This window comes from Schistocerca americana, unplaced genomic scaffold (genome assembly GCF_021461395.2).
Source record: "Schistocerca americana isolate TAMUIC-IGC-003095 unplaced genomic scaffold, iqSchAmer2.1 HiC_scaffold_36, whole genome shotgun sequence".
Taxonomy (NCBI): domain Eukaryota; kingdom Metazoa; phylum Arthropoda; class Insecta; order Orthoptera; family Acrididae; genus Schistocerca; species Schistocerca americana.
Window position 1 is genome coordinate 3980852 of NW_025726082.1, and position 144179 is coordinate 4125030.

At 40.3% G+C, this 144179-nt stretch overlaps 1 protein-coding gene across 1 annotated transcript; it reads right to left on the reverse strand.

Annotated features, from left to right (window-relative positions):
- Positions 1 to 66086: 66086 nt before the first annotated feature.
- Positions 66087 to 120880, reverse strand: LOC124580845 (dihydrofolate reductase-like). Its single transcript, XM_047131287.1, has 4 exons — positions 120831 to 120880; positions 120604 to 120718; positions 96048 to 96157; positions 66087 to 66394 (listed from the first exon to the last, which is right to left on the reverse strand). The coding sequence occupies exons 1-4, from the start codon at positions 120878 to 120880 to the stop codon at positions 66295 to 66297; spliced, it is 375 nt and encodes a 124-aa protein (XP_046987243.1). The 3' UTR covers positions 66087 to 66294.
- Positions 120881 to 144179: the final 23299 nt, after the last annotated feature.

Below are 144179 nucleotides of genomic sequence, written 5' to 3' on the forward strand. Positions count from 1 at the left end.
GAGTTTACATTGCCTGAAAATCCTATTTAACGGACAGACACCAAAAAGTAGAACTAACAGATGAGGAGAGAAATAAATACTCCTCAGACATACAGATGATCCAAAATGACATGCCATAGGTAAGTATTCTAGGCCACTGCTGTACTTCATATATATTAATGACCTACCAAATGGAATTTAATAGGAATCAATACTATTTGCGGATGACACAAACATTTTAAGCAATGGAATGGATCTAGAAGAAGCCATACAGGTAGCTGAAAGGATATTATGCAGTCTAGAAAACTGGTTTAGAAGTAATAGACTATGAAGAACAAACATCAAGAGCTTTAAAATCAGTCAGCCAAAAGATAATGAGTCAGTATTAAAAACCAAGGAAAACAAACTTGACAAGTACCATGTGTAAAATTACTGAGTCTCTACCTTGATGGTAAATTAATATGGACAGAGCACATCAGTACTACAAACAGTTAATTAAATTCAGGCTGCTATGTACTACAGAAATCAGCCAATACTGTAAGTATTAAAGTGCTCAAAATGTTTTATGTTGTACACATTGAATCAGTACTGTCATTTGAAATAGAACTATGGGGTAGCTTGCATTGGGTTAACACTTTGAGGGGCAGGTAGACAACACTAAAATTTACCCTAGTGGGGAAAGAAAAATTATTTGCAAATTTCAAGTTTCTTTTACTTGTAACACATTTGTTTTATTGTCTTGACATGTTTTATACATTGTGTTTGTAAAAATGCGCTTAAACAACAACAAAATATTAACATTAAATGTGGTCACTAAAGGTAACCACCACCCCATTACAGCGTACAAATTCGATATTTGGTGGTTGAACTTTGAAATAACTAGTTTTTAATTTTCTTGGTATGTCTTGAAACAGTTCTTGCCTGCTCTCAGACACAAAGGTACTTTGCACACTGAACACATCCACACTGTTCCCAATGGATTTTTCTTTGAACTGCAGACTGCGCACCTTCTAGATGATGATTGAATTGGTTGTTGTTTACTGCTTTCGTGGTGGATACTTTCGTCTACGTGTGGATTGTGTGATTTGGTCTAGGTTGCTATACTACTTTGGGATATAGAAGCAAAATTAGCTGCCACTGAAACTATTTTGGGAGCCAACAAGATTTTGTACCCTCTCGACGGAAGTCTTTATTGGAGAACTGCTCCATTTCGATTTCTTTGTGCACAATGAACACGTTTGTCACACAGCAGTCTAAAAAGTGAAGAAACAATCTCATCCACCATTTCTTGCTTTTTCTGTCAATAGCATAGTCTGACTTTAGTTGATCAAAATTTTCCACATAGTTCATACTGGAACAGTAGTCTTTCAATACAAGTGGACAAGTGATATTGGTTATTGTTCCATCTTTCATTTTTCGAGTTACTGTGGACACATCTGATAGTGAATGACATGTTGAAATCGAGCTGACTGCACTGTTATCTTTCCATCTATAGATTATTATGCCATCATTGCTTATTTTGTAAGTGAATTCCCCTCTTTCCAGTTCCTTTTCCTCCTTGAGTTTTGGTATGTTTTTCCTTCTTGGATTTATTGTTCCACAAGCGTACACACCATTGGATTTTAGGTCCTTGAACAGATAATATGATGTAAAATAATTGTCAATGAAAATAATATGATTCCTTCCATGAAGACAAACTGGTTAAATTTAGAACCACACGACAGCACACAAGACTAGAACTTGCACAGCTTGTCGTGAATGTGGGGTCATTTCCATCACTGTCAACAATGCTGTCACTAGAAGATATTTCTTCAAATTAAATTCGGTAACATTCGTCCTCAGTTATTCCTTTTCGGCTAGACATATTCGATTGAGACGAAGAAAATACACTGGGTGGAGCAGAAGGGCGGTGGTTAGCAGCACTAACCACACAGAAATTTGTCTGTAAAACATGGAAAATTCTATTTCAATTTAAAGTTACATTACACGTAGACTTATATGTGTTCAACACATAAATATAAGCAATTACTTACCAAAAATAGTTGTATAAAGAAGAGCTACAGAGAATACTGTACGCCGCTTCCCAGAACAGTGCTAACAATGAAGAAGTATCAACTATTGTTCTGAAATCGCGGCAAAATTCGCGCAGAAGACCTGCACTGCCATCTAGCGGCACTTTAGGCAACAATTAAGTGGTTGGCAGAGAGACTACTGGCCCCTGAGCGGTAAAGGGTGAAAATATTATGTGGTTAGCCACAGTGACTACCGCCCATTGAAACCGTCTACTTATGTGGTTAGTTACAGTTCTGCCTGCCCTTCAAAGAGTTAACATAGAAAAATTTATTTTTGTAGATATTCATTTCCTGTGTAAAAGCAGTGGTCAACCAAGCATGACTTCAATTTAGATTTGAAGTGACCAATGTTCTGTATGTGTTTAATGGTATCTGGTAATGTATAGTCTAGTTTGATACTGTGATGGATATGACTGTTTTGGAATAATTTTGTGTTGCCACTTTGAACATGTATATCTAATTTTTATATTATACCTTAGTGTGTATTATGTGATTTTGAATGATGAGTGGTCTTTTTGTGGGTAATTTTTGTTTTAAATACATTATATTTTCAAGAACATATATACAAGGAAAAATGCAGGATCACCCTTTTTTGATTATCTACCCCTTCTATTATTCTTATAATTTTCTCTTGAATTTTGGATTTTTTGATGGCATCTCCAGAATTTCCCTAGAACATAATCCCATACTGGGCGTGAGATTGTATGACTGCATAATATACATGTGTTGTAGCTGGTATAATTTTTTTAATGTATGCAGCACAGAACAAGAAGTACATAATTTTTTGTTCATTTGCTCAATATCTATTTCAAGTTCTCTTCTAGATGAAGTCCATGAAATTTGCTACAGACTGTTTTGGTAATTGACTGTCCATATAGCTCTAGATTGGGCGATATCAGGTTTTTTTTCTTTGTGTTGTGTGTATACACATAGCTACAGTTTTTCCAGTGTTTATTGTTAATTTTTTAATCAACATAACATGTTGGTTTGTCAGTGGCTTCTCTTATGTTTTTTACGAGGGTTTCTTCTGTCTTTCCTGTAATTAGATCGTTTGTTTCATCAACAAACTGAAATACTTTACTGCTGTCCCTGCTTATGTTTAGGTCATTTACACAAAGTGAGAACAGAACAGGACCTATTACTGATCCTTGTGGCACACCATATTTAACAGTCAATGGCTTGGAATTACATTTCCTAATGACTTTATCCCTTTCCTGATCTATTTCCACATATGGTTCCCTGTTCTTAAGATAAGAGCTTAGCCAATTGTTAGCTGTTTCTCTGATGCCGAGATTTTCTAGCTTGTGTAGCAATTTATCATGGTTTATGGTGTCAAATGTCTTTGACAAATCTAAAAATAAGCCCATGGTAAGTTTTTTGTTGCCTAATGGTAACAGTACATCAAATAGAAAGGAGTGAACTGCTGATTTGGTTGAACAGTTTGCTCTAAATCCATGTTGAGATTCTGACAGAATTCCATTATCCTCTAAGAAGTCTGTTAGTCCCTTATTGTAGAGTCTTTCTAATATTATTGAGAAAACATACAAAAGTGCCAATGGTCTGTACTTGGAAATATCTTCTTTGTTCCCTTTCTTGTACAATGGCTTTACTTTTCCTATTTTCAAATATGAAGGAAAAGTTCCTATAGAAAAAGATAGGTCACATAGGTGAGCTAAGGTCTCAGTAAACTAATTACTTGCTCTGGGTTATTAATGTTTTCCTAGTCAGCCTTTATAACAATATTATTCGCTCTATTTTTGTCAGATAGGGTTTCTTTCTATACAACTTGCCAGATTGCTTTGGTTCTGTTTGAACCTTTTTCAATGTATTTGTCATTGTTTTGTTTATTTGCCTCCTTTATTATTTTATTTAAGATAGATTTATATTTTTTGAAGTAACTATCAAACTCCAGAGTTGTGTTGTAACTTCTAGCAATACTGTGTAGCTGGCGTTTTCTAGCACAAGATTTCCTTATACCACTATTAATCCATTTCTTGCATTTAGTGGTTTGGTTTGTTTTGGCTTTCTGTGGAAAAGCAAGATGAAAATAATATTTGAATATATTCAAGAATGTCTGAATTTTTACAGAAATATTTTCTATTCCATAAAGTAGCTCCCATGATTTTTGTTGGACATAATTCTGAAATGTTTGTACTGCTCCATTACTGAAAGTTCTATCTATGTGTGTAGTCTTCCTCATATAATTATAAGAAGAATTAGTGTTTACGAAAAAACTTATAGTCTGTCCATGACGGACTGAAAGTCCAGCTTTAATTACGACTGATTTATATATTGTTTTAGAGCTAATTATTATTTGGTCTATAGTAGTACTAGAATGACTCATTTCACGTGTAGTAGAGTGGATTATAATCTCCAAATTATTGGCTGTCAATATGTTCATCAACTCAGATTTTGAATTTCTTGGCTTATTAAAGTCTACGTTTAGGTCTCCACATATAAGAACTGTTATTTTGGTTGTTACTACTTTATTTAGTAAAGTATGAAGCTGAGTGTTGAATTTTTTTAAAGTGGCTATCTGGATATCTACACTCCTGGAAATGGAAAAAAGAACACATTGACACCGGTGTGTCAGACCCACCATACTTGCTCCGGACACTGCGAGAGGGCTGTACAAGCAATGATCACACGCACGGCACAGTGGACACACCAGGAACCGCGGTGTTGGCCGTCGAATGGCGCTAGCTGCGCAGCATTTGTGCACCGCCGCCGTCAGTGTCAGCCAGTTTGCCGTGGCATACGGAGCTCCAGCGCAGTCTTTAACACTGGTAGCATGCCGCGACAGCGTGGACGTGAACCGTATGTGCAGTTGACGGACTTTGAGCGAGGGCGTATAGTGGGCATGCGGGAGGCCGAGTGGACGTACCGCCGAATTGCTCAACACGTGGGCCGTGAGGTCTCCACAGTACATCGATGTTGTCGCCAGTGGTCGGCGGAAGGTGCACGTGCCCGTCGACCTGGGACCGGACCGCAGCGACGCACGGATGCACGCCAAGACCGTAGGAACCTACGCAGTGCCGTAGGGGACCGCACCGCCACCTCCCAGCAAATTAGGGACACTGTTGCTCCTGGGGTATCGGCGAGGACCATTCGCAACCGTCTCCATGAAGCTGGGCTACGGTCCCGCACACCGTTAGGCCGTCTTCCGCTCACGTCCCAACATCCTGCAGCCCGCCTCCAGTGGTGTCGCGACAGGCGTGAATGGAGGGACGAATGGAGACGTGTCGTCTTCAGCGATGAGAGTCGCTTCTGCCTTGGTGCCAATGATGGTCGTATGCGTGTTTGGCGCCATGCAGGTGAGCGCCACAATCAGGACTGCATACGACCGAGGCACACAGGGCCAACACCCGGCATCATGGTGTGGGGAGCGATCTCCTACACTGGCCGTACACCACTGGTGATCGTCGAGGGGACACTGAATAGTGCACGGTACATCCAAACCGTCATCGAACCCATCGTTCTACCATTCCTAGACCGGCAAGGGAACTTGCTGTTCCAACAGGACAATGCATGTCCGCATGTATCCCGTGCCACCCAACGTGCTCTAGAAGGTGTAAGTCAACTACCCTGGCCAGCAAGATCTCCGGATCTGTCCCCCATTGAGCATGTTTGGGACTGGATGAAGCGTCGTCTCACGCGGTCTGCACGTCCAGCACGAACGCTGGTCCAACTGAGGCGCCAGGTGGAAATGGCATGGCAAGCCGTTCCACAGGACTACATCCAGCATCTCTACGATCGTCTCCATGGGAGAATAGCAGCCTGCATTGCTGCGAAAGGTGGATATACAGTGTAGTAGTGCCGACATTGTGCATGCTCTGTTGCCTGTGTCTATGTGCCTGTGGTTCTGTCAGTGTGATCATGTGATGTATCTGACCCCAGGAATGTGTCAATAAAGTTTCCCCTTCCTGGGACAATGAATTCACGGTGTTCTTATTTCAATTTCCAGGAGTGTATATAAAGATATTACAATTAACTTGAATGCTGGAATTTCTATATCGGATATTTCAAAATCTTTCTCAGTTTTTAAGTATTCAGCATTGTCTAAGTCATTTAATTTTATATCTTTCTATATGTATATGCAGTGCCCTGCACATGTAAACTGATTTCTACGTGTTTGTGTTTCTAACACAAAATCCGTTATTTTCACTGTCTTTAACTCATTTTCTTTCAGGCAGCAATCAGTTAACCAAAGTACATAAACATATCTGAGTTTACTTGATAGCAAGATTTCTAGCTGTCTTACTTTTTTCCTAAGTGACTATATTCTGATGAACAAGAGTGACCTAGTGAGATTTTAGGTTTATTCTGATTGTACTTGGTTGACCACTTACCTTTATTCCTAAATTTAAATTATGTGGGAAATCTTCCTTCTCATCTTGAAGTGTGAGTTGGTTTTCTCCGTTGGTCATAAGAAAATGTCCTGATGGTGAAAGGGGGCAGTTCTCTATTTCTTTGGTTGTTCTTCTTGTATGGTTGATGCTGATGTGGTTTCTGTGTTTACTGCAAGGACTTCTACTGGAAGTGTTGTTGATAAGTGCACTATTTATCCTTATTTGGTCTTGAGGCCTTTTGGAAATAAAAAAATCTTGCATATGAGATAGTCACCTTAAATTTCCCCTCACTGGAATTGCTGAATGTCCTCCCGTTGCTGGGATGATAGTCATTGATATAGGTGTTGTTACTGCTGTTGTAGGTGTGACTTTTAATCTTGTAGGTGATGTTGATATGGGAGTCCTTGTTGCTGGTAAACTTTCAGCTAGGGGTGAATTTTCAATTGCTAGGACTGTTGGCATTATTGGTTTTGTTGAGGTTCGATCAGGCACAAAAGTTGGAATGGACATTGTCATATCTGCAGAGGTGTTTGTTGTTGTCGGTGCTTCAGTGTCTATTTCCTCTTCGCGTTCTGATTCTGCTATTACATCAGAAATCTTTTGGCAGATAATTCTCTTACCTTTGCCATTCATGTGCTTACCATGCTTAGTGTAACAGTCTCTCTCTAAGTAATTCACATTTATATAAAACACATAGTATGTTTTACATATTTCAGTGAGCAATTGATTTGCTCTCTGTATTTCTGTGTTTAAGCACACTTTAGGAATTAAATTATGCCTTTGAGGAATTCCTACAACCATCACATTTCTTTCCCCTGCATTTTAGCAATGATTCTAGGGTATATGTTGCTCTACTCAGATCATTTTTATAGACGTCATTCCCTCCTGCTATGATAACATGCCACTGTTTTTCTTCCCATGTGTTTGTGTGTTTATACAGGGAATATTACAATTAATGGAGCTTTTTTGTGTATATTTTAGTGATTGGAAAGGTAAAATTGATGGAATACCGGTACCTCTGTAAAAAACTCGTTGTAAGAAGATACCAGATTGATATTTTTGAAATTAATCGTATATACTGGTACATCCTTTCATAATTATTAGATCACTAATAGAATAGAGAATTGTGTTGCATTGTAATTACGCTTTTTATGTGGCTTTCAGCACATTCTGCCATGCTTTTGTGTTACATTCCAACAATTATTATTATGTGGTTTCAAAATTTAATTTGTAATGAAAATCATTATGAATGGTCATGGGGGTCAGACTTGTTTCTACAGTCATGCTGTAGTTCTGAAGTTCATGATTAATTGTCAGCCTTATTTTACAACATATAAGATATTAAGTTTTGTGTTGGAAACAGAGTACTCTGTGGAAGCATTTGTTACATAGAACATTTTTTACCTTAATTATGCATTTGTTAACCACTGGGAGGAATACCTGGTGTAATGTCAGACTACATAGTTTAAAGAAAATCTTGCAAGAGAAGTAAAGCAAGCTCTTGTCATGACCAGCACTAACTAACATTGCATGCATACCATTAATGTGGTTCAGAATGTTCTGTTTGTTGTGGAGTTATGATGATGTGGATACTGTTGTACTATTTTCATGATGTTGAAATTAAGTGAGAGGTAACTGAGATTTGTTATGAGCTGATGATTATGATGAGACTATTGATGAAGTTAATGATGTTAATAATTATGATGTAGGATGAGAAAGCTATGGTCATGAAATATAGTATATTATGTTCACAGAGTCGTGCCGATTGCATTAAAGGCGAAATATATTTTAGGAGTGTAATTAATAGCAGACTCTTTCACAAGGAAAAAACCAAAATTTAATCTTTGTAATCAGGAGATTTTGAGATAAAGAAAGTGTAGCCATGTTTGGATTTAACTGTGAACTGTGTTTCTATTGGAAGTATGTGGGATAATGGAATAATAATTCAGCACTAATTACCATTAATGGAAATGCGATGTTGCAATTACTATATGTACTAAAGAACAGTATAAACAAAGTAGAAACAAGCTCCGAAAATTCTAATAAACAGTGAGTAATATTACAGATGGAGGATCACTATTGCTGAAAAGTGTTGATGAAATGTTACATCAAAGTTTTGAACATGGCTGCTTGGTTCAGTGACCATTTATAAATTAAAATCTAAACAAATGAGATGTCAGTCACAGTTTTTTAGTTTCAACACTTCTAAGAGTTCCTTCATCAGAATTTAGACATTTCATTTATTTCATTTATTTATTTATTCATCCAGAAATCTTGTTGTGTTGTTACACATAGATGTAGGATAAGTTACATTTAACATGCTTTGATACATAAATATACTTATTTTGTAGGTATTCAGTTACATGCATAAGTATAGACATTCTTAAGATGTACATTTATATAAATTTTATGCTCTACATAGCGAATCATAACTTTTTTGGTATGTTACATACAGTCATCAGATAATGATTACAGAGTAACATTACTTACATTGTGTTATCATAAGTGCAGATGAAACATAACAAGGAACAGTTATATCTGTGAATAGAGTCAAATAAGTCAGTTGAAAGTAATATTTTAACACATGCAGTAAAATACATTACAAAAATTGTTTTAGATTATTATTCATACATTCTTCCACTGAATAGAAGCAGTGCTTCTGTAGGATTGACTGTATTTTAGATCCGAATCCTTTCTGGAAGACCTGACATTTTCAGGTAGCTTCTTGCACAGAAGTACTCCCCTGTGCCTTACACTACTGTGCCCTTTATGTAGCCGATGATCAGCAATAAATATGTCATTGGAATGACGAGTATTATGACAGTGAACATCTCTATTTTCTGTAAATATATGGAGATTTTCATGAATAAAACACACTGTTTCATGAATATAGATAAAAGGCACTGGCAAAATACTGAGCTCCTTAAAGAGATGTTTAGTGGTGGAACACAGGGGTACTTGTTTCATTGTCTTAATTATTCGCTTCTGCATAATAAATACATTCTTATGGGAGAAGCCCCAAAAAAGAATGCAGTATGTAAATATTGAGTGTACTAAAGCGAAGTAGGCACATTTTAGTGTTTTGATATCATAGATTTTACTTAAAATACTAAAAGCTTAGCACAAACTGTTCATTTTACTTAATAATTTATCTTTATGTATGTCCCACTGTAGTGTGTCATCTATCCACGCTACAAGGAATTTTGTGGCTCTTTCTCGCTGTATGGGCACATTCTCAATCCTGATATCATCTATCACGAACGATACCTTTTGTGTCGAGTGGAAATTTATATATACTGTTTTATCTTTATTTAGGAGAAGTTTGTTTTTGTTCAACCAGTTTACCAGACTACAATTTGTATCAGCAATTGTTGAGTTGAGTTGATGAGGACAGTAATTTGAAAACAGTATATTGGTGTCATCAGCAATCATTAGCGGTAGACCTTCCTGAATGCTTTGGGGCAAATCATTGGTGAATATTAGAAATAAATAGGGACCAAGTGTAGAGTGTTGGGGAATACATTGTCTTACAAGTTGCTCCTCTGATTGAGCATTTTCACCAATTTTTGATGTAATCACTACTTTCTGTACTCTGCCTGAGAGATATGACCTAAACCAGTCATTGCAATTTCCCCTAATCCCATAACGTAGTAGTTTCTCCAAAAGCAATTCATGGTTGACAAGATTAAAAGCTTTAGTGAGATCAAGAAACACACCTGTTGTGGGTTTCCTACCATTTAGTGCCCTATAGATTTCATTTAAAAATGAGTATAATGCTCTATTTATTGATCTCCCTTTCCTAAACCCAAACTGGTGAGCACTTAGTATGCAGTTACTTTCCAAGAATTTTATAACACGGTCGTATACTGATTTTTCGAGGACTTTTGATGAGCTTGATATGACTGAGATGGGTCTGTAGTTGTTTAAATCACTCCTTTCCCCTTTTTTAAACAGAGGAATAACTTTTTCTGCCTTAAAAACTCTAGGAAATTGACCTGATGATAAAGAGCAGTTTATTATATCTGACAGTGGTTCACACACATGATGGCAGACTCGTTTTAAAAGGCAATCAGATATACCAACAAGACCACAGGAATGTTTGTTTGGTCTCTGCCTTATAATATTGCAGATTTCATTTGATGTAACTGAGTCAAGGAAAATTGATTGTGGAAACACTGCTGAATCTGAGTGATGAGTGAGTGCAGGAGTCTTGATTAAAGAAGAAAACTTGTCACCAATATTTGTGAAATGGTCATTAAATATTTCACATAATTGCTTAGGGTCAGTGATAACACCATCCTGATCTTTAATGCAGGTTATTGAGTGTATCTTGTCTTTTTTGCCAACTGTTTCATTTATCAATCTCCACACAGCTTTTGATTTATTACTTGAGTTGATAATGAATTGCCTATTATTCAATTTCTTTGCTTCATGAATTACCTTGTTTAGAATTCTTTTACACTGCTTGAAATAGTGGTCTATAACATAATAACATATTTATGGGAACACAAAAATATTTTATGTAAAAAAAAGTGTAAGTACTCACTAACAATACCAGACAGAGACAGTACTTACATGTTACGTATACAGATATTGCAATTATGTTGAAGTAATATTATTACACAAGTGATATACACTAGTTGTAGGTGATTCTTAACTATTTTAGTGTGCTTTTATAAATATGACATACATAAGTCAATCCCTGTAAAAATGGCAATTTTAATGTCTTTTTTGTGTATTTGTGTATTTCAATCAGCTCTGAATCATAGAAATGTGCTCACTCCCATAAAAGCAGTGATTCCTTACCATTTTTATGACGTCAACAGTGACAACATGAATAGTCTCCTTAATTGCTGGTATTTAAATACTAAAGTTCTATGCAACTTGAAATTTTTTATGTTCATGAGTATATGTAAATGTGTATGTATAACAACTATATATATTTAAATAAATATGTATATTGTAAATACCTTTCACCACAAATATTGCACTCTAATAGCTGTAGATGTAAAAGGAATCATGTCACCATGTCTGTATGGTAGATTTAATATACGCTATGTTTAAACGTCTGGAAAAGCAGCAGACATTTGCCATAGTTTAGTGAGAGTTTTTTTTTTTGTATTCCATGGTTTTACATTGTGCTTCATAAGGTAGCTTCAGCCAAAGCACATATTGGCAGGGCTTTGGCTCGAGATGATATGTCTCGCTGTTATTTCTTATTTTACGATAACTGTACACAACCGATGTGCTCTACTTTACAAATGACAGTAACACTATGCACACTCTGATACTTGTAATGTGTGGCCATAATTTAAGGTATCACATTCAAAGTTGAATCTGTGAATTTATTTTATTCAATGATGGTGTAACAGATTACATTTTTACATTGCAAAGGTGCTCACATGGGTCAAGTGAAACATGTAAAAGTAAAGAAAAAGTCACATGTAACTTCTGGCTGCTCTATGGTTTTAATTAATATACATAAAAGTTTGCTCTCCACAGTATAAGTGAATAATGGTGGTTTTGGCAACATATTGAAACAGAGTCCCAACATTTCCATGTGTTTGTTACATACATAATCTGCCAGCATACTGAAACATGCTTAAGCACTACTACTCCTAGATATAACATTTGAGTGCTAATATATACAGAATATGAAATCAAATTGCAACAATTGTGCTGCAAAAGAATGTTGATTAATAAAAATTGGATAATTACATCATCTAAATCATTCCACAGCAGCCATTTCTTGATTTAAGATGCACTAATCTATAAACATTTGAATGTGGATTTTCTATATAAATATCAGAGAATTTATTCAGTTCTCCACTAATTTATTTTGTTCCTTGAGGAGTTTTAAGGAGAACTAAATCATTTACTTTAAACAGTGACTTTTTTAATTTTTTTAACATGTCTCTGCCTCCTAAACTCCCTTTGCTTCTCTGTAGTTTTTATGACAATTTCTTCTCTCAGCTGTTTTGTGATACCTTAGCATGCAGGATATTCACTAAGTTCCAATAGAAAGTTGGCTGGTTTTCTATTAAACAAAATTTCATATGGGGAAAAACCAGTGTATGTGTGTTGTAAACTATTCAAGATGTTTTCAAAGGTGTTGACATATTCTATCCAATTTTTGCTACAATAAGTTCTACATAATCTGCCAATTTCTTTCACATATCTCTCAGCTGGATTACTTGATGCTGGTAAACAGAAATTGCTATGTGATTTATTTACTCTCTCTCAATATACATTTTCAAGGTTCTTGAGATGAGATGTGTGGTATTATCTTATAGGATGGCTTTAGGTTTTCTGGGGTTTAGGAATAGTCTCTCACAATATTTGAAAATGGTTTTCTTACTTACTTTCTAAAATGGATACAGTTTTATGCAGTTTGAGAATAAACCTGCCATTAAAACATGTAACAGAAACCACCTCTAATTTTAGGTAATGATTGATGAATATTCACTGCTGCTATATCCACTTTTTTGTGTAATGTTTTGCATGAACCCTCTATCACTTTGAGTGTAACTTTGATTGTTAACTTTAACTCTTAGACATCTATCAAAGTTTTAGCTTTTTTTCCCTCACTCTTCTGTCAATGTTACAGAAATAAGCATTTTCCTGAATCTTTTGGATACATTTTAGCACTCCACAATACCCAAAGCTTTCATGTACAAACTTAATTAAAATATTCGTAAACTGGTCAGGCCAACATCATTTCCAGTTATAACTACCAACACTAGTTCTCCTCAAAAGAATTTCCTGCTATAATTTGTAGTATGGATCAAACTTTTCCTGTATAACTTTTTACTAACTTCCAGTTTTGATCACGGCTCTGATTTTTCCGTATATATTTGCAGATAATTCTAATTTGTTTCTCTTCATTCTCAATAACTTTTAAGCAAAAAATTAAAATTCTTTTCACAATCCCCACCACTGCTTTCTAGTTCACCCCCTGTGGAAATCTAGATAAATCACCTGCAATTAAATTTTACGTCCCTTTTAGGTGTTTAATAGTACAGTCAAATTATTGCAGCAATAATGCTCACCTAGTCAGTCTAATGTGACACAGTTTACACTCTTAAAAGTATTGTAGTCTGTGTGGTCTCAGTAAACTATGACTCTGCTAACCATGAAATAATTGCTAAATTTTCTGAAAGCCCAGTGTACAGCTAAGAATTCTTCTTTTGTTACAGTATACATTTGTTTATGTTTCTGCAAAGTTCTACAGACAAAAGCTATGGATCTGTGTTCAGCATTCCCATCAACTGCTTCCTCCTGAAATAAATGTGCTCCCATTTCTCTGTCACTGCTACCTGTCATAAAGTATAAACATACTGACAAAAAAAGTCTGTACAAAATTCTTTAGTCACAAACTTGTTTTTCAATCTTCTTGTAATCCTCCTGGCAACTATGACCCCAAACCCAGATACTGAGGCATATTTTTTTAACAAATTATTCACACATGGCGCATTTAAAGCCTGTGTGCTAACGAATTGTCTATAGAATCCACAGAGTCCAAAGAATGATTTTGACTGATTATTTTTTTGTGTAGGAAATTTTTCGGTGGTCTGCATTTTGTCTTTTCAAAGCTAAATTCTGTCATCTGAAATGCTCTGTCCCAAAAATTTAAGTTGTATGGCAGCAAATTTACATTTTCCAAGTTTTAAAGACATACGCTCTTTCTTTAACTTTTCATGCACTTCCCTTAACAATACAAAATGTTTCTCCCAATTATTTCTATGATTAAAATATTACCAGTATAATTCCTTAATTTAGCAAACATATATTCCCCCAAAACAAAATCTAAAGCAAAAATGAATTCGGCAACAGATACATTTAGTCTAAATAATCCTACACAAAAATACTAACATTTCCCCCCAAACAAGAAAGCATCATAGTTTCTGGAATCATGCTCAAGCGGAATTTGGTGAAACCCACAAGTAACCTCCAAAATATGAATAAACTTATTATGTTCAAAGTTTCCTAACAATTCATTAATATTAGCAAGGCAGTTAGTTTATCCAGTTAAAAATTTACTGAGATGTCCAGAATCTGGAATAAATTTAACATCCCATATTTTTTATGGATTACAAGAGGGTTGTTGTAGTCACTACTGCTCCTCTCTCTTGTCCCTCAGCTTTCCATTTTTTGCAGCTCCCTGTCTACCGCTTTTCTGTTTGATAAAGGAGCACCATATAGTTTAATAATCAAAGGATGATGAGGCTTCAGCTTTAATCTACAGTCACAGTTTAAACATTTTTTGCTGCACTGTCTGAGGCGCCTTGTCACGGTCCGTGCGGTTCCCCCCGTCGAAGCTTTGAGTCCTCCATCGGGCAAGGGTGAGTGTGTTGTCCATGGCGTAAATTTTCCAATTTTTTTCTGTCAAATATATTATAATACACCCTAAGCAATTCTCTTAATTTTATTTTCTGATCTAAGTTTAAACTGTAATTTTGCTTCTACTATACTATGAGGAGTGTCCATAAAACAAGGTCTCCAAGGTGGTGGAGCCATGACGAATGCTTTTAAGTGAGATCCAGCATCACTGGCATGTAGCTTGGCTCTCCCCTTCAAATGCCCAAACACCTGAGCCCACTGTGACACTCAGTCTTGACAGGGCAGCCATTCACAGTAGAGCTCCCCCTTGCTTCTCCCAGCATGTGCGAGATGCATGCAGTGTTCCATTTTTTGAGTGCATAGGTCACTACCCCCATGGACATTCATTGTCAGTTATGGAAAGCCTATGGGCCATAGTGCACGCACACCAAAAACGTGTCAGAGTGTGCAGAGAGTTCAAAGACAGATGTACAGTCATCCATGACGAATAGAGTTGGAGTCAGCCTTCTGTTTTTGCCCAAAAAATTGCAGAAGTAGAGAAAGAAATGCTAGAAGAGCAATGTGTGACTGTTCACGTGCTGTTAAAATTGATACTTCAAGTCAGTAAGAGTACAAGTGACAAGATTTTGACCAAATGTTTGCATTATCACAAGGTTTTATTTGATGTGGGTCCCAAAAATGCTCACCAAACACAATAAACCACAAATGTTAAGGCAGCCCGCAAATTTCTGGAGCGCTATACAAAACAGGACGAAGAATATTTTAATTCAGTTATCACTACTGACGAAACCTGGGTACACTAAATGACACCTGTAATTAAGGAAATGTCTCATCAGTGATGGCTTTAAAATTTTCCGAAGCCATGGAAGTCTAAACAAACACCGTCTACCAGAAAAGTGATGGTCAGTATGTTCTGAGACAGAAAAGGTGGGTTGTTGTGCGAGTGTATGGGAGAGGTGTGGCGTACAATTTTGTTGTGTTGGCAGGAAATGCAGCTGCATGCCCAGGTTTGACAGTCTTGCTTAACATTTTTCCAAGCAGAATGCATGGTGATGCGGCATGTGGTGGTGTGGACGCCAGGGAGTGTGAGGTTATGCAAGGTGTCGAAAGCTTGTCAGCACAACATGGGAGGGAGCAATGGCTGCAGAGTGCCAGTAGAAGAGTCACACCACACTTCATCTGAAACGCCAGGGAACTTGGCTTTGTTAAACACAAGCAGTGTCTGAGGATCTGTGAGGAGAGCTTGAGATTCCTCGTCAGAGGCCTGGAGAGCGGCGAGGTCGGATAAATCGACGATGCATGAGACAGTATTGATCCGCGACAAGAAATCAGTGGGGATGTTTTCCATGCCTTTGATGTAGCATATGTCCATAGTAAATTGAGAGACCAGGTTGAAGTGGTGGAAAAGCCTAAGGGGTGGGTCCTCGGGGAGGCTGCACAAGGCATCCGCCAGTGGTTTGTGGTCAGTAAGGTTGAAGCAAGAATGGCCCTCGATGTCAGGGCGAAAGTGTTTGATGGCTACATATACCGCCAAAAGTTCTCTATCAAAAGCGGAATATTTCTTGTGTGCTGTAGACAGTTTATTAGAGAAGAAATGAAGGGATGAAACTGTGTCACCTTTGCGTTGCTGCAATACTGGCCCGACCACGATGTCGCTGGCATCCTTAGTGATGAACAACTTGGCAGACGGATTGGGATGGGCAAATATGGCGGCTTAAGCTAACGCTGTCTTTAGAGCCCTGAAGGCCTTTAACATAGGTTCAGACCAATGGACTGGCTTAAGGCCCGAAGTCTGTTTGCTGGACAGTGAGTCCGTCAGCAAGGTCTGCACGACGGTGGCAGAAGGTAGATGTCGGTGATAGTAATTTATAGTACCCAGGAAATGTCAGAGTTCTTTGTATGTAGCCATGGGTGGCAATGACGTGATAGCCTGCACACAGGATTTGGAAAGATGGTGTAACCCAAAAATGTCACAGAAGACTGGTGCAATTGGAATTTATCTGTGTTGGCCTTGACACTGTTGTAATTCAAGGTCTCGAGGACCTGGGATAAATGATCTTCGTGGTCCTCAGTTGACTTGCTGAAAATGAAGATGTCATCCACGTATGTAAAGCAGAACTCAAACTGTCGTAAGATCGAGTCAATGAAACATTGCCATGTTTGTGGAGCATTCTTTAAGCTGAATGGCATGAAGTTGTATTGGACAAACCAAGTGGTGTGATGATAGCAGTCTTTGGAATGTCTTCCGATGCTACGGGAATCTGGTGATAGGCACGTTTACAGTCAATCACACTGAAGATTGTGGCACCCGATAACATATGGGTGAGATAGTTTATGTTTGGCACTGTGTAATTGTCCATGATGGTACGAGCGTTTAAGCATCTGTAGTCACCACATATTCGAAACGAACCATCGTGTTTGATGACAAGGTGAATCAGTGAAGACCAATTGCTGTCAGATGGCTGTAGAATGCCTGCCTCCAGAAGTTCGTTAATTTGCTGCCGCAACTTAATTGGGTTGAGGCATCTAATCTTGTGCCTAATAGGAGAGCCGGCAATGGTAATTATCTTGTGCATCGTTCCGTCAGTGACGGAAGAGACTGAGAACTGCACACGAGGCTGAGTAACGTCCTGACATGAAGTTTTGGGATGAGTGGGACACAATGAGGCGTAGCTGTTAGCGCAAGTGGGAAAAGGTAGCACGTAAGTCACAAGCCCATTTCACAAGCACAGCGTGCGCTTGTTTGGAGAGGTTGGCTGCACACGCAGCATGGAGCAGATCGGGGTGCGCAACGACTGTCTGTTGTTAACTTGAGTAACCAGCGCAGGCGAGAAAGGCTTTGGCGTTGCACAGGTAACAGCGATGGCCGCCAAATCACGTGGTTGGCGCGCGAGATAGGGGGAATGTTTACCAACATGTGGGGCGGCTGCTTGCATGGTGGGCGTGTTCGCATCACGTGCGTGACTGTCATTATAAGCACTGTTTGAAACACATGGCACTGCATGTAGCAGGCGTGTGGAGGGTGCAGAGATCACTGAACACAAATAGTCACACGTAATGAATGTTTTTGAGCTAACCTGATGAATGTCCATGCTGGTGTCTGCTGATGAAGGTCGATCTGGTGAAGGAACTGTGAACTGCAGTTGCATCAGCGAGGTACGAGCCGCAGTGAGCTCATCGAAAGTGTGAGCAATGCGTTGTTTCAATTCGTCATTATGCCAACAGAGTTGTGCTGCTGCGTCATACTCTGACAGTAGATTAGTGATGCAGGTCACAATTTTGTCCGTGAGGATGGAGCACTCGCGAACCAAATCACGCGTCGCGATGGAAATGGAACGACGAGCATAACTGCCTGAGCACAGTATCTGAGTGTCAGAAGGGTGGTGTAACACTGAACCTTGGACTATGTTCAGGGAGAGTTTGTAATGGGACAAGAAATCCTTACCGAGAATTGGTTCGTCAACATCGGTGATGTAAAAAGTCCACGGGAAATGTAGAGAAGGAGAAAGATGCACCATAACTTTAGCAGAGCCGACAGTTTGTAATGTTGATTCGTTGAGAGCGCGTAGAAGCGACTTTGTCAGTGAAAAAATGGGAGGAGCCAATGATGTACGTATTATGGACACGTCAGTGCCTGTGTCGACTAGGAAAACAAGCCACGACGAAATGTCGTTCATGTATGAACGACCGTTCAGCCAAGAGGATGACTGGACAGAGTGCAATGTTTGAAGACGCCTGTGAAGTTCCCCACAGGACTCGGCATCTTTTAGATCATGCGGTCAGCATTTGGATGCTGGCAAGGTAATCTGCACTTCTTGGCTTCATCCCCGAAAATCTTGTGGTACCAACGGTACCGATGAGCCAGATGTGGTGGTGGTGGTGATTGTGACAGCGGAGAAGGTTTGTCCTTGTTGATCTGTTCCGGAATATAAACCGGGATGTATGGTGCATGTGCGATTCTTGAGTGCTCGGAAATAGAAGAGAGTGAATAAGTACCGCCTGGTGGTGTAGATGCCATGGAGGTGGAACAAACCCTGCCTCTGCCCGCATACAGCTGGTAAACAGGCGTCATAGTGCCAACCAGCGGTGAGAGGTGTGCTGGTTGTGCTTGCCGCAGTAGTGCATACAGCTCATCTGCAATGTGAAGGCGAGAGCCAATAGACTCGAAGGAGTGCAGTATTAGGTGTATCTACAGGTCAGTAGGTAACTTGGCAGACCATACCACCCACAGAGTAATGTCGGGCATCGTGTGTTCACTCACAAGTAGACGAAGGTGGCGCCAGAGTTGTGACGGAGTGCGGTCCCCCAGGTGTTCCTCGTACAGGATCTTGATTATTAATTCCTGTGGAGAGCATGCGAGTCAGTCCAATATTGTCTTCTTGTATTTTGATGGCTGTGGTGGCGAAAGATGGAGGTCACAAATTAAATCCAAGTGGTAGTGGAGGTGCATGATGAGACACAGAAATTTAGAGTTGTCGTCAGTCACCTGATGTAACTCGAAAAGGTGCTCCACAAGTGCGAACCATGAAATGGGGTTGTCCTCGTATAAAGGAGGTAGCTTCAGTAGACAACCAAGGGGAGGGGGGTGGGGGGGACGAGAGTGGCTTCGGCGTATCTTGGAATCCTGCTGTCCCATGGTAGGATAGGCTGTCCTGTAACCCGGCACTACTGGCGTGGGTGTGTTACTAGCAAACATGTAGTGAATAATGGCTGGTTGCAATGTCCCTGATGAATCACAGAAGCGTGACACAGCAGGCACGGTTGGTACTGTGGGAATGAACGGGTGAGCAGCACGTGAGGTAGGCCCATAAAGTGGACCAAAGGTTAAAGACACAGTACTTAAATTGTCCACCTCGGAAATGATGTGGAAGGCCGGTGCAGCAGGCACAGACGGTACTGCAGAAGGAGCGAGCGGCTGTATGGTCAGAATCGAAGCCCCCCGTGAGTGAAGGGGGCATAAGGATAAGGGGGGGGGGGGGGGGGGGGAGGTTTGGTACTTGGCGTGGCAACAGGGAGAGTTTTCTGTGCACATCAGAGATGCACCCCGTGTGGTAGGACCATAAATCACTGGTGAAACCTGCTGGCAGTCACATTGTCATGGTACAACTTTCCTGGATGGCAAAGCGCCATCAGGTGTGCTCGAACCCACATGGTCGAGAAACTGGGCGACAGAACTGGTGGTTGAGCCTGGTGAACTTGATGTATAAAAATGTCCGTTATTAAATTGTGAGGAAGGCAAAACTGGCATAGCTCGATAGCAGTTGACCATGTATGCATTTTGCATGAATGGCGGTGTTGCACATAGCACTATTGTAACTGATGTTGCGGCGTGTAGAGGATCAAAGCACGTGTGCGAATTTCGGTCCCTTTGAACACTACGTGATTGAGTGATCATTACACAATTCTGGAAATCGCCACTTCACCTTTCACATGTTGGTGTGCACAGTCCAGCGACATGAAACCTGAGTCCATTGTTTGAGGTAACGGCATAGCACTCGGCCATTGTAGAGCTGTAAAGTTTGAGGTTAACTTCATTAGAGATCCTTAATCACTGTCCGTTAGCATTGAAACAACCGTTGGCAGGGGATTGGAGTGGCCTGGTAGTAGTAGCTAAGCCTCCAAATCCTCGTATAAAACATTGGGTGAGGCAGCCATGGTGTTGACATAAAACCTGTTGATTCCACACAGCCGGCGTGGAAGTCATTGAAGACAGAAGCTTCAGAGTCACTAATATGGGAAACGGGAATACGGATAACTGTATACACAACGAACTGTTCCCAAAAATGTCTATAAATACATATATTTCAGCACAAAGACACACATGTACACTGTACAAGGTACAAAGGCTGACTGGAACATTAACATGGCAGCTCATCAGAGCAGTTAGAGTTCAAAGATCATGCTTTACATGGTTGATGCGACCTATCGACACCACATGTTATTTTCTGGATTCATATATAAATTAATAGACATTAATTTGACAGTAAAATTTGTAAACCCTTTGTAATATTTTTATTACTGCAGAGTGAGAAAGTAGTGGCGGACATGCCTCTGATGTGATTGCATGTGTTTTGTATTTTGGAAGAAAAATATAATTTCAGCTTTGTTAATGTGAAAAATCAATAGACAGTGTTTGTTTTGTTTTAGGGTGCAAAAAACAACTGGAGTCATATGCGCCCAAAAAAAGACAGTGTGATATAGTAAAGTGTGAAGCAAATAAATATAAAAAAACAAAAGATCTGCACAGGCATTCATAAAATTTATTTACGTCAATTGGAACATGAGAAAATTTCAGCTTGAAGAATCCGATTCCTAGACATGAAGAACTGGAGCCAAATATGAGAAAAGAAGATAAGTAATAAATTTATTGTAAGTCTTACTCCTCTTTTATTTTTTGGAAGTATCTGTACCATTGACAATAGTAGTGACAGAAACAAAGGAAGGGGGGGGGGGGGGGGAGGTTCCAGTGGTGTCATCGGCCGGGATCAATTGACTAATATTGAAGTTTTTCTGTTGCAGAAAAGAAAGTGCTTTATTGCATTTACAATTAACGTATGAATTAATTTCCGATGACACGAAGAAAGAAGACCGAAGGCTGCCCAACAAAGCAAATCATATCAACAGTGACAATGTACTACCAACAATGACGGACCAGATCGAGTGAAAGAGGACTTTACAACTTCAACCAGGGACATCAAAAACGAAAGATAAGCACAAACTATTTGTGAAGTTAATTTGTTTCTGGACTTGTGTGCTTGTTGACAAAATGAATAGGGATGAGAGTAGGAGTGAGGTTTAAATGGAGGCTGCAGGGTACAATCAGGACATGTTTCAATGGATTGAAATTGTAATCAGTAAAGAAACAGTAAAACCTGATATTTTACAGTTAATTTTGGAAAAAATAGAGGAAATGAGGACAGATAACAATAGTAAATTAGACAAAGTACAAGATCAAATGCATCAACTTAGTAATCAAGTTTCAGAGTTAAAAATGGTTTGTAAGACCATAGTGGAAAAAATGGAACAAAACATCATCTGTTTAAACCAAAAAATTTTAAATGCTGAAAACAATTTGCAAATTAATGTAGCCATTTCAGATCAAAAACTTTCAGCAGTTCAGGGAAATTGCATTCACAAAAATCTGGTTGCAAACAATGGTATTGTGTGGTCAAAAACTCCTATAAAAAGTTTTCCATCAGACAATTTACATCCAGTGGATTTTATGCACCAATGTAGAGATAGTTTTGTGTTAGGCATGAATGAAAATTAAAAAAAAATTAAATTTGTTAAAAGATGTCTTGAACCAGAAGCTCTATCATGGGTAAATTTAAATTTAAATCATCGGGAAACATATCAAAGTTTTGAGTAAAGTTTTCTAAATAAATTTTAGTTGGAAGCTGAACAGCAGAGAATCAAAAGTGAATTTTAGAATGGTGTTAATTATAGGATTGGGGATGGCACTTTGAAAGTTTTTTGTAAGAACCAACTTAAAAAATTAACACACCATGACAAACCATTTGATGAAATGACCTTGAGTAATGCACTTGAAAGAAGATTACTAGAAAGGTTGCAGGGTGATTTGGTACACAGACCTGGCAATTGTCTTGAACAATTTTTATGATATGTTGACAGGCTGAATAGTATGTACCATAATAATTGGAATGATAGAAATCACAATGGGAGTAATTACAGAAACAGACATAATGGTAACTTATCAAGATCAAAATGTCAATAGAGAGAGAAATTTTGAGCATCAGCAGGATAGGAATAATGAGGATAACCATGGGTATTTTAACAGAATGATCCTATCACAGACGTAACTACTCGGGAAATGGCAGTTTGCCTCAATGAAGGTCCACAGTTTTACCCCCAAGTTACACTTGCAATTAGACAATAATAACAGTGTTAATAATGTGGCACATGAGCCCGAAATTGAACAGAAGGAATATCAGATTTCTCATTTATGTTTTGATCAAAAGTTTTGGGATACTATGTTTAATTATGGTGATATAGGTGCTAATCACAAACCAGAATGTGAGAGTAGTGATAATTTTGATGTTGTATGTACTAACTATTTCTTCTCTTGGTTGAAGAACAGTGTTACTGTTGTATGTAAATCAGGTGATGACTTTATTTGATCTGAAATAGGTGATATTCTTGATGTAGACGTGAATGAGAGCTGTGAAATAACTGACACTGGTAAGTCTGAGACTGATGGCATATTGCAAATGAATGTAAGTGAGATAAGTGACTTTGATGGAGAAGGGCCTTGTGTTGTTAGTGATTTTGATGACGTAATTTCAGAGGAATATGATGATGACAATGAGTATCAGGTATTTGTGGAGTTCAAGAATAATGAAGTTTCAGAGTTATTTGTGATTGATGTTGGCAATAAAGGTAAGGTAAGTGACATATGTGATACTGTAGGTGAGAGTCATGGAATAACAATCCAGACAAAGCAGTTTTTCATTAATGTCATGCAGTGTAATGATCCAAACAGTAAAGGTGCATTATCTGTGAGCCTGATGAATAAAGGTGAAAACCTTTTGAAGTTTGTTCGGGATCAGATTGATGATAATATAAATAAATGTGCATTCTGGAATAAGTTAGCTGCAGTTAGTCAGTATCTGTATCCCAATTGGTGGAATGAAGTGAAAGAGGATCTAAGCAGAAACTGTAATTTTGACAGTAATGGGTTTTGTGTTCCTTCTGTAACGAGTGATGTTAGTTGTGCCATGGAATCTATTCATTGTGTTCAATCTTTACCTGACAACATGAGTAACCAAAGTAATGTTATGATACCAGTAAAGTTGATAAAACCCTGTGAAGACAGTGTAGATGTAGCATTTGATGAAATTCAAAGTGATCTTTTGCATGAAGTGTCTGACAACAGAGAAAATGATTTAGATGTTGGGTGCCCTTACATTAAAATTAATATTGATCAGTGGGAAGGTAATTGTTTGATTGATAGAGAGAGCCCAATTTGTGGTATATCTGAACAATTTAGAGACAAGATCATGTATAGTAAGAATTTTGTGGAAATGTCCACTGTATGTGTGAAGATAAGAGGAGCTACTGGTAAGCAATGCAAATTGTTAAAATCTCAAGTTCTGTTAACTTGTAGTATAGGAGAGAAGACCTTTGAACATGGACGCATAATGATCCATAGTTTGGAAGAAAATATACACTATATTTGTAGATTCATGCTACTATATAATTGTGTTTTGTTTTTCAGGAATGTAGTATGTAAGACGATGTGATTTCTGAAGTTCCATCTTATCTACTGACCGACTTTAAATCTATGCCACAGTGCATTTTCAGGTTCATACAACAACATAATTATGTTTTGTAATAGATTTGTGCTTTAGAATTTGATACATACACTCCTGGAAATTGAAATAAGAACACCGTGAATTCATTGTCCCAGGAAGGGGAAACTTTATTGACACATTCCTGGGGTCAGATACATCACATGATCACACTGACAGAACCACAGGCACATAGACACAGGCAACAGAGCATGCACAATGTCGGCACTACTACACTGTATATCCACCTTTCGCAGCAATGCAGGCTGCTATTCTCCCATGGAGACGATCGTAGAGATGCTGGATGTAGTCCTGTGGAACGGCTTGCCATGCCATTTCCACCTGGCGCCTCAGTTGGACCAGCGTTCGTGCTGGACGTGCAGACCGCGTGAGACGACGCTTCATCCAGTCCCAAACATGCTCAATGGGGGACAGATCCGGAGATCTTGCTGGCCAGGGTAGTTGACTTACACCTTCTAGAGCACGTTGGGTGGCACGGGATACATGCGGACATGCATTGTCCTGTTGGAACAGCAAGTTCCCTTGCCGGTCTAGGAATGGTAGAACGATGGGTTCGATGACGGTTTGGATGTACCGTGCACTATTCAGTGTCCCCTCGACGATCACCAGTGGTGTACGGCCAGTGTAGGAGATCGCTCCCCACACCATGATGCCGGGTGTGGCCCTGTGTGCCTCGGTCGTATGCAGTCCTGATTGTGGCGCTCACCTGCACGGCGCCAAACACGCATACGATCATCATTGGCACCAAGGCAGAAGCGACTCTCATCGCTGAAGACGACACGTCTCCATTCGTCCCTCCATTCACGCCTGTCGCGACACCACTGGAGGCGGGCTGCAGGATGTTGGGACGTGAGCGGAAGACGGCCTAACGGTGTGCGGGACCGTAGCCCAGCTTCATGGAGACGGTTGCGAATGGTCCTCGCCGATACCCCAGGAGCAACAGTGTCCCTAATTTGCTGGGAAGTGGCGGTGCGGTCTCCTACGGCACTGCGTGGGATCCTACAGTCTTGGCGTGCATCCATGCGTCGCTGCGGTCCGGTCCCAGGTCGACGGGCACGTGCACCTTGCGCCGACCACTGGCGACAACATCGATGTACAGTGGAGGCCTCACGCCCCACGTGTTGAAAAATTCGGCGGTACGTCCACCCGGCCTCCCACATGCCCACTATACGCCCTCGCTCAAAGTCCGTCAACTGCACATACGGTTCACGTCCACGCTGTCGCGGCATGCTACCAGTGTTAAAGACTGCGATGGAGCTCCGTATGCCACGGCAAACTGGCTGACACTGACGGCGGCGGTGCACAAATGCTGCGCAGCTAGCGCCATTCGACGGCCAACACCGCGGTTCCTGGTGTGTCCGCTGTGCCGTGCGTGTGATCATTGCTTGTACAGCCCTCTCGCAGTGTCCGGAGCAAGTATGGTGGGTCTGACACACCGGTGTCAATGTGTTCTTTTTTCCATTTCCAGGAGTGTATATGCCATGTGACTAAATGAGTAGATTCTTTTACAATTTTGAAATGGGACAATGCCATTAAATAACGAGTAATAAATTTTCATAATTTGCACTATAAAAGTAAGGAATATTTGATGATTTTGAAGGTGTGATTCTATAGACGCAACTTACTAGTTCATACTTTCATTGCCTTTAGCTTTGTTTATAAAGTTTCATATGTGATCACTTTTTTATCCAGTCTGATATAAACCCTGTACACACGTGTGTGTGTGTGTGTGTGTGTGTGTGTGTGTGTGTGTAGTTTTTTTCCCTCTTCAATATAAATAAGCAGAGCATATGCCGTATGATGTGGGGGAGGTATTGAGCAGCATACTTAGTACACAAGACAATATTGCAGGATTTGATGTGAATGCTAGACAGGAAGTAACCTATCCGTTAGAGTGTGACAAGAGAAATCTAGGGAGGAAACTGAAAGATGTGGGTGGATCCACTCCCACAAGATCATAGGTGCTGAGTAATGTACTCAAGTATCTGTCAACTATATCACTGTTGTGACTAAGATTTGTAAATTTTTAGCCAAGAAATTATCCTATATCAAGATTTCATGGAACTATTTGTTTAGAAAAATTGTCACTGGCATGGACAGTATTATTCCACATAAATGTATGTTTTACCAAGTTGGGGCATTAAATTTCCAACACATATTGTAACTTTAAATCAAATATGTATTTTTTTATCAAATGTAAATGAATTTCCCAGACCTCTATGTATGCAGGTCAGTTTGTATGAACAATTGGCAAATAGTGTGGGAGACATTTACTAGTATAGACAATATAACAAAATATATACATTTCTGATTTCACACACTGAGTTTGGTCCTCAAGTACTCGATTATGTCATCATTCAAAGCTATTTATGACTCTGATTACCTGGATTTATCCTGAGTACTGCAATATTGTATCTCATTGGAAATTGAGTTGTGAGCAAACTCATGCTTAATTCTGTTTGGGTACCCTTCGTCATAGCAATTGTGTGTGTGTGTGTACTCAAGGAGAGCATACAACTATTGATTGAGGCTAGATGCTTCCTATAATTACTCTTTGCATATGATTGAACTTATCGATATATGATTGTGAACTTTATTCATTTTGTTTGGTTGAAACTTTTTTGCTGGTCTGCAGTTGGTGTGGTTTGCATTCATAGGTCAGTCCTCACATTGTTGGCATAGGTCCTATTATTTTTTCATTATTTTCTCCTTCCATGAGTCAACATATCCTTACTTACTCAGGTTTATGTGGCTGATTTACTTTGTGTTGTACTCCTACCCGTGACTGAGCATATTCTGCTGGTCTGTACCCATTGCTGTGTTTTTCGAGTTGGCTCACTCGCCATACACTTATGCTCTGATGTTTTTTTTTTTTTTTTTTTTTTTTTTTTTCCTCATTTGATGATTTTGAAGGTGTGATTCTATAGACGCAAACTTGTAATTTGTAATTCTAGTAATTTACATTGTCTCTGCATTTATTTCTATAGTTTAGTAGTGTTGTAATGTTGTAGTTTGAACTTTGTATCATTTGTCTTGTGACAGAATGTTCCAGGAATCTGAAAATCTGAATGCAATATCCTCATATATGTATAAATTATTACTTGTATAGTAAATATTTTTCTTATGTTTTACATAATATGTTATGTATTAGATACTTCTATACATCTGTATTCTATCTTTTAGATTAATTTTGTACATTGAAACCTCCTGGCAGATTAAAACTGTGTGCCGGACCGAGACTCGAACTCGGGAGCTTTGCCTTCCGTGGGAAAGTGCTCTACCAACTGAGCTACCCAAGCACGACTCACTATACATCCTCACAGTTTTACTTCTGCCAGTATCTCATCTCCTACCTTCCAAACTTTACAGAAGCTCTCCTGCGAACCTTGCAGAACTAGCACTCCTGAAAGAAAGGATATTGCGGAGACACAGCTTAGCCACAGCCTTGGGGATGTTTCCAGAATGAGATTTTCACTCTGCAGCGGAGTGTGCACTGGTATGAAACCTCCTAACAGATTAAAACTGTGTGCCGGACCGAGGCTCGAACTCGGGATGCTGTGAGGATGGGTCGTGAGTCGTGCTTGGGTAGCTCAATTGGTAGAGCATTTGCCCGCGAAAGGCAAAGGTCCCGAGTTCGCAATATCCTTTCTTTCAGGAGTGCTAGTTCTGCAAGGTTTGCAGGAGAGCTTCTGTAAAGTTTGGAAGGTAAGAGACAAGGTACTGGCAGAAGTAAAGCTGTGAGGACGGGTCGTGAGTCGTGCTTGGGTAGCTCAGTTGGTAGAGCACTTGCCCGCGAAAGGCAAAGGTGCCAAGTTCGAGCCTCTGTCCGGCACACAGTTTTAATCTGCCAGGAGGTTTCATATCAGCACACACACAACTGCAGAGTGAAAATCTCATTCTGGCATTTTGTACATTGTTTGGCAAACCTTGTAGTAGGTCAGAAAATATTGTACACACATTGTTTCCAAATTTTGTGTGGGGGATATTGTAAAGGGATACCCTCCTCTAGTTAAAAATAATGCAATTGAATTACTTTATTTTCATTGTTACAATCAATGTGTACTAGCTCTGTATGTACAGTTAAAATTATTATTTTTTTGATACATTTGAAATTAGGAAATATTTGGTACACTTAAAATTTCTATTATTAATTATGCAATATAGTACGGTTCATTATGTTATTTTCTGGATTCATTTATAAATTAATAGAAATTCATTTGACAATAATGTTTGTAAGCCCTTTGCAATATTTTTATTACTGCAGAGTGAGGAAGTAGTAGCAGACATGCCTCTGATGTGATCAGATGTGTTTTTGTATTTTGGAAGAACAATGTAATTTTGTCTTTGTTGATGTGAAAATTCAAAAGACAATGTGATATAGTAAAATGTGAAGCAAATAAATATATTAAAAATATATGCACAGGCATTCATCAAATTTATTTACGTCCATTTGAACATGAGAACTTAAAATGTGAAAATTCCAGCTTCAAGACTCAGACCCCTCAATACGAAGAACTGGAGCCATTTATGAGAAAAGAAGATAAGTAAAAAGTTTATTGTAAATCTTCCTCTCGTATTTTTTGAAAAGACTTTACCATCGACAATAGTCGAGACATTAACAAAGGAGGGAGGGGGAGATTACAGCCTGCAACCACAATAATTCTCCTATTGGCAATAGTACTTCCCCCTTATATTTTCTGATATCAGTTCAGCTAATCTCCCCCCCACCCCCACCCCCACCCACCCACCCACCCACGCTGTTAATGTATGCACCATGTCTTGTGTATCCCCATCTCCCAATAGCACCATCTTTCAGAGATCAGCTTTGAGTCCAATCCCATAATCAGCAGCAACCCTGTCACTTACTACGTTAATTTGCCTGACTGCTTTGTTCGCCAACATTGGTTTTTTTTTTCTGGTGCAAAACATCATCCAAGCCAACATTTGTATGTGAAATTGCTGCACATTGTAAGTTTATATCTGTATGGGATTTCAGGCACAGAAATAACAAAACTATTTTTGTCAAAATTCCAATGCCTATTGCAAAAGCTTAAAAAAGAAACAAAGAAAAGTTTCTTAATAACTCCAGATTTCAACACAGATTTAGCTGTCAAAATCAGCAGATCAACAAAATTCATTGACATGATTCAAATATTGGGTTTCAGTGCTAATTTCACTGATTTTACTCAAGTAAACGGAATCTCGGCAACAAGTATAGATGATATTTTAAGCAATTATACTTATAATGAGACAAATAAGTTTTGTTTAGATTTAGGACATTCTGATCATTGTGCTTTGTTTATGGAGTAATCGAAAACAATAGAATCTTGTTCAAAAAATGTCTACACCAAATGCCAGTTCAACACAGGAAATATGAATTTATTCCATCATAGATTAAATAAGGTGGAGTGTGCTGTAGATCACAGTATTTCATGTCGTGGAAATTTTACTACTTTCTTAGAAACCTTCCTACACATTTTTAATGAAACTTCCCCCTTATTTTACACCATAAAAAGTAGGAAATAAAGTAAAGTGCATTATTGAAGGAATAAAAGTCTCTAGTGCAATAAAAAGACAGCTACATGGGGAACTAAAACATAACACAAGTCCTGATTTTGTTACTTACACAAAAAAAAAAAATCACAAAAATGTTTTTGAAAAAGTTGGAAAGGCAGCAGAAGAACTTCCAAATAAGAGATTTATTGGGATAGTGAAAACAAATCAAAGCCACTATGGTCAGTGATCAAAGCTGAAATAGGTGCCACAGCTAGAGACCATGATATTTCTGAAATCAAGATAAAGGACAAAACTATCCTAAATCCTGCTGAAATTTCAGAATTATTTAATGAATTCTTTATAAATGTACACAAATCAAACATCAATATAAAAATTTACCCAGATAGGTAAATTTCTTTTACAAGAAGCAATTTGAAGGTAAACTTTTCAGTATATTCAGCTAAACTGCTATAAAAGCTATAGAAAATGTGATACTACCAGTAAAAGGTGAAACTTGAGCAGAATGGGATGGGATACAAAATTGTTAAAACCAGTATCTAAAATAATTGCACAGCCACCGTCTACCATAGTTAACTAGTCTCTTCAAGAAGGTTATTTTCCAGACACACCTAGGTATGTAACAGTTAAGCCCCTATTCAAAAAAAGCATAAAAGAACATACAGGAAACTATCACAAAATCTCTCTTGTTACAACACTATCAAAAATATTTGAAAAGATAGTCACAAATCAAATTCAAAATTTCATAGAAGAATTTAAAATAATCTCAAAAATTGTGCATGGATTTCAAAACGGCAAAAACACAGTATCTGCTTCAAAACGGCAAAAACACAGTATCTGCTATAAACCATTTTGTAGATAAAACTAGCTCCTCTATATACAACTCACTGCACACCACAGGAACTTTTTGTGACATATCAAAGGCCTTTGATAGTGTGAACCACTCCTTGCTACTCTATAAATTGGAAAAATATGGAAATAGGGGCACAATATTAGATTGGTTTAAGTCCTATGTAAACAACTGAAGACAAAGAGTGGTTATATTATCTGAGAGAGGAACTGATACACCAAAATGGAAAACCATTTCACAAGGAGCACCCCCCAAGATTCTGTCCTAGGTCCTATTCTGTTTCTGTTTTACATAAATGATCTACCACATAACACTGAGTGTCACTCAGTTAAACTGTATTAAATACTTTAGAAAAATTAGATACCTGGTTTTATCAAAATAGGTTAAAATTAAACATGAGAAATACTCAGTCAATGCAATTTAAAACAAAACAAGCAAAATTAAATGATATTAAAATCAATCACAAAAATCAGGATTTGCAGGAGGCTAACTGTGCAAAGTTCCTAAGAACACTACTGGATAAAAATCTATCATGGGGTTCACTTATACATCACCTTACAAATAAATTAAATGGCGTAGCATTTGCAATGAGGATATTGTACAATGCAACCAGTAAGGACGTACAAAAAGAAGTACATCACAGCTACTTCAATTTGGTAATAAGGTACGGAATTGCATTTTATGTTAACTACAATCAAATGTGTCAAAATTAAAACTTCAGAAAACCATCATTAGAAATATACACACAGTGTGGCGAAGAAAATCATGTCAACCTCTCTTGAAAAATCTAAGTATATTAAATGTTCCCTCACTATACATCTATGAGTTGATTACCTTTGTACATAGTAATCCTGATTTATTTGTAACAAATCATTTTCAGCATGATTACAATACCCAAATCAAAATAATTTCATGCTGCCCACCCACATTTTATGACTTTATGCTCAAACTCCACAGTACATGGGTATGAAAATTTATAACAGAGTGAAAAGAATTGCTCAGTATAACTTTAGAAACACTGAAAAAAAACGTATATGAGAAACTTGTGCAGAAATGTTACTATTCAGTAGAGGAATTCATGAAGGATGTCCTGAAAATTTGAGCAGGAGAGAGCAAGAACTTAGGACTGTTAATTTTTAAAATTTTGTTGCTTTTTAGGAAAAATTATTGGTCGCATATTAATTACATATCCAGTACAGTATATTGTGTCAAATATACTATAAGAGAAATTGTAAAGCAATCTTTGTGTATTGACAAGTCTCCTGTACATTAAGTCAATGACTTGAAATTGTACATTACTAGACAGTAAACTGCTATTGTATTCTGTTCTATTCAGCGTTGCCTACTCAATCTTGACAAGTTCACAGAATGACTGGCCGAGACATTTCTTGTAAGTGAACAGCCAGCCCGATTTTTGTTCCAGTACATCGTTTCTTTTGTAGTTGAATTTTATGAAGTAATGGAATAATTAGAGTAGATTCTATAACTTGTGGTGTTTCTCCTTTAAGTGTATTATCTAAGAACATACTGATGATGGTACTGTTGAGCACCTATGAATCTATTTAAACAACAATATCATAGTGGTGAAAAAATTCAAATGTTCGGGAATAATATGATGGCCACCCACCTTAGCAAAGAATTCAAAGTAATACATATGACACCCAGAATAGAATTGAAGGTTGTTTGTACTTTTCTGTAGTGTAATTCCTTCTCAACACTCAGAAAATAATAGAGTAATACACACTATACTTGCGAAGGACACTCAGCAAGGCAGATGACAAGAGATGCAGAATCAAAAGAATTCAAATGACATTCACTGATACTTGCTGCTTCCTGCTTGCTGGCAACTGGAGATGCACACAAAACACATTTAATGTGCCAACTTCCATAGGAGTAGAGTGACACATGAGGCTAAGAATTTCTGAAATGTTGTATGTAATTGTGTTTTAAATCATCTTATTTATTGACTTGTTAGACATAATAGTGTCTGATACTTTAAGCTGGTAGTCAGTGGAAATCCGTCTATACTGGGCAGTGTCATTTGAGTTATTTTCGTTCAGCTAATCACATCAGCCATCTTGATGAGACTTCTTAGCATATGTGTATACTACTTAGTTTCTATGACTTTGGAATGACTCATATCACTGTCACTCAAGTGACGATACATGATGAAGAATTCAGGATAAGTTGGTGAAATAAAGCAAGCAATAAATAAGTAGATCAGAGAATACAAAGTAGGTAGCAACTTGAGAAAAGGGATTGTGGTGGAGTAATAAAATGAAAAGAGCTAAATGGAAATGGCTAGTAGTGATGTAACCCTCGTAGTCTTCAAAAATATAAGATGTATTGTGGAGTGTCTTCACTGGTTGGATAGTCTAGCTTAGGATATCTAGACAGTTACTGCTGGAAAGTAGTACCACCCCACATACTCTCTTTTATTTGTTGGCTTCTTACCTCTCTTACATACAACTGGATAAAGATTGTGTGCCTCACTGTATGATGGGTGGTCCTTTTTTTAAAAAAAAAGAAAGAAAGAAAAAGAAAGAAAGAAAGGAAAAAAGAAAGAAAGCTCCCAAGAAGATAGGAAATTGAAAAAAATTAGGATATCATAAAGGGTTTCTTTACAAATATTGCATATGTATATTGAAAATTTTTCATCATCAACCCTTTTGTGTTTAAGACATTTATTGTAACTGTAAACTAGCTTTTCCATCCCTTTCCAAAATATGATGCCATCATTCTGTCAAGCTGTATCAACATGGTGCCCTACAGCCCCTAACTTGAGGTAAAATATAATCCACTGAACCACTCTGTCATGTCTGAAGGTTTTAAAGGCCATTTAGAATGAATGAAGAGTCACACTGTTGTCAGGTATCAGTTTGCTGCCTCAGAATGCATGACTGCATGGTCTCAAAAACATCTTTAATGATTCAAATGAAGGATTTTGCATTTGCTATCAAGTAACAATGCTTCACCTCATATGAGATACTGCAGGACACTGTGTTGACTTGATATTCACGCAACAGATTTTTTTTCCCCCAGAGAGGTAGCAATATCAGTACATCATTACAAGTGATCAGCAAGGTGATCATGCTGAGAAATAATTTGTACATGTATGTAGTATCTGTATATATGTTCTTTCCGATACTCAATTTTTTTTCAGTTTTATGCCATATTGAAGATTTTAAAAAATGCTCATTATATCCTTTTCCACTGAGGACTCTTGAGTACTTCAAGTTCCCCTGTTGGACATATTTTGTTGCATCTCATTAATTCAGATAACTCAAGTCATCCACAGAAATCAGTTCAATGATTATTAAATAGTTATGGCTGCTTCTTATTTTTGGATCTATAAAAAAATAATCACAAAAATAAGAAACTATTACTTTCATCATTGCCTAGCAATGGCAGAACAGGCTTTAAAGAATTCGATAAAGTCAAAATCATGTCTATATGCTATAGACACAAGGCGGCTGACAAGTAGTTACCTTTAGGAGGTCAAATTCTAAGAATTCCAGATAAACATATAAAGAGGGGAATAAATATCTCAGCTTTTGGAACTGTTAGACCTATCGTAGAAAAGGAAAGAGGCATATCTCAAAAATGAGATCATGAGGAAGTGTCAAATGGCTAAGCAAGGATGGCTAGAGGAGAAATGTAAGGAGGTAGAGGCATATATCACTAGGCGTAAGACAGATACTGCGTACACGAAAATTAGAGAGACCTTTGGAGAAAAGAGAACCATCTGTATGAATATCAAAAGCTCAGATGGAAAACCAGTCCTAAGAAAAGATGGGAAAGCAGAAACATGGAAAGAGTGTATAGAGAGTCTATACAAGGATGATGTACTTGAGGGTGATTTTATGGAAATGGAAAAGGATATAAATGAAGATGAGATGGTAGATATGATACTGCGTGAAGGATTTGACAGAGCACTGAAAGACATAGGTGTAAAAAAGGCTCCAGGAATAGACAAAATTCCATTAGAGCTAATGATAGCCTTGGGACAGCCAGCCATGACAAAATTCTACCATCTGGTGAGCAAGATATATGAGACAGGCAAAATACCCTCAGACTTCAAGAAGAATATAATAATTCCAATCCCAAGGAAAGCAGGTGTTGACAGGTGTGAAAACTAACAAACTATCAGTTTAATAAGTCATGGCTGCAAAATACTACATGAATTCTTTACAGACGAATGGAAAAATTTGTAGAAGCCGAACTTGAGGAAGATCAGTTTGGATTCAGTAGAAATGTTGGAACACAGGAGGCAATACTGACCCTACAACTTCATTTTGAAGATAGACTAAGGAAAGGCAAAGCTATTTTTTAGCATTTGTAGACTTGGAGAAAGTTTTTGGCAATGTCGACTGGAATACTCTCTTTAAAATGCTGAAGGTGGGAGGGGTAAAATACAGGGAGTGAAAGGCTATTTACAATTTGTACAGAAACCAGATGGCAGTAATAAGAGTCAAGGGGCATGAAAGGGAAGCAGTGGTTGAGAAAGGAGTGAGAGAGGATTGTAGCCTAACCCAGATGTTATTCAATCTGTGTATCGAGCAAGCAGTAAAGGGAGCAAAAGAAAAATTTGGAGCAGGAATTAAAATCCATGGAGAAGAAATAAAAACATTGAGGTTTGCCGAAGACATTGTAATTCTGTCAGAGACAGCAAAGGACTTGGAAGAGCAGGTGGATGGAATGTACAGTGTCTTGAAAGGAGGTTATAAGATGAACATCAATAAAAGCAAAATGAGGGTAATGGAGTGTAGTTGAATGAAGTCAGATGATGCTGAGGAAATTAGATTGGGATATGAGCCCCTTAAAGTAGCAGATGAGTTTCGCTATTTGGGGAGAAATAACTGATGATGGTTGAAGTAGAGAGGATATAAAATGTAGACTGGCTATGGCAAGGAAAGTGTTTCAGAAGAAGTGAAATTTGTTAACATAGAGTATAGATTTAAGTGTCAGTAGGTCTTTTCTGAAAGTATGGAGCGTAGCCATGTACGGAAGTAAAACATGGGACGATAAATAGTTTAAACAAGAAGAGAACAGAAGCTTTCAAAATGTGGTGCTACAGAAGAATGCTGAAGACTAGATGGGTAGATCATGTAACAAATGAGGAGGCACTGAACAGAACTGGGGAGAAGAGGAAACTGTTTCACAATGTAACTAAAAGAAGGGACTGGTTAGCAGGACACATTCTGAGGCACCAAGGGATCACCAGTTTAATACTGGAGGGAATTACGGAGGGTAAAAATCATAGAGATAGACTAAGAGACAAACACACTAAGCAAATTCCAGAAGGACATAGGTTGCAGTAGTTACTCGGAGATGAAGAAGCTTGCACAGGATAGAGTAGCATGGAGAGTTGCATCAAATCAGTCTCTGGGCTGAAGACCACAACAATAACAACATACTTTCAATAATTTCCACACTGGAACTCTGTCTCATAATCTGACAGAAAATCCAAACAGATTATGGTTGCATGTTAAGTACAGCAGTAGCAAGACAATCAATGACTTTGCTGTGTGATTAAGATGGTTATGTTACCGATGACTGTGCCACTAAAGCAGAGTTACGAAATACAATTTTCTAAAATTCCTTCACCAAATAAGAGTAGGTAAATACTCCAGAATTCAAATCAAGAACAGCTGTGAACATGAGTAAGTTAGAAATAGATACCCTTGGTGTTGCGTGACAGATAAAATCACTTAATAAAGGCAAGTCTTCTAGTCCAGGTCGCTTACCAATTGTGTTCCTTTCAGTGCATGCTGATATACCACTCCCATAGTTAGCAATCATATAGAACCACTCACTCAATGAAAGATCTGTACCTAAAATCTGGAAAGTTGCACATGTCACACCAATATACAACAACAGAAAGAGAAGTAGCCTGCTGAATTGTGGACTCATATCACTGATGTTGATTTGCAGTGGAATTTTGGAACATATACTGCATTCCAACATGAACTACCTCGAAGAAAACAATCTACTGACACATAGTCAAAATGGATTCAGAAAATATCATTCATGTGCAAAATAACTAGCTCTTTATTCTCGTGAATAATGAGTGGTGTGGATAGTAGATCTCAAACTGATTCAATATTTTCCAGAAGGCTTTTGATATTGTTCCTCATAAGTGGCTTCTAATCAAACTGTGACTTACAGAGTACTGTCTCAGTTGTGCAAATGAATTTGCGATTTCCTGTCAGAAAGGTCGTAGTTCATAGTAAGCAATGGAAAGTCATCGGGTAAGATAGAACTGGTATCTGGTGCTTCCCAATGAAGTGTTACAGGTAACAATCTGAGCAGCCCTCTTAGATTATTTGCAGATAATGCTGTCATTTTCTGCCTAGTAAAGTCATCAGAAGATCAAAACTAGCTGCAAAATGATTCAGATAAGATGTTTGTATGGTGTAAAAAGCAGCAATTGAAACTAAATAATGAAAAATATGAGCTCACCGACATGAGTACTAAAATGAATCTCTTAAATTCTGGCTACAAATAAACCACAAAAATTTAAAGGCTGTCAGTTCAACTAAATACCTAAGGATTACATTGGAACAATCATATAGAACATGTTATGGGAAAGGCAAATCAACAACTATATTTTATTTGCAGAACACTTAAAAGATGCAAAAAATCCACTAAAAAGACTGCCTACACTGTGCCCTTCTGTCCTGTACTAGAGTACTGTTGAGTAGTATGGGATCCTTACCAGACAAGACTGATAGAGGCTGAAATACAGAAAGTTGGCTGTAAAGTGTCCAGTCTGCCCTACTGTCTACCTGTTGTGGTGGTTTTCTTTCGGGCACCACTCAGTCTAGCAGGTGAACCCAGATCAGGAAATGATCACTCGAGTGCAAGTTATCAACCACTTTCCATTGAACAGTGTGTGCAAGAGCTGGAAGGCATACTGAGACACTGAAAGCAGAGAACAACTCTATTTCACTGCTGCAGTGTGTGCTCTGCCCCATGTTCAACAAACATTCACATTAGAAGACTCTCTATTGCTGTACTCCTGGGCAAATGATTCCAGGGCCCTGAAGCACACTGTGCATGTTAAAATCACCACAGTGGATGAAACGATGGGAGAGCTATGTAAGGAGGCCATACACAGTCTTTTCATCTCTCATCTCATGTAGCAGCAGGCAGAGTGAACATATTGTCAAATGATGATGCACGTGTACTGATACAGTGACTGCTTGCAGGATGGTTGAGAGGGAGAGAAGTGAGGACTGGTAGGCAATGTTTATGAAAATTGCCACTGCTTCTTTATTTCTCTCTCCATTAAATTGTCTTTTTTTTGTGGAGAATGTAGCCATGTAGCTCAGGTGTGTCAGTAAATTTAAAACATGTCTCTCGAAGAAAGAGACACATTGAACTAACCTGAGCTTATAAAAATGTACTTCCTCCACATGGGTCGTGAACCTATTCGAGCTCCATTGAAGTATGGAAGTCATCTTAATGGTGAGGTTTTCCTCTGTCTTTCCTCCTGTCAATCCTCCTTGATGAGGAAATTGCAGCAGAGAAGGGTCACTTTAAAGACACCAAACCATTGATAATATGTTCATCATCTGATCTGTCAGACTGGACAGAGGTAACAAGGTCTGATGGCTTCAGACCTGATAGTTTTGAACTGTTAGTTTTTGTCCCCGTCTTGAATTCTGGGGACAGTGGCATGGCCATTGTTAAAGAAACATTTTGCTTTGTCTCTTCCACTGTTTGCTGTGAGGGTCTGCTATCCTTTATGACATTAGGTTCGCCAGCCACCATTATCTCAGTGGTAATGCAACAATACAGTAATGCTACAGGCTGTGGATTTACACCGAGGTGACTAAAGTCTTGGCTATGTTGATTTGCAGAGGAATTTTGGAACATATACTGTGTTCCAACATGAATTACCTCGAAGAAAACAATCTATTGACACATAGTCAATATGGATTCAGAAAATATCATTCATGTGCAAAACAACTAGTTCTATCATGTTAAACCTCCTTTTACCCTGTGTAGTGCAGCAACTCAATGTGACATGGACTCACTATAGCCATCCACAATTACGAAAGTGTTACCTCTGCAGGATTTTGTGCATGGTCTGACCTCTCAATTATGTCCCATAAATGTTTGATGGGATTCATGTAGGGTGGTCTGGGTTGGCAAACCACTTGCTCGAACTGTGCACAATCGTGTTTCAAACCCATCGTGAACAATGGTGGCCCACTGACATGCAAATTATCATCCATTAAAACTCCATAATTGTTTCACTGCGAATGGTGGCTGAACATAACCAATTCCAGTCAATGATTGGTTCAGTTGGAACAGAGGACATAGTTCATGCCATGTAAACACAACCCACACCATTATGGAGCCACCACCAGCTTGCACAGTTGACAATCTAGGTCCATGGCTTCATGGGGTCTGTGCCACACTCAAAGATACCATCAGCTCATACCAACTGAAATTGGGACTCATTTGATCATGCCATGGTCTTTCACTTGTCTATGGTCACAAGCCCAGGAGAGTTGCAGCAGGCAATGTCAAGCTGTTAGCAAAGACACTCACGTCGGGAGTCTGATGCCATAGCCTATTAGTGCCAAATTCTGCCGCACTGTCCTAAACAAGTCTACATAAATGCCACAGCTCACAGTCGTTAAGAGAAGCCTGTTGGCCATTGCATAATCTGTGGTAAGAGAAAACGCCTGAAAATTTATATTCTTGGCACACTCTTGCCACTGCGGATATCAGAATACTGAATTCCTTAATGATGGGATGTCCCATGCATTTAGCTCCATTCTGGATTCAAAGTCTGTTAATTCCTGTCATGTGCTCATAATCACGTCGGAAACTTTTTCACATGAATCACAGGTACAAATGACAGCTCTTCGAATGTACTGCCCCTTATATACGATAAGTACACAATACTATTGCCATCTCTATATGTGCATATCACTATCCCATGACTTTTGTCACTTCAGTGTATACACATATATCAATCATGAAATATGAAGGCTAGGTTGAGTGACTTAAGGCTGGCGAGCGAGATGGCTATGAGTGAGCCACAGCTGGCTGTGCAACTGCTTACAAGAAATCCTGCATCACTAAATACACCACAAGGCTAAGTGTTAGCAGATGGCATACTAACATTGTGAGATTTTGAGTGTGTCTACAGCTAAATTATATATTGATTAAAGAACACAAAAAGAACACAGAAAGTACATAAAAGGTCCCATAAAGTCTTCACCAACCATGTAATACAGATATTAGTTATGTTAATTAAGTTTATATATTGTAATATAAAGGTTGTGCCAATGCAAAGAGTCCACCACAATTACACTCAAAGATTGACAACTGCATAAACAGCTATATAATTATTTTTATTGTTTGTATACATTAGTAAGACATTCTAGTAAAATAATGTTGTGCAACTGTCATTAGACTACAGCAGTAACCTATGAGCATAAAGAATTAATCTGTGAATTTGAATAGTTCCTTGCATTTCCGATTCATAGTGTGAAAAGTAGTATATAAAAAGACAGTTTCAGTTGGGTGTAGAATTAATCTGTTAATCTGTAATAATGAAATGCAAAAGTGACATCGCAATCTATCTTGCGTGTTTAATGTATTGCATTGGTTGACTGTTCCATTAAATATTTTATACATTCTGAATGAAACACACACATTAGTGTAATGTTCTACAATATGCCCTAACAGCCGAAAACTCGTTTGTGTAACAGACAATAAATATTGCACAATATTACATTAGTGTTGTGTGTGTTTCATTCATAACGTAAAACATGATTATAAAATTTAAATAATTTCAGTTGGTGGTCTAGGAGTTAAATGTTGATATGACTCAAGTAGTGATCACATGACCAAGTTGTGGAAGGAGAAAGCAGTGCAGGTTCCTGGTCTTTTGTCAGTGTTCATCGTGATGGTAAGAACTGTGTGGCCTATGAGGTGCTGGTGTTAGCATTTGATAACATGGGTGGCAGTTTGGACTTACTCAATCTTGATCTGACAGTCAGGAACTGTGAAGCAGCGATTGTTCATTGAGTTAGCTTGAACAAATGTTGCTGATCTTTGTATTGGACTGTGTGTACTTTATAACTGTGGGGAATGAATTGACATTAGCATGTCTTTGCAAAAGTAAGATGCTGCATGTGTAGGAATTGTTGCGTGCACTGTTTTACAAAATATTATTTATTAAATACAAAAATTAGCCTCCGTATGGTCACCAGTTGAGGGAATGTGCTTTAAATTATTCATTGACTGTCCATAGGCTGCTGTATTACTTACTGATTTAGTATAGGGCTCACTAGCCTTCAGGTAACATTGCAACTGGGGTCTTGTCCAGGATTTGACCGTCATCCTCATCTAATCCGTGACATATTTCGAGTTTGGATGTCCCACTAAAGTTTTAGGCCCTTGAACTGTCCGTGTGGGGGCTCTGATCTATCTTGTTGTTGTTGTTGTTGTTGTTGTTGTGGTCTTCAGTCCAAACACTGGTTAGATGTAGCTCTCCATGCTACTCAATACGGTGCAAGCCACTTTATCTCTGAATAATTACTGTGTTCTACAGCTTTGTGATTCTGCTTACTGTATTCATCTTGTGGTCTCCCTTTACAATTCCCCCCCTCCACAAACACACACACTTCCCTCCAATACTAAACTGGTGATCCCTTGATGTCTCAGAATGTATCCTATCCACCGATCCCTTCTATTGTTCAAGTTGTGCTGCAGATTTCTTCTCAACAGTTCTATTCAGTACTTCCTCATTAGTCATGATCTGCCCATCTAATCTTCAGCATTCTTCTGTAGCACCATATTTCAAAAGCTTCTGTCCTGTTCTTGTGTAAATTGTTTATCACTTCTGTACATGGCTGCACGCCAGACAAATACTTTCAGAAGAGATTTCCTGTCACCAAGTGTATATTTAATGTGAAGAAATTTCTCTTCTTCAGAAATGCTTTCTTGCCATTGTCAGTCTAGATTTTATACACACTCTACTTCAGTCATCATCATTACTCTGCTGCCCAAATAGCAAAACTCATCTACTACTTTTAAGTGTCTCATTTCCTAAGCTAATTCCCTCAATATCAACTGATTTAATTCAACTACATTCCATTATTCTTGTTTTCCTTTTGTTGATGGTTATCTTATATCCTTCTTTCAAGACACTGTCCATTCCATTCAGCTGCTATTCAAAGTCCTTTGCTGTCTCTGATAAAATTACAATGTCATCAGCAAACCTCACAGTTTTTGTCTTCTCCCTGAACTTTAATGCCTACTCCAAATTTTTCTTTTGTTTCTTTTTCTGCTTTGTCAGTGTACAGATTGAATAAAATCTGGGATAGGTTACAATCCTGTCTCACTGTCTTCACAACCATTGCTTGCCTTTCATACCCCTTCACTCTTATAACTGCCATCTGGTTTCTGAACAAATTGTAAATAGCCTTTTGCTCCCTGTGTTTTACCCCCGCTGCCTTCAGAATTTTTAAGAGAGTATTCCAGTCAACACTGTCAAAAACTTTCTCTCAGTCTAAAAATGCTATAAATGAAGGTTTACCTTTCCTTAATCTATTTTCTAAGATAAGCCATACAGTCAGTGCTGCCTAATGAGTTCCTACATTTCTCCAAAATCCAAACTGATCTTCCACATGGTCGGCTTCTACCAGTTTTTCCACTCTTCTGTAAAGAATTTGTGTTAGTATTTTGCAAACATGATTTATTAAATTGATAGTTTGATAATTTTTGCACCTGTCTGCACCTGCTTTCTATGGAAATGGAATTATTACAGTCTTCTTGAAGTTTCATGGTATTTACTGCCTCATACATCTTGCACGCCAGAATTAAGTTTTGTCATGGCTGGCTCTTTCGTGGCTATCAGTAGTTCTGACGGAATGTTGTCTATACCTTGGGCCTTGTTTCAACTCAGGTCTTGCAGTGCTGTGTCAAATTCCTCTCACAGTATCATATCTCCCATTTCATCTACGTCCACTTTCTTTCTATAATATTGCTTTCATGTTCATCTGCTTTGTATAGACACTTAAAGCTATCCATTTGTCTTCTACTGTACTTCTTTCCCCTGTTCTAGTCAACTGTTGCCCAATGCCCCCTTCTGAAACTCCTAATAACCTCTGGTTCTTTCAATTTATCCAGCTCTCATCCCCTTAATGGTCTACCTTTTTGCAATTTCATCAGTTTCAATCTACAGTTCATAGCCAATAAACTGTAGTCAAAGTCCACATCTGCCCCTGGAAATGTCTTACAGTTTAAAATCTGATCCCTAAATCTCTGTCTAACCATTATATAATCAACACGAAACTTTCCAGTGTTTCCAGGTCCGTTCCATGCATAAAACCTTCTTTTATGATTCTTAAATCACGCATTACCAATGATTAAATTATGCTCTGTGCAACATTCTACCAGGTGGCTTCCTCTTTCATTCCTGTCCCCCCCCCCCCCCCCCCCCCCCCCCCAGTCAATATTCGCCTACTATTTTTACTTCTCTTCCTTTTCCTACAGTTGAATTCCAGTGCTCCATCAGAATTAAATTTTCGTCTCTTTTTAACTGTTTGAATAATTTCCATGGTTCATGGGGAACTCTGAGCTATAGGCAATGCAACAGCAGCAGTAGTTGCAGTTTAATTGTTACTGTTAAGCATAAATGGAATTTGACAGAAGCTAGAGTATAGGTGATATCCCTATGTGTACACTGCTTTTGTGCCATGACATTTTGTGATGCAGTTTATTCTTCAAACTCAGGCAGCCTGGTGTTTGTGTGAGTCTTCAGAACTGTTGTGTTGTGTGTTCAATAGTGGGCTGCTGCTGACCACACCAGTTTGAGTGTTGCTGTTTCGTTGCTGTGCTGCCACTTTCACAAGCTGTGGCCAAGTCATGGTGCAGTTTCCCAGCCACCTCTGTCTTGTTGCCTATGCTGCATCATACCCACATCGCAGCATCCAAAAGTGCCGCAACCATCAAATCAGCGCCACACTGTCTCCGTACCACAGCTGCTGCATCTCTTAACCACAGACGTCGATTCCTGATGTCATCTGCTGCAGTACACTGCACTATCACATCAAGCGAGATATTTAAGATAAGTAACAGCAGCAGTCTCCTAGTTCCTATAAGTGTTTCAAATCATCAGCCACGGGTGATGAAACTGACAAGGTGGAAAGTGATTGAGAGTCAGAAGCAAGGATTGATATGGGTAATCCTGGGGCACAAGAAGAAATACGTTGGATGGTAGGAAGTCAGCTTTCTGTATTTTTCGATAAACACATTCAAAAATTGAGAGCATAAAATCTGAGATAGTAGGAGAGGTGGATTCCAAATAATTGGGATCACAAGTTAGTGATAAATTTGAAAGTAGTATGGATTCAGAATTTTAGGAATTAAAAACAGAGCTTGGGAATAGAATAAAAACTGCAACCGATGAAGTTGGTCATTTAGAATTCAGATTTACAAATACTGAGAGTAAATTTGATAGCAATGTTAAATTGGTAGAGGGTGTTCGTCATAAGGACAAGGAAAGAAAAGGAAGGATTAATTGACAAAACTTGAGCAGTGCAAAGTAATATTATGGGGCAAGTTCAGGCACAAGAACAAAAGTCCAGGTTATATGAAAGGGAAACAGATGCAGAGTTCAAGGCAATTAGAACAGACGTATGTGAGTGCAACAAATGAATTAGAAACAACTATAAGAAATTAGAAGGGGAAGTAAATAATTTAAAGGAAACAATAAGTAGTGTGGCTGCTGGACAAGGAAGTGTATTGTTAACGTTACCTATGGGCCAAGGATTCATACTAAACCTCTTAGTGGTGAGGACAAATATCATGCAGTGGGTTTCCTAGGTTCTTGAAAAGACTGTTTTGTAGCAGATATAAGTAGAGTGCTAAAGAAAAATTTATAAAAAGGCAGTTAAAAGGAGCAGCTCAAACCTGGGCTAATCAACATGCTGAGCAGTTTGTAGATTTCAAGAGATTTGAGACAATTTTTCTAAATAAGTACAGGGGACAAGCTAAGCAGTTGAGGCTACAAAATGATTTTTTAAATGGGTCAGAATACAACAGAGGGAAGAAAAGTTTGTGGGAATTTTGTCTAAAGGCACCAAACAAATTGATTCATTTGGATCAACCACTAGGTGTTTCGACTGAGATTTCAACATTCAAGAGAATGCTGCCTCATTCTTCACAATAGTCCTGCTGAATCTATGGAAGAATTTATTAATTTATTGAAAATATGGATAGGGCTGTCTGTTACAGATCAACGTACGTTGAGCACAATGCTACAGATCAGAACAGGGGAAATCGAGGGGAAGCATTGCTAATAGATGGTGGGATGAGAGAAATTGACCTATTAATCAAAAAAGGGATTGGTGGAATAGACAGCCTGGAGAGAATAGAAATTTTGGAGGAAGAAGAGATAATTTTGAGCAAAGAAGGGATCATGATAGGCAGGGTGCAAGGCAGGAGGGACCACCAAATGCTATTTTATAGAACAGATGGCCAGAAAACCAACCAAGGTCTCACTCAAGGTCCACAGAGAGGCTGGTAACAACACAATGAAAAGGACCAGGCAGGGATACAATACAACAAAAAATATTATCACAGGGAGAGTGCAGAAATGGGTATATGTCACATGGATGCTATCATAGGAACTGACAGATTTTTGAGGGATGTAAGAAATACAGAAATAAGAAAAAAAGGGAGCAAAATAATCAATGGAATAAAACCAGATTTAAAGACCAATCCAATTTCCATACTGAGGAAATGTTTGACAGATATGAAGCAGCTCAGTCAATAAATGATGAAGACAATGTGGGTTTATGTTCAATAAAAATTACTGAAACATTGGAAGCAGATCCATTAGTCTTATCAGGCAAAAGAAAGTAACAGTCGATGCGGATGCAAAAGACAAAAGTATAACCAGCAATGAAGGCAGTTGTAAGGAAGAGGTAGATATAAGTGTATTATTTGCAATGAGAAAATTTATGCAAGTAATGAGGGTGAGCCTATTCAGTATGGAGTGGGTGTTAATTCTAATGTTTGTAGCAGTGACGTTATAAATGATAAAATATTGGTTGCTGGTAGGAATGTGTCAACAAATTTTCATTATACACACATCAAAAAAAGTTTTGCATCACCTCAGTTGCAAGAGTTGCAGAAACTGTTCAGAAAATTGGAATAGAGATCAACATAAACATCATTTCTGCCCTTTTTATTGCTCATGAAAACCACACATTTCATGTTGTACCAACATACAGCAAGACCTTCAGAGGTGGTGGTCCAGATTGCTGTACACACTGGTACCTCTAATACCCAGTAGCACGTCCTCTTGCATTGATGCATGCCTGTATTTGTTGTGGCATACTATCCACAAGTTCACCAAGGCACGGTTGGTCCAGATTATCCCACTCCTCAACGGTGATTTGGTGTAGATCCCTCAGAGTGGTTGGAGAGACGTCATCCATAAACAGCCCTTTTCAATCTATACCCGGCACGTTCGATAGAGTTCATGTCTGGAGAACATGCTGGGCACACTAGTCGAGCGATGTCATTATCCTGAAGGAAGTCATTCACAAGACGTGCACAATGGGGGCGCAAATTGTCGTCCATGAAGACGAATACCTCGCCAATATGCTGCCGATATGGTTCCACTATCGATAAGAAGATGGCATTCAACTATCGTACAGCCGTTCCGACCCCTTCCATGACCACCAGCAGTGTATGTCGGCCCCACATAATGCCACCCCAAAACAGCAGGGAACCTCCATCTTGCTGCCCTCGCTGGACAGTGTGTCTAAGGTGTTCAGCCTGACCGGGTTGCTTCCAAATACATCTCCAACAATTGTTGGTTGAAGGCATATGAGACACTCATCGGTGAAGAGAATGTGATGACAATCCTGAGAAGTCCATTTGGCATGTTGTTGGGCCCATCCGTACCACACTGCATAGTGTCATGGTTGCAAAGGTGGACCTCACTATGGATGTCGGGAGTGAAGTTGTGCATCATGCAGCCTATTGCACACAGTTTGAGTCGTAACGCGACGTCCTGTGGCTGCACCAAAAGCATTACTCAACATGGTGTCATTGCTGTCAGGGTTCCTCCGAGCCATGATCCATAGGTAGCAGTCATCCACTGCAGTAGTAGCCCTGGGGCAGCCTAAACAAGGCATGTCATTGACAGTTACTGTCTCTCTGTATCTCCTCCATGTCCGAACAACACCGCTTTGGTTCACTCTGAGACACCTGGACACTTCCCTTGTTGAGAGCCCTTCCTGGCACAGAGTAACAATGCAGACGTGATCGAACCATGGTGTTGACCATCTAGGCATGGTTGAACTCCAGACAACACCAGCCATGTACCTCCTTCCTAGTTGAATGACTGGACTGATTGGCTGTCGGACCCCCTCTGTTTAATAAGTGCTGCTCATGCATGGTTGTTCATATCTGTGGGCAGGTTTAGTGACATCTCTGAACAGTCAAAGGGACTGTGCCTGTGATACAATGTCTATCTTCAGGAGTTGTGGGAACCGGGGTGATGCAAAAAGTTTTTTTATGTGTATATTTTATGTGGTGATGAACTGGTTGATAAAGTTGGATTGTGTGGGAATAAGGAGGATAGTTTTATTTATGGTTGTCCTGATGAGGAAACTGAAAGTCATGTTTTCTGGAATGATGAACATTTGATTCTGGATAGCGAAGTTAATTGCAACAGGTTAGGAAAAGAGGAGACTGAGTACAATATTAATGACGATATCTTATGCTAAGGTTCATAAAGCTTTGCTACCAGAAGAGTGGGATCAATTGAAGTTCAAAGTAGCCAGAAAAATTTGAAGGAGAACAATATATTGTAGATGCATTTAATGAACTATTTGGATGAGCGATTGAAATAGAATATGGGGGAAAATGTAAGGAGATATATACAATGGAGAAGACAGTAGAAAGGGTACAGAACATGATCTACTGGAGGACATGATGTTAAATAGGAAAACTGTTGAAAAGGTTCAACCAGTTATACATATTAGGGTGGGAGAAATGGAGCAGGTAGCATTATTGGACTCAGGTTCAAGTATTTCAGCTGTATCTGAAACCTTCTGGCAACAGATTAGAAGCAAACATCTAGTGAAACTGCCTGTAACTGTTGTACGATATAGTGGGCGTGAATTTCTTGTGTAAGTATGATTGTAGCATCATAATAAGGAATAGAATAGTAGAATTTGATACTATGTCAGCAAGAGAGCGAATGACAAAAATCGAATCAGAAAGAAAGAGAAAGCGTGATGTCAGATACAAAGTAACAAAATTCAAACCAAGAGATAAAGTATTAGTCAAAACCAAGGAAAAACAAAGTATCAAAAGATGGAAACTCCAGGTAGGAATGTCAAAAATGTGGGAAAAGATAGATTGCTACTTATCATAAAGATGACACATTATACTGCTGACAGGCACAATTAAAAGATATTTACATACAGCTTTCGGCCACAGCCTTCATCAGCGAAAGAGAAACACACACCATTCATACACACAAGCAAGCACAGCTCACGCACACATGATGGCCACCTCCAGTATCTTGGGCAGGAATTAAGTAGTCTTGACAGATTAAAAAAGCTTTTCAGGTTGTATCGTGGACCATTTGTGGTGTATGAATGTCCTCACCCAAATGCATAGGGGTCAGTGTAACCCATATTAAAGAAACCATTTGGCTTCAGGAAGACAAGAGGTAAAATTATATACTGAAAAATAATTCAAGTAATCAGATAAATAGTGCGTATAATAATTTGCCAGGTTTGTAAAGTTGTGATTATTTTGGGGGTGTCACTGTGTAAATTCAATATGCATGTATGTGGTGTGATAAAAGATATGCACAAATGACAGAAAGATGTCGGAAGTGTTGTCTGTATGGGAAATGAAACCTAATCTGTAAAATGTCCACATTTCTGTATAAATGAGTGAGGAAAGTAAATATAGAAGTATGGAGAAAATCTGTGGACTGTTTGTTTAAGAAAATAGTCACTTAAAAACTAATCTTAGGGTTTTATTAAATTTGTTAATGGGTCTATGGCACCTGGAGTTGAAACTGGTGTTGGGGGTATCCTTGTTGCTGGGATTAGTCATGTGGGACATTGTAGTGAAGGGAAAGTAGAAGAGATAACCAGATATTTGCATTTATATATTATGTATTTTGTGATTTTTACCTGAATAAGCCTCACTTAAGATCAATGCACTACTGGCACATGATGTTCCAGTGTTGGGCTCATATATCTTGATCACTGTGTGTGTGTGTGTGTGTGTGTGTGTGTGTGTGTGTGTGTGGGGGGGGGGGGGGGGGGGGTGTCATGGGTCTACTTACTTGAGCAATCACTGATTAGGAAAATTTGTTGTCTTACCTGATGGTTTGGCTGGCAATAGATACACCACACTGCTGGCTGTAAGCAGCACGGGATGGAAGACAATCTACAGTGAACTGATGCAAGAACTAACTGCCTTGGCCTTGACTCGCACGAACCATTCACCACATAGAGCTGTAGTGATATTAGTATTGATGTAATATGAGGAAAGTGCTCATAAATAACAAATGAACTAGTAACTATAATAGACATAATTGAATGACTTGATTTACATATACTGGGTGAACATTAATAAAACCTACAAACTGCAGGCACAGATTCCTTACTGGTAATGGAGGAAAAAAGGTCCTACGGATGTGTGCAGAAATGGGCAGTGTGCAGCCAATGACAACAAATCATTCTGGAACAAAGTACAGAATTCCATCACATCCACATCACAACAGATATTCAAAGTGGCCTCCATGGGATTGCACATAATATGGATAGTAAGCAGTTGTCATGCAGAATATACATAATCATACTTTGGTTTACACCATGTTGGCAACCACTCACCTGGAGCTTGTACAAGGGTCCATCTCAACAACTGCCTCCCTGCATGTTCATCTGTCTGAAAGGACCCTTAATCATACAAATGCTCAAAAAGTGCTTGAAGTATTGTGTGATGTGGTTGGTATCTGTGACGTTACTTGTTTTGGTATACCCGTGCTGCCTCTCGACCGTTGCCATCTGCTTGGCTGCATACAAACACCATCTTGGCTTATTCCTGACATAAATATTGGACCACTGTGCTGCTTACAGGACTCTTTGTCAATCACACAGCCTAAAACACACAAGGAACACATAGCACTTGGTCAGAGGAACTCTCATTCATCAATACCATCTACCGTGGTAACGATGTATTTCCAGACACATGTTCATTGGATCTTTTTTCCTCCATTTCCAGTCGTGGATCTGTCCCTGCAGTTTGTCAGTTTTACTGATGTTCACTCTGTAGTTTATATGAGTGTTATTTATGTCTATGCATATATTTAATCAGTGCAAATTCCATACACGTGTTTTGGCACAATTGCAGATTAGGCAATTTTAAGTAATGACAGATATTTAATTGGGTGTTTGGTGCTACTTTAAATCACATGTAGCATACTAATATGATTTAAAGTGTGGGTATGTAACACTACAGGCTGTAGGTTTATATGCATATATCAATCATGATGTGTGAAGGCTAGGTTGAGTGACTTATAGCTGGTTAGCAAGATGGCTATAACCAAGCCATAGCTGGCTGTGCAACCACCTCCAGGAAATCCCGCACCATTAAATACACCACATAGCTAATGTTAGCAGATGGCGTACTAACATGTTGAGATTCTGAGTGTGTCTACAGCTAAATAATATATTTACTAAGAAGCACACAAAAAACACAGAAAGTAAATTAAAAGTCCAATAAAGTCTCCACCAACCATGTAATACAGATATTAGTTACATTAATAAAATTTATATATCCTAATATAAAGGTTGTGCCAAGGCAAACAGTCCGCCACAATTACAGTCAAAGATTAGCCTCTGCATAAATAGCTGTATAATTATCTTTTTTGTTTATATGTATTTGTACAACAATTCTCATTTTACTACAGCCATAACCTAAGTGCATAAAGAATTAAACTGCAAATTTGACTAGTTTCCACCAGTTCCGATTCACAGTGTGAAAAGTAGTATGTAAAAGACAGTTTCAGCTGGGTGCAAAATTAATCTGTTAATCTGTGTAATAATGAAATGCAAAAGTAATGCTTGACCTTGCGCGTTTAATGTGAAACATGAATATAAATTGCAGATAATTTCAATTGGTGGTCATGGAGTTAAACACTGATATAACTCAAGTAGTGGTCACATGACCAAGTTGTGGAGGGAGAAAGCAGTGCTGGTTTGTAGTCTTTTGTCGGTGTTGGTTGTGAGGGTAAGAACTGTACGGCCTGTGAGCCAATGGTGTTAGCATATGATAACATGGTTGACAGTTCGAATTTATTCATTCTTGATGTAACATTTGGCAACTGTGATGATGTGCTTATTTGTTTAGTTTGAACAAAGTTTGCTGATCTTTGTATTAGTCTGTATGAACCTGATAACTATGGGGTATTAATCAACATTAGCACATCTTTGCAAAAGTGAAACACTGTACATGTAGGAATTGTTTGCTTGCACAGGTTTTTTTTTTTTAAAAACATTTATTATCTGTGAACATTAACCTCTGTATGACCACCAACAGAGGGAATGTATTTTGACTGAAATAACACTTAACTTGACTTTGACCCTGTGTCAGGATAAATGTAAAAAATGGACCACTCCTAGATTACTTGATGTTTTTGCAGTCACATGAGCTCTAAATTATACAGTGACTGTTCACAGCCTGGAATATTATTTATTGAATTAGTATAGGATAAAAGCAACCATGTTCTGCCAAACCTCTGGGCAGACGAGCTACATATCACGTTGTGCATTCGCCCTCTGGTACCGCTTTTTGCAGTTGGAAGGCTTGGTTGTCCTACATCTACATCTACATTTATACTCCGCAAGCCACCCAACGGTGTGTGGCGGAGGGCACTTTACGTGCCACTGTCACTACCTCCCTTTCCTGTTCCAGTCGCGTATGGTTCGCGGGAAGAACGACTGTCTGAAAGCCTCCGTGCGCGCTCTAATCTCTCTAATTTTACATTCGTGATCTCCTCGGGAGGTATAAGTAGGGGGAAGCAATATATTCGATACCTCATCCAGAAACGCACTCTCTCGAAACCTGGCGAGCAAGCTACACCGCGATGCAGAGCGCCTCTCTTGCAGAGTCTGCCACTTGAGTTTATTAAACATCTCCGTAACGCTATCACGGTTACCAAATAACCCAGTGACGAAACGCGCCGCTCTTCTTTGGATCTTCTCTATCTCCTCCGTCAAACCGATCTGGTACGGATCCCACACTGATGAGCAATACTCAAGTATAGGTCGAACGAGTGTTTTGTAAGCCACCTCCTTTGTTGATGGACTACATTTTCTAAGCACTCTCCCAATGAATCTCAACCTGGTACCCGCCTTACCAACAATTAATTTTATATGATCATTCCACTTCAAATCGTTCCGCACGCATACTCCCAGATATTTTACAGAAGTAACTGCTACCAGTGTTTGTTCCGCTATCATATAATAAAGGATCCTTCTTTCTATGTATTCGCAATACATTACATTTGTCTATGTTAAGGGACAGTTGCCACTCCCTGCACCAAGTGCCTATCCGCTGCAGATCTTCCTGCATTTCGCTACAATTTTCTAATGCTGCAACTTCTCTGTATACTGCAGCATCATCCACGAAAAGCCGCATGGAACTTCCGACGCTATCTACTAGGTCATTTATATATATTGTGAAAAGTAATGGTCCCATAACACTTCCCTGTGGCACGCCAGAGGTTACTTTAACGTCTGTAGACGTCTCTCCATTGATAACAACATGCTGTGTTCTGTTTGCTAAAAACTCTTCAATCCAGCCACACAGCTGGTCTGATATTCCGTAGGCTCTTACTTTGTTTATCAGGCGACAGTGCGGAACTGTATCGAACGCCTTCCGGAAGTCAAGAAAAATAGCATCTACCTGGGAGCCTGTATCTAATATTTTCTGGGTCTCATGAACAAATAAAGCGAGTTGGGTCTCACACGATCGCTGTTTCCGGAATCCATGTTGATTCCTACATAGTAGATTCTGGGTGTCCAAAAACGACATGATACTCGAGCAAAAAACATGTTCTAAAATTCTACAACAGATCGACATCAGAGATATAGGTCTATAGTTTTGCGCATCTGCTCGACGACCCTTCTTGAAGACTGGGACTATCTGTGCTCTTTTCCAATCATTTGGAACCCTCCGCTCCTCTAGAGACTTGCGGTACACGGCTGTTAGAAGGGGGGCAAGTTCTTTCGCGTACTCTGTGTAGAATCGAATTGGTATCCCGTCAGGTCCAGTGGACTTTCCTCTATTGAGTGATTCCAGTTGCTTTTCTATTCCTTGGACACTTATTTCGATGTCAGCCATTTTTTCGTTTGTGCGAGGATTTAGAGAAGGAACTGCAGTGCGGTCTTCCTCTGTGAAACAGCTTTGGAAAAAGGTGTTTAGTATTTCAGCTTTACGCGTGTCATCCTCTGTTTCAATGCCATCATCATCCCGTAGCGTCTGGATATGCTGTTTCGAGCCACTTACTGATTTAACGTAAGACCAGAACTTTCTAGGATTTTCTGTCAAGTCGGTACATAGAATTTTACTTTCGAATTCACTGAACGCTTCACGCATAGCACTCCTTACGCTAACTTTGACATCGTTTAGCTTCTGTTTGTCTGAGAGGTTTTGGCTGCGTTTAAACTTGGAGTGGAGCTCTCTTTGCTTTCGCAGTAGTTTCCTAACTTTGTTGTTGTACCACGGTGGGTTTTTCCCGTCCCTCACAGTTTTACTCGGCACGTACCTGTCTAAAACGCATTTTACGATTGCCTTGAACTTTTTCCATAAACACTCAACATTGTCAGTGTCGGAGCAGAAATTTTCGTTTTGATCTGTTAGGTAGTCTGAAATCTGCCTTCTATTACTCTTGCTAAACAGATAAACCTTCCTCCCTTTTTTTATATTCCTATTAACTTCCATATTCAGGGATGCTGCAACGGCCTTATGATCACTGATTCCCTGTTCTGCGCTTACAGAGTCGAAAAGTTCAGGTCTGTTTGTTATCAGTAGGTCCAAGATGTTATCTCCACGAGTCGGTTCTCTGTTTAATTGCTCGAGGTAATTTTCGGATAGTGCACTCAGTATAATGTCACTCGATGCTCTGTCCCTACCACCCGTCCTAAACATCTGAGTGTCCCAGTCTATATCTGGTAAATTGAAATCTCCACCTAAGACTATAATATGCTGAGAAAATTTATGTGAAATGTATTCCAAATTTTCTCTCAGTTGTTCTGCCACTAATGCTGCTGAGTCGGGAGGTCGGTAAAAGGAGCCAATTATTAACCTAGTTCGGTTGTTGAGTGTAACCTCCACCCATAATAATTCACGGGAACTATCCACTTCTACTTCACTACAGGATAAACTACTACTAACAGCGACGAACACTCCACCACAGGTTGCATGCAATCTATCCTTTCTAAACACCGTCTGTACCTTTGTAAAAATTTCGGCAGAATTTATCTCTGGCTTAAGCCAGCTTTCTGTACCTATAACGATTTCAGCTTCGGTGCTTTCTATCAGCGCTTGAAGTTCTGGTACTTTACCAACGCAGCTTCGACAGTTGACAATTACAATACCGATTGCTGCTTGTTCCCCGCATGTCCTGACTTTGCCCCGCACCCGTTGAGGCTGTTGCCCTTTCTGTACTTGCCCAAGGCCATCTAACCTAAAAAACCGCCCAGCCCACACCACATAACCCCTGCTACCCATGTAGCCGCTTGTTGCGTGTAGTGGACTCCTGACCTATCCAGCGGAACCCGAAACCCCACCACCCTATGGCGCAAGTCGAGGAATCTGCAGCCCACACGGTCGCAGAACCGTCTCAGCCTCTGATTCAGACCCTCCACTCTGCTCTGTACCAAAGGTCCACAGTCAGTCCTGTCGACAATGCTGCAGATGGTGAGCTCTGCTTTCATCCCGCTAGCGAGACTGGCAGTCTTCACCAAATCAGATAGCCGCCGGAAGCCAGAGAGGATTTCCTCCGATCCATAGCGACACACATCATTGGTGCCGACATGAGCGACCACCTGCAGATGGGTGCACCCTGTACCCTTCATGGCATCCGGAAGGACCCTTTCCACATCTGGAATGACTCCCCCCGGTATGCACACGGAGTGCACATTGGTTTTCTTCCCCTCTCTTGCTGCCATTTCCCTAAGGGGCCCCATTACGCGCCTGACGTTGGAGCTCCCAACTACCAGTAAGCCCACCCTCTGCGACTGCCCGGATCTTGCAGACTGAGGGGCAACCTCTGGAACAGGACAAGCAGCCATGTCAGGCCGAAGATCAGTATCAGCCTGAGACAGAGCCTGAAACCGGTTCGTCAGACAAACTGGAGAGGCTTTCCGTTCAGCCCTCCGGAATGTCTTTCGCCCCCTGCCACACCTTGAGACGACCTCCCACTCTACCACAGGTGAGGGATCAGCCTCAATGCGGGCAGTATCCCGGGCAACCACAGTCGTAGTCCGATCAGGGGATGCGTGGGACGAGCTGGCCGTCCCCGACAAACCCCCATCCGGACCCCCACAGTGATGCCCATTGGCAACAGCCTCAAGCTGTGTGACCGAAGCCAACACTGCCTGAAGCTGGGAGCGAAGGGATGCCAACTCAGCCTGCATCCGAACACAGCAGTTGCAGTCCCTATCCATGCTAAAAACTGTTTTGCAAAGAACGTCTGAACTAATCTACAGAGAGCGTAAACAAATCGACAAAATTTAAACGGTTATTAAAATACAAGATTGCCTAGTAAATGCAGTAATGCTGCTACTTGCGCACTGCTGACACTGCTCGGCGGCGGAAGGAGACTACGCGAATTTACACTATTCAGGTACTAAAACGCGATGCTACACTCTCAAATACTATGATATGCCCGAAATTTATGAATTAAACAATGCAAGTACCAAAAACACGCAAAGAAATTAAGAATTAAACTATGTAACAAATGAGTGAGCTAGGAGTATACGACTTGCTGCTGCAGCTGCTTATCCAACGGCGGCAGGGAGCACACTAGTGGTGCAAGCTTGCACCTGCATTTATAGGTGGGGGCGGATTTGCTTTGCTCTCCACTGTCAAAGTCAGGGTGCCAACACTAGTCTTCTGTGGAGGCTGCTTTAATCCTGAGGCACACGACTTCACAAAATTGGGTGGCTGTGAGTCCTTTAACGCCTTCTTCATGTGAGAGAGAGAGATGCCTTGAGTGACTTTAATCTCTTTTATTTTATTTTCTTGTGTGAAGATAGGGCATTCCTTGCAACTGATCCACATGGGTGGAGCAGTACTTTGAATTTCTGGTTCGCAACAATAGAGCAACCTGTCTGATCAATATAACCCACAGTGGTATGAATGAAGCACTGACACTTAAAGCAGCACATTGTAGTAGGTACATATGGCCTAACTTTAAGGTGGAGAAAGCCTGCCATAATAATTCTGGCCACTTCGATAGATTGACTGTCAGTACAAAAAACACTGACTTCTGTAACTCACCAACAACACTTTTAATGAAATTCAGAACTTCAGTGACATTTTAAGTTGCTGCGTGTAATGGGGAGATGCTTTAAATTGCAACATAATTGAATACCTATATTAGTATGGTCCCATATATCTGACATAAACAAACCATTACCCAACAATATAATAAAAAGGGAGTTTGTTTATCTATGAAATTAAATAAGGATCTTAATTAGCTAAGTTTATTACATGTACATTAAAAACAAACAGTTTAACAATCACTGAAAATAATAAGCTATTGCCCCCACAAACCTGAATGAGGGTATGGAATGTGATTCAAATGAGCAAGTATCTGGATAAACATTTATGCTAGCAGAAGTTGTACCATGACGGCCAAAGGTTAGAGCATACAGATATAAATCACTAAAGAAGAATGTGCTTGTGCATCTACTGCTGGAGTTGAAAACACGTTGAATCCAAACTGCAAGCAAATCACCAGAATCAAGATTAAAACAACTGAATATCATTAAAAATGATTTGATTTTCCCTACAGTTCGTCTTGTTTTTGCAGCTGGAGCTCACCATAATCATAACCTGCAGGTGGTGGTTGAAGTGGCTACAAAATCAGTCACTGGCTCTGTACTAACAACTTGTGCCTGAATCTACATACAGCCAGCTGAACGAGAGCCTCTAATCTTCAAAGTAAGGTTCATGCATGAAGAACCCTGCCAGAGAAGTTTGTCTATAAAGAAGCTGAAATTCAAAGTAATTTTCAGAGAAGACATTATGAGAAGACACTGAAATAAGAAGTAACTTACTGCAGAGTGTTTCCAACAAGGAAGACTCAGTTCTCTCTGCTTTTCTAGCATCATGTAATTTTGATTGGGTGAATGAAAAATATTGCAAGTGCCGAGCAGCAGGCAGTTATCTTTACAGGATGCTGCTCTCCCTGCCTTACCCTCAGTTCAGGCGATTAACCAGTAACAAAATTCATTATACTTGGCACTCCAACTCTCGCTCTACGTTCGTGTGGTGACCAATAAGGGTGGACTCCCAGAAGCATAGTCATGATTCTTACAGCCAATTCTACATTATTTATGTTAACCAATGGTAGCTGTTTTTACAGTTTGTGGGACCTGCGCATGGTGTCAGTGTTGACAATCTTCAGAGGAGCACAAACTTTCCTGTACCCATTCCACACTGCAAGATGTTATCGTAATGGCCTGTGCATTTTGACAAATTCTGACTTCCAGTAATTCTTTCCACAATAGCTGCTCTTTGGGACTCTGCTAAAAAAGGCGTGCATCCCCCAGACCACACACAGCTTACGAAAAGCAGTCTCTGTTGTCACTGCACAATCTGGAGATACAATCTGTATAGTGACTTTGGGCCATTCAGCAACAAGGCAGTTCCCTTTAAAGGACTGCCCAGTTTGACCGCCTGGCATGATCCCTTGCGTGTGTGTGAGTGAGCTTTCCATGAAGTTCTGCTGGGAACTCTTTCCCTGCTGGATCTATTGCCCTACAACAGATCTCCTCGCCTACAGCTGAGTGCAACCTGCCTTTACAGTGGCTTCTCATTTAGGTGTACATGCAATTCAGTGTAGGAAATTGTAATCTGCACAACTAAGTACTGGCAATCATGGCACTGATTCATATTTCATTTTTCTGATTTGGTTTGACTTTTTCATTTGGGTTTCACAGGCTAGTCGGGTCAGAATGCTTACTTAACATATTTATTGCTAAGAAAAATACAATTTTATTCCAAAACTTATGAAAATCTTATCCATGTGTACTTCATCTAATAGTCCAACTTTATCATGTTTATATAAACTTGAATCTAACTACAAATTATTTGTTTTAACGGTTATTAAAAGTTTATATTTGCACAGTCTTAACTGCCTTCATGAGTAAGACTGTGCAGGATGGTGGATAAGGCTGCACAGTCTTTAAACTTTAACAATGATCACAAATATAACGTCCTGAGACTGTATATTCAGAATGTGCCTCATTCCACCATTACTGACATTGTCCACACTGCATTCAAGAATCTTCAAAACTCTCATGGCAACTGGCACAAAACGTTTCTTCTCCTTTTTTCCATTGTTTCTTCATGTCGCATCAACTTGACAGATTTTGAGCACCTCTTGTCGTCTTCTGTTTCAAGCTTCCTTTCCACATATTTTTCCAAGCTCCTTATCTCTTTCTTTTCTCCTTCATTCCTTTTCCCATAGTTCTTGTCACTTTTTTGTTTTTGTTTTTTTCCTTGTAGCATAATTTTAAATGGTGAGCTCGATACTGTTTCATGCGTTTGTGCATTGACTTACCTTTTCACAACTTAACACTTCAGCAAGGGGTGAATATAAAAAAGCTGAGTGGTCATGTTGTTCTTTGCATTGTCTTAGATGGAATACCTAAATAAACTGATTTCATTTTCTTGTTTTGGATTGCTTTGAATGTTTCACTGCTATTATTTCCAAATTTACCTTGTTTCTTTTCAAAAGCTTTATCTTAATCTTTGCATCAATTTCAGCAGTAGTTAATCCTGATAAATGACCTGGTTGAGAGATGAAGTTATTAAATCTTTCACTGGAAAGTGTTTCCACTCGTTTTATCAAGTTTCATTTAAATGGTCAGCTTTCCATATCCCAACTGTAATGAAAAATCTTAGCTATGTTTTCATCAAAGCCTATACGGACACCAAGTTATCACGAATAATGACAGTTGGATAGTCTTCTGTTTCTTGTTCTCCTCCACCGTAATTTGGCATGTTGACAAAAACATGGGGATGTTTCTCAGTCACTGAAGAATGGGCAAAAATCTTCAGTAAACACATCTGGATTGAAATGTTATATTCCAGTTACCTGAAACCCTTTAACAGCCCCAGCTGCCTGAAACCCTTTAACAGCTTTCTCCGTTGTTGAGATCCTGTTGTTCTCTAAATATAGCACTGACAAGTGAGTGGATCGAAGTAAGTCCTGGATTGGTCACCATCCATTTTTCCACCTCTACCGAGTATGCAGATTACAGAGGACCAAAGAAGCTGTTGTCCTGAGGTTGTATTTTATGACTGGAATGGGGCAGCAGTAAAATCATTGTTACAAAATTTTCCCTGCAGAAGTTCACACCCAAAAGACTAAGATGAGTAGTGCGATTACCTAGACATAACAAAACTGGTTCTTTTTCACTTGGTTCTGAGTGATGAGCAAAGTGCTTCAGTCAATCAGTAAAGATTTTAGCAGTCATATAGCCAGTGAGAGAAAAAGAGGCAATGTTTCTGCTCTGTTTCATCCTTTTGCTTGCAAATATCATAGCTGGTGATATATAAATATATGGAGCACTAGAATGAGCAACAATACTAACATTCTGATCTCTTTCTCCTAAAGAAACTTTACTGGCTCCTTTTTTACCAACTGTTAAAATTACTTTGGGTGTTTTGTTAGGCACCGTTGATAGCCCTGATTCATCACAATGAAAGATCTTATGAGGAGCAATTTCCTCTGTCCATAAACAAATTTTAAGTTGCCAAAAATCTTTTAACTTGTATTTTATTAAAACTAATGGCCCTTCCCATACTACAATTTTCTGGCTTTCTGAAGGACAGTGTGTGTCTTTTCAAATACTCTTGGTCCCAATTTTTTCCAGCCAATTTCATCTTATTATTAAATTGTCACTTCAGCCATTAGCTTCACCAAACTGATAAGCAATTTGCATTAATTTCTTCCTTGCCAAACCATAAAACCATGCATCCAAATCTCTGCAAAACTTGCCAGCTGTTCTTCCATTTCATCAGAAAAAATCTTCTTTAATCTCCAAATAGAGGTGGGGACTAGTCATATGAAGTCTCTTTGTGGTTTGGGTGTTAATACTGCTCAATAGATCACCCAAATCAATGGAAGTAGAAAAATGGATTTAGGCTGCATGGAAGTCTCACGAACAGCTAGGGAAGGAAGCATCCACCCAGACAGAGCCTAGCTTGTCTGGGTAAGCCTTATATAACTGAGCTACAGCAGGTTCTCCAGAGGTTGCCTTCTAACGACTGTTCTGCCTGAACAGTCATGCATCTCATTAGTGTACCTATATTCAGTAAATGAATGCTGGCGTCTACATCTACTTCTACATCCATACTCCGCAAGCCACCTGACGGTGTGTGGCGGAGGGTACCTTGAGTACCTCTATCGGTTCTCCCTTCTATTCCATTCTCGTATTGTTCGTGGAAAGAAGGATTGTCGGTATGCCTCTGTGTGGGCTCTAATCTCTCTGATTTTATCCTCATGGTCTCTTCGCGAGATATACGTAGGAGGGAGCAATATACTGCTCGACTCTTCGGTGAACGTATGTTCTTGAAACTTTGACAAAAGCCCGTACCGAGCTACTGAGCGTCTCTCCTGCAGAGTCTTCCACTGGAGTTTATCTATCATCTCCGTAACGCTTTCGTGATTACTAAATGATCCTGTAACGAAGCGCGCTGCTCTCCGTTGGATCTTCTCTATATCTTCTATCAACCCTATCTCGTATGGATCCCACACTGCTGAGCAGTATTCAAGCAGTGGGCTAACAAGCGTACTGTAACCTACTTCTTCTGTTTTCGGATTGCATTTCCTTAGGATTCTTCCAATGAATCTCAGTCTGGCATCCGCTTTGCCGACGATCAACATTATATGATCATTCCATTTTAAATCACTCCTAATGCGTACTCCCAGATAATTTATGGTATTAACTGCTTCCAGTTGCTGACCTGCTATTTTGTAGCTAAATGATAAGGGATCTATCTTTCTGTGTATTCGCAGCACATTACACTTGTCTACATTGAGATTCAATTGCCATTCCCTGCACCATGCGTCAATTCGCTGCAGATCCTCCTGCATTTCAGTACAATTTTCCATTGTTACAACCTCTCGATACACCACAGCATCATCCGCAAAAAGCCTCAGTGAACTTTCGATGTCATCCACAAGGTCATTTATGTATATTGTGAATAGCAATGGTCCTATGACACTCCCCTGCGGCACACCTGAAATCACTCTTACTTCAGAAGACTTCTCTCCATTGAGAATGACATGCTGCGTCCTGTTATCTAGGAACTCCTCAATCCAATCACACAATTGGTCTGATAGTCCATATGCTCTTACTTTGTTCATTAAACGACTGTGGGGAACTGTATCAAACGCCTTCCGGAAGTCAAGAAACACGGCATCTACCTGTGAACCCGTGTCTATGGCCCTCTGAGTCTCGTGGACGAATAGCGCGAGCTGGGTTTCACATGACCGTCTTTTTCGAAACCCATGCTGATTCCTACAGAGTAGATTTCTAGTCTCCAGAAAAGTCATTATACTCGAACACAATACGTGTTCCAAAATTCTACAACTGATCGACGTTAGAGATATAGGTCTATAGTTCTGCACATCTGCTCGACGTCACTTCTTGAAAACTGGGATGACCTGTGCCCTTTTCCAATCCTTTGGAACGCTACGCTCTTCTAGAGACCTACGGTACACCGCTGCAAGAAGGGGGGCAAGTTCCTTCGCGTACTCTGTGTAAAATTGAACTGGTATCCCATCAGGTCCAGAGGCCTTTCCTCTTTTGAGCAATTTTAATTGTCTCTCTATCCCTCTGTCGTCTATTTCGATATCTACCATTTTGTCATCTGTGCGACAATCTAGAGAAGGAACTACAGTGCAATCTTCCTCTGTGAAACAACTTTGGAAAAAGACATTTAGTATTTCGGCCTTTAGTCTGTCATCCTCTGTTTCAGTACCATTTTGGTCACAGAGTGTCTGGACATTTTGTTTTGATCCACCTACCGCTTTGACATAAGACCAAAATTTCTTAGGATTTCCTGCCAAGTCAGTACATAGAACTTTACTTTCGAATTCATTGAACGCCTCTCGCATAGCCCTCCTCACACTACATTTCGCTTCACGTAATTTTTGTTTGTCTGCAAGGCTTTGGCTATGTTTATGTTTGCTGTGAAGTTCCCTTCGCTTCTGCAGCAGTTTTCTAACTCGGTTGTTGTACCACGGTGGCTCTTTTCCATCTCTTACGATCTTGCTTGGCACATACTCATCTAACGCATTATGTACGACGGTTTTGAACTTTGTCCACTGATCCTCAACACTATCTGTACTTGAGACAAAACTTTTGTGTTGAGCCAACAGGTACTCTGAAATCTGCTTTTTGTCACTCTTTCTAAACAGAAAAATCTTCCTACCCTTTTTAATATTCCTATTTACGGCTGAAATCATCGATGCCGTAACCGCTTTATGATCGCTGATTCCCTGTTCTGCGTTAACTTTTTCAAATAGTTCGGGTCTATTTGTCACCAGAAGGTCTAATATGTTATCACCATGAGTCGGTTCTCTGTTTAACTGCTCAAGGTAGTTTTCAGATAAAGCACTTAAAAAAATTTCACTGGATTCTTTGTCCCTGCCACCCGTTATGAACGTCTGAGTCTCCCAGTCTATATCCGGCAAATTAAAATCTCCACCCAGAACTATAACATGGTGGGGAAATCTACTCGAAATATTTTCCAAATTATCCTTCAGGTGCTCAGCCACAACAGCTGCTGAGCCAGGGGGCCTATAGAGACATCCAATTACAATGTCTGAGCCTGCTTTAACCGTGACCTTCACACAAATCATTTCACATTTCGGATCTCAGTCAATTTCCTTCGATACTATTGCACTTCTTATCGCTATAAACACGCCTCCCCCTTCACTGTCCAGCCTGTCTCTGCGGTATACATTCCAATCTGAGTTTAGGATTTCATTACTATTTACATCTGGTTTCAGCCAACTTTCTGCCCCTAGTACTATATGGGCGTTGTGACCGTTTATTAATGAGAGCAGTTCTGGGACCTTTCTGTAGACGCTCCTGCAGTTTACTATTAGCACACTAATATTGTTATTCCCTGTTGCATTTTGCCTACTCCTACCTTGCTGCGTCTCAGGAGGCGTCTTGTCGGGCCTAGGGAGAGGATTCTCTAACCCAAAAAACCCCCATGTGCACTCCACACGTACTCTGCTACCCTTGTAGCCGCTTCCGGCGTGTAGTGCACGCCTGACCTATTCAGGGGGACCCTACAATTCTCCACCCTATAGCGGAGGTCGAGAAATTTGCACCCCAGATCTCCGCAGAACCGTCTGAGCCTCTGGTTTAAGCCTTCCACTCGGCTCCAAACCAGAGGACCGCGATCAGTTCTGGGAACGATACTACAAGTAGTTAGCTCTGATTTCACCCCGCGAGCAAGGCTTTACGCCTTCACCAATTCTGCCAACCGCCTGTACGAACTGAGGATGACCTCTGAACCCAGACGGCAGGAGTCATTGGTGCCAACATGAACAATTTGCAGTCGGGTGCACCCAGTGCTCTCTATCATCGCTGGTAGGGCCTCCTCCACATCTCGGATGAGACCCCCTGGCAAGCAGCCAGAGTGAACACTGGCCTTCTTCCCCGACCTTCCCGCTATTTCCCTAAGGGGCTCCATCACCCGCCTAACGTTGGAGCTCCCAATAACTAATAAACCCCTCCCCCCGTGTGCCTGCTCGGACCTTGCTGTAGGAGCAGCCACATGTCCACTCACAGGCAGAGCGGGCGACGCCACACGGCCAGCCTCCACATTGACCCTCCGCCTCGTGCGCCGCGAACGCCGCCACTCCCCTTGGGGAGAGGGTGGCCCAACCGCGCCCAGTACACGCGAAGATGTCTCGACAGCAGGGACAGTGGGTGAAGCATGTAACACCTGGGGTGTACCTTGCGACGCACCAGACTCCCCACTGCCACTACACTCCGAGGCAGCAGCCTGAAGACGGCTGACCGTGGCCATCAACACGCTCAGCTGTTCGCGAACAGTGGCCAGCTCCTCCTGCGTCCGTACACAGCAGTCACACATCCTATCCATCCTAAGGAATCAATTTACTGAAGAGAGTTAATCAACCTTTAACTAGACTGCTAATTCAGTAAAGGCGGCTGTTTATTAACTAAACTGTGGTTGCTAGGCACTTCTTGTAGAAAAAAATGAAAATAGCACTACCTGTCTCTGGACTGTATTGAAAACAAACACTAGCACTACTGGCACTATGGCTGACTAAAGGGACTCACTCTGACTGTATTCAAAACAAACACGAAATCTATGGAACACTATTAATAGCACCCAACAATTGAAGCTTCCTAAAAGCAAATACACACGGAAGAAGACGTGACAAGTAAGAAAAATACAGTTAATACTTAAATTAAGGTAGCTCGCTGCACAGCAGACGTGAAGCAGACGGCAGTTACAACGACACTGAGGCATCCACCATTTCATGAAACCTGGGGCACATATGGCTTTTTAAAAAATACCACGTATGCAGCAAGTATTATTCCCCATGTCCCATCGGGTTCCATCTTGGAAATATTGCATTCTCTTGTTTATATTTCACTGGTTACTTTGCTAAATACTAGGACATTACATTCTGGTAAATAGTAAGTTGGGTGCAACTTTAGAAAGAGCTGTTCATGAAATCGTCACAGGCATTAATAAATGCTTTGAAGCATCGTGTAGTCTGCTTACAAGAGCACAAAATTCACAAAGTTCACTGTTGCTGAGTCTTTTTAAGCTTTTCTATATGCAGTTCGGAACCTTAATGAGATTTTCCCCAATCATACAAATAAATTATGAGAACATGGTTATAGAAGACGTTAACAAATTTATATCCCTGAGATTACAGCTTGATAATACATTCAGGTGGGAGGATTATATCATAGAAATGCTGAAGTGCCTAACAAATAATTTGGTTACATTCATTATATCACATGCTGTTTCAAATTTTGAGGTAACACCCCAAGCAAAACTAAAGATCACAAGAGTTCAAAAGCACTCATTTTTTGTATTAAATTGAAAACATTTTACAGACACATGTTCAAAGGACTTGGCATACTAACTGCTGCTTCTTGGTATAGTTATTCCTTAATGATTTATTTTTCATTTTTTGTAAATTATACATCCCTTTTTAATTCAACCGACAACTCAATTCCCATATTAAAAACAAGAAATAAAAATATTGTGCATAAAGGCACTTATTTTGAATATACAGCATGTATTATTCAAGAACACATTTTTTCAAGCAATTGCCCCAACCATAAAAAACATTAGATACTAATAAACTACATTAAAATAGAAGTTGTGTGGACTTAAGTTGATCGGCTTCTACTCTGAGCAACACCACCTAATGTGAATACAAATTGCCCACCGAGGTTCTGCCCCCCTCTCATGATAATGCATAGCTGTGAGATTTTTTTTTTTTTACTCAGAAACTTCTTTCTCAATACTCTTGACCACAGGAAATCACTTTGTGTAGTTACCTGTGTAAAGAAGGTAAAAATACATCCATATTCTCAGTGCTACTCAGCAGAGCAAGCCATGTCTACAATCATGAACTGGACAGAGTGAACAGGACAGTGTCGCTTGTGTAGATTGTTCAGTCTGTCAATGTATCTTCAACAGTCATTTAACTTTCACCACAAGCACATTGTCACTTTATGAGAAGTACAGTTGTTACCCACTAAAGTGGCCATACATCACAGCAACGTTACTCAGATATTGAGCACATACCCTGAGAGACAAAATATTGAAGACTGTCTCATAATTACCTCCACCCATAAAAAATGAATTGTAGGTGTCTCAAGGTGGAGGCAACAGAGCTGCACACTGCCTTATTGGAGACAACTGGGAGGCCTGTGTCACCCTAGACAGTACGTAACCGTTTCCAAACTACTAATTTTGCCTAGAGCTGTCCATTAGGAACAACAGCACAACAGTCCCAGCACACTGTCACATTAAGAAGGAACACACAGGATTGGACCAGATTAACAGTGTCAACTGTACTAAAATGAAATTAATGCAGCCATGAGGATGAAATAATGAAGATGAAATGACAAATGAAAACTGTATTTAAATACAACTGAAATTACTCGAAATAGGACAGATTTTTGCTTCTTTCTGTGTCAACTTCTACAGTTAAAATCTATGTCTGGTGATTTTAAGTGCTACAAATGCATTTAATGAAATTTTTTCACACATGTCAAGAATAATTTAAAACAGGATCAATTTACAAACAAGACCAGTGTAATTTAAATTGCATATATTTCTTAATGTTACATGTTTTTACAATTACATCAAGTTTTCTCATTTTTCTATCTTTCTATATTTTTCTGTCTTTCTATATTTCTATCAGCACATTACCATGTGTTCATATTTTTCCACCACTTGCATGAAACTAAAACTACACAAAGAAATAATATATTTTTCCCTTAGTTGGTGGAATTAGTTTACTTTTAACTGTTTTTAATAGAGACATATTCTGTATTTTCATAAACTTTATATTGAAACTGAATGCCATTTTCTTCTTGGATACCCGAAGGTACTGTAGGATCACTGAAAAATAAACAAATATATAATTAATGCAAAAATTTATTGAGTAGGTTCATTACAAAAGTCTGAAAAATACTTGCCATACTAGACAATGACACACAGTACACAGTACACAATATAGAGGGAAACTGACTGTTGGAACCTATTAACAAAGACAAAAAGTGGCTGTTAGCAGTTCAATACGCAGCCACAAACATATTTGATCATTTGCCCAATAACACAAACTATGCTGACAGGTAGGAAATCAACTTTTAAATTTAGCCTTAAACAATTTCTTCTGGACATCCTACCCCATTTTGTAGACAGAATTTTAATTAAAACTTGTAGCATGTGTAGCTGAAAAACTGAAGTGTGCCACTAGTTACATGAGTAGTGTTAAAGACTAATATGTTAATTCTTATTAAATTTAACAATGTGTTGTTTAGTGACCTCCAAATGGCCAACATACTTATACACAAATCATACATACATACATAGCCTGTAAACTGAATCATTGCGCACAATTTCAGTAAAAATTGTGCAAATCATCAATGGAACATGCAGCATCTCAATCTCATACAGTACTTTGTTGTAGGAAGTTATAGTAGAATGTAAATACTTTTGGATTAAAGGAGATCACTCACCAAAAAGCAGAAGCATTGTGTTGTCAATAGGCACACACAAAACAAAGGAACACACAAAACAAAGGAAACTTGCTAGCTTTCAAAGTTTTCCTGCGCACACGCGCACACACACGCGCAGGCGCGCGCACACACACACACACACACACACACACACACACACACACACACACACACACACACACACACACACCCCTATACCACTATATGGTGTCAGTTGGACTAACAGTGTTAGTACAGCTGGCACCATGTATGGGTGAAGCAGCTCGTCAAAGGATAACAGTTTTTGTGTGCCTACTAAGAACTTCAAACTTCTGCTTTTCAGCGAATTTGTCTCCTTTCGTACAGCATTTTGTTTTCTCTCTCCTGCTACCTTCTCTCCATCTATTTTCTAAATTTATGAAGTTACGTAAAACAGTCTTCTAGTATATGCAACAGAATGGAAAGAATGTAATGAAACACAATAACCATATTAACACAGTCATGACCTTTTCATCATTTTAAAGCACATACCTAGAAGTCATATGATATCAACTTTGGTCTTGTCTGAAGCAAATTTTGAAGTCTTTCATCATAAAAACTGATTTATGTCAAATATCCCACTAAATAAAAAGAAGAGGAAAGTCAATTCACTCTTTTTGATGTTTATTTATTTCCTGAAGCCTTAACATTCATTACATGATGGACACCAGGATCAGAGGCTTCAAATAATGTATTTCTATCAGAGTTCGATAGGAACGCAGAGACCATGACATCAAACATCGTTCAAATTCTTTAAACGTACTAAGTCTGCTGCTGGAAAGTACTGAAGTTATGAGGTGTTTATTTGAATGTACTTAGCAGAAGTTCCTTATGCAAAATGTTTATTGTACATACTCCTGGTCCTTGGTTCGATTATTGAAAAAAAGAAAGAAAGAAAGAAATTGCCTCAGATTGAAAATAAATGCTCTTATTTTATTATATCATGATCAGTTTTGAAGGCTGTAGCCTCATCATCACATGTGCTTGTTAACAAGAGAAACTTACCATAAGTCAATGCTACACATAATAAAATTGTATTACATACTGTGTACATGTTAACAAGTTTATTGGCCTCTTCTAGCCTTGACACTGATTAATGGCCCTAACACTAACATCAAGAATGTACATAAATCACAAATGTCCATAACAACTGACAAGTAACATATAGGTATTTAAGAACTTGATGGTGTTGGCAATTTGATTATGTCTTAGTTTAATAAAAACTGGAAATGATGCATTCCATACAGCACGTTTTTGCACCAGAAACCAAGTTAAGTCATGTGGTATAGAACAGTAGCAGATTTGCTTCCATATCGACGGAGACACCTTCAACTGTGGTGTGCGATATGTGATGTAATACCATTCGGTAAATAAGAGTTGTATGTGGATCATTGCATGGAGGTATTAGGCAGAAGCTTCTAACACCTTAATAACATAGAGTTCCCATAGTGTCTTGGAACTTTTAAGTCCTTGTGTCTTATATTAAAGAATTGTACCTTGTTTTATAACAAGTTCTTTAGCACATAAACAATACATAATGTAATTACATTATGTATTGCACTCATTTACTGCACATTTCTATTGCAAACAAGTAAATATGAGGATAAGGCTAGAAGTGCCAATATCAATCATGGTATAATCAAATTAAGAGCATTTAATTACAGTCTGAGGCAATTTTTTTCCTAATTAATTGTAAGACTGTGATCTCCACAGACCCATCAATGACGGAAAGGTAAAATAACCTTATTTCAGTTTAGTTATGTGCCTGTTCCATGTACTGTAATTGCAACTTCTCCTTATTTATCATTTGGTTGGTGATCAAAGAATTTTGTAGCTGAACATCTTACTCCTTTCTGTCACTATCTATGGTTAAGAGATGAATACCATAAGTAATTTCTTCTTCTATTATCATATTAATGAACATTGCTGTTGTTTTCTGTGGCTGATGGTTGAAAAAAAACTTGATAAGCGAGTTAATGTACTGTGACACTTAACAGTCTTGTTCAACTTGTTAAAGAATGGTATCTGGTTTTACAATACTTAACTGATTAGTCCTATTGTTTCACTTTATTTATGGCATACTAATATGGGACAACAAGACAGTATGAAGTCACTGTTTATAAGAGCTGTCTATGCCATGTCATCAATGTTACAGCCTCTATGTTGCTACACGGCCACACCTATTGTTGATGAGGCTGTGGCTGCTATCTAAAAATGGATAGGAACTAACATAGTTCAGAATTTACAATTTTGACACATTTAATTATTTTTTAAAAGTGCTGCAATGTGGAATATTCATGGTGAAAATCAGAAACAAAAATTGCAAATTAACAGAGTTCAATCTTCCACTGAAAAGTCAGGAGGGCACAAGTGTACTGCCTGGCTACATTTTTATTACTTTATGCACATCATGTATGTTGAGACAATGTGATAATGGAGCAAAAACTACACTAAAGGGTGACTGAAATATACACAGCAGTAAGGAGAACCTGTTTCACCCCCCCCCCCCCCACCCACCCCTCTTGGCACCCATATCACCCTGGACTGCAGCAACGGAACCATTCCCCACACCATGATTTTGATTACCCATGATCATATACGGAAATGAGGGATATCCTACCCGAGATTCTTCCAACCCTTTCTAAAGTGGTATGTCATCGCCACACAACTGACACAACATGCCTATGCCACTCCCAATTCCTTGCCACATGGGTCCTATCTCCATGGAAGATCCAGGTGCGAGACCTGCTCAGTTCATCCAATCCAGTGCATCCCACTTCAATGCAGTCACAGGCATGTCCTATCCTATCACTGTGAAAACATCCATATCATCTGTGGTACAATCCCTGCACAGCATTTTATGTGGAAATGACCACCAACCAGCTGTCCGCCAGAATGACTGTCCCATCACTCTGCAGCATTTTATGTGGACATGTCCACCAACCTGCTGACCACCAGAATGAATGGCCACTGTCAAACTGTGGCCAAGAACAAAGTTGACCATCCAGTGGCACAACACGCCTCTGGGCACAACATGCTTAAATTCAATGGCACCATCTGGATTCTTCTCCCTAACACCAGCTTTTCTGTACTATGGAAGTTAACTTTGAAACACATCCTTCGTTCCTGTAATCCTCCTAACCTCAAAAAGTGTCCACTTATCCACTGTCCTCACAACCTTGATCCAACAGTTCCCCTCCCACTGTTCTGTCATCCCCTCCCAATCCACGCCTTCATATCATCTTCACCGTGTGTCTTATCTCACCGGCTCCAGTACCATTGTGTTATGTGCCCAGCCTATGCATCTGCCACACCTCCCTACAGCATTCATATGTTGCAGCCCTGCTGCCCCTCAAGCCCTTAGCTACATGTCCCCAACCCCTCCTCCCACCTCTTTCTCCCTCTACCTATCCCACCTGACACAACCTCCACTTTCAGTCCACCTGCTGAACTACAATCCCGGCATTGTGTGTCTGGGCAGCACAATGTAGGTGCACATGTATGTATGTATGTGTGTGTGTGTGTGTGTGTGTGTGTGTGTGTGTGTGTGTGTGTGTGTGGTTCTTGAATGTAATCTGTAACAGCTACGCTGCATATTAAATTGTCCAGTAGTTGAGACCTATTACTCTTTCTCTGCTAAGAATCTGAAGACTTCAAAACATGTGTGAAAGCACTTAGCATAATTGAGATTTGAAAATCTGGTACATTTGTTCAAAAACATGAAGGCCAAAACATTACTGAAATTTAAAACACAATTAAATGATCTTCATTCAGACAAACTAAGTGAAACAAAAAAGTTGTGTAGACAGTTAAAATCTATGTACAAGTGTTTTTCTGGTGAAAACTTGCAGCCATTGTTTTATGTTAATTCTTCCTGTCTCTTTAATCAGCACCTGTAATTAGTATCCCTGTCACGCTGAAGGAGGAGGAAGAATGTCTACAAATAGAGAGCAGTCAACAGTACTTTTCACTGTGAACACAAGGCTGTTGATACTAGCAAAGCAAGTAATTCTCCATGCACTTCATTCTCTTGAAAGTAGCAACAGGACATTGCAAACTTAATAGGAAACACAAATCATTCGGAAAGGTGAGAGGAAGGTGAGGTAGCAACTACAATTTTATGAATTTATATGAGCATGCTGAAGTGTGCTATACTGGGAGCTCACGAGGAATGGTCAATTATTCAGGGATACAACAGGAATGATTATTGAAAGCAAAAGAAATCTAGTAAACGTTGGCCTTAAAATGCATACCTTAAGAGCTACGAGCACTTCATCTTCGATACCGTGAAACAAATCTCTTCCACTGCAAAATCTTTGCTTTCCATATTTTGAGAGGTGGTAACTGCCCAAGATCTTTCAAATTCTTCCAATCTGACAGCACCCTGGGGGCAGATGAAGATTATAGAACACTATACACAACCCATGCATAACCCCACACCATCCACCAGTTAACTTGTTTGTCTGGATCTCTATGACCACAAATATTAAATATAATGTTGTCTCAAAGGCACCTTCAAGATTCTAAGCTTTTCAAACTAACTGGTGACATTTTTGCAAGGTGTGATAGGCATTAACACCACAGATAAAGAACTTAAGCAAATGACTACACTTTATCATGTTCACTCCCTTCAAAACTTCGAGTAACTGGGCATGAAATGATAACAGTTCATCCGATTAAAAAAAATAAAAATAAAAATACAAAAAAATAAGTGTGTGCAATGCAAATTTCTCCAATTGGGTAATAGTGCTACTGTTAAGGTTTCAATTATCATTTAAAATTCTGTTTAACATATTGTGCTTGCTGCCTGTAGAAAATATGGGTACATTGTGAGTCCTCTAACAGTTGGCATTTGAAGAACTTCTGAGCGCAGCTTTCCTAATTATTAATTCGCAACACATTATTTCTCAGCAGTGATGGCTGGAAGTCAGTTGGTCACTCTTTAAATACATTGGAGAGCTGCTAAATGGATGTTCCTGTTTCCACAAAGTGCTTCTTGACTTGAAAAAGGTATTAAAGGCATAATGAGTTCCCACACTTCTGTTGTTGCAGTATGCTTCCGTAATAGTCCTGATAGAAATGTTTGTCACAAAACGTGACAATTTGACTTATGAAGACATTCTGTAGCTGCTTGAAGAAGCTGGTTCTAAAATTGACGATAATAGTTCTGAAATCAATGACAGTAGTTCTGAGACACATGATAATCTGCTTGAATCTTTCATCTTGCAAGCAGGAGCCATACAAAGTATGGTGAAAAAGTTTACTATGTCTGGGGGACTGCAGCAGTCACTGAGGCCTGACTGGAATGTGTTAAAGAAATCTTAATTAACCCTCGAGTAGACTCGCGGTATACTTTGTACACACATTACCAACATAAATATCTGTGAGCAAAACCACAGTTTAATCTTAGTTTAATAAAACAATGATAATATAAACTTACATAATATGAGCTAACACACAGTCTAATTACATAATAATAAAATAAACTTTCGTTATATCACTCTGTTGCCATGGACACATGTTACGCCACAGTAATGACTCACTTGATGCATTAAACAGAGTAGTGGTATCAGATGCCAGCGAACCCCTTATTCGATTATTAATTGGGGTCGTTTTCTTGCATGGATCATAAATTTTTCCTCAACTAGCTAACCAGCTATTTTATATTACTGCTGCCTACTGTGGCATATGACAACACAATTTATCACTGTGTCTACTGAAGCAATAATGAAGGAATAGGTATGGACTTGCAGTTGAAACAATAATGGAACAGAGCAATTTTATTTGTGGTTGGCACTTGAGCATTAACACTGTCTAACTTTGAACTTATATCAGTGAGGTAGACAGCAGCAATAATGACTCAGATCATTAATCCACACCTATTTAACTCACTATAATATATATTCGTTGGAAAAAGATTTTAAAATACCTCACACCTATGCATGGATGATCAAGCTTTCAATCATAAATAAATGTTGAAAATGTTACCCACTCTTTAACTGTACTAAAATAAATGAAAAAGTCCATCATCTAACTCCAACTAATTCATTTATGAGACTGCATACTGTCACACTTTTAAAGTAATCAGGCAGAGAAATGTCATAGCATTTGTTTCCCGAGATAGAATACAGCACATGTTGGCACGGAACACAAAGCAAAGCATACATCGAAGTTCTAGCCCAGACTGGACTATCGGAACCAACCGACAGCTGAGTCATCCTGTGGCAATGATGTCATTCGGATGCAGTATGGAGAAGTCCTACACACTCCCGGCTGTTGTTAGCCTTCTACTTCTCACGTAGCTCCTCTGTTGGCATCACGAGACATCTGTGTACCCTGTTATATTCCTCCCACCAAGAAAAAATCACTGGCAGTACTGGGAATCGAACCTGGGTCCTCCACATAGAAGCTAGACCCACTGACCACTGAGTTATAGAGGCAGACTGGCACGATAGGGGACATAACTGATTTTATAAGATATTTAGTCATTGGACCCCGAATGTTTGATTAAGTTATAGGTAAATAAGGTTTTTGGGGTGTAAGGAGTGGCCAGGGAGGGATAAGGAAGCACAAGTGTGCACATCATAAAGTCTTTTCTGTTCCCCACCCCCTCTCCCGAAATGATCAGAGGTTATCACATTAATAATGACACCTCCCATTCTCCCACCCAAATGGGATGATACAAGTATAGTTTTAAGCCTGAACTACCCAAAATGGTCAAAAGATTAATACTAGAGAACTGGTGGCTGCTAAATATCATTGTTGCCACATATTACACCACCATAAGATAGCCAATAAGGTTTGCAATGACACACAAAGAAGTTCTGTTTGCTGTAGATTAAAAGCCTTTGCTTCCCAGTAGACATACAACTAAATTTGCCCCATGTAACTGGTATATTAGTTTTTCACATTTAAATTCATCAATCTACAAACAACAGTTTTTTATCATTACAACTAAAAGAGAATTTAATCAAACATTTGTGCCTGAATTAAAAGTGAGGTTAGTTATTTCTTTAATATGTAGCACACACATAAGCCAAACAGTGTGTTCAACAATACTCAAAATGTCAGAATACCACTAGAGAAACAAAGCAAACATTAAGAAACAAATTCAAATCTATGCCTATCATCAGCAGGCGTGTGCCCTATGGAACAATGAGACCATACTGCTCCCAACATTCCTGTGGGTGTAGCTTGAAAAGGACAGGTATCCTATCATGAGCACATGGTGGAGGGAAGGAGCACAATTTCAAGGATTGCGCAGAATTTTAGAAACAGTCTGCTGGACTGTACTCTGGCCATGAATGATGAAGTGTTTCTGAACTGGTGTAGACAGATAAAGCAATGACCCATACCTAAAAAAGGATATGTTAATAATTACCTCAAAAAACATGGTAACAAATGACTGATGAAGTGAAAAAAAACAATGTAGTGATTACAAAAGATTAATGATACAAAACAATAAGAAGCAAGAACCAGTAATACAGCAAATATTCTCCTTTCATGCGAAAATCTTTCATGGTGTTCATGGAATCAATGAACCTGGGAAATAAGTATTCCTGTCAGCTATTGCAATACAGAAAAATATGGAAAATATTAATGGGGGCAATTTACGGAAGTGTGCTGAAAAGAACTGGAATAATGGTATGGCAAAATGAAATGAAAATGTTCCAACCACACCTGCAAATCAGCCACAAAGCAACATCAACTTCATTAGATACATCACGGGCTGGAATGACTGAACCACTTCTACCACCTCTATTTTATTTCTTGAGCATTCCATTACAATAATTAACACAAGTCCGTTTCTGAGCTTTAGTCAAACTGTGTAAAATTCATTAGGAACAGATATTTATCAAACTCACAGAAAATCATTTCAATGAAAACTCTCACATGAAATAAACCATTTTGTTCACATCTCAACAGCATCATCTAGTATCTGTCTGCAAAAACTTAAAAATGTGATACTCTTAATGTTTTATCCATATATTTCATTGCCCAACTACAGCTCAACATTTCCTCTCTCAGTGACTGCAATCAACACTATTTTTTTTTCCATTCTTGTATTAATTTTGCCACGTACCTCATTCCCACATTTCAATCCTGTGTTGTCAGTCTTTCATTGTTGTTTCTCTATTCAGCAAATTCTTTCTTGACACACATTTGTTATTTTTTCTTTTCTTTCTTTCTTTCTTTGACACACAAATTACCCCTAACATACTATCCATGCAGTACAGGATAATTTTTGCAATACTCAAGTCTTCCTTGAACCCTTCAGTAACTATTTCAGCTGAGTTGGGGTTCCATAAATGAACCAATTATTAATTTATTTTTGTTGTCAATTACAACCTTTACCCGTATTAACCCACATAAAGTCTACTTCAATGTCACTACAAGATAAACTATTTCTAAGAGCAACCAACATGCTGCAACCAATCATCATCTGCTTCAGTGCTTTCTATGAGCGCTTGGAATTCTGGTTCCTTCCAGACAAAACTATGACAATTCGGAACTATGATACAAATGTGAGACGTTAACTTTTCCCAGCGAATTGAATGTTCAAATAACTTACGGGTTTGCTGCTAGGTGACGTCGTCGACCACTGCCGATATTTCGACAGGAGCACACACTGCCATTCTCAAGGCACAAATGCAAGGAGGAAGCAATGTGCAAGGGAATTTAATACCTCGGTTCACAGAGGAGAAACAAGGAAGATACCACACACAGAACAAGTAACCGCAGAGTCAACACACAACCAAAGACAACCAACATCAGAAATATCAATGGTGACTATTAATCAACAGGTGAGGTAGCACTAATTCTGTCCCTCTGTTTTTTGACAAGAGATAGAACCGGATTTCAAGCAGCATTTAAAGAAAATCCACCATCTCTGTTTATAAGGTTGCTTGATAGTTTGATTTCAACAGCTTCCTTAATAACACTATCCCAATAGCTGGACGTGCAAGCCAGAATCTGTGTGTTGTTGTATTCCACAGGATGACTGGTGTCAAGGCAATGTCCTGCAGTAGTGGATTTGCTCGGCTGTTGTAAGTGTGTGTGACATTTATGTTCAGTCCTGTTGATTAATAGTCACCGCTGATATTTCAGATGTTGGTTGTCTTTGGTTGTGTGTTGACTCTGCGGTTACTTATTCTGTGTGTGGTATCTTCCTTGTTTCTCCTCTGTGAACCAAGGTATTAAATTCCCTTGCACATTGCTTCCTCCTTGCATTTGTGCCTTGAGAATGGCAGGGTGTGCTCCTGCCAAAATATCAGCTGTGCTCAACGACATCACCCGGCAGCAAACCCGTAAGTTATTTACACATTCAGTTCACCGGGAAAAGTTAAGGTCTCACATTGTTTACCTCTACGGGGAGGAAATGTATCATTGCTTGTGGAGGTTGGATAAACTTAGCAGCAGTAGAGTAAGGTTGGAATGTGCTTTATCGTTTTTATTGAAGTGTCAAAATCATAGTGTGGTTCCAACATTTGCTAAGGTTATGCATCATATTAATTCTCCTGCCACCAATCGCATCAAGCAACGTGCTGGTTTAGCTCTTGTCAGTTAGATTTTGTTTCTAAGGAATTATTTCAGCTTCATTTAATGATGGTGTCTAATGTTTCTGAATTTTCTTGGGATTGGGTGGACGGTGCCTCTTGGTCGCAGTCTGACAGGGAATTTCAATCTGTAACTGCTCATAATTTGGAAAGTTTGAACGTTTCCTTGGCTCAGTGTCTAATTCTAATTTTAATTCTCAACGTTCTGTGATCAATCTCACAGAGAAAACGTTTGACGACGCAGCTTTGTCTGTGCTGGGGAAAGGTTTGAATTTCGCACCAACGCCTAAGAGTTTGCCAGTCATTGATTTTATTAGTTCTATTGAACAGGCTGTTTATAAACTACCTTCCAAGGCTGCGGAAGAGGTTAGGAGGGAGGCCTGTCATGTGTTGACTGGGGCCCGTCCACCGAACTGCAATATACAGCAGCTGAGGCGGCCGCTTTACGTTCACTCAGAATGGATCCTGATATTGTTATTTTACCTGTGGACAAGGGAAATGCCACGGTTTTGTTAAACAAGCACAATTACATTCAAAAGATGCAGTGTCTACTTTCTGATTCGGCGTATCGCAAAATTGGTGCTGACCCTACTAAGAGTGTTGAGAGAAAGACTAATAACCTCCTGAAGAAAAGTTCTTTGTCACAGGAGACTATCAAGAGTCTTAATTCTTACTGTGCTGTACCACCTAGATTATATGGCCTCCCTAAGGTCCATAAAGAGGCTGTCCCATTGAGGCCTACTGTTTCTAATATTGGTGCTCCGACATGTCATGTAGCTGAACATCTTGCTAGTTTGTTGAGCCCACTAGTAGGTAGGTGTGAACACCACATTAAGAACTCTGCAGATTTCTTAAGTCGATTGCAGTTCCTCTCTCTGATTCGTTGCAGCTAATTGAGGTTAAGTTTGGTGTCGAGTTAACAAATCTATTTTGACATGTGCTGACTTCCACTTACTTTTTATTCAACGGTCAGTACTATTAACAGACTGATGGAGTTGCAATGGGAAGACCACTGTCACCTATTATGGCCAAATAGTTTATGGAGGACTTTGAGGAACATGCACTGGAGTCAGCAACCTTGAAACCTGCTTGTTTTTTCAGATATGTAGATGATACTTTTGTTGTTTGGCCTCATGGTAGTGAGAATTTAAACTGGTTTTTGGAACACTTGAATTCAATCCACCCAAATACTCGGTTCACTATGGAGGTGGAAAAGAATGGATGCCTTTCCTTCCTTGATGTGTTAGTCAGAAGCAAGACTGATGGTACGTTGGGATATTCTGTTTATAGGAAGCCTACTCACACTGACTTGTATCTGCGAGCCGATAGTTGTCACATCCAGCTCAGCGTGAAGGAGTACTTCGTACCTTGGTTCACAGGGCCCACGTTATCTCAGACCCTGAAAGTTTGGCAGCTGAGCTATCACATCTCTAAGTCCCCTCTCGTCAGAATGGTTATAGTGAGAGGCACATCAAACGTGTGTTGCGCTATCAGCCTTCTGTGCAACGGATGAGTGGCGACAGCAACGAAGTGGCACCTAAGTCTACGGCCTTTTTGCCTTATGCAAGAAGCATTTCCAACAGGATTGGCCGTATTTTGCAGAAATATGATGTGAAATATGTTTTTCGACCACCTTCCAAGATTAAGGCCCTGTTAGCACCCGTAAAAGATGATCTTGGTTTGCGTAAGGCTGGTGTCTATCTTATTCCTTGGAGTTGTGGCATGTCATATATTTGTCAATCAGGGCTGTGGAAGACCGGTGTATTTAACACAAACATCACACACTCTTACAACAGCCGAGCAAATCTGCTATTGCAGAACATTGCCTTGACACCGGTCATCCTATGGCATACAACAACACACAGATTCTGGCTTGCATGGCCAGCTATTGGGATAGTGTTATCAAGGAAGATGTTTAATCAAACTATCAAGCAACCCTATAAACAGAGGTGGTGGATTTTGTTTAAATGCTGCTTGGAATCCGGCTCTGTCTCTCATCAAAAAACAGAGGGACAGAATTAGTGTTACCTCACCTGTTGATTAATAGTCACCATCGATATTTCTGATGTTGGTTATCTTTGGTTGTGTGTTGACTCTGCGATTACTTGTTCTGTGTGTGGTATCTTCCTCATTTCTCCTCTATGAACCGGGGTATTAAATTACCTTGCACATTGCTTCCTCCTTGCATTTGTGCCTTGAGAATGGCAGTGTGTGCTCCTGTCGAAATATCGGAGGTGGTCGACGACGTCATCCGGCAGCAAACCCATAAGTTATTTGAATATAATACAAATGTTTCTTAGGTCTACCATTGTTCTGTGTTTGACCTGCACCCTTTGAAACTGAACACTCATTTTTACTTTCCTGAGACCCACTACCCCAAGAAATTGCCCAGATCACTCCACACAGCCCCCGCTACCTCAAGTAGCTGCCTCCTGTGTGAATGGACTCTTAATCCATGAAGCAGATCCCAATATCTCTACAGTCCATGGTGCAAGTAAAGGAAAATGCAGCCTGCATGGTCACAGAAACTTCGCATCCGCTGATTCAGACTATCACTCAGCTCTGTGCTAAAGACGCACTGCCAGTCCTGTCAACGATGCTGAAGATGGTGAGCTCTGCATGCATATTGCAAGCAAAACTGGCTGTCTTTATCACTTCAGAGCCACCAGAAGCCAGAGAGAATCTCTTCCAATCCTAATTGACACACCTCAGTATTCATATGAGCAACTACCTACCGTTGGCTGCACCCTGTGCTCTCCATAGCATTCGAAAGTACCAGGTACATATCTGGGATGACTCACCCGGTATGCAAACTGCGTGCACACAAAATTTCTTTCGCCCTTTGACAACTATATCACGCGCCTCGCATTGGTGTTCCCAAATATCAATAATCCCAATCTCTGTGACTGCTTGTATCTTGTTGGCTATGAGGCTTCCTCTGCAACAGGGCAGGCAATTGCAGCCGGCTCAAAATCTTTATCAGCTATAAATGTACCTGAAACATATTTGTCAGAAAAAAAATTGGGGAGGCCAGTCGATTGGTCCCCCAGAATGTCTTCCGCTGCCAGCCATACCTTGAAATGACCTCCCAATCGACCACAGGTGATGGCTCAACCTCAATACTGGTGGGGTCAGGCCAACCACAGTGTTAGACTGATCGGGATAAATGTGAGATGTGCTGGATTTTCCTTGAGTCCTCCACACACAATGAAATCCACTGGCTGCATGACTAAAGCCAGAACCACCTGGAGCTGTGACTGAAGGGTCTCCAACTCAACTTGCATACCAAACACAGCTTTCACAGTCACTATTCATACTAAAGATGATGGAAATATACACTACACAAGCATGTGAGAAATTTAGTATTAAACTACAATAGCATACACAGAGAGCTAAGTAAGTAGATCTTTTTAGTTCAAAGTTCCTAATACAATGCACAAACAAAACAGCTAATCTCCTGGTGCTGCACAAATGAAGGTTGACACATGAATGCCATTTCAGACAATATTACTTTGATTCCAGTTTCTGTTGTCACATTACTACCACTTGAAATCTTTTTCTCTCTTATGTTGCTACATTTTATCTCATTCATACTTCACAAATTTTTCCTGGGCCAATTTGGTTAACTGGACCATGTTTGTTTGCCTCAAGGACAACATACATGCCACGAAACATTTTTGTACAATGAGGAAACAATGGCACTCATTCTGATACTTCCTACTGTTTCACTGAATAATTTATCACTACCATCCAATTTATTTTTCATATGAATCTTCATCATATATTTACTAATTTATACGCACTATCTGATCAAAAGTATCCAGACACCTATTAGTGGACATTAATATGGGTTATGTCCCCCCTTCACCTTTACACTGTCTTGAACTTTGCTGGGGACGTTTTCAATGAGGTGTCTGAATGTCTTTGGTGGAATGACAGTCCATTCTTTCTCAAGAGCTGAAACCAGAGAAGGTAGTGATGTGGGATGCTGGTGTCTGGAGCAAATTCGATGTTCTAATTCAGTCCAGAGGTGTTGCATTGGGTTCAGGTCACGACTCAGAGCAGACAAGTCTATTGTAGGAATGTTACCATCTATGAACCATAGCACTTCACAGGTGCTGCTTTGTGACAGGTTGCACTGTCATGCTGATAAAATCAATCACTGTCACTGAACTTTCCCTCTGGTGTACACTGTACACAATGATGTAAAACATATTCATAGCCTTCCACATTTAGAGTTTCCTTAAGTGAAATAAGGAGACCACACCCTTACCATGAAAAACACCCCCATACTATGACACTACCTCCTCTGCACTTCACAGTTGGCATTACACTAGATGACAACTAACAGTTACCAGGCATCCACCAAATCAAACCATTCATTTGGATTGCCTTCGTCCTCTTGTCTCAATAGAGTTCTGGATGTTTTTCACTTGTTTACCTGCTGGATAAATGCGCTGTGTTTGCTGGTGATCACTCACAGAGTAAGAGCAGAAAAAGTGTGTGTCATTTGCATCAGGGAGTGAGTGAGTGAGTGAGTGAGTGAGTGGGAGGGGAAGGGGGGAGAGGGAGGGAGGGATGGAGAGATTGGTTGGTTATTTTGGGGAAGGAGACCAGACAGCGAGGTCATCGGTCTCATCGGATTAGGGAAGGACGGGGAAGGAAGTCGGCCGTGCCCTTTGAAAGGAACCATCCCGGCATTTGCCTGGAGCGATTTAGGGAAATCACGGAAAACCTAAATCAGGATAGCTGGACGCGGGATTGAACCGTCATCCTCCTGAATGCGAGCCCAGTGTCTAACCACTGCGCCACCTCACTCGGTGAAGCGAGAGAGAGAGAGAGAGAGAGAGAGAGAGAGAGAGAGAGAGAGAGAGAGAGAGAGAGAGAAGTAACATATATACAAATATCAAATATTTAAAAGTCATTTGTAAAAATATCCTGAGAGCACCCTCAGGACATAAAACCCAGTAGTCAAAACCTCCTCACAGTTCAGACCCATCCGATTATTAGCACATAACAACCTAGACTTACCAATTCATTCAGAAATTTCATCTTCAGAATCCCAGCAACTGAGGTCTAGAAAACCATTATGGCACACAGAAATCAGCCTGCAGGCCATTAACTTCAACATGCATGAAGCCTGGAAAAATCAGTGGCAGGAGCAATCTTCCATGAAGCATCACATTAATCAAAACTACCTTGGGGCAATCAGCAGGTTTTCACCTACCTCGACAACATAGGTGCACACTGAATCGGATCAGAAGTGACCAGGGCAGATGTTGCACCAGTGTGGATAGAAGTCTTCCACTCAATGTGACTATAGTGAAGAGCAGCAAACAATACATCACATAATGTTTGAATGTTCCCTCAGAGCACTCAAAGTATCAATGGAAGACTTCACAATTAGTCTGCAGAAGCTTCTGCTCAGCTTTCCAACCTGGACTTACAGTTATGAACTCGTTACTAACTTGTGATTGTATGTACCTGTTTAGAAATGTATATATTTGTCATATGTAGTTGTCTATATTTCTGTGCCATCATACTATAAATAAATAAATTACCATATAACTGTGATATTCTCGCAAGAACCATGGACCATGCCATTGGTGGTGTGGCTTACGTGCCTTAGTGATACAGATAGCTGCACCATAGATGCAACCACAATGGAGGGGTATCCGTTGACAGGCAAGACAAATGTGTGGTTCCTGAAAAGGGGCAGCAGTTTTTTCAGCAGTTGCAGGAGCAACAGTCTGGCTGGCTGACTGATCTGGGCTTGTAACATCAACCAAAACGGCCCTGCTGTGCTGGTACTGTGAACGACAAAGCAACGGGAAACAACAGCTATAATTTTTTCCAAGGGCATGTAGCTCTACTGTATGGTTAAATGATTTTTCCTGAGGGCATGCAGCTCTGCTGTAGGGTTAAATGATGATGGCATTCTCTTGAGTAAAATATTCCAGAGGTAAAATAGTCCCCCATTTGGACCTCCGGGTGGGGCTACTCAGGAGGATGTCGGCATCAGGAGAAACAAAACTGGCATTCTAAGGATTGGAGTGTGAAATGTTAGATTCCTTAATCGGACAGGTAAGTTAGAAAATTTAAAAATGAAAATGGATGGGGTGAAGTTGGATATCGTGGGAATTAGTGAAGTATGGTGGCAGGAGGAACAAGACTTTAGATCAGATGAACACAGCATTATAAATACAAAGTCAAATAGGGGTCATGCAGGAGTGGAAATAGGAATGCACGTAAGCTACAATGAACATCATACCGAATGCATTATTGTAGCCAAGATAGACATAAGGCCCACACCTAGCTCAGTAACCCAAGGCTGTAGGAAGCAGTAATTACTTATGAAGAGGCTTGCATAGCATAGTCTTCAGAGTGAAGACCACCACCACCACCACCACCACCACCACCACCACCACCACAACAACAACAACAACAATTGTGATATTAATTTAACAACAATGAGTTGAAGAAATGTAAATCAGTAGTACAACTGATGTTCTTCAGTAGCTCTGAAGTAACCCTTGGCAGCAAGATGACAATTGGCTCCAACCCTGGATTGTAATTGATACATGGGCCACATCATTAGGTCATGCATTGCATGCTTCCCAAATAGTCTTGCTGCATATGGGCAAAATGTGAAAATCAATTCCATGGTAGGACACATGCTAGACAGCTACGCTGATCTACCTTGGGGCACTGAAGTGGATGGCTCCTCAAATTAATCCCATCATCAGCGTCATTTATGCTCTTTACACATGCAAATCACTCTTATCTATATACAGTCACCAATAAGAGCACATAAGCTTTACAAAACTGGTAAGCATGTGCTGTGCCCTCTCATCAAATCCTGTGTTTAAGACACTTCAGGGTATTCAATCCTTCATGGACCTTGCTCTCAGGTCCTTTAAACTGGGCTTCAAGATGCAACACATTACCATGGGTCTCATTGTAACGGAAGCTTGTCAGTGTTTTCTGGGACACCCTGTACATCACCTATTGAAATGCAAACAATAACAAGCATAAATTTCTCCAGCAGCTAATAAGCAGTGTAAATGCTAGCCTTCCTTCAGGTTATGTCATTGTTGGTAATTAGTTTCCTGTTTTCAAATTTCCACCTCAATTATAATGAGAAGCCAGAGAAAAGCATCATTCGACATATGCGCAAAATTTTGGACTTGGGTGAAGGAAAGCTGGAGCTGCACTTGATTGTTAAGTGCAATACCCCCATGTATTTTGCATTTATGTACAAACTGAGACACCTACATTCTTCCTTTCCTACACCATTTTGCTTACTTTATGAAAAACATTGGGTCATATGAATAAAATGGAGAAAGTACTTCATACTCAGAATTTCAGAGAACATTCTCACATTTGCATGAATAAAGTGAGTCAGAGGATGTACTTCACACGAGAATGTTGATAGGTTGAGTAAAAAGGTGGGGGTAGTTTTCAACACACAGAAAATTCTCCAATTTCGTATGAATAAAACTAGAAAAGTTTCTTACAAGAGGAGAACATTCTCAATTTTTTGAAATGAGCTTTGCAGTATACTTTGAGCTGAGTTAGTTCTGTTAATGTTCTAAGTTTTACCAATGTTTTTAGTAAAAATGGAAGAAATTATGGTACTTGAAAAGGAAAAAAATATATATTTAGCACAAAGAAATAATGAAGAGAGAAACTGTAGAAGTTTACACAGGTTTAACAATGAAAACATTATTTGGCTTGTGAGTCACTTTCTTCCCGAAAATCATGAAAAAGGGGGTGCCTTTTCAAACAAATTGGGAACGAAAACATTTTTGCACTATTTAGCAGACCCAGGTTTTCAGACTGGTGTAAGAGAAGACTTTAAGTATACACCTGACCACTGTGTCACTGACATTTTCAGTTACTGTTCATCATGTTATCCAAAAAGCACTTTTGTGGATTCAGTTTCCCAGAAACATATGCAAACTAGAAACAGCAAAAGTTAAGAGACTATCAAGGTATCAGTTTCCATGTGCAGTGAGGATTCTCTATCGCATGTGCATACCAATCATGAACCCCTCTGTACATGGAGATGAATATGTTAATTGAAAGGGCTTTCCTTGTATAAATGTCAAGGGAACATGTGAATATAGTGAAAAGTTTACAAGTGTCAGTGCTTCATGGCCTTGATGATAGAATATGGAGAAATTCTAATGCATGCCAGATACTAAGACGGAACAACAGTAATGCTTTCATTTTAGGAGATGCACGGGTTGGCACTACATCATGGTTAATGACACCATATTACAGAATCCTACAACAAACCTAACTCCAAAGAAAGGGTGACAATCAAATGGTGCTTTGGACAGGTGAAAGGCATTTCCCAGTTCTTCAAAGCAAAATAAGACTTAGTCAAACAAAAGTCTATAAAATGATTGCTGCCTGATTTGAAACTTCCTGGCAGATTAGAACTGTGTGCCCGACCGAGACTCGAACTCGGGACCTTTGCCTGTCGCGGGCAAGTGCTCTACCATCTGAGCTACCGAAGCACGACTCACGCCCGGTACTCGCAGCTTTTACTTCTGCCAGTACCTCGTCTCCTACCTTCCAAACTTTACAGAAGCTCTCCTGCGAACCTTGCAGAACTAGCACTCCTGAAAGAAAGGATATTGCGGAGACATGGCTTTGCCAAGGTCCCGAGTTCGAGTCTCGGTCGGGCACACAGTTTTAATCTGCCAGGAAGTTTCATATCAGCGTACACACTGCTGCAGAGTGAAAATCTCATTCTGGCTGCCTGATTTGTTTCGCACAATGTTGCAAAACAGACAGGGGATGAGTATTTTGCAGCACCTAGTGGCAACGACAATAATCTTCCAGTGATGGGAGAAGAAGAAGCAGCAAACACACCTATGCCTTGTACAAACAGAAAACAAGAAATTGCTAATGTTATATGTCAACTGTAGAGCATGCGGGATTTGTACATAAACTTTATATATAGAAGCCTAATTTGTGTAATTTTTTGTAATTAAATAGTCTTTTGGTTTTTCTTGGACTAACTGAAATCTGATTTGGAAACTTTACTTGTACCAAAGATAGTTTCAAGGGTGTGCACCAGTCATGTAAAATAATGATTTCTAAATATCCATGTGTTATACTGTTGTTATAACTATATATTGTTGCATATGGTGTGCTGGTTATTAGCGCCAAAAAACAGTACCACAGATTACATTTGTTATCTCATGCACCCTTACATTCTCTCTCCGTAAATGCTTGTTCATAGATACAAGCAAATGGTAGCAAAAATTAGTGAATTGTCTGCAGATGTGCATTTGCTAGTGTTTTCTTCCATTCACTCTGGTGTAAAGACGGCTTAAGGGACCTATAGTGAGACTCAAATACTGAAAAACCTAAACTGGCAGATACAATGAGAAAGACACAGCAATTTTTTTTGTGAAAAACTGCTTAAAAATTATAAGAATAAGCTTTTTGAGCAGAGACTTGAAATACGCTTACACAGAAATCCGGAAGAGAGGTAAGTAATCATTCTTTCCACGCTCAATATGTGAATAGCATGGGCACAAAACTTAATATGGGCAACACTATGTACTACACTCTGTCAAACACTTGTAGGAATTTGCAGAATGTAGATGAAGATGTCAATAGGTGGTGGCCATGTACCACACAGGAATATCTTAAGTCTTGCAAATGTGACTTCTTTCCATTGGAGTGACTGCAGTGACATCAATCATTTGTATGCATTTGGATTTACTTCAAACAGTTTGTTACTTTGTCCGTCTTGCCACTTTTTCTGTCCCTGGCATATGGCCCTTCTTCTATGCTGTAAAAAGATAACATACAATGGAATGGCACACTTCATAGCAAGATTTTTCTGGATCCTATCTTGGGCTGTTGTGTCAAGTCCCTTGTTCATACAAATTCCCTCATACTCTGCTAATCAATGCAACTTTACTTCCTCCGATTGTCGCTATAACAAGAAAAGCTAATCATGCATGTTTTGAGCATAAGGTATATTGTCCGAATACACTACAGAGCAATTAGAGAATCTCAGCAGAAGAGGAAGTTCTTGTCTTGATCTAGTTGCACCACCTCCAGTTCCTACAGCTCTCCAATGAACACTGTAAGTAAATCTCAATCACACTATTAGGGACAACAACCACGCAGCCAACTTTCTCTACATGCTTGGACCCATCAGTCGATGTGGCTTTAAAATCGTAGTGTTCATACAGGAGTGCATATAGCCTCCTCAGTCCTCTAGTAGCGTATATGCTGCATCCAACTTCAATTTTTGCTTCCTCAGGCAATTAACTAAACTTGCTGTGCCCGATTGTAGTGTGTACTTTACATCATGTGCTCCCTGTGCATCACTTGTTTTCATTTCTGCACGCTACCAGTACATTTCAGTACCTGATTAAAGAAATCTGTTTATCACAGTTCTAGCATGGCTTCTAGAAATAAACATAATTTCTGCTTGTTTTTACTACTTCTGAATTATAATGTATTTACAATATGCTTTAAGATGCTTATATATGCTAAACTAGTGAATACATGATCTTTTTTCCCCCTCACAATAATACGACAACACATTCCCCCCTCCCGGTGTAGCACTGGGTCTACATTCAGCAATGATCTACTTTCTCATCACAAGAGACAAAACAAGAGGAAGTAGAGAATGATGAAGAAGAGAAGGAATATGTTGATAAAAATGATGCATTTCCAATGAGGAAATCCCCCACAGCAAGAAAGCTTGTGCCATCATCACCAGCAAGAATGTTTCATGCCATGAATCTACCTGACATGATAAATAAAACCCAAAAAATCATTTGAGGTGTGTGCTGCCTGCATACAAGGTTATCACTTGGAGAAATGCATGGTAAATACTGTGCTGTCTTACAACATATTTATTCACAACAGGTTCTGATCATTGATCATCATCACAGTAGAAAAATATTGTGACAACTTCAAATGTCATACACACTATTTCACCAGAAAACACTGGGCAATGAAACCACCAATGTTTTCCATTTGCATTAGCCGGTTATTATGGTGTGAATTACCTTTTTCTGATGTTTGCAAGTCAGCTATGACATCTTTTCTGGTGAAATAGCATGCATGACATGTGAAGTTGTCACAGTATTTTTCTGCTATGAAGATGATCAAAACTGGTTGTGAATAAATATATTGTAACACAGCACAGTGTTTACCATGCATTTCTCCAAGTATATCGATGCTGTTGACAGTTGCCTGAAAAACATTTTTAAGGCTATCACATTTGTGTGGTACGCAAAATACATTATATATCTTTGTTTCACAGAAAAAGGAGCTGTTTTTTGCAATGGTGTTAAAAAAGCAGGATGTACGTTATGCCCCAGGGAAGTGTGATATGATTGCTCTTATGCTCAACCTACATAAATGATCTTGAAATCAGAGTGAATAGCAATTTACAGCTGTTTGCTAATGATGCTGTGGTGTACGGGAAGATATCATCCTTGAGTCATTGCAGGGAGATACAAGACAAGCTGGACAAAATTTCTAGTTGGTGTGATGAATGGCAGCCAGCACTAAATGGAGAAAAACATAAGTTAATGCTGATGAGTAGGAAAAACAATCCTGTAACAGTCAAATGCAGTATTAGTAATGCGCTGCTTGACACAGTCATATTGATTAAATATCTAGGCACAACATTGCAAAGTGATATGAAATGGCGTGAGCACATCAGCCTGGTAGTCGGGAAGATGAATGCTCAACTTTGCTTTAGTAGGATTGTTAACGGCATACAGAATGTTAATACAACCAACTCTTGAGTATTGCTCACGTGACAGGGATCCCTACCAGGTCAGAGTAAAGGAAGACATTGAAGCAATTCAATTCAGAGGTGTGCTGCTAGATTTGTTAACAGCAGATTCAATCAGCACAGGAGTATTATGGAGATGATCCGTGAACTTAAATGGACATCCGTGGAGGGAAGACAACCCTCTGATTGCAAGGCATTATTGCAGAAATGCATAAAACTAACACACAATGTGTTAACATTAAGTCCCCTCATATGAAAAATGTTTTGATTGTATTTTCAGATATCATAATTAGGGTAACATTTTGTGACACATACATGTATTTAATATTTATGTGTGACTTTAGCATGAATTTATTTATGTATTTCGATTGTTAGCTTATTTATAAAATCCATCAAAGGAATCCCTGAAAACATGTCAATACTAGGACAATAAATATATTACTTTTGTCTTTCATCCCAGAACAACAAATTGACCAACAATATAAACTTTTCATTCACAAAATCTAGGCTCAAGGCAGACGAGGATAAAACATGCCTAAAACTTAACTCTGAGTACAAGATAGCTAGTATTAGTTTCAACTTAAAAACATTCAAGGCTTCATTGCTAACTCGGATGGAAATATATTCCAACCCTTGGTTACAGCATTCATGTTGCACAACAGCTACAATGGTGAGGTAGTCCTTTGCTCAGATTCCAACATGATTCATTGCTGTAGTATCATTAAGGGCTGATAGTATAAACATTGCTGATCAAATTTGACATTAGATCAGAAATTGAGCTACGTTCAGGGCTCAGCTCTACTGTACCACTAAACTTGGATCCACTGAAGCAGGTTCAGATTTGATCTAAAGTACTATGTAACATGCTTGGCAACATGGCTGAAATCCGCTATCGACACAATTATTGTGTTTTGACTGTAGATATTTATTGTACATCATAGATACACAGTATTTATTATCGACAGTGTCGTGTTATAACTATGGAAGCAAGTAAACAAAAAGGAATGATCCTCAAACTTTTCTCAATACAAAAAAGATTTACTGCTGGAAGTTGTGTTGGGCCAGCATAAAGACATACTGAGTGAAAAAAAAGAAAAAACTGATAAAGTCACTGCAGCAAGGTAAAGGCATGGAGAGAAGTTGTGTGGACTTTAATTCACATAACATCAGGACAGATTGTGATTGAAAGCGTTAGAAAACATGTTACAGAAATGTTCAGAAAAGGACCAAGATGGCATTAGCGCATGACAATGTATAATTTCAAGACATACTTTCTAATTATTACATTTCATTTTTTATGTATGTAGTATGTAAACTGGAGCAAAAACAGAGTCAGATCTCTTCAAAGTAGAAACGCATAGAACTGGAAGTGGTAATTTCGTAAGGCCTACTGTTACAGAAAGTGGACAAAAGCTAACTGCAGCCCTGAAGCCAAATTTTTTTCCTATTTCTAATGCCTACGATGCCGATGCAGATTTTCATCCTAAAGTTATGTGCAGTGGTTTGTAAATATTTTGACATAATCGCATAAATTCTTATGAAGCAACTTTATTGTGTAAAAGGTAATTCATAATGTTCTTCAAATGGCTCTGAGCACTATGGGACTCAACATCTTAGGTCATAAGTCCCCTAGAACTTAGAACTACTTAAACCTAACTAACCTAAGGACATCACACACACCCATGCCCGAGGCAGGATTCGAACCTGCGACCGTAGCAGCCTCGCGGTTCCGGACTGCAGCGCCTGAACCGCACGGCCACCGCAGCCGGCTCATAATGTTCTTCGTTACATTCTTGTTCTGATACAGATAGCACTGGTTACAGTTCATTCACAACATCAGTAAATGAGGCGACAGCTGCAACTTCAAATGAAGATATTGCTTTTTTAATAATAATGAAAATGAAGGAGAGAATGTTTACATTGAGCTGGTAAAAATGGTAATGCACTAAGATAATGTAATAACTTTACTGTGACAGCACAAAATTGTGTACTTTACACAGAAAATTACCTCTAATTACAGGTAGATGTGTAACGTGCCAGCCAGTATTCTGTTATAGCAGGAAAATCTTGTCCCAAAAACAAAAGAACAGAAAATTTTCTCGATAAGAAAGACCAGTTTTACAAGAGAAGAATAGAATGCCTTGAGTGTGAACATGAAATCAGAGTTACAATAATTGCTTGCAAAACATGAGATAAGACTGGAAACCCTCAAAATAGATAAAGAAATTAAAGAATTGGAACTTATAGAAATGAAAAAGACAATCCAGACTTTTAATCTGACACATTGTAAACCTTTCCAATCTTGTGACCTTTTGTATAAATACTTTGTTAATGAATTTCACACTTATTGCACTGTGACTGCTGTTACATTCGTTTTCTGTTGGTATGTAGCCTACTGGAACTTCATGGACAGACTTTCAACCTGAAGTTATATGCCATGTATCGTATACATTTTAATATGCTCTGGTTAATGTTTTGAGCTCGATCTGTTGTGCAACAGGGAGTTTATAATATTATTTGTGGTGTTCTTGTTCTGATAAAGAATTCAATAACCAGGACACAGAGAAGTAACTAGAACTAAACGAAAGGAAAAGAAAATCTGGCTTTCAAACTGACAACTTGTACATTTATTCCAATTTTTAAGTACTTACTTAAATACATTGTCAATGAATGCCACTCTCACTGCATTAAGACCCCAGTTGACTTTGCGTTCTGCACGTACTCAAATTTCTGTGTACACTCTTCTCCCAGCAAATACAAGTCATCAATTTCAGACTCCTGCTCTGATGCGTTGACAGCCATATTGTGCAAAAGAAATGCTGCAACTATTGTAATTGCTGCACGATTTACTTTTACTCTGAGTCCTACACTCAAACAGGAAAATCGTCTTTTTACTATCCCAAACATTCTTTCAATTGCTGATCTTGTTTTCTTGAGGGCATGATTATAGATACACTCAGCCACCATTTCTTCATGAAATACAGGTGTCAAAAAATAGCTGCAACACTGATCGCCAGTCTCCCAGAAGTAAGCCTTCTGGAATTTCTCCTGTTTCCAACTGAGCAGGTACATGTGAGTTTGCAAAAATACTGCTGCCATGGACAGATCTTGGCGATCTAGCTAAAATATTTAAACATCATATTTAGCGTATGAGATCACTTGTATATTTAAAGAAAACCACCATGACGATTTCTAAATATCTCAGCATTATCGGCACCAGGTGATTCGATGAGGATATGCCAGGAAAATGTGCTATTTGACAAAAATTACACTGGATGTTCCTAACGTCATTTTCATAATTGGCATTTTGATAAATTCATTTTTCAATGAAGCAGTGCAGCCCGATACCTTACGGACAGCTCTGCAAGTTCTTGCTATGCCTACTTTAAACAGATCACCAACCACTAAGTGACAGGTTCCTGTGGTGTAAAATCTTAACATTAACAGCAACATGCACGTTGGAGTCAGTGGCTGGTTTCTTCTGGTTGATCAGTAGCCTCTAAGCCTTAGTTCCAACTGCTCTACAATTCTTTATTCCAAACAAAACCTCAGCTTAAATGACTTGTTATTTAATTCCAAGAGTGAGTTCACCCTTTCAGGGAATGTGGCAGGGAGCTCACTGGATCTAGTCGTCGTCCTCAGTGGACACATCTGGATACTCATATCTCTAAAGTAAACGAAAGCAAACAATGTAATTCACATCGCGTAGGGTTGTTACATACAGAATTTTGCCCAATAGTGGTCCAAAACACTCAGGAAACACAGAGGGTAAGGTATGGTTTCAATGGTATGGAATGGAATGTCACGGTACTGTTGTTATAATTATCTTTACAAACAATAAAGTGGAGAAAGTAGTAAGAAATGGAAAAAAAATTTCAGAGATTTGACATGGGTTTGAACACATGATCTACTGCACAGCAGTCACTAATGCAACCTCTGAGCCACTGACTCGTATGTATCAGGTCACAAGGTTAGATGTTCAAAGACACTTGCTTACGTTCTATTTATCACCGTACGTACATTGAACTGTCATAGCAGTTTAAGGATGTATTCAGTAGTTAAAAATGTAATACAAATTCCATAGTTACTGTTGCTCAAGCTGAGAGAGAACATATACGAGATGTTGAATAGCTATTAGCTGCTGTCAAAATTCCCATTCACTGCAAACATTTCAAATCTTCCTTTCTTATTCTGCTGCTAAGTGTGTATAAAATGGCTTTGAACTAATCACATAAATTATGAATCACCTCCCAAGAGCTATGATGAGATTGATCATTACATACACACAGTAGTCGTAATTCCCTTAACCTAACCTTCCAGATGGAAAAAAATTATTTTGAGCATCAGTCAGGTGAGGGGGCTTAACACACATTTACTTACCATTTTTTGTGTTAAGAACAACTTTTCTTATTATTTCAATTGGTATCTACAAAAAACAAAAGCGATGAATCATAATACCAGAACACTATAAACTGACAATTAGAGCTGAACCTGACTTTGAATCGCGAATTTTTGCCAGTCAAATATGGTCTAACTTCATGGTGATATGATCTAGGATTAACATTTATACAACACAGATTTCCAGGTTAAATTTGATCTGAGGTAATTTTTCTATTTTAATCTACAGTTAAATGCTTTATACAATTGACCCTAAGGAAAATACATTCAGTTAGCAGTCATGCTTACACACTGAGTTAATATTCAAGTGGCAAAAATCAAGACCACAGACATCACAATTGACTTAACATTATGAAAGTCCCACACCACAGGAATATTTTCTGAGTGGGAAGTGATGGATTACCAGCTTCAGTGCATATGCCAGATTTATGATTTACTGCAAAGAACCTGCATCATGGCTGACACCCTTAACACGGACACTGTCCGACATTTTCAGATATGATGGTCGCACTGATTCACATACTTTACAGTTAAAGAGTACCGCTGGAATTGAGCAAAGGCTTTATAAAATATTACAATGGAAGGTCTGTCTCTACTCCAAACCCAAACACAGGGGCATTTCAACATGTACAGTGACAACCTGTAACACAAATCTTGGCCCCGAGAATCTAACTGGACTTTTAAAACTGAAAACATGTGTCCTCCGGTTGCAATTGTCTTATATCGGAGGAAAATAATATTCTGAGACACATCATTCTTTAAGGAGTACAGGTGAAAACTACATTACCAATTTGATACCTGAAATATTGTTCCACAAGAGAAAATTGTAGTACAATAGGGAGGCAACCATGAACCCAAAAATTATGTATTTGTTGTCAGATATCACACAGCCAGTTGTTTTCAACATCAAAAAATACATCTATTAGGTTCTGACTGACCAATTAAGACCTCTTTATCACTGTCTCCAGATACATGAAATGGCTTTTCAGTTTATTGGATGCAAGAAAACACACTAAGTAGCAGCTGTTAGAGACCTCAAATGTCTTCTTAATGAATCAGGTGAGAACCACATTACAATAACTACCTCTATTAGTACCATCTTGGTTTTGATTCAGTGGAGTGACAACCACACTTAATTGGAAAGAGTGAAGTGCTGGTCTTTGGATGTGGCATTTAAAATCAATTTTTAAAAGAGTACTTCATCTGTTGTGGTGCTCTTACGTGAGTCGCTGATAAAGTATGTTCCAACTATGATGTTGTGAATGGGTAATTATAGTTCATGAAATAAGCTTAATTGGAATTCAGATGATACCTGTAAAATGAATTTTAATGGTTGCAAGGTGTAGGTCCAAGATTAACACTGAATCTCAAGTTTGCAGAAGTTACTGACAATTATCTGGGAGATTGTATATGATGTGTTTGTGACAACACCATAAACATGACGACTGTTGGGGGTAAACTGGCTTTAGCATTCATCTAACTCTACATCTACAAACATACTCTGCATGCCACCATATGGTGCATTATGGAGGGCACCTTGTACCACTACTGGTCATTTCCTTCATCTTATCTTCATGGTCTTTATGCTAAATGCTCATGTTGGCAGTAGAATCGTTCTGCAGGCAGCTGCAAATGACAGTTCTCTAAATCTCCTCAATGGTGTTTCACGAAAGGGGTCGCCATTTGAGATGATGAAGAATCTCTGTAATATTCATGTACTGGTCGAAACTACTGGTAACACATCTAGCTGTCCACCTCTGAACAGCTTTGATGTCTACCTTTAATCCAAACTGGTTGGGATCCCAAACACTCACGCATTACTCAAGAATGGGTCACACCAGCCTTTTATCCACAGGTCTCCTTTACAGATGACCCAAATTTCCTAAAATTATCTCAATACAACGAAGTCAACCATTTGCCTTCTCTATTACCGTTCATACACAGCCGTTCCATTCCAGTTGATATCTCTTTGAAACATTACAGTCAGATATTTAACCCTTTTGCTGTTAAAAACCGGCTCTTTGCATTCTGGGCTGAGGCTGCTTTTGTTATGGCTGTCTGCCATAAATGCTGGTGTCTGTGCTGCAAGACAGTGTTTTACTCAAAATGAAATACTAATCATGTGGTTTTTCAAAAACTATTAGGTGAAAAAAATAGATTTTTGCACATCTTACAGTCTGATATCTTCACTTGATAAAGAACTGATATCTTTCATTATCCACCACACTTACTGTGCTGCATCAAATTAAGTAGAACATTGCACTAAATTTTAAAGACTTCACAGAGGTAAATACACATTACGTAAACTTTGCATGTGGTTGATTTTAGCTCATACTTTCATTCTCAAGTTATTAGGTTTTATATCCGATGGACGGTCAGGTGTGACATGTCATCTGTTTTTAAGAAAACTACATTTAAGAAACACCAAGGTGGAGGCGAGAGATTTCACTACAGTATCCTCTTTAACAAAACTGTCAGTCCTGCAACACTAGCAGGTGTGAATCTCACAAAATCAGAACAGGAAGAGATAATGGTAGACAATGTTTATGTCAAGTCACAATACAAGTTCAGACTGGTTAGTTGGTAAAATAATTCCCACAACAAACAGGGCTCTGGATTTGTGTCCCAGTTCTGCACACTTCTCAATTGTCAAAAAAGGTTTGTTGCCACATTGCTAATTAATATGTTTTCTTTCCCGCACAATATTTAATACTGCATGAATGGTAAAGTCAAAACCACAATGAGACTGCTATTACAATGGCTATCTCTGACATTACTGCCAGTACCTGTAGTTAAAACTTTAATGTCCTTGTCAGCGATTTAAATAAATATCAGACATGCAATAAAATAAGGCATAAGAAATACTATATTTTCTCTTTCATGATTTCACTTCTTCCAAAGCTTTGCATAAGGAAGAATATGTAATAACATATTTATTCGATAGGAGGTTACTCTACAGGTCCTCCCAACAACTGGCTAAGTCAGCTGGTTCCCTCCTCAGAGCAAGGCAAGTGCAACAACCTTCTACTGGTGCATACTTTTGATAAAACACTAAGGTGTTTAAATTACCTCCAATATGATGATTATTTTTATTTTATTGTAAAAAATCAACATACATGTTCTGCCTGTACAGCATAGGACTATTAGCTTTCACCGAATTGCTGTTTCACAACATCGACTGTAGACAATATACATGTAACACCGTACATTGTAACAATCCCAATGAAAAGACAACATTAAACTTAGTCTCAACATATTTTTGAGTTACTCACCTGACAGATTTGTACTGGCTACCAATTTCTGGAAAGAATGTATCACAATTGTAGTCTTTCAAAATATTGGTTATATATAACCTGTGACAGTATGAGGATTTCATCATTTCCTGTAAGAATAACAAAAGAAAACTAATACCTGTAATGACAGAATTAAATACAGGTTCACACATAAACATTGCAAAGATCACACAGTAATGACACTGCACATTATAACAGTTTGAATGTACCAAGTCTCAGGAAATGTGTGAGTCTACCACACGCACTATGTGATCAAATGTATCCGGACACCTGGCTGAAAATGGCTTTTAAGTTCGTGGCGTCCTCCATCGGTAATGCTGGAATTCAGTATGGTGTTGGCCCACCATTAGCCATGACAGCTTCCACTCTCACGGGCATACGTTCCATCAGGTGCTGGAACGTTTCTTGGGGAATGGCAGCCCATTCTTCACAGAGTGCTGCACTGAGGAGAGGTATCAATGTCGGTCGACGAGGCCTGGAATGAAATCGGCGTTCCAAAACATCCCAAAGGTGTTCTATATGATTCAGGTCAGGACTCTGTACAGGCCAGTCTATTACAGGGATGTTACAGTCGTGTAACCACACTGCCACAGGCCGTGCATTATGAACAGCTGCTGCTCAGGCATGTTGAAAGATGCAATCACAACCCCCGAATTGCTCTTCAATAGTGGGAGGTAAGAAGGTGCTTAAAACACCAATGTGAGCCTGTGCTGTGATAGTGACATGCAAAACAACAAGGAGTGCAAGCCTCCTCCATGAAAAACACGACCATGCCATAACACCACCACCTTCGAATTTTACTGTTGGCGCTACACACGCTGGCAGATGACGTTCACCGGGCACTTGCCATACCCACACCTTGCCATCGGATCGCCACATTGTGTACCGTGATCTGTCACTCCACATAACGTTTTTCCACTGTTCAATCATCCAATGCTTACACTCCTTACACCAAGCGAGACATCATTTGGCATTTACCGGCATGATGTGTAGTTTATGAGTAGCCACTCAACCGTGAAATCCAAGTTTTCTCACCTCCCGCCTAACTGTCATAGTACTTCCGGTGGATCCTGATGCAGTTCGGAATTCCTGTGTGATGGTCTGGAGAGATGTCTGCCTATTACACATTACGACCATCTTCAACTGTCGGCGGTCTCTGTCAGTCAACAGACAAGAATCGGCCTGTGCGCTTTTGTGCTGTACGTGTCCCTTCACGTTTCCACTTCACTGTCACTTGGGAAACAGTGGACCTAGGGATGTTTAGGAGTGTGGAAATATCATGTGCAAATGTATGGCACAAGTGACACCCTGACCACATTCGAAGTCTGAGTGTTCTGCTCTCTCACAATATCCAATGACTACTGAGGTCGCTGATATGGAGTACCTGGCAGTAGGTGGCGGCAAAATGCACCTAATATGATGAACATATGTTTTTGGGGGGTGTCCGGATACTTTTGATGACATAGCGAATGCACATAAAACACTTAACATATTTAAAGAATTTTGTTTATTTTCCTTCACATAGACACTGAGGCATGATGAAATAAAAAATATTTGCAATCGTTTATCTTAATGTCACTATCCCATTTTACTATTCATAATCAGCATATACCTTATTTATAGGTAGTACAGTTTGTGATTACTGAAAATCAGTTCACAGTTTGTCAGAGTAGTAAAATATGTAAAGTCCACTGTTCAGTAAAAAGGAGAGAGTTTGGAGCTTAATGTCATGTTAGGATGGAGCACAAGCCCAGACTGGGATAGGATGAGGAAGGAAATCAGCCTTGGCCTCCTCAAAGGCAGGATGGCTGGCAAGTATCTGAATCTCAGTCCTGAATGCAAGTCCAGTGTCTTAAAGTTTACATCATCTCACTCAGTGTCATTACTTGGAGGTCAGAAACAAACACTTATCACAACTATCAATTCTTTATGAAAACTGCTTGTTTTTATTTGCAAATCCAGGAACGAAGATAATATGTTACATATTGGCACACTTTGCACAGAGAACATTAAATATGAATAAATTGTCAAACTTATTTTTCCATTTTTCACATTTTATTCTTCTTTCAGTTCTATATGGCAATTTACAAATATTTACTCATGTGTTTCAGTCGTTCAAAAACACAATTTCTCAGAATCTACTAAATAATGGTTTATTTCAGCTATTATCTCTTCATATGATGGGATTTTCTTTTCATTAATCCACTTTCTCCAGTATTCACAAAAAAACATCACGAAGTAGCCAAATCTAGAAAATTGGCAGATGATGTAGCAGCTTTTGGCACAATTTCACAATTTTGACTGTGGTACCTTCAGACATGTGGGAAGGTGCATTACTCTGCTGAAATAAAATCCTTTGCTTAGTAAAATTGGGTAACTTTTTCTTCAACTTTTACAGAAATTTGATATACAAAATTATACTATTTGTAGTAACCTTTCTGCATTTTTGATGGGGGATGGGGAAGATCCGTTTTCACCAATATGGTGGAAATCCAAAAATTACAATGTAACTGAAGATCCTGTCAATAGCTTCTCCATAGCTAAAGTTTCTTCTAGAATATTAAATATTTGTTATTTTCTATGTTGTTATCTTGCATATCTATAGTCAGCAGCTGCCCAATAGGATATAAAAACACTGGCCTTTCCCCAAAGGCTTCTCTCATGTACTTGTCACACACACACACACACACACACACACACACACACACACACACACACACACACACATATATATTTTTTTTTTTTTGCACACATCTCCTTTCCCCCCTCCCTGTGTCGACTTCTACTTACCCGATCTCTGTATCCATCTCATCCTCCCCACTCTCTTTATCCAACTTCTCCTCTCCGTTCTTCCTTTTCCACCTGTCCACTACCTCTTTACACCTTCCTCAGGGCTCCTGCATCTGCCCCCCCCCCCTTCCTGTATCTCTCTGTCCATCTCCATCTCCTGCTCTCTCTGATCACCTCCACCTACGCCTACACCTCCACACCTCTCTGATCATCTCCTCCTCCTCACCTCTTCGCTCTGCATGTCCCCTCCTCCCCGTCTCTCTATCAATTTTCTCCACCTCCCTCTCTCTGCCCGTCTCATCCTCCCTGCTCTCACTGTCCACTTCACCCTCCCCCACTCACTGTCTCCTCGGCCCTCCTCTCTTTATGCAGCTGTGCCCAGCAGCATATGTCTGCAAGACATGCCATTACTACTCACACAAAACCTCTTCCCCTCTGTCTATTCTTCTCTTCTTACCCCAACTCTGTCTGTCAACCCCCATCCCTCCCTCCTCCTCCTAGCCCCTCTCTTGCTGTCTATACTTTCCTCCCCCTCTCTTTATCACTTCCTCCCCATCTCTTTCTGTCTGTCCCCTCCTCCTCCACTTCTCCGTACACCTCATCCTCCCATCTCTTTCATTATCAATTTCCTCCCCCCTCTTATTGTTCAGCAGCATCCATCCGCAATTGTAGACCCTGTCAGGTATGCTGATACTACACACACAAAACACCTTTTGTGTACAGCAGCCTACTAATCAGGGGTTGAAAAAAAAAACCCTTTTTTGCCCCCATCTTTCCTTTTGTGGCAGCTAGGACTTTCTGAGCCCACAGCACTGATTTTCATGTAGCAAGCAGCATGTGCACCAAATTTGGTTGAAATCAAACCACTGGTTTAGGGGGAAATGCTGGACACATGCACAAATACATACATAAATCCTGTTTTTTTATATATAAATTGCTAACACCCACAGACCACAATACGTGGTCAGCACTTCTCTGCGCGTATGTACACAATCGAAGTCTATCACTTGTGGGTCATACTATGCAAAAGAGCACACAACCAAAATTATTTTATTTTTTCCTTCTATCCTCTTGAATAATTTTCAAGGCAAAAAGTTCTATTTTATGCACACTCTTCTCCATTTAGAAAAAGAAACAAATTTTCTGTGTACCGACTACCTTCAGACTGTCTCACCAGTGTTATGACAAAAAGATCCAATTGAATTTCTCCAAATATATAACAGTTGCTCGATTTCAGAGATAAATGAAAGATGTAATTAAAACCCCCTTTCAAATTTCAGTAGTTAAATTGTTTGTAACAAATCTAGTCACTTCCATCGTTCTTAAGAAATCTCTCCATAAATAATTTACAGTTACTTTGTGCTCTATCAAGGTTCCATTAGTATGAGGACTGTTCAAAAAGTATCCTACTTTTATTTATAAAATCAATATTTATTCAGACATTATGTTTTAGTCACATTTGGCTTCTACACACCTCTCCCAATGCTGCTGCCACTGCTGAAAACATCAATGGACAGCCTCTTTTGGTATGGTGTGCAGCTGCTCCGTCGAATTCTGCATAATTTTTCCCTGTTCTGAAATCTGGTCCCTCTCAGAGTCTTTTCAGTTTAGGGAAAAGCCAGAGGTCACTTGGTGCTAGGTCAGGGGAACTGGGAGTTAGACAAAAAACAGCCATGTTGAGGTGGTCAAAAAACTGAATTAACTAAGAACAATGAGCAGGTCAATTATCGTAGTGATGGCACCAACTGTCCACTGCCCGCCAGTGTAGCTGTTTGGTCTCACCGCTTCATGAAGATGATGCAGGACCTCTTAGTAGTACTCCATATTGACATTGGTACTTTCTGAGGCATACTCATGATGGACCACACCACTGGAGTCAAAAAAGATGGTCAGCAAGACTTTCACACTACTGCGGACCTGCTTCGCTTTTTTGGGTCTCAAGGATAATGGATGTTTTCACTGTGATGATTAGAACTTTGTTTCTGGGTCATACCCGTAAACTCAGAACTCATCAGCAGTGATCACTGTGTTAAGAAAGATGGGATTACTGTTCATAGTATACAGCATGTTCTTACGATCTCCAAAGTTGCTTATGCTTAGTTGTTAGCAAGTTTGGCACAAGTTTTGCTGAGAGACTCCTGAGGTCCAAATGTTCTGTTAAAGTAGAATGAATAGATCCTATACGAACTTTAGCTTCATCTGCAAGTTCTCCGATTGTGATTTGTCTAGCTTGCATCACCAGATCGTTACCTGATCAAGAACAACCTCATTTGTTCATAAATTTTGACAGCACAGTCTACGGAGAGCAGCGGCCTGATGTTTTATTTAAGTTACAACGAACAGTCGAGATCACAATAATATTTCTTTATTGACAGGTTTGGGCTTATATACAAGCCATCTTCAGTCTCCCTCACACCTATGGCTGGTGATGAGGGCTCCTCGGATTTCTTGTGGTATCACGATCAACGATCGTGATGCCACAAGAAATCTAATAGATTAAATTCATTTGGTTTTACTGTTCTTAAACTGGTTGCATTAGAGATTGCATTCAGTTGGTAATGGCATGTTCATTGCTGTAAGAGGTAGTTTATCTTGTAGGGAAATTGAATTAGTTGCTGTGACTTAGTATGGGCAGATGTTATACTCAACAACCTACCCTCGATATGCTGGCAAAAATACATGTTTAAATTTGGTAGTAAGCATAAAACATCATCCAATATTGCACTAAATGGTTGCCGAGATAATTATTTTGAACAAGAAGTTCAGGACTCCAGTCAAAGTGTAAGCAGTTGCAATAACATACTAGACCTCTTAAACAAATACTCCTCAGTAAATAGGAAGCGTAACAAAGGATATAAGGACTAGTGACCACAATGTCGTCGTAGCACGACTGAATACCATAATATCCAAATTCATCAAAAGTAAAAGTAAAATATATCAATCTGAAATGCAGATAAAAAGTCACTTGATGCCTTACTGAGAGACAGTCTCTATTCCTTCCAAACTATGTAAGCACAGATCAGATGTGGCTTAGATTCAAAGAAATAGTATCAACAGCAGTTGAGAGATTTACACCAAATAAATTAATGGCAGGCAGAACTGATCCCCCATGGTACACAAAACGGGTCAGAAGACTGTTGCAGATGCAACCAAAAAGGCATGCCATATTTATAAAAACCCATCATCTCCAAGGTCAATGATCTTTTACAGGAGCTCAAAATTTCAATGTGAGAGGCTCTTAATGGTTTCCACAAAAAAACTCTGTCTCAAAATCTGGCAGAAAATCCAAAGACATTCAAGTTCTACATAAAGTACAGCTGAAGCAACACACAATCAACACCACCATTACAGATGAGAGAGTTGCTGAAACGGGGTTACCAAAATTCCACCAACAAAAAAAAGTTTAGAAATAGTCTAAAAATTGTTCGAGGAACCTTCTGCTGACCATTTAAGTGTAAATGCAGAGTATTCATGTGGATGTATAGCTACATCTTAAGTCAATTCATTGTGCCACTAACACTTGCAAAATATGCACACACTTCAAACAAAAGCACCAACGCTACTGAAAACAGGTACACTGCAAAGTCAGTTCACACAACAGCAACAATAAGAAATTGTACAGTCCTACAATAAGAAATTTTACAGTCTTACAGGAAAATTAATAGCAGTACTAAAAGTCATGTAAATTTAACAGTTTTCCCTGGATTATACTACTCAACACCATTAATTAAAGTGTATTATATGCTTCAGCTTAACAGGATGTACAACAAAATTGCAGTCCAACAGCTTACTTCTTTAGTAATGTGTATGGTTTTATATATTCCCCTCCTTTTTTCCTTCATATTTTCTGGGCTTCATATATTAAACCCAATCAATGGTATTAAATTTTGTTTAGTTGGCTAAAAACATAAAATATGATTTTCCCAAATACAATCTATATAGTAAATTTTATCAACTATTTCTCATAAGTCATTCCATGCCAAGTCAACTCAGTTGCCAACCTGATCATCTCCAATCTTCATCAAATTTGGTGTGTTTGTTGAAATAATGCTAAATTACAGAATTGCAGCGTAGTATGACAGGAATAATGGCAAACTGACATTCTGAAAATCTGTGGAAAATTTGACAAACACTGCAGACAAAAATGATTTTAACTTCTTTTCCAGTAGACAGAGATCTGCAAAACAGGTAATTTTGGAAGGTCTGAGAACAAGCTTTCAGATAATAAGCAACATGGCCATAAACAAACAATGTACACAGTTAAGATCAGTAACTTAGCGACCTAGAATATCTCAAACCAGGTCATGTTCAAAACTAATAAAAAACATACTTGCTTCATGTTTCACTACACAACATAGTAAAAATTAAAGTTGGGATGACATTTCAATAAGGAGACATAAATTAATAAGAACATGTTCCGAAAGAAAAACCACAACCTGTCACGTCATAGCAGTGACTAGTGTAGTGAAACCAGGGGTAGGATGTAAAAATGTTGTAGACACTAACAATCAAACAAAATTAATGCAGGGGAATGACTTTATCATCTGTATAATGGGATCAAATGATGTGGCAAAAAAATGAAGCAACTGTTTTGTGAAAACGCTGCAGAATTTTCAACAAGATAACAAATGCAGAAACACAGTAGTTACCACACTGCCTCATATGCTTGATCTAATTTATAGTTCATATGTAACCAAAGAAATTCGAAAAACAAACATTACAATAAGGAAACTATGTTGACAATATGCTAAGTGCAATGTACTGGATATAAGCAACCTGCACCGACATCTGCACACAAAGCGTGGACTGCATTTGAACTATGAAGGGAAAAGGTTTGTTTGTGATCGTGTTAATGAAATAATTAAAGAATGACTTTTAAGGAATAGAACTATATCAGTTTCCTATACATCCTTCCAACACGACAGCGAGGAAAACAAAATGAATAAGAAAGAAGAACGAAAATAAAAAACAATACTGATGATCCTAATTTAAACTAAAGGTATGTGATGCTGTAAATACACTATGTGATCAAAAGTATCAGGACACCTGGCTGGAAATGACTTACAAGTTCGTGACGCCCTCCATCAGTACCGTATTTACTCGAATCTAAGCCGCACTTTTTTCCGGTTTTTGTAATCCAAAAAACCGCATGCGGCTTAGAATCAAGTGCAAATTAAGCGGAAGTTCTGAAAAATGTTGGTAGGTGCCGCCACAACTAACTTCTGCTGTTGAATTATGTAGCGCTACACAGGCATGCTTTGCAGGCACAAAGATAAATACTGGCGCCAAAACCTCTGCGTCAGTAAAAAAAAAAAAGGCGGAAGATGAGCTTTTTCTCTTTGCCTCGAGTTTCGACCACTGCATTTTCATACATTATCCAATGAAGTAAATACAAATTCCGTATTGGTCATCTTCGAATATAGAAGCATTCCAACGTACTACGAAAATCCGACTGGCAAGACTGTTTGGGATGTTTGTCAATATGGCCAACTCTGCATTCCGAATTTTTTCCTACCTGTGACAAGAGATCGTTGCTAATAGGAACTTTTATGAATTGTGAATCACATGCAGTATTCTCTTCACCATAAAAATAAGATGAATATAAACATTTTGCCATGTACTCTTTCGTATTTGCTGCTATCTCATTTAAATCCTGTCTGCCTAATAAACTGCGAAACTAGAGTGAGACAACAGCAAAGGCGGAATAATATACATATCATGTCATGTTTATATTCGTATTATTCTTATGCCTAATAGTGATACAGTCAGAAATGAAGCACGGCAATTGACAAGATTTTTAAATCTAAGATGACTAATTTCTGTGCAGAATGTGTTGTACTACAGAGGCATCGGCAAAGATTTTCAAACAAAGAAAAATTTTCGCTAAACTATCGTTCAGAACATCTATCATACGCAGTCTATTATTTGGTTCTTGTTGATCATTATCAAAGAAAGCAGCAGTGTAAGTAACAACAAATAGCAGTCTCTTGCCATTGTTTTGCTAATGAGACAATTCCTCTCTTTTTTTAAATTGTAAGCTGTGTTAGCGCGCACAAAAGCAAGTCATGCCGCAAGCGGCGACAGGTCGTAAACACACATTATCAGAATGCAACAAACAATGCGTGGCACAGTACAGTAATGCATTTTCAGCTTAGAGTGACGTAAACACCTATAACAAAGAGAACGGCACTTATCAGATCAATGAAAAATAAGCAGTCAATTCAAACCAGATGAATCACGTGAAAATGGAATGGTACCCGTATAAATACGGACGGAGCACCTGACGCATAGCAATGGCTACATGGTAAAGCTTAACTGCTAAGCTTAAGACTCGAACCAAGCTACTGTAGCTGTATCGTCATTCATTCGATCTAAATTGTGTCTCATATTACAGTAGACCAACTTTGTTTCGATTTGGAGGTGCGGCCTAAAACTTTTCTCTCCCTTGGAATTTCGAGTCTCAAATGTCAGGTGCGGCTTAGATTCGAGTGCGGCTTAGATTCGAGTAAATACGGTAATGCTCGAATTCAAGAAGGTGTTGGCCCACCCTTAGCCTACATGATAGCTTTCACTCTCGCAGGCATACGTTCCATCAGGTGCTGGAACGTTTCTTGGGGAATGGCAGCCCATTCTTCACAGAGTGCTACACTGAGGAGAGGTATCAATGTCGGTCGACGAGGCCTGGCGAAATTGGCGTTCCAAACCATCCCAAAGGTGTTCTATATGATTCAGGTCAGGACTCTGTGCAGGTCAGTCTATTACAAGGATGTTGTTGTTGTTGTTGTTGTTGTTGTTGTGGTCTTCAGTCCTGAGACTGGTTTGATGCAGCTCTCCATGCTACTCTATCTTGTGCAAGCTTCTTCATCTCCCAGTACCTACTGCAACCTACATCCTTCTGAATCTGCTTGGTGTATTCATCTCTTGGTCTCCCTCAATGATTTTTACCATCCACGCTGCCCTCCAATACTAAATTGGTGATCCCTTGATACCTCAGAACAGGAATGTTATTGTCGTGTAACCACTCTGCCACAGGCCGTGCATTATGAACAGGTGCTTGATCGTGTCGAATGATGCAATTGCCATCTCTGAATTGCTCTTCAACAGTGGGAAGCAAGAAGGTGCTTAAAACATCAATATCAATGTAGGCCTGTGCTGTGATAGTACCACACAAAACAACAAGGGTCAAACCCCTGCATGAAAAACACGGCCACACTATAATGCCACCGCCTCCGAATTTTACTATTGGCACTACACATGCTGGCAGATGATGATCACTGGGAATTCGGCATACCCACACCCAGCCATCAGACCGCCACATTGTTTACCACGATTTGTCGCTCCACACATCATTTTTCCACTGTTCAGCCATGCAATGTTTACGCTCCTTACACCAAGCAAGGCATCGTTTGGCATTTACTGGCATGATGTGTGGTTTCTGAGTAGCCACTCGACCATGAAATCCAAGTTTTCTCACCTCCCGTCTAACTGTCACAGTACTTGCAGTGGATCCTGATGCAGTTCAGAATTCCTATGTGATGGTCTGGATAGATGTCTGCCTATTACACATTACAACCCTCTTCAACTGTTGGCAGTCTCTGTCAGTCAACAGAAGAGGTTGGCCGGTACGCTTTTGTGCTGTATGTGTCCCTTCACATTTCCACTTCACTATCACATCCAAAACAGTGGACCTAGGGATGTTTAGGAGCATGTAAATCTCGCATACGTACGTATGACAGAAGTGACACCCAATCATTTGACCACGTTTGAAGTCCGTGAGTTGTGCAGAGCACCCCAGTCTGCTCTCTCACAATGTCTAATGAGTACTGAGGTCTCCGACAGGGAGTGCCTGACAGTAGGTGGAGCACAATGCACCTAATATGAAAAACATATGTTTTTGGGGGCGTCCGGATACTTTTGATCACATAAGGTACTAACCCCAATTATCAAATCATGAATATGCCAGATCTAAAAATTTATCACCATAATGTGAAATCCATGCGTAATAAGATCGATGAAATTAATGTACTATTAACAGATGAACTTAAAGATATCTCAGTGTTATGCATTTCTGAGCACTGGCTTAACCCAGAATTAATTCAGAATATGAAAATAAACAAATTCATTTTGGCTTCTTACTACAGCAGGAAAAACAGCAAGCAGGGTGGGGTGGCAATTCACAAAGGAAAACGTAGATTTTATTACCCTACCTGACTTAACTAGAGCAAATGTTGAAAAGGATTATGAAATTGCAGCTATACAAATTATTCAGTTTAACTTGGTTATTACTACAGTTTACAGATTACCATCTGGAAATTTTTAACTTTTCTTAAACACAATGGAGTCATTGTTAAATAAAGTAAATAAAATGTATTGCGAGTTGATAATCTGATGACTTCAATATTGATTTCCTCACAAATAGAGAGACCCTTTTGAGCCCTGCAACATCCTTTAATTTAAAGGTCAAAGTAAAATCTGCTACCCGAGTAACAGAAACTTGCCAAACAGCTCTAGATCAATTTCTACTCAATAAGAGTTTACACACACTTCACTACAAATTTTCAATGCATGTTTTAGTGACCATCTTGCTATAATATTAAGCATAAAAGTAGAAGGCAGTATTATTAACAACAAATCTTTAAGAACCTCATGTAGAAGTTATAATCAGGATAAAATAAACTACTTCAACAGCTTATTACAGAAATAAAAACGGTCAGAAGTGTACAAAATGAACGACATAAATGAGAATTCAACATTTTTATTGATACATTAACCCATTTCTTTCAAATTGAATTTCCACTGAAAACTGTAACCATACAGGGGAACTCTAGAAAAAATAGCTGGACAACAAGGGGAATAAGGGTTTCATGCCAGAAGAAAAGACTACTGCATGAAATTTGTAACTCAAAAAATTCCTCACCTGAATTATGTGCATTAAAAAAAAAAAAACTCCAAAATATTAAGAAAAGCAATAAAAGCACTAAAAATTATGCATAATGATGAATACATTTATAATTCAGCTAATAAATCAAAGGCTATGTGGAGTATTATAAAAAAGGAATCTGGAGAATACAGACAATCTTGCAAAAATATAACACTATCACAAAAAAATAAAAAAGTAGCAAACCCCTTAGAAACAGCCAACACTTACCAATTTTTTCACAGGTGTTGCTGATAACATGTTACAATCAGACTTACATAAGAGCAACCAGGCACATGAATATAAAAAGTGGATGTAGAGGATCAATGTACTTCAGTTCTGTTTCAGAAGATGAAGTAGCTACAGCAATGAAAGGACTAAAAAATTCCAACTCTGCAGGCATTGATGGTGTACCTGCGACAATATTAATGAAGAGTGTATCAAACCTAATTGAAATACTCACACACTTATGCGACTGTTCACTTCAGGCAGGCACTTTCCCTGATGTACTGAAAACATCAAAAGTTATTCCTGTATATAAAAGAGGTGAGAAGGAATAATGTAAATAACTACAGACCCATCACAATTTCCTCTTGCATCTCAAAAGTATCAGAAAAAGTTGTGTATGACAAATTTATAAAACTTATAAATAAAAACAACATCCTATGTAATGAACAAATAAGAGGTCAATGACAACTGCTATTTATGAGTGCCTCAATTCCAGTCGAAACCTGATGGACACAAAACAGCAGTCAATAGGAGTATCTACTGACCTGTCAAAAGTTTTTGACATGGTGGATCATAAAATTCTGTTATCAGAGCTTGAAAGATATGGTATTCGAGACTGGATCAGTTCCTTCCTGACTAATGGTTAGCAGACAGTGTGCATCAAGCTTACAAATATCAAACTAAAAACTGTATCTCAACACTTGGTGTACCCCAAGAATCTGCAATTGGACCCCTTCTGTAAATAAATGACCTAAACTTAAATATTGATGCACATAAAACAAATATATTTCCAGATGACACCACAATTCTGCTAAAAGGAGATAGCAATGAACATTTACAGCAGTCAGTAAACATGGTGTCAAAACAACTTAGCAGCTGGGCACAGAATAATCAACTTGGGGAAAAAAACACCATTGCACTAAAATTCTAACATTCCACAAAGCTCCTAACATGGGTGCGTTTATCCCATGAGTCTCTAGCAACGACGAAATAGTTGGTAACAGTACTGAAACCAAATTCTTAGGACTTTAGCTGCAGAGCAACGTAAAATGGAATATGCATATTGAATATCTCAATGTAGAACTGAGCAAAACATGTTACCTTCTTTGCTCATTAAAATCATGCTGTAGTGAGAAAACAGTAATGAATGTATACCATGCCTACTTTCATCCTCATCTTTGATATGGGGTCACTTTCTCGGAAAACTCTAAAACAGCTAATAGCACTTTTAAACTAAAAAAAAACGAGCCATTAGAATCTTGTTTGGGTGCAAGCCTAAAGACTCTTGTACGCCTCTGTTTAAGAAATCTGGTATTCCTCCATTACCATGTGTATACATTATGGTTACCCTTTTATTCTTCAAAATACATGTAATAGGTAAGGACTGCAGACTGCAAAAAAACTGTGATATACATGATCACTTTACCCGATAAAACAGAAACTTATACATAACCCAAATTAGCAAACCTCTGTGCCAAAAACGTACTTTTCACATGTGATTAAGCTTTATAACAAACCTCCTGAAAACATAAAAGCTATTACTGAGATCAACACCTTTGGAAAACCTCTAAAGTCATATTTACAGCATCATTGTTTTTACTCCATTGAAGAATATTTGAATTTATGAAGTCCATTGAAGAATATTTAAATTTATGAAGTGTATTACATAAATACTTATGTATAAAGTGTATTATCTTAAACAAGTGCATCTAGAAATGACTTTAATCTGTACATTTACAACTTGACTTGTCCAATTTCTTATGCATAAGCTGCTTTGTAGACAAGAGGACCAATAGATACAATACAATACAAAAAACATATCTAAGTGATGCAACAAAACAATACAAATAGTATGCAGACTAAAATTAAATAAATAAACGAATAAATAAAAGACAAAGTATTGAAAAACGTGCACAGTAGCTGTATGGGTAGGCTAATAGCAAGCATCTGTAGTATGCAAAATACGATATAACCACCCCAACAAAACATGTTTGCAAGGCACGGAACATAGGGTTGGGTTTACACAATCATGATGACAAATTTATCACCAGGACTTTTATGTCTCAATACTTGGTAGCATGATATAATAATGTTTGTGCATCTTTTGGTGAAAGAACATAAATTTGGCCCATTGCTGTTCTCACATGAACGTTTGTAAGAATGTCCTCCTTGTCTACTATAAAGATGTCAAATTTCTTGGGGTATACAAATGAAGGTAAAGGGCCATGAGGATTTAGGAAGCTAATTGTCACCCCAACAATGTCTTTATTGCCATTCAAAACATATCCAACATATCAATAACCTTCCTGTATGCACAACCCTGTGATATCACGGAGGTGGTGTTAGAGATTCATTTCTGATGTTTGGTGAATTGGGAAAAACTTTCATTTGGTTGTTACTATGACCAATGAGAATAAGACAGTGTAACTTGTGCATACCTGCAATTGTGTGAATTTGTACAAACAGATCTCAAAGGAGAGATTCTCTGTCATATTCACAGTTTGTTGTACAATGAAAGTGACACTGTAATGTTCTTGGAACACCACTCGAACAACTGCCTGAGTGTCATTATTTACGAGTTGAGATGCACTGCAGACTGGCACAGCCAGCCAGTCTCTTGACAACACTAGCGATACCATCACATGGTCCATTGCCACGTAATGTGGCAAAGAAATGCCACAATGCACAGATCCAGAAATTACTCTGATGAAATAATTTTCTAAAATTCTTACCGTTCTTATACTGGGCTGCAGCACCATCTGAGAAGTAATACATGTACTAGGGTATTCCATGGACATGGGATATCACGATATTAACCAAATGGCATTGGAAAAGATGAACATTCACAGTGGTGGTATGATAACAAATGGGATGTGATCTACTGCACAGGTTTCTGGATGTCTATAATAAACAACAAATATGTGAATGGTCGACTGTGCACTGTTCCACTAAAACCATGGACTTAACCTGCAAGACAAATGAGCAATTCTCTGCAAGTGTCCCATATCACAACATATTCATTGTCACACACTCTTTCTTTCAGATGTTGTAAAAATTCAGACTGTTGAGTGACTATGAAGGAGTGCCGCAGGACATTTTTCGTTTGTCTGCAAGGTTTTCCAAGATGTCTTCCACAGAAGACAGATATGTCTGAAGAGTTGTTCTATCTGTAGATGCCCACAGTTTGTATGTTATTTCATGAATTCAATTTTTGACAAACAACTCTTCTAGAAATGTGGTGAACAAATGTGCACCTCAGCAGTTCTCACAAGTTTGCATATAGCATTTTGGCTGTGCAGAATTACAAATGATCTGAGGAAGACAATGTTCGTATGTGTTGACAGTCTGCATCGCATGTCAGCTCTTTCAGGTTGAGGTAAAAGTCACATAGTACAATCTCCTCGCAGTTTTCATAGTTTATGTACAATATATGTGCACAATATTCATCAAAATACTCATTGCAGACTTGTCCATTATCTAATATACGTTTTCTCAATTTACCTTGCAGCTTTAGTTTTTATGATGAAACGAGCATTAAATATGGCAAAGTACATATAAAAATGGTGTGAATGCAAACATTAGACTTTGCTACAGGCCAATCTAACACCACAACCTTTATTTAGCATTCATATTCATTGCCTTCACCAACTCTCAACCAAATTATCACCTTATCTAGACCTCATATTGCACTACAGCTCAGTCTGTCACCACAACTAAGATTTCAAGGGGTGGGGTCCAATATCAAACTCAATCTGACACCCTCCAACCTAAGCTTCATAGTTTGGTGAATACTGCATACACACATACTACAGCTATCATTTGCAACAGCTAGAACACAATTCTTTAGTAGTAAATGTCAGAATTTGGATAATCTGATTTTCAGTTCTGGATGTTCATCTTCGAATCCTCGACACATCTCATACAGGTTTCTCAACAACAATCGTTTTTGTTTATGAACCCTGGGACTATTTTCCTTGACACAAATAAAATCCTTCTTGCCAAACAAACTGCAGCTTATGTCTTCCCTGTTGTAGAATTCTATAAAATGATTCACAACATGTTCACCCACGACACATTAAGGTCTTTGATTAGGATTTGTTAAGATACCACATTATTTGACTAACTGTTTTGCTTTTTTCACTAAATAGTTTGAAGCTCCAAATTTGTTTTCAATCTATCAAATCACTGATGTATCCTGCTGCTAGCGCAAGAGTGAGGGTGTGCTGATTGTGGCCTCACCATGAGTGTGTACTTAAATCAACCGCCAACTGTATCAGGGTGGGCCAGCCATTAGAGGCCACCTGTAGGAAGCTTACACACGGCACAGTCTCTGTTGCAGCATCTACCAGTGACTTGTGCCTACATACGTGCGGAGCAGCACTGACTTACTCTCATTATGTTCTTTTAGTTTATACTGTGGTCATCAGTTGTTCTCTGTTTCACTTATGTCACACCTTTTGTATGATTCTTTTGTTTTGTTACATGTGGAGTCATGACAGGCTTATTTTCGTTGTTGTTCAGAGGTTTATGAATAACGCCATATTTGTGTTACTTGGATCTGTTTTCTGTATTACTCGGTTACTACACGACTAGCGCAAGTCACCTGTAGGCGGCATGGTGAAGACCATTCTGTGCTTCCCACAGGTGGCCTCTAGTGGCCGGCCCACACAGACACAGTTGGCGGTCGATTTAAAAGTCTACGCACATGATGACATTACACTTAGTATAAGTAAAACTTATGAAACTATGAACTGTTTGCACTGCTGCCATCCACGGCTCAGTTTATGTTGGAGTCTCCCAATTATGTGCTGCTGCCAGGGTCCTCATCAATGGCAGTGCATGAAAGGCAATTTGCAATACATCATCGCACCTCTGATATTCATCCTCCAACTCTTGCACCATTCTGCAGTGGCCTTTGTTTGAAGAGGCTCGCCAAAGTATCATATCTAGTCAACCAACTGGAAAAAGCAAACTATATTGCAAAGGTCCACCTCCTGCACGTTATCGTCACACATGATCAGACTTTTCTGCACACACTATTTTCATCACCTTAGGGTCTTATTTATTCAGTGGTTTTTTTTTTAACTGCCTGCACTCGCATGGTGCATTACCCAACACAATTACTGATCAGAGTGGAAAGTTAGGAAGCACCTTTTTGTAAAATCATTTTTCAAAATTAGCGGAGTTCATCTGCTCCCGATAATCGTTCAGTGACGATTTAGCCAAAACTAGAGCTGTTCTTCCTTGAAAAACATTGTTGAGGCACCACTTCCTATTATAAGCCTACTGCGGGACTTCTCCACGCTGTCATGCCCACCGCACCTGTCTGTTAGCAATTTCCACATCTAAGCCTTATCAGTACAGGTTGTGACATAGCACGTTGATTCTTCTTCCCGTCTGTTATGTCTTTCTACATCCACAAAAAAGCATTTTTCAATACATTTATCTGTTGGTATGTAAAACTTAGATAAAAATCTCAAGTTCTTATTTAGACTGAATTTCACTGAAATTTGTTATTAATAATATTAATTTGGATGTTCTTATTCTACTGGTGTAATTATTTTTCATTAGGGCACCATTAATTAAAAGTTGTGGTTAATTAAATTATATCACTACAAGCAAAAACCCATGAGCTAACACATATATTTTAGAAAGGTGACATGTCATTTGAAAGTTAAGCATTACGACTTCCCAGTACTAGAATACATTACTTAACGTATTTTTAATGACCTAAAACTAATTATCTTCAATAATAATTGAGATTTGAAATTCATAAGCAACCCTACTTTCCATTGCAGATTTCATAATAATCACTGTTAGGTTCTGAATTTTGACTATCTACCTTTGTTAGGTTAATTTTTCTGTACAAAATGACTAGCACTGATTGATTGACTCATTAATTAATAATTTCATGTAATTCACTCTGATTTGCAATATGGTGCACATAAATATAAGCAATGCGATTCTGACCAACAACATTTTCAGTAAATCAAAATCATATTAGTTCTTGAGGTTCATCAAAAACAGTAAAATCCAGCCTATCTGAATTTCAAAGCATTAAGCAGTTTTCAAAATAACAGTTTGTTCCAATGCAAGTCTTTGTAAGATCTTCTCAGTGATGAAAAAGTCAGTCCACAGTTTGAAAATAGATGAGTAACATCTATGTTTGAGCATACTCTCAGTGTTGGTTCATGTCAGAAATATATTTGTTCTATACATGAAAATTTGTGCAACAGTCACTGCAAAACTCAGGAAATCTGTGTGTGTGTGTGTGTGTGTGTGTGTGTGTGTGTGTGTGTGTGTGTGTTTTGATGTCATCCATTTTTTAGCAAACAACATTCCATATTCATTTAAACTTTCAGTTTTGAGGCAATCAAGACTGGCACTACCGAGGACAAGAGTACAAAATTAAGATCAGATCTGTCGCAAGGTGTCATCTAAACAGTTGGTTGCACACAAGCAGGTTTTAGCTATAGGCAATGGGTATTTCTGATGAATTCTGGGAAATCTGCACAACCTATCTTTGTGTTTGTGGAGACACAACCTTCTGGTCGTTACCTCTAGTTCTCTGAAACAGTGATCCTGCCTCCTCAGCTTACCGCACAAGAGTGGATTTCTGCAACGGGCCACGTTCAGGAAGTCCAACAGTTATCCGGTGGTTTTCATGTGGCAACAAATTTTAAATGCTTCAAGTATGGGGAAAGAGTGAACTAATGGCGACATCAAAATATCCACAGAAATAGCCACATACTAATACATCACAGCTAAAAATGGTGCTGCGGCGTAAAATCTAGATGTCATGTAAATTAAAAATTATAATTTATCTGTATTCCACACTTGCAGTTGGTGCATTTCACCCTATTACATGTTTGATGTTTGTGTGGCATTCCACACTCAAGTATGCATTTTAATTCATTTTTAATTACTCAGCATTTAATTTGAACATCTCATGTTGACTTGTCCACTTCTGTGGCTTAGTAGTCAATGTGGCTAGTTGCCATGTGGAGGACCCGGGTTCAAGAGGTGCCACTAGACTGAGTAGTAGTGGCACCAGGTCTGTTAAGCCAACAATGACCAGGAACTGCCCCTCCATACCGCACCCACATGATGGCACTGACTGATTACTGACACTGCAGTCAGTCAGTCCCAGCTGACCAGTGTGTGTAGAGAACTGCAATGCTATTATCCTATGTTGACTAAAGGAATGACGAATCCAACCACTACAACTTTCACAGAAATATTTGTATGTAATAGATATATTTGTATCTATTCATCTCTCTATTTCGGTTTCACTTGTTAATACTGGGACACATTCATGCACTTTTATTTCAGCCAAAATTTTCGGAGATGGATAAATATGCAGACACATTTGGCCGGCATAACCAATATAATTCGTTAAGTAATCTATGTTGTTGTTGTTGTTGTTGTCTTCAGTCCTGAGACTGGTTTGATGCAGCTCTCCATGCTACTCTATCCTGTGCAAGCTTCTTCATCTCCCAGTACCTACTGCAGCCTACATCCTTCTGAATCTGCTTAGTGTATTCATCTCTTGGTCTCCCTTTATGATTTTTACCCTCCACGCTGCCCTCCAATACTAAATCGGTGATCCCTCGATGTCTCAGGACATGTCCTACCAACCGATCCCTTCTTCTAGTCAAGTTGTGCCACAAGCTCCTCTTCTCCCCAATTCTATTCAATACCTCCTGATTAGTTATCTGATCTACCCATCTAATCTTCAGCATTCTTCTGTAGCACCACATTTCGAAAGCTTCTATTCTCTTCTTGTCTAACCTATTTATCGTCCATGTTTCACTTCCATACATGGCTACACTCCATACAAATACATTCAGAAACGACTTCCTGATATTTAAATCTCTACTCGATGTTAACAAACTTCTCTTCTTCAGAAACGCTTTCCTTCCCATTGCCAGGCTACATTTTATATCCTCTCTACTTCGACCATCATCAGTTATTTTGCTCCCCAAATAGCAAAACTCCTTTACTACTTTAAGTGTCTCATTTCCTAATGTAATTCCCTCAGCATCACCCGACTTAATTTGACTACATTCCATTATCCTTGTTTTGCTTTTGTTGATGTTCATCTTATATCCTCCTTCCAAGACACTGTCCATTCCATTCAATTGCTCTTCCAAGTCCTTTGCTGTCTCTGACAGAATTACAATGTCATCGGCGAACCTCAAAGTTTTTATTTCTTCTCCATGGATTTTAATACCTACTCCGAACTTTTCTTTTGTTTCCTTTATTGCTTGCTCAATATACAGATTGAATAATATCGGGGATAGGTTACAACCCTGTCTCACTCCCTTCCCAACCACTGCTTCCCTTTCATGTCCCTCGACTCTTATAACTGCCATCTGCTATCTGTACAAATTGTTAATAGCCTTTCACTCCCTGTATTTTACCCCTGCCACCTTCAGAATTTGAAAGAGAATTCCAATCAACATTGTCAAAAGCTTTCTCTGAGTTTACAAATGCTAGAAACGTAGGTTTGTCTTTCCTTAATCTTTCTTCTAAGTAAGTCGTAGGGTCAGTATTCCCTCATGTGTTCCAACATTTCTATGAAATCCAATTTGATCTTCCCCAAGGTTGGCTTCTGTCAGTTTTTCCATTCGTCTGTAAAGAATTCGGGTTAGTATTTTGCAGCTGTGACTTATTAAACTGATAGTTCGGTAATTTTCACATCTGTCAACACCTGTTTTCTTTGGGATTGGAATTATTATATTCTTCTTGAAGTCTGAGGGTATTTTGCCTGTCTCATACATCTTGCTCACCAGATGGTAGAGTTTTGTCAGGACTGGCTCTCCCAAGGCTGTTAGTAGTTCTAATGGAATGTTGTCTACTCCGGGGCCTTGTTTCGACTCAGGTCTCTCAGTGCTCTGTCAAACTCTTCACACAGTAACATATCTCCCATTTCATCTTCATCTACATCCTCTTCCATTTCCATAATATTGTCCTCAAGTACATCACCCTTGTATAGACCCTCTATATACTCCTTCCACCTTTCTGCTTTCCCTTCTTTGCTTAGAACTGGGTTTCCATCTGAGCTCTTGATATTCATGCAAGTGGTTCTCCTTTCTCCAAAGGTCTCTTTAATTTTCCTGTAGGCAGTATCTATCTTACCCCTAGTGAGATAAGCCTCTACATCCTTACATTTGTCCTCTAGCCATGCCTGCTTGGCCATTTTGCACTTCCTGTCGATATCATTTTTGAGACGTTTGTATTCCTTTATGCCTGCTTCATTTACTGCATTTTTATATTTTCTCCTTTCATCAATTAAATTTAATATTTCTTCTGTTACCCAAGGGTTTCTACCAGCCCTCGTCTTTTTACCTATTTGACCTTCCGCTGCCTTCACTATTTCATCCCTCAAAGCTACCCATTCCTCTTCTACTGTATTTCTTTCCCCCATTCCCATCAATTGTTCCCTTATGCTCTCCCTGAAACTCTGTACAACCTCTGGTTTAGTCAGTTTATCCAGGTCCCATCTCCTTAAATTCCCACCTTTTCGTAGTTTCTTCAGTTTTAATCTGCAGTTCATAACCAATAGATTGTGGTCAGAGTCCACATCTGCCCCTGGAAATGTCTTACAATTTAAAACCTGGTTCCTAAATCTCTGTCTTACCATTATATAATCCATCTGATACCTTTTAGTATCTCCAGGGTTCTTCCATGTACACAACCTTCTTTCATGATTCTTGAACCAAGTGTTAGCTATGGTTAAGTTATGCTCTGTGCAAAATTCTAACAGACGGCTTCCTCTTTCATTTCTTAGCCCCAATCCATATTCATCTACTATGTTTCCTTCTCTCCCTTTTCCTATTCTCGAATTCCAGTCACCCATGACTATTAAATTTTCGTCTCCCTTCACTACCTGAATAATTTCTTTTATCTCATCATACATTTCATCAATTTCCTCATCATCTGCAGAGCTAGTTGGCATATAAACTTGTACTACTGTAGTAGGCGTGGGCTTTGTATCTATCTTGGCCACAATAATGCGTTCACTATGCTGTTTGTAGTAGCTTACCCGTACTCCTATTTTTTTAATTCATTATTAAGCCTACTCCTGCATGACCCCTATTTGATTTTGTATTTACAACCCTGTATTCACCTGACCAAACATCTTGTTCCTCCTGCCACTGAACTTCACTAATTCCCACTATATCTAACTTTAACCTATCCATTTCCCTTTTTAAATTTTCTAACCTACCTGCCCGATTAAGGGATCTGACATTCCACGCTCCGATCCGTAGAACACCAGTTTTCTTTCTCCTGATAACGATGTTCTCTTGAGTAGTCCCCGCCTGGAGATCCGAATGGGGGACTATTTTACCTCCGGAATATTTTACCCAAGAGGACGCCATCATCATTTAATCATACAGTAAAGCTGCACGCCCTCGGGAAAAATTACGGCTGTAGTTTCCCCTTGCTTTCAGCCATTCGCAGTACCAGCACAGCAAGGCCGTTTTGGTTATCGTCACAAGGCCAGATCAGTCAATCATCCAGACTGTTGCCCCTACAACTACTGAAAAGGCTGCTGCCCCTCTTCAGGAACCACACGTTTGTCAGGCCTCTCAACAGATACCCCTCCGCTGTGGTTGCACCTATGTTACGGCTATCTGTATCGTTGAGGCACGCAAGCCTCCCCACCAACGACAAGGTCCATGGTTCATGGGGGGGGGGGGGGGGGGGGGGGAAGTAATCTAACTGCATACGAAATCTAACAATGTAGCACCAAATATTTTCTACGATGATAAGACTCTGGCAACAGCAATAGCTTTTGTTATCATGGGGGCATCACAAGAGTTTGAGAGCTTAAAGAATCTGACTGGACACATAAAAATCCTGATTGTTGATGTTTAGGCTTACACTAATTTGCGATTTAAAGCACCAGAAATGTACATTTTTTGAAACCTTTGTTCAGTAAACTGCTTATCTGCTTGCGTACCCATTATTTTTTCTTTTCAATCTTATCACAAATGGTGATTCTACCATGGGCAATTTTAGACTGTCTTCATTTTCAGTTTCTCAATCAATGTGCATCAAACACGAAGCTATATTTTTCATTCTTGCAATCAGATGACCCCTTTATCACATGAATGATCAATACGAAGTAGAAAATTATGTGAGGAAAACTTGGTCCTGCAGATAGAAAATACCTCACATGTTGTTATTTATTTTCGCTTCATACATTATGTACATTTAATTTTATGTTAATTACATGTGGCTCAAAAACAGCATACAGTAGTAAAAGTTTTCACCAAGGACAATTTATAGCAATCTTCTTCTTCTTCTTCTTCTCCTTCCTACCACCCACAGAAGCTGTGACCCATACATTTCAACAGGATCTCAACATCATGCACCAAAGTAAAATCAAATTAAGATAACCAAACACAGTTTTGGGCCCCACTCCTCTCAACCACAATTTTGGAGTTCAAATCCCACGAAAATAAAATAAATGCAATAGAGAGAAGGCTGACTCATTCATTATCCACTAGTTCAAGAGAGATGAAAGCTACTGAGGAGAAAGAAAATCCAATGGTATTGCGAGAAATTTTTGTATCTAAAATTCCAGAGAAGTTAAAAAAATACTGCTGATGAAAATGTAGCTGACTACTTACCACAAACAGTGGTTAATTTGTCTGCAATTTAGAAGATAAATATGTAGAGAGAGAAAGAGAGGGAGGGAGGGGGAGAGAGAGAGGGAGAGGGAGAGGGAGAGGGAGAGAGAGAGAGAGAGAGAGAGAGAGAGAGAGAGAGAGGCGCGCCAGTAGGACCCACGCTCTCATTCCCAACATATTTATGTATAGATGATTGATAACGATGACAAAAATTTCGTGTGGCTCAATGGCCTGGTGAAAGTCTTTCAATTGGACATCACTTTGGTGAGTTACATGGCCTAACCTATCAACAGTTATCCAACCAGGGAAGGGGGACCTGTAGTTTAATGTGGAATCTGAACTACACATTGTTTCTGGTGACTCTTCACAGCCTTTAGAGGCGAAGGCTAGAAGGCTAGATTGAAACGAAGACTGAGAAGTGTGTGGTCTGACAGATTCTATCGCATGACCTCTCTGTTTCTGGACAAGCATTTTAGTGTTAGACCACCAGGCCTGATATGTACATTAATAGTTCATCTATAGGTTTTGCTGAGTAAGTTTGCAAGTATCAAAATATGTGACATACATGACTGTATCTTTTGACTACATTGACTTAGAAGCTTAAATTTTCAGATCACCAAGTGACTGCAGACCTTAGTATGTGGCATAAATTTCAAGTTGATACCCGTGACCGCTTCTGAGAAATAGGTGTCTAACTGTCAGATAGACAGATGGACAACAAAGTGATCCAGTAAGGATTCCATTTTTTCAAATGAGGTATGGAACCCTAAAAAAGAGGAAAAAGAAAATAAAGTGTTCAAAGAAAGAAAGAAAGGAAGACAAGCATAATTTGCAGCCTACATATTCCATAAAATAGATTCCCACAAAGATTTTTATTCTTTTTTATATATAAGTATTAATTTTTATCAGAACATGCACTAAAAATAAGTCTTAAAGGACTGTTTTATTTACTACTCACGTCATAAACAGAACTTCCACCAATCACCCACACAGTTTCTACATCTTGCCTATTGTGCAAATCTTTGATGGCATCTTCAAGGCTGGTATGAACTATTACTTCTTCACCAAGTGACCTGAAACGTGAATCACCAACATTAACAGATGTTTCATTCTTCTACCTGATATACCAAAGTATTAAACTGTAGTGGTAAAGTACAGAACAGCCATAGTAGAATTCACAGCTACCTGATGTACCAAAGTTTTAAATTGTAGTGGTAAAGTACAGAATCAGACATAGTAGAATTCACAGAAGTGGTGCTTCATGCTCTTGACAAGTAAGAGTGAGTCAGAGGCATACTGTTATATCTTTCTAAGGCTTTTGTTACAGCTGACCATATGATTCTACTAAATAAGCTATAATCATTTGGAATAACAGGTGTACCTAATGACTGGTTCTGATCATACCTAGCAGATAAGGTACATACACCTAAAATAAGGCAAAGCCTTAAGTGAAACACTTACTAGGACCAATACTGTTCCTGATATGTATCAATAACTTTCTCAATAGTTGTAGTCATGGAGAAAAAGATTTTCTTTACTGATGAGATCAACAACATCTGTAGTCATTGAAAAAAGAAGAACGATCCTTGCAGAGAAAGTAAATTAAACCTTCATAGAAATTTACAACTGGTCAATACATAATAACATTACATTGAACATAAAGAAAACGAAGGACATGAACTGAAGAGGGAAAATGAAACTGTTCAATTAAATAGAGATGGAACCGCTGAATGTCATACCCTTAAATAAAAGACAGGTCCTGTAAACAATGTAGAAAGTTAATCAGATTCGAGCTTTATGAAGTGAACTCCATAAACAGTGAAGGAGTGAACAAGATAACAGAATCAATGAAGCAACGTTCTCATACAGTAAAGACTAAATAAGGTGATAAAATTAATGAAGCAAGGTCCTTAGGCAATAACTGCGAGACAGAAAGTACAAACTGTAAGTGAGAAAAAGAGGGGGCTTGTCGTGGGGACTACGCTATGTCATGAGAAGCCAATAAAAAGTTTATGACGTATTCTGTAGCCCTACAGGAAATGACCTCCTGTTCCCTCCACACAACCTCCAAAAGGTTCCTCAAGAATAACAAGCCACGTCAGCTAGTAAGACCATGTGAAGCCTTTGATGCTTTGTCATGCTAGAGGCTAGCAGGGTCGAAGGGGCAGGGAAACGAAACAAGACAACCAGCGGTCCAGAGGAGAGTTGTACAGAAATTTAGTCAAGAGTTATGGCCAAGTAGGCAGAAAGGGTTACAGGTGAGAAGCTATCATCGACAGAGGATGCCAGAATGTTAGGCTGAAGTCACTGGAAGCAATCAGATAGCTGCGAGGCTCTGCTGACCTAATATTCATACAAGGAAATCAGTCAGTAGATGGAACAGAAAAAACAGTCGCTGTCTCTGTGCAAGGACTTTATTTCAACATGGAAGCACCTCAGTTAAGAATAGTGATGGGAACAACTGAATGAAAACAATCGATTCATTTGGTTGTTAGAAAACTATTGACTAATTCGGTTTTCCTTGTGTGTATCGGTTGAATTATTCATTCATTCTTTTGAGTGAAACGAGTCTGTGGGAGCAACCGAAATATAACAATTGTTCAATTGGTTGGACTACTCATTCATTCTTTTGAATAAAACCAGTCTGTAGAAGCAACCAAATGAAAACAGTCAAGTCTCAGTTGTACTGTTAATTGTCAGTTGGATTATCATTCATTCATTTCCTTCAAGTGAAACAAGTCTGTGGGAGCAACCAAATGAAAACATTCAACACCGCTGTAGCTTTGCATATTGACTGAATTACTCATTCCTTCTTTTCAAGTAAAAGCTGTCAGTAGTTTTTCTGTTGGTTGAACCATTTATTTATTCTATCCACTGAAGCAATCATTTACTGTTTTAGTTCATACTGGCAGAAGTTAGCACTAGACCTGCATATCTCATGGGGTATGCCGAAGTTAAAATAAGCATTATACATTTTCATCTAATTATGTACCGAATCAAGTAACTTCCCTTTTCTTAATTTAAAACTGATTCATATTACAGTGTTGTGGATTAAAATGTTATACGTGCCATTACACGTAACTAATTAAGCTGATGTATCACTGGGGTATGCCTGCCATCACTTAAATTGCTGGCCCCAGACAAAAACTTTGAAAACCCAAGACATCTGGGTCAAATCAGATTATTTTCTCAGAAACACACAGTCTATAGGCGATAAGTTAGCCAATGGCCACGATATGCTGTGCGAAGCGGAGACATTAGAGGGGGAATGTTTCCTAGCTCACGCGTTTCAGTGCTGACAAAACCAGCAGGTGTGCGCCTCCTACCGATCAGCAGATGATAAATTACACACGAGAGTAACAAGGGTTTGTGAAAGCGCATTATAGAGACATTAATGTTCAAATGTAGTACTCATTTGCAGTAAGGCATATGAACACAATTTGCATCAGTTTTAATACAGCTCAGTGAATAGAAGGCAAATGTCATTTAAAATATTCAGTTGTCTGGTGGGCAGGGAGATGACACAGTGCACGTGATTATCAATTGTCTGCAGTTTCCCATTGTGACAATAAAGAAGTGTGAAAAATACAGGGTGTTCCAAAATGATCTTTACAGCTTTGATCACGTATATTTCAGAAATGGAGTGAGGTAGAAACGAGCAGTCTGCATATAATGTTCATATAAACCTAAGATTCTGGTAGCCACATGCTGTAAAATTTCTTCAGTGTGTCTGGTTTCTTCAACAGTATATGAAAACATTCAACTCGAGTTTCATCATAATTTATTCTGGTCACTAACATTCACTGCTCCATACATTGGGAAAAATCCTTTCAGTAGCAGCGTACTGATACAGGTGAAATGAAGATCTAATTTGTAATAAATTGTTTTGTAAATCCATAACAACTAGGTGTCCCGAGTTCCTTTTGGAAAACCAAAACGGGGGAACACACAGCTAGAAAAATCATGACTGCCACAAAAAAAAGGGAGGGTGGAGGGGAGGGGAAGGGGGGGGGGGGGGGGGGGGGAGGGTCACAAATAGTCACCTTACATGTGAGCACCATCTGAAGCATACAGGATATCTAAGTGACATTCCAGTTCCATGCCCGGCCAACATGTCCTTGTTAACACATGCTGTTAGGTGTACGTGAACATTGTGCAGCAAACTGTACCTTCCTACCTACTTCCCTTTCTGAAATATATGTGATTGAATCTGTAAAGATCATTTTGGAAGATCCTACACATGTATAGGAGAGTGTCTGTGTAATTGCTTCTGCAATTTTTAATGTACTAAAATGAAGAAAGTACCTTCAGCCCAGTACTAATTTGATGAATTTCAGCTATAGTTTATTATTGTATATTCCTAATCAATCGAATTTTCCCAGACACAAAAAAAAGGTCTGCATAAAAATCCCTCCAGCAAACCTCTGCACGCTCTTAACACGACGATAAATCTGGGGAAACACAATGTCCCAAAATTATAACTTTTCCATAAGCGAATTAACTGAAATATATTTGTGCTCACAGTAACACTGAGCGAGTATGCCCATGCTTATTTGAACACGGGTACAAGATGTTAAATGAAATTCAACTGAGCAGTTTTAAGGCATTATTTTAAAATATGTCTCATTGCTGTGTGCCAGAATTCGGAAGGCAAGACCTGTCTTGGTTAGATTCCCCGCCACCTGGAATTGCTTTTTCGAGCTAGACTGAGTGCAGTTTTTTACAGGGTTTCTCCACACTCGTCTAGAGGAATGCTGAGCTGATCAACCATTTCAGCCTCATTTACACGATGGACAAACACTTCCAATACGTAAAACATATATACATATTAACACTATTCTGCAGGCACATTTCAACACACATAAGACTACCTGTAGAGGTAATGTCGGGTTGCATCGTCAAGATTATTGAGTTTTGATTGCTGTAAGAAGTTTGCAAAGTTTGAAATTTATAAATGTGTTTTGTTCATTTGTACTGGTTCAATGGCAACAAATAATACTGCAAGTGAGTCTGATGCACGAAAACCCTGATGGAAACGAAGAAGCCTTAACTACTACATGAATCAAAGTAACATATATGAATGGGAGAAATCGTATGACTGAGAAAGACATGATCCTCAAGATAAATTCAATGTGATATACAATATCAAAATGATTATATTATGAAACTATATCAAGCAAAGAAATTCAAAGGAAATTAACAAATGCTGACACTTAATTTTTGTGAAAAATACTCCCCACAAGTGGTGGTAAATGTTTACAATGCAACTGAACAAGATACCAATTAAAAAAAAAAAAAAAAAAAAAAAAAACTGTATTGTATGTGGTTTATGATCATGTCACCTCAGTATTTACTGAAAAAGAATTATTAATGTTGGGTACTAACTGGCAGTCCCTACCAGGGGACACCGCCTTAGCATAGGCACCTTCAATGGCGGGCGGGAGGGTTTGCATGCTCCAATGATGCCGAGAGCTGTGCCAGCAGTAGCGTAGATACTGGCAGGGTCACCCAAGCCGGATTGATCTCGACAGAGGAGACAAAGTGTGTCCTGCAACATGGGAGGGGGGGGGGGGGGGCCTCTATAGGCGTAGGGAAGCCAACCCTCCTCGGGGAGTGAACCCTAAAAAAAAATTCAGGTCCTCCAAGATGGGGGTTGGGTGTGAGGCTAAAAACCTCACCCTGGAGAAAAAGAGCTTGTTATGGAACCAAAGGACAAAGAAAGCCAGATGGATGTAATGGATAAACGGCCTTGGCAATGGAAACGGCACACGAATTGGTATTTAGCGACATGGAATGTGAGAACAATGAACAAGTCCGGAAGACTACAGAACCTGAAAAAGGAAATGAAGAAATATAATGTGACGATAGCAGCAGTACAAGACGTGAAATGGAAAGGAAGTGGAATATTAGCATTTGGGACACACATACTATTTTACAGCTGTAGAAGCAGGGGCTATGGAGGCATAGGTTTTCTGGTTGATAATGCTCAAAAGGCTGCCACATTGAACTTTAAGCCTGTTAGCGAAAGAATATGTGTATTACGAATGAAAGCCCATTTCTTCAATATATCCTTGGTATGCACATATGCACCAACAGAACATGCGGAGTCAGTGGAAAAAGACATGTGCTATGAGCAACTGGAGCAGGAAATAGCAAGGGTGGCAAAGCATGACGTTAAGGTGGTTATGGGGGACTTCAATGCTCAAGTAGGAAAAGAAATCTCATACAGGAAAACAGCTGGTAAGGAGAGTCTGTATGAAGTTTATAATGATAATGGTATCCAACTAATTGATTTTTGCCATGAGCAATAAGATGATTATTAAAAGCACATGGATGCAAAGGAAGGATATAAGGAAAGTTACGTGGAACTCCCCAGATGGGATCACTAAAAATCAGATTGATCACAAACTCATAGATAGACGGCATGCTTCAGATATATTAGAGGTGGATAGCTGTCGCGATGCAGATGGAGATAGAGATCATTATTTGGTAGGAATCAAATACAGACAGAGGATAGCCAATTATAGACAGACCAAGAAAGCTAACACGCCCAGATTTGATGATACCAAAGTTAAAAAAATGATGAAAATACAGTACAACAGTATAAAACTAGCTTGACAAACAGACTTAATGAAGCTGAAAAACAGGCAGGAGAGGATATTGAAGAAAGATGGGAAATGGTTAAAGGAATAATACATGACACAGCTGATACTGTACTGGGCAGAAAGATGCATTCGAGAACCCAGAGCTGGTTTGGTAAGTACTGTAAGAGGAAGATAGAAGAAAGAAATGAGGCAAGAAAAAGAATGCTTCAGAGGAGAACTAGAAGTACTGTAGAAGAATACCAGGAGAAGAGAAGGGAAGCAGATAAGGAATATAGGAGGAAAAATTTGAAAAACGGTGGATTGATGAGTTAGAAGAGAGAAATACTGTTCAAGCAACAAGGAAATTCTATATGAGGGTTAAAGATATAAGGAAAGGATTCCAACCCAGAGCAGTTTTCTGTAGAGATAAGGAGGAAAATATGATTGGAGGAAATGAGCAGATTTTAGACAGATGGATGGAGTATTTTAGTGAACTACTGAATGCAGAATCAGAAAACGAAGGAGGCATTGATGCCGGTATGCCAGAAGAGGTGGACCAGGAAGTAAACAGAGATGAAGAGCACCAGGAATCAGTAGCAGAACCCACACTGGAAGAAGTTATAGTTAGTATCAAGACTCTTAAAAACAATAAAGCTCTGGGAGGAGACAATATTACAGCAGAAATGATACAATATAGTGGAGAAAAACTAGTAAGGGTTTTGCATGAGATTATAGTGGAGATATGACGGAAAGAAAATATGCCGAAACAGTAGGGTACAGCAATACTCTTCCCTATACACAAGAAACATGACAAAGCTGACTGCAGGAATTATAGAGGAATTGCACTACTCTGTACAGTATATAAGGTATTAGGAAAAATCATGGCTGGGCGGTTAAGAACATACGTTGCAGAATATCTAGGAGACTATCAGTGTGGTTTCAGAACTAACAGATCCACTACAGACCAGATTTTCACTACCAGACAGATCCTTGAAAAATGTTACGAGTACAACACCGATGTCCACGAGCTGTTCATCAACTTCAAACAAGATTACCATAGTATCAAAAGGGATCAACTTTGGAAGACAATGCAAAAGGCAGGAGTCCTTAACAAACTGATAAGATTGGTTCATATGACTTTGAAAGAACAGTATGCAAAGTAAAGATCAAGAGCACTTTAACACAGGCATTTGAAGTTAACCAAGGACTGAGGCAGGGTGATGTGCTCTCCACTACTCCGTCTAATGTCGCCTTGGACAGTGTAATGCAAAAGACACAAAGCAACAACCCTGGGGGAACACTGTTTAATAGAATGACTCAGGAGGTTGCATATGCAGATGATATTGATTTGTTACCCAGGAGGAAAAAGGATCTTGAAGAAAAGCTCAAAAAAAGTAGAAAGATATGGCGTGGAGATGGGGCTGACGATTAATCAGTCAAAGACCAAGTATATGTTAACATCTAGGAAAAGATATAGTGAAGGAGAAAGAAGCATGACTTTGAATGGAAAAGAATATGAATGCTGTGAAAGCTTTAAATATATTGGGTCACAGGTAACTGAGAATAATGACATGAGAGGAGAAATACATGCAAGGATTGCAGCTGGTTACAGGAGCAACTTTGCACTGGTTAAAGTGTTTAAAGCAAGAAGCCTTAGTAGGATTCTGAAGCCGAATGTGTATTGTACAGTTGTGGTGGTGTATGGTTCAGAGACCTGGACTATGACACAAAACTATGAGGAGTTGTTGCTGAGATGGGAAAGGAAGATACTAAGGAAAATCTACAGGTCAGTGAATGATAGGGGTTTTTGGAGAATCAGAAATAATACAGAGATCAGAGAGTTGTACAACAAACCAGATATCATGACTGAAATAAAGAGTAATAAACTACATTGGTTGGGATGTGTAGAGAGAATGGTGGAAACAGCACAGTCAAGAAAGTTTTCAAAGAAAAACCCATTGGACGTCATATAAGGGGCAGACAAAGCACCAGATGGCTAGACAACATGGAGAACTTGAGAAGGATGGGAGTGAGAAGATGGAGAGCCAAGGCAGCCAGCAGAGAAGAGTGGGCAGAGGTTGTGTGGGAGGCCAAGGCGCTACAAGGGCTGTAGCGCCAAGGAGTAGTAGTAGTACTAACTGGCGGGAAGGGAGAAATAAAGCTCCAATAGATTTAAATTAAAAATAATTATTTAAATAAAAAACTTTTTAATATAACACATTTTTAAAATGTATTAAAAAATTTCTCCTAGGCTTGCACAGATAGTCCTGAATATTTGTGTTTGTGAATTTTTAATAGCTATGACAATAATTTTAAAATTAAAAAAAAAAAAAATACGACACACATGCAATAGTTCACCTGAGTCACTAACGGTTTCATTGCACTTTAAATGAAATGAGCTGTTATGTGATTTTCCTCAACGACCGTTACTATTATCCATCGCATGCAATCTATTTTCAATTTTACAAGTACTGTCAGTGCTATTAAAACTCACAAGCAAAAATTTTCAGTACTACCAGGATGGCGTTAGGAACCTGTATGGGGACTAGAAGACGTTATTTAACACTTTTCAGTCTATTTTAAAAATGCGTTGTATTAAAAAGTTTTTTTATTTTAATAGTTATTTTCTGCTTTTTGGTTCTGTGTGTGTGAAATTTTTCAACTAATTTCACACATTCTGATGAAATTACAACAGAAACATGTTACATTTAAGGTTTATTCCAGTTTCTTTTCAACTTAAGTAACCAATATATTTCTTCTTCCTACATATATCTCACAAAAAGACTGCAAATGTAAAAATTAGATGGAGTCTAGCTCATGCAGAAGCTTAGCAGCAATCATTATTAACTGCAAAACATTCATGACTGGAACAGGAAAACATGGAAATAGCGATTGTACAGCAAGTACACTCTGCCACACACCTGAAAAGAAAGTGAGTTAATATTGCATTGTCATTCAGTTCTGAGCTAAGATGAAAGTTCCGAGTCTTAAGCTTATCGAGCTGATAGTCAAAAATCAGTTGCAAAATCTGTACTGAATAGGCAGACACAGACTGGAAAACAAAGTATACCCTCCACCATGCACCAGACTCGAAAGTGAATCTTACAATGTCATCCAGTTCTCAGCTATGTTGAAAGTTTCAAATGTCTAGCTTATCGAGAAGTTAGTTTAAAGACAACTACAATATTTGTAACGTACAAACAGACAAGAAAGCGACCTTATAGAGACGTGTTAAAAAGTGTTAAGTTTACAGTGTAGCGCCAGATATTAAACTTTTAACACCAAGCAAAAATTGATATTTAATGCCACAAGTACGAAAATTTGTATTTGAGTTAAGTACGTACACACATACAATTTGAAAACACTTTATTTTTAGAAATAAAAGTTTTATTTTAAAATAATTTAGTTTTTGGAAATATATGTTATTCACATTTTGAAATAATATTATTTATTACCTGTAAAAAAGTTGTCAGTCCTAGTCATGGTTCACGTATAACAGGCAAGGTTGACAAAGTATGTAAATAAAATCACTAAAACCCAGAGACTGAGTGAAAACATTCATTCATATAATGGCTGCAACCAATGGAGACATGTTTCATTGAAACCACTGAAACCTGGTGCGTGGGTGAAGACATTCATATAACTGACATGATACTAAAATGTAAACTTTCACGGCCGGAAATATCATGTCCATTATAATTATCCGGGCTGTTATGCCGTGGTCGGTTGATGAATTCTGAGGTGATTCCCAACGTTTCGTCTCCGACTGCGGGAGACATCTTCAAGGGGGTCCGTAGCTTGATGGAAGGTCCAACACACACACTGGCTCGCTACTGACTGCCGCTAAATTCCGTGTCCGCGCGCCCCCGCGCCGCGGCGTGACGTCACGTGTTTTGAAAACGTCAGTGCAATTGGCCGCTGTCCGTCGCCGTCGATCGCCGTTGCCATCACCCAGTAGTGGACGAGTGGTACACATCTTCTTTAACACCGGCATCCATATACCGTTTAATTTGATGCCCTCCTCCTTTCGGTTGAAATTATTTGGGTGTTTAGCGATTTCGATTGCCTCCCTGTAGAGCCTTTCGTAGTATCCGCTCGTGGCCGCTAGTACGTGCGTCTTGTCGAAACGAACATTGTGGTTCCCTGGCTGGAAAGCATGCTCCGCAACAGCTGATCGTTCCGTTTCTCGTCTTCTACAATTTCCCTTGTGATCTTCCAAACGTTTAGAAACAGTTCTTTTGGTGGTACCCACATAAACATCACCACAGCTGCATGGGATCCTATACACTCCAGATTTTTCCAATGGTTTGCGAGCGTCCTTGGCAGGCCTAAGGTATTCCTGTATCTTCCTGGTGGGCTTGTAAATTACGGTAATATTCCGCCTCGTCAAGATCCTGCCTATTCTTTCCGTTACATTTTTAACAAACGGCAGGAAAACCTTAGATTTTGCAGTAGCCTGTACGTCAGTATGATTTCTGCGTGGCTGCCTCAACGCACGTTTTATTTCGGCGGACGAATATCCGTTCTTCGTTAGTGCATTGTGGAGATGTTCCATCTCAACGTCGAGCAACTCAGGTTCACAAATATTTCTAGCTCTGTCCGCTAACGTCTTGATAACACCCCGCTTCTGTTGTGGGTGGTGGTTGGAATCCCGGTGCTAATAACGGTCCGTGTGCGTGGGTTTGCGGTACACTGAGTGGCCCAAACTACCATTTTCGTTTCTAAACACAAGCACATTGAGGAAATGTAGTTTGCCGTCTACCTCCTCCTCCATAGTAAACTGAATTCTTGAGTTTATACTGTTCAGATGTTCGTGGAACCGGCTTAGTTCCTCCCTACCATGTCTCCACAACACAAACGTGTCATCCACGTATCGGAACCATACATTTGGTTTCTTGCTGGCAGTACCTAAGGCCTGTTCTTCGAATTTCTCCATAAAGAAGTTTGCAATTACGGGACTTAGGGGGCTTCCCATAGCCTTACTTCAAAGTCCACCTTAAATCATGTGCTCCCATCACTGGAAGGGTAAATCAGTTCAAAGGCAAGGACATTTCCAACAAGACCACACCTAGTAATGCACTGTGGTTTTCAAGCCAACCTTTAAGTTGATGACAACTTTACATTAGTTTACAGACAATATTGTTTCATACCTGAGGATACCACCTAAAATGGCAACATTTCATACCATGTTATGGTGGAAGATCATGCTTTTCATCTCCTGCCATATATCATGAAGGGCCCCAAGACAGGAGGGGGCGAGGGAGGTGGGAAGTAACACCTATTATTAAATTGTCTTCAGTATTTTAGCAAACCATACCTGAATTAAGTAATCCTCTGTATTCTGCAGGTAACATTTGTCTAATTACAACAAACATTTCATAATTTCTTCTTCTATGAGGCTCACAGCAGACATTTTTATGGTGTGAGGGTAAAATTGTGCTCCATAGAGGGAGACTCGTGGTGAACCAGAGATTTTAGAAGTAGGAAGATGAGAAACTGATCATCATCAAGAAATGTAAATGAAATTCATTGCTATAGCCTTCAGTCCAAAGACTGATCTGATGCAGTTCTCCATGCCAGTCTATTCTGCACAAGCCTCTTCATCTCTGTGTAGCTATTGCACAGTACCTCGAACAGTAGTTATCTCATTTACCCATCTAATCTCAGCATTCTTCTGTCACATTGCATTTCAGAAACTTTCGTGGAAGACTATACTCTACAAATACCCTTAGAAAAGATTTCTGAACATTTAAATGTTTATTCAATGTTAACAAACTGCTCTTTTTCAGAAACACTTTTCTTGCCACTGCCAATCTGCATTTTAAAACCTCTCTTCGTTGGCCGTTGTCATTCACTTTGCTGCCCAAACAGCGAAACTCACCGACTGCTTTTAGTTTCTCATTTACTGATCTAATTCTATCAGCATCACCTAATTAAATTGGACAATGTGCCATCAGACTTTTTTTACATTTGTTGATATTCATCTTTTAACTTCTTTTAAAGACACTATACATTCCATACAACTGTTCATCCAAGGCCTTTGCTGTCTCGAACAGAATCACAATATCATCATCAAACATTGATATTAGTGACCATGAGGCATTATAGCAACAACAATTATTAATTTACAAAGGGCAACTGAAACAAAGTGGGAAGATTTACAGTTTTAGTAAGCTTTACAAAGTCATAACCAACAGCCTTGCTGCATTGGTAACACCAGTTCCTGTCAGATCATCTAAGTTAAGCACTGTCAGGCTTGGCTAGCATTTGGATGAGTAATTGTCTGGGTCTGCTAACCGCTGTCGGAAAGCGGGGTGCACTCAACCCTTATAGGGCCAAATGAGGAGCTACTTGAGTGAGTAGTGGTGGCACCAGTCACGAAAATCGGCAATGGCTGGGACAGTGGTATGCTCATCACATGCCCATCCAGAGAAGCGTAAGGGCTGAGGATGATACAGCAGCCAGTCATTACCACTGGGCCTTCAAGGCCTCTTCAGATGGAGTTTGTTTGCTTTTATAAAGAAAAAGTTGTGTTATATCTTAAGGAGAAACTGAAAACATTTAGCTGTGGACAGGAACTATGGCTTAAGTTCAGAAGAATAGTTGACCAAGCACTGGACAGACATTTACCCAGTAGATCAGTTCATGATGGGAGGTGCCCCTTCATGGTATAGTCACTGTACAGAAGCATCTAAGGAAACAGCAACCCATGCACAATAGGTATAAAACAAAGCACACAGCTGTAGAAAGAGATAAGCTGAATGAAATGCATTTAGTTGTCAAGACAGTAATGTGTGAACCTTCAATGATTGATTGGCTGGTTGGTTGGTTGATTGATTGATTGATTGGGGAGGGAGGGGTTCAAACAGTGACGTCATCAGTCCCACGATCTAAGATGGCAGAAACCAAGGGAGGAACAATACAAACGTCACAGTCCAGTCAAGGGGAAGGGATAATGGGCAAACAAAGAGGGAAAATGGATGTCAGGGAAGCAGAATGAGGAAAGAACACGAGGAAGGCAGCTGGAAACAGGGAGGGCAGGGACACACTGTGTGTGATGAGGCACCAGTACTGCTACCAACCGATCCTGTTACCCACATCGTACCATTATCACGATATAATGGGGACAAACTACGGCATGAAGACACAAAAAAAGGGGAGTACAAAACTCCACAAAAGACCACACAAAATGTAGAGAAAAAGGCAGAGAACTTGGCTGATATGGAAGCGAGGTCAAGGCCTCCATAACCAACGCCTACACTAACTGAGAAACTCAACTTCTAGAGGAAAATCCAAGGACTTGAATCTGAGAGGACAAACCACTTTAGCGAAGAAAACAAAGGACAGACATAACATCTATATCTACATTTATACTCCGCAAGCCACCCAATGGTGTGTGGCGGAGGGCACTTTACGTGCCACTGTCATTACCTCCCTTTCCTGTTCCAGTCGTGTATGGTTTGCGGGAAGAACGACTGCCGGAAAGCCTCCGTGCGCACTCGAATCTCTCTAATTTTACATTCGTGACCTCCTCGGGAGGTATAAGTAGGGGGAAGCAATATATTTGATACCTCATCCAGAAACACACCCTCTCGAAACATGGCCAGCAAGCTACATCGCGATGCAGAGCGCCTCTCTTGCAGAGTCTGGCACTTGAGATTGCTAAACATCTCCGTAATGCTATCACGCTGACCAAATAACCCTGTGACGAAACGCACCGCTCTTCTTTGGATCTTCTCTATCTCCTCTGTCAACCCGACATGCTACGGATCCCACACTGATGAGCAATACTCAAGTATAGGTCGAACGAGTGTTTTGTAAGCAACCTTCTTTGTTGATGGACTACATTTTCTCAGGACATTCCCAATGAATTTCAACCTGGCACCCGCCTTACCAACAATTAATTTTATATGATCATTCCACTTCAAATCGTTCCGCACGCATACTCCCAGATATTTTAAAGAAGTAACTGCTACCAGTGTTTGTTCCACTATCATTTAATCATACAATAAAGGATCCTTCTTTCTATGTATTCGCAATACATTACATTTGTCTATGTTAAGGGTCAGTTGCCACTCCCTGCACCAAGTGCCTAATCACTGCACGTCTTCCTGCATTTTCCTGCAATTTTCTAATGCTGCAACTTCTCTGTATACTACAGCATCATCCGCGAAAAGCCACATGGAACTTCCAACACTATCTACTAGGTCATTTACATATATTGTGAAAAGCAATGGTCCCATAACACTCCCCTGTGGCACGCCAGAGCTTACTTTAACGTCTGTAGATGTCTCTCCATTGAGAACAACATGTTGTGTTCTGTTTGCTAAAAACTCTTCAATACAGCCACACACCTGGTCTGATATTCTGTAGGCTCTTACTTTGTTTATCAGGCGACAGTAGGGAACTGTATTGAATAACTTACGGAAGTCAAGGAAAATGGTATCTACCTGGGAGCCTGTATCTAATATATTCTGGGTCTCATGAACAAATAAAGTGAGTTGGGTCTCACACGATCGCTGTTTCCGGAATCCATGTTGATTCCTACAGAGTAGATTCTGGGTTTCCAGAAATTACATGATATGTGAGCAAATAACATGTTCTAAAATTCTACAACATATCGATGTCAGAGATATAGGTCTAGAGTTTTGCGCATCTGTTCGACGACCCTTCTTGAAGACTGGGACAACCTGTGTTGTTTTCCAATTATTTGGAACCTTCCGTTCCTCTAGAGATTTGCGGTACACGGCTGTTAGAAGGGGGCAAATTCTTTCGCGTACTCTGTGTAGAATCGAATTGGTATCCCATCAGGTCCAGTGGACTTTCCTCTGTTGAGTGATTTAAGTTGCTTTTATATTCCTTGGACACTTATTTCGATGTCAGCCATTTTTTCGTTTGTGCGAGGATTTAGAGGAGGAACTGCAGTGCGGTCTTCCTCTGTGAAACAGCTTTGGAAAAAGGTGTTTAGTATTTCAGCTTTACGCGTGTCATCCTCTGTTTCAATGCCATCATCATCCCGGAGTGTCTGGATATGTTGTTTCGAGCCACTTACTGATTTAACGAGAGACCGGAACTTTTTAGGATTTTCTGTCAAGTCGGTACATAGAATTTTACTTTCGAATTCACTGAACGCTTCACGCATAGCACTCCTTACGCTAACTTTGACATCGTTTAGCTTCTGTTTGTCTGAGAGGTTTTGGCTGCGTTTAAACTTGGAGTGGAGCTCTCTTTGCTTTCGCAGTAGTTTCCTAACTTTGTTGTTGAACCACGGTGGGTTTTTCCCGTCCCTCACAGTTTTACTCGGCATGTACCTGTCTAAAACGCATTTTACGATTGCCTTGAACTTTTTCCATAAACATTCAACGATGTCAGTGTCGGAACAGAAATTTTCGTTTCGATCTGTTAGGTAGTCTGAAATCTGCGTTCTATTACTCTTGCTAAACAGATAAACCTTCCTCCCTTTTTTTATATTCCTACTAACTTCCATATTCAGGGATGCTGCAACGGCCTTATGATCACCGATTCCCTGTTCTGTACATACGGAGTCGAAAAGTTCAGGTCTGTTTGTTATCAGTAGGTCCAAGATGTTATCTCCACGAGTCGGTTCTCTGTTTAATTGCTCAAGGTAATTTTCGGATAGTGCACTCAGTATAATGTCACTCGATGCTCTGTCCCTACCACCCGTCCTAAACATCTGAGTGTCCCAGTCTATATATGGTAAATTGAAATCTCCACCTAAGACTATAACACGCTGAGAAAGTTTATGTGAACTGTATTCCAAATTTTCTCTCAGTTGTTCTGCCACTAATGCTTCTAAGTCAGGAGGTCAGTAAAAGGAGCCAATTATTAACCTAGCTCGGTTGTTGAGTGCAACCTCCACCCACAATACGAGGGCTGTTGTTTTTTTTTTCAACCTCCGATCGTCCATCTAAGCAAGTAAGAGGTAGGGAGGGGCCGGACCTGCGCGTCATGCGATTGTGCAGCTCCCCCACCACAACCTCTGCCGTTTTCAGCTGCAGTGTGTCAGTCATAGTCGAGCTACGTCCGTGTAAACATCGCCGCTACGCTCGATGCTCCCGCCAAATGTGAGTTACGAAGTGTAATCCGTTTTTTGCAAGCAGAAGGATGTAGTGCTGCGGAAATCCATCGCAGAATGAGCAACGTGTATGGTAACAACGTTATGAATGATGGTAGTGTTTGGGAATGGTGTCAAAAATTTAAAGAAGGACGAACAGACATCCATGATGAAGGTGGACAAGGTCGCAAGTCTGTCGCCACTGTAGACCTCGTTGAGGGTGTTGATCAGGCGGTGAGACGCAAACGAAGGCTTACAATTAGCGAATTGTCTGATGAATTTCCAGACATTTCAAGGTCTGCTTTGTACACAATTGTGACTCAAGACCTAGGCTATCAGAAATTGTGTGCACGTTGGATCCCAATAATGCAAAGGATGCGTCAGCATTATCGTTTCTCACACGTTATGCCAATGAGGGAAACGTTTATTTGAAGTCGATTGTTACTGGCGATGAAACGTGTGTCCCCTATGACAATCCTGAAACAAAGGAACAATCAAAGCAGCGAATGCACATAGCTCCCCCAAGCAAGCAAAAAAAGTTTAAACATTCATTGACAAAAAGAAAAACAATGGCCACTGTGTTTTGGGACCATAAAGGAGGGCTGCTGGTGGACTTTATGGAGCAAGCTATGACAATAACCAAGGAAGTTTATTGTGAAACTTTACGTCGCTCCGCAGAGCCATTCAAAACAAATGCAGAGGAATGCTTTTGTCTGGTGTTGTTTTGATCCATGACAACGTCCAACCACACAGTGCCAACACGACAAAAAACCTCCTCAAAAAGTTTAAATGGGAAGTTTTTGAACATCCACCGTACAGCCCAGACCTAGCACCAAGTGATTATCACCTGTTCCGAGAACTGAAGTCATGGTTAGGTGGGCACCGCTTCGCTACTAACGAATAACTTCAGGACGCCGTCAAGACTTACCTGTCCTCACTGGCGGCAACATTCTTCGAGGAAGGCATCTTGTGTCACGGTATGACAAGTGCCTCAATCGTTTTGGCGATTATGTAGAAAAATAAGTTAAGACTTTACTGTACTTTTGGTAATAAAATTATTATTTTCTGTACATTTTTCTTTTATTTACAGCCAATCTGAGGTTGAAAAAAACAGCCCTCGTAATTCACAGGAACTATCCACTTGTACTTCACTACAGGATAAACTACTACTAACAGCATCAGACATGCCACCACTGGTTGCATGCAATCTATCCTTTCTAAACACCGTATGTGCCTTTGTAAAAATTTTGGCAGAATTTATCTCTGGCTTCAGCCAGCTTTCCGTACCTATAACAATTTCAGCTTCGGTGCTTTCTATCAGCACTTGAAGTTCCGGTATTTTACCAACGCAGCTTTGACAGTTTACAATTACAATACCGATTGCTGCTTGGTCCCCACATGTCCTGACTTTGCCCCGCACCCGTTGAGGCTGTTGCCCTTTCTGTACTTGCCCAAGGCCATCTAACCTAAAAAACCGCCCAGCCCACGCCACATAACCCCTGCTACCCGTGTAGCCGCTTGTTGCGTGTAGTGGACTCCTGACCTATCCAGCGGAACCCGAAACCCCACCACCCTATGGCGCAAGTCGAGGAATCTGCAGCCCACACGGTCACAGAACCGTCTCAGACTCTGATTGAGACCCTCCACTCGGCTCTGTACCAAAGGTCCGCAGTCAGTCCTGTCGACGATGCTGCAGATGGTGAGCTCTGCTTTCATCCCGCTAGCGAGACTGGCAGTCTTCACCAAATCAGATAGCCGCCGGAAGCCAGAGAGGATTTCCTCCGATCCATAGCAACACACATCATTGGTGCCGACATGAGCGACCACCTGCAGATGGGTGCACCCTGTACCCTTCATGGCATCCGGAAGGACCCTTTCCATATCTGGAATGACTCCCCCCGGTATGCACACGGAGTGCACATTGGTTTTCTTCCCCTCTCTTGCTGCCATATCCCTAAGGGGCCCCATTACGCGCCTGACGTTGGAGCTCCCAACTACCAGTAAGCCCACCCTCTGCGACCACCCGGATCTTGCAGACTGAGGGGCAACCTCTGGAACAGGACAAGCAGCCATCTCCAGCCGAAGATCAGTATCAGCCAGAGACAGAGCCTGAAACCGGTTCGTCAGAAAAACTGGAGAGGCCTTCTGTTCAGCCCTCCGGAATGTCTTTCGCCCCCTGCCACACCTCAAGACGACCTCCCACTCTACAACGGGTGAGGGGTCAGCCTCAATGTGGGCAGTATCCCAGGCAGCCACAGCCGCAGTCCGATCGGGGGATGCGTGGGACGAGCTGGCCGTCCCCGACAAACCCCCATCCGGACCCCCACAGTGATGACCATTGGTAACAGCCTCAAGCTGTGTGACCGAAGCCAACACTGCCTGAAGCTGGGAGCGAAGGGATGCCAACTCAGCCGGCATCCAAACACAGCAGTCGCAGTCCCTATCCATGCTAAATACTGTTGTGCAAAGAACGTCTGAACTAATCTACAGAGAGCACAAATAATTCGACACAAAATTTAAAGGGTTATTAAAATACAAGAATGCTTAGTAAATGCAGTAATGCTGCTACTTGCGCACTGCTGACACACTGCTCGGCGGAAGAAGAAATTAAACAATGCAAGTACCAAAAAACACGCAAAGAAATTAAGAATTAAACTATGTAACAAATAAGTGAGCTAAGAGTATACAACTTGCCGCTGGCAGCTGCTTATCCAACGGCGGCAGGGAGCACACATGTGAGGGTCGCCCGTTAACACCCGAGACAATGAAGGTGGGAGGGCATATTTAGCACAAAGGGCCAAAAGGCAGGGACAGTTCAAAAAAATATGGATTACCATGAGGAGAGCCCCATAACTACAAAGCGAAGGGGGAGGGTGGGGGGCACCAGGAGGTGCTCATTGTGGAGTAAAAAACCATGGATCAACTTAGTAGGGCCAATAGAAAGACAGCAGAGAATGGCAGATTTCCGCCAGGGCAGGCAGAGGGAAGAGTACTACGTAGTGGGAGTCTCCTTCATTGTGCGAAGTTTATTACACAGGGGGATAGCCTCCCAAGAGTCAGTCCATGATTGAGTAAAAAGAGATTTGCTGTAAAGCTGCATAACCGCCCCCAGAGGGATCACAGAGAACGGGGATAGGTTTCCACCCTCCCAAACCAGATGATCAATAATTTCATTACCCAGGATACCTACATGGCCTCGAAAGCAAAGTAAATCATCCAAACAAGCAGCATCACCAAGATCAGTGAGAAGGTCATGGATGGCAGAGACCAAGGGGTGGTGGGAGAAACTTAGAGCAATAGCCTGAAGGCCACTCATTGAGTCCATACATAACAAACCTTGGGTGAGTGAGGACTGTTTAATGAAGCTGAGGGCTTGATAGATGAACATCAATTCCGCAGGAAACACCCCACATGTGGCAGGCTAGAGATGGTGTTCTGTGCCACCATGAAGGCATATTACACATGATCAGCGGATCTGGAGTCACTGGTGTAAAAAACAATGGCATCCTGAAACTCTTGTACATGCATTCATGACAAATAATGGAACACCAATGAGCGATGGAGGCTTCTAGACCCCGAAAGAGATCCACCCACATCCGGGGCCAAGGAACCAATGAAGGTGGGGTGTTTGGGAGAGAACACGAGGAAGAGGACAAGGAGGGGAGACGAAAGTCACGACAGAGAGAAGTGAGGCAGAGCCCAACCAGTAAACCACCTGGGGGTGGGCAGCAGGTGGGCAACGGCCCAGAGCCATGAAAAGAATAGAATAGGGGGTGTGAGCAGGAAAGGAACAGATAGTGATGGGCATACAAAACCCGAAATTGGTACAACCAATTTGGAAACGGAGGGACCTCAGAGTCAACCAGACGACTGGCGACAAGGCCAGTGTGAAAGGCACCAGTGGTTAAACGGATACCACAATGGTGAACTCGATTCAAGAGGAACAGCGTGGAAGAGGCAACTGATCCATAAAATCGACAACCATAGTCCAGATGAGACAGAACTAGTGCCTGGTAAAGGTTGAGAAGGGTCAAACGATCTGCAGCCCACAAGGTGTGCGCAAGGAAGCAAAGGGCATTGAGTTTACAAAAACAGCCAACCTTCAGATGATGGATATGGGGCTACCAAGTAAGCCTGTTGTCAAAAAGATCACCCGAGAAATGGAACTGGGGGACCATGGCCAGGTGTTGGCTTTCAAAGTAGAGCTCCAGATCAGGATGGACCTTAGTATGGTGACAGAAATGCACCACCCACAACTTAAGGGGAGAGAACTGAAAACCGTGTGAGAGCGTCCATGCAGAAGGGTGCCAGATGGCACCTTGGAGTAGTCATTCCACAGAGGCCACCAAGTGGGAGCTAGTCCAAATACAGAAATCATCCACATACAGAGCAGGGCTGATTAACGGTCTGGCCGAGGCCACAAGTCCACTAATAGTGAGGAAGAAAAAGGACACTTGTGCAGCGGCATCCACCGGGGTCAGCAAAGAGCTGACAACAGTGCCAACCCAGACTCTGAATGACCAGTCAGATAGGAACTGGTGAATAAAAATCAAGAGGGGGCTGTGAAAACACCACTCATGGAGCGTGATGAGAATGTGATGGCACCAAGCTGCGAGGTAGGCCTTACAAAGATCGAAGAAAATTGTGACAAGATGGCAGCAATGAGAAAATGCCTGCCGAGCTGCGGTTTCCGATTGAAGCAGACAATCGATCAGAGGCCATCCCTCCCAAAAGCCGCACTGTAAGAAAATAAAAAGGTCCCAAGAGTCAAGGACCCAACTGAGCCGATGAGTCACCACCCATTCTAGTAACTTGCAGGGGACACTGGTCACACTGACTGGCCGGTAACTATCAAGAGACAATGGATCCTTGCCAGGCTTAAGAACACGAACCACAATACTGTCTCTCCACTGAGAAGGGAAAATGCCTTGGAACCAAATATAGTTAAACATCTGGTGGAGATATTGTTGTTGTGGAGGACTGAGGTGTTGAAGCAATTGGTTATGGATGGAATCACGGCCAGGAACTCAATCATGGGAAGAAGAGAGGGCCACAAGAAGCTCCCATTCAGCAAAAGGTTCTTTGTAGGATTCCGCCTGATATGGGGTAAAACTTAAGCGGGAAGTTTCAGCCAGCTTTTTCTGGAGCAGGATGGTGGCTGGATAGTAGGCTGACACCGATGCAGTCACAAAATGGGTCGCGAAGTGTTCTGCGAGAACTGATGGATCAGCACGAAGGCCACCAGGAAGGGCAAGGCCCAGAACGGAAGACTGCCACTGACAGCTTGTAGGGTGTGGAATGCAGCACACATACATGACAAAGGTACACAAGAATGCAAAGAGGAGACAAAGAATTCTTGACACACCCACTTGCTCTCTCTCTGATTAAGTAATGGACTTTGCCGTGAATGTATTTAAAGGTAGTAAGACCGGTGGAGAATGGGAGCCACGCACACCGACTATCATGGATAGCGGTGGCAATGGCTGTGCTCCACTATGAAACTGGTGACGGCAAGGCCTGTCAAGTGGGGAACGAAGGGGGGAGGGGACGGAAGGGGGGAGGGGACGGAAGGGGGGAGGGGAGGCGAGAGCGGGGAGGCGAGAGCGGGGAGGGGAGAGTTGGGAGGGGAGGGCGGGAGGGGAAGGGGGAGGGCGGGAGGGGAGGGGTGGGCGGGAGGGGAGGGGTGGGCGGGAGGGCGAGGGGAGGGTTGGGAGGGGGAGGTGAGAGGGGGAGGTGAGAGGGGGAGAGGGGTAGGGGCGAGGGGTAGGGGCGTGGGGAGAGGGGTAGGGGCGAGGGGAGAGGGGTAGGGGCGTGGGGTAGGGGCGTGGGGTAGGAGCGTGGGTAGGAGCGAGGGGGAGAGGGGTAGGGGGCGAGGGGAGAGGAGTAGGGGCGAGGGAAGAGGGGGAGGTGAGAGTTGGGAGGTGGAGTTGGGGAAGGGGAGAGGGGGAGGGGGGGGGAGAGGGGAGGGGGGAGACGGGGAGGGGGGAGACGGGGAGAGGGAGGGGGGAGACGGGGAGAGGGGAGGGGGGAGACGGGGAGAGGGGAGGGGGGAGACGGGGAGAGGGGAGGGGGGAGGGGAGGGGGGACGGGGGGAGGGGGAGACGGGGGAGGGGGGAGGGGGAGAGGGGAGGGGGGAGACGGGGAGAGGGGAGGGGGGAGACGGGGGAGGGGGGAGGGGGGAGACGGGGGAGGGGGAGACGGGGGAGGGGAGGGGGGAGACGGGGGGAGGGGGAGGGGGAGACGGGGGAGGGGGGAGGGGGAGACGGGGGAGGGGGGAGACGGGGGGAGGGGGGAGGAGGGGGAGGAGGGGGAGGGGAGGGGGGAGACGGGGGGAGGGGAGGGGGGAGACGGGGGGAGGGGAGGGGATGGGAGGGGGGACGGGGGGGGGGAGGGGGAGGGGGGAGACGCGGGGAGGGGAGGGGAGGGGACGGGGGAGGGGAGGGGGGAGACGGGGGGGGAGGGGAGGGGGGAGACGGGGGGGGAGGGGAGGGGAGGGGAGGGGAGGGGAGGGGGAGACGGGGGGAGGGGAGGGGGGAGGACGCGGGGAGAGGGGAGGGAGGAGGGGAGGGGGGAGACGGGGGAGAGGGGAGGGGAGGGGGGAGACGGGGAGAGGGAGGGGAGGAGGGGGGAGACGGGGAGAGGGGAGGGGGAGGGGGGGAGACGGGGAGAGGGGAGGGGAGGGGAGGGGGGAGACGGGGAGAGGGGAGGGGAGGGGAGGGGGGAGACGGGGAGAGGGGAGGGGAGGGGAGGGGGGAGACGGGGAGAGGGGAGGGAGGGGAGGGGGGAGACGGGAGAGGGGAGGGGAGGGGAGGGGGGGGAGACGGGGAGAGGGGAGGGGGCAGACGGGGAGAGGGGAGGGGGGAGACGGGGAGAGGGGAGGGGGGAGACGGGGAGAGGTGAGGGGGAGACGGGGAGAGGTGAGGGGGAGACGGGGGGAGGGGAGGGGGAGACGGGGGGAGGGGAGGGGGAGACGGGGGGAGGGGAGGGGGAGACGGGGGGGAGGGGAGGGGGAGACGGGGGGAGGGGAGGGGGAGACGGGGGGAGGGGAGGGGAGACGGGGGGAGGGGAGGGGAGACGGGGGGAGGGGAGGGGAGACGGGGGGGAGGGGAGGGGAGACGGGGGGGAGGGGAGGGGAGACGGGGGGAGGGGAGGGGAGACGGGGGGAGGGGGGGGGGAGACGGGGGGAGGGGAGGGGAGACGGGGGGAGGGGAGGGGAGACGGGGGGAGGGGAGGGGAGACGGGGGGAGGGGAGGGGAGACGGGGGGAGGGGAGGGGAGACGGGGGGAGGGGAGGGGAGACGGGGGGAGGGGAGGGGAGACGGGGGGAGGGGAGGGGAGACGGGGAGGGGAGGGGAGACGGGGAGGGGAGGGGAGACGGGGAGGGGAGGGGAGACGGGGAGGGGAGGGGAGACGGGGAGGGGAGGGGGAGACGGGGAGGGGAGGGGAGACGGGGAGGGGAGGGGAGACGGGGAGGGGAGGGGGAGACGGGGAGGGGAGGGGAGACGGGGAGGGGAGGGGAGACGGGGAGGGGAGGGGAGACGGGGAGGGGAGGGGAGACGGGGAGGGGAGGGGAGACGGGGACGGGAGGGGAGACGGGGACGGGAGGGGAGACGGGGACGGGAGGGGAGACGGGGAGGGGAGACGGGGAGGGGAGACGGGGAGGGGAGGGGAGACGGGGAGGGGAGGGGAGACGGGGAGGGGAGGGGAGACGGGGAGGGGAGGGGTGACGGGGAGGGGAGGGGAGACGGGGAGGGGAGGGGAGACGGGGAGGGGAGGGGAGACGGGGAGGGGAGGGGAGACGGGGAGGGGAGGGGAGACGGGGAGGGGAGGGGAGACGGGGAGGGGAGATACCTTTACAAAGGAAGATACAGAAATA

What these genes read in the sequence shown, in the direction of transcription:
- LOC124580845 (XM_047131287.1), bottom strand. Translation starts at nt 120,880, where the DNA reads ATGTCTGATTCTGTACTTTACCACTACAATTTAAAACTTTGGTACATC. An exon ending in GTGGAAGTTCTGTTTATGAC is followed by an intron (nt 96,158 to 120,603) that starts GTGAGTAGTAAA and finishes TTATTCTTACAG; the next exon opens with GAAATGATGAAATCCTCATA. An exon ending in AGCCAGTACAAATCTGTCAG is followed by an intron (nt 66,395 to 96,047) that starts GTGAGTAACTCA and finishes TTTATTTTTCAG; the next exon opens with TGATCCTACAGTACCTTCGG.